General features: G+C 41.0%; 2 protein-coding genes, 1 non-coding gene and 1 pseudogene across 6 annotated transcripts; 3 read left to right on the top strand and 1 right to left on the bottom strand.

Moving 5' to 3' along the window:
- Positions 1 to 34394: 34394 nt before the first annotated feature.
- SMAP2 (small ArfGAP2) lies at positions 34395 to 82319 on the top strand. Of its 2 annotated transcripts, XM_049698010.1 has the most exons (11): positions 34395 to 34919; positions 41717 to 41821; positions 64541 to 64674; positions 65924 to 66009; positions 66995 to 67073; positions 73627 to 73713; positions 74755 to 74836; positions 75882 to 75991; positions 77022 to 77178; positions 77636 to 77952; positions 80992 to 82319. In XM_049698010.1, the coding sequence occupies exons 4-11, from the start codon at positions 65927 to 65929 to the stop codon at positions 81115 to 81117; spliced, it is 1041 nt and encodes a 346-aa protein (XP_049553967.1). In that variant the 5' UTR covers positions 34395 to 34919; positions 41717 to 41821; positions 64541 to 64674; positions 65924 to 65926; the 3' UTR covers positions 81118 to 82319. The 2 variants fall into 2 exon arrangements, with proteins under 2 accessions (XP_049553967.1, XP_004266440.1); XM_004266392.4 differs by lacking the exon at positions 41717 to 41821.
- LOC105747850 (polypeptide N-acetylgalactosaminyltransferase 1-like) lies at positions 70702 to 72618 on the bottom strand (annotated as a pseudogene).
- A 16842-nt stretch (positions 82320 to 99161) lies between the features above and the next one.
- ZFP69B (ZFP69 zinc finger protein B) lies at positions 99162 to 117976 on the top strand. Of its 3 annotated transcripts, none has more exons than XM_033422030.2 (6): positions 99162 to 99314; positions 99828 to 100244; positions 103890 to 103975; positions 105957 to 106083; positions 106347 to 106445; positions 110019 to 117976. In XM_033422030.2, the coding sequence occupies exons 2-6, from the start codon at positions 99977 to 99979 to the stop codon at positions 111185 to 111187; spliced, it is 1749 nt and encodes a 582-aa protein (XP_033277921.1). In that variant the 5' UTR covers positions 99162 to 99314; positions 99828 to 99976; the 3' UTR covers positions 111188 to 117976. The 3 variants fall into 3 exon arrangements, with proteins under 3 accessions (XP_033277921.1, XP_033277923.1, XP_033277919.1); XM_033422032.2 differs by having other exon boundaries at positions 99176 to 99323; positions 106350 to 106445; XM_033422028.2 differs by having other exon boundaries at positions 99176 to 99323.
- Positions 105621 to 105716, top strand: LOC117200250 (small nucleolar RNA SNORA12). Its single transcript, XR_004481730.1, has one exon. It is a non-coding gene; the product is annotated as a small nucleolar RNA SNORA12 (small nucleolar RNA).
- Positions 117977 to 118929: the final 953 nt, after the last annotated feature.

Below are 118929 nucleotides of genomic sequence, written 5' to 3'. Positions count from 1 at the left end.
AGGTCAGCTAAAATAGTGAAGGAGGATACTCTCTGGAACCTGGGAAAGTTCAGCTCCATTGGGCATGTTGGCAAAGGGCCTTGGGCTTTGAAAGGGGTTCCTGGAGCTGAGTTTGGGAGAAAGGGCTTGAGAGAACTTAATTGCACTGCCTAACAGAGTGAAGAAGGATTTGGAGTTTGTAGGAAGTAAGATGAGAGGAGGAGGAGGTGAGAGAGGGCTGATGGGCACTGCCTGGGTGTGCGGAACTATTTGTAAAGGACGTCTAAGAAATGGGATGTCCAAAGTTGTTGGTTTTATGTTGTTTGTTTCTTCCTCTCTTTGTAGACTAAACACACAAAAGCCTCTGAGGAGTAAGTGTTGTTCTTTTGTGTGTTTGTGAAAAGGGGATGAGCTTCACATTTGGACAGCACACATGAGTGTATTATTGTTTATTGCAGCATAACAAACCATCTGAAAACTGAGTGGCTTAAAACAACCATTTCTTGGATTGGGAATTCAAGAATGGCTCTGCTGATTGGTTCTGACTTGAGGTCTATTATAAGTTTGCAGTCAGATGGTGACTGGAGTTGGGGTCAGCAGGAGGCTTCTTCACTCATGTTTCTGGTGTCTGTACTGGGAAGCCTTCAATGGGCTGGAACAAATGGAATTTCTTGGGCAGCTCTCTCCTTGATCCCGTTGTGAGCTTGCCACAAGTATCTCCCACATGGCAGCTTCTAGGTAGCTGAACTTCTTACACAGCAGCTCAGTGAGAGCAGGACAATACCAGACTAAAGCAGAATTGCCTCCCAGGACCCAGGCTCGAAAATCACACAGTGTCAACTTCACCACGTTCTTTTGGTGCAGGCAATTACAAAGGTTTGCCCAGTTTCAAGGGGAAGGAACAGAGACCCTCAACTCCTGATGGATGAGTGTCAATGTCACATTTCAAGAAGAGCATGGGGGCCCAAACAAGATGTCAGCCTTCGGGTGAGTACTCCCAGGTATGTTCGCCACCAGCTTTCATGTCCCAAGAGAAGGCCCCCCTCCCACCTCCCCAGGAGACCCTCCAAGACCAGTAGGAAGAAGCAGAGACATGAGGAATGCACATGCATAAAAGAAAGACCGTGTGAAATCACAGCGACAAGGCAGCCACTTGTAAGACAGGGAGAGAGGTCTCAGGAGAAACCAACCCTGCCAGCACCTTGATCTTGAACTACCAGCCTCCAGAATTGAGAGAAAATAAACTTCTGTTGTTTAAGCCAACAACAACCAACAAAACAAAACAAAACAACCCCCCCCCCAAAAAAAAAGAAGAAGAAGAGCATGGAGGACGGGACATATATTGGTGCAGCCATCTTTGGAAAGTACAACCTAGCACACTCGGGCTTATAAACTGAACCAATCCAGTGGAAGCTTAAGCTCAAAGCAGGAGCTGATCAGGAGAAATCTTAGACACAAGACATGGATCAGAGGTTCCAGCCAATCTCATATAGCTGTTAAGGAACAGGGAATAAATGGAGAGTCATATATCCACATTCGTGGAGAGGAAGTCTCAACGTTGCAAAGATGTCAACTTAGTCTATAAATTCCAAGTTAGTTTTATACCGAGTTTAAAATTAGAAAATCTACTAATGTAATTCACCACATTATTAAAGAAGAAAAGTTTAAGATCACCTCAAAATGCCAAAAAAAGAAACTCAAATGTCTGCTCTTGTCTTTCCACCTACCATAGTAATTACCTCTGCAAGAATAAACCTGAAAATGGTGGCCCAAGAAGCCAGGAAGGAAACATTGATCAGAAGGAAACATTGACATCACACCCTACCAACCTCATCTCTCCCAAAGGATGCACAGAGCCTGGATGCAGCATCATTAGTCATTAGGAGAATGCAAATCAAAACCACAATGGGTAGCACTTCACACCCACTGGGGCGGCTATAATAAAAAATCAGGTAATGAGGGCTTCCCTGGTGGTGCAGTGGTTGAGAGTCCGCCTGCCAATGCAGGGGACACGGGTTCGTGCCCCGGTCCGGGAGGATCCCACATGCCGTGGAGCGGCAAGGAAGCCCCCACTAACTTTTAAAGAATTTAGAAAGTAAAAAAAGAAATTCTGGGGCTTCCCTGGTGGGGCAGTGGTTGAGAGTCCGCCTGCCGATGCAGGGAACGCAGGTTCGTACCCCGGTCCTGGAAGATCCCACATCCCGCGGAGCGGCTGGGCCCGTGAGCCATGGCCACTGAGCCTACGCGTCCGGAGCCTGTGCCCCGCAACGGGAGAGGCCACAACAGTGAGAGGCCCACGTAACGCAAAAAAAAAAAAAGAAATTCTGGGGCTTCCCCGTTCAAGGAACTGCCAGGCTGTTTCCAAATCAGCAGTACCATTTTACATTCCTATTAGCAGTGTATGAGGGTTCCAATTTCTCCTCATCCTTGCTAACATTTTATTACCTGATTTTTTTTTTTTTTTTTTTTTTTTTTTTTTTTTTTGCGGTACGCGGGCCTCTCACTGTTGTGGCCTCTCCCGCTGCAGAGCACAGGCTTCGGACGCGCAGGCTCAGCGGCCATGGTTCACGAGCCCAGCCGCTCCGCGGCATGTGGGACCTCCCGGACCGGGGCACGAACCCGTGTTCCCTGCATCGGCAGGCGGACTCCCAACCACTGCGCCACCAGGGAAGCCCTATCCTTCATTACTGAAGTTTATTTTCACTGATTTTGGGTTGATAGTCTTTTCTTTCAACACTTGAAAAGTGTGCCACTTCCTTCTGGACTTCATGGTTACTGGTGAGAATCAGCATTCACATTGCTTTTTCCTCCCTTGAGGTAATGTAAGTGTTTTTTCAACTGCTGCTTTCAAGATTTTATAAATGCCAGTTAGGCGAAGTTGACTGGTAGTGTTGTTCAAATTTTCTATATCCTTACTCATGTTTGTTGGTCTATAAATTCTATCAATTATTTTAAAAGAGGTGTTAAAATCTACTGCTACAATTGCGGATTTGTCTAATTTTCAATTTCATTTTGTCAATTTTTGTCTTGTGTATTTTGTAGTTCTGCTATTAAGTGTGTTGATATTTAGGATTGTTATGTATTCTTGATTAATTAATCTGTTTATCATTATAAACTTACCCACTTTATCTTTGGTAATACTCCTCGTCTTGAAGGCTATTTTGTGTGATATTAATATAGTCACTCCAGCTTTCATGTGTTTAGAGTTTGCATGACACCATTTTTTTTTTTTTGGCTGCTTTGGGTCTTCATTGCTGCGCGTGGGCTTTCTCTAGTTGCAGCAAGTGGGAGCTACTCTTCATTGCAGTGCGCAGGCTTCTCATTGCGGTGGCTTCTCTTGTTGTGGAGCACAGGCTGTAGGCACGTGGGCTTCAGGAGTTGCGGCACGTGGGCTCAGTAGTTGTGGCTTGCGGGCTCTAGAGCACAGGCTCAGTGGTTGTGGCACGTGGGCTTAGTTGCCCCGCGGTATGTGGGATCTTCCCGGACCAGGGATCGAAACTAGGTCCCCTGCATCGGCAGGCAGATTCTTAACCACTTCACCACCAGGGAAGCCCCTGCATGACATCTTATTTCATCATTTTACTTTAAACCTTTTGTGTCTTTATATTTACATTTCACCTCTTGTAAACAGTACATAGTTGGGTCTTGATTTGTTTTCCAGCCTGATAATCTTTGCCTTTTAATTAGAGTGGCCCACCTACATTTAAAGTAATTATAGACATGATTGAGTTTAATTTTATCAACTTGTTATTTTCTTTTATCTTCTCTTTTTTTTTTCATTTTAACATCTTTATTGGAGTATAATTGCTTTACAATGGTATGTTACTTTCAGCTTCACAACAAAATGAATCAGTTATATATATACATATGTTCCCATATCTCTTCCCGCTTGCGTCTCCCTCCCTCCCACCCTCCCTATCCCACCCCTCCAGGTGGTCACAAAGCACCGAGCTGATCTCCCTGTGCTATGCAGCTGTTTCCCACTAGCTATCTACCTTACGTTTGGTAGTGTATATATGTCCATGCCTCTCTCTCGCTTTGTCACCGTTTACCCTTCCCCCTCCCCACAGCCTCAAGTCCATTCTCTAGTAAGTCTGTGTCTTTATTCCTGTTTCACCCCTAGGTTTTTCATGACATTTTTTTTTCTTAAATTCCATATATATGTGTTAGCATACGGTATTTGTGTCTCTCTTTCTGACTTACTTCACTCTGTATGACAGACTCTAGGTCTATCCACCTCATTACAAATAGCTCAATTTTGTTTCTTTTTATGGCTGAGTAATATTCCATTGTATATATGTGCCACATCTTCTTTATCCATTCATCCGATGATGGACACTTAGGTTGTTTCCATCTCTGGGCTATTGTAAATAGAGCTGCAATGAACATTGTTTCTTGGTCCCTTCTTTCCTGTCTTCTTTTGGTATAATTGAGTATATTTTAGCATTTTATTTTATCTCCTCTACTGGCATTTTATTTATTTTTTAAAAAATTTTTATTTATTTATTTTTTTATTTTTGGTTGTGTTGGGTCTTTGTTGTTGTGTGCGGGCTTGCCGTGAGCGGGGGCTACTCTTCATTGTGGTGCGCGGGCTTCTCATTGCGGTGGCTTCTCTTGTTGTGGAGCACGGGCTCTAGGCGCACCGGCTCAGTAGCTGTGGCTCACAGGCTCTAGAGCACAGGCTCAGTAGTTGTGGCACACGGCACAACTACTTAGTTGCTCCGCAGCATGTGGGATCCTCCCAGGCCAGGGCTCAAACCCATGTCCCCTGCATTGGCAGGCGGATTCTTAACCACTGAGCCACCAGGGAAACCCCTCTACTGGCATCTTAATGATATCTCTTTGTATTCTTTTATTAGTGATTGCTGTGGGGATTTACAATATGCTCCTCTATCTTATCGCAGTCTACTTAGAAGTAATATTATACCACCTCATGTATAATGTAAGAACCTTATGACAGTATAATTTCATTGCCACCCATCCTGTTCATTGTACTGTTTTTGTTGTATATTTTACTTCTACATATGTTATAAACCCCACAATATGTTGTCATTATTTTTTGCTTTAAGAAGTCCATTGACCTTTTTTCCAAGAGAAATAAAAATATTTTATCTTCATAAGAACCTATAATGTTTGTATTTTTAGAATTAAATTCCACAAATAGTTTAGGTACTATCTTCTATTACTGTTACAACATGGCTGTTCTTGGCTTTGCATTTGCCTGGGGTACCGTGACTTCTTAACTGGTTTATGAGTTCTCATAAAGGCATTCTGAACTGTATATTGTTGTTAAGTCTGTATCTTTGTTGGGGAGCAAGGTCTGGACTTCCTATTGCACCATCTTGCTGACGTCATTCTCCAAAAGTCCACTGACTTTTTTTTTTAAATAAGTTTATTTATTTATTTATTGGCTGTACTGGTTCTTCCTTGCTGCATGTGGGCTTTTCTCTAGTTGCAGCGAGCAGGGGCTACTCGTTGTTGCAGTGTGTGGGCTTCTCACCACGGTGACTTCTCTTGTTGCAGTGCATGGACTCTAGGCGCACAGGTGTCAGTAGTTGCGGCACGTGGGCTCAGTAGTTGTGGCTCACGGGCTTTGTTGCTCCGCAGCATGTGGGATCTTCCCAGACCAGGGCTCAAATCCATGTCCCCTGCATTGGCAGGCAGATTCTTAACCACTGCGCCACCAAGGAAGCCCCCACTGACTTTTAAAGAATTTAGAAAGTAAAAAATAATATACTTCATGTTTATCAACATATTTACCATTTCTAGTGCTCTTCCTTCTTTTGTGTAAATCCAAAGTGACATTTTGTATAATTTCCATTCAAGCTGAAGTCCCTTCTACATCATTTCACACATTTGGGTCTTTGGTGACAAATTCAACTTCAATCTAACTGAAATTTCTTCATTTTGTCTTCATTTTTGAAATATATTTTCATCGGACCTTGAATTCTAGATTCCCAGGGGTCTTTTTGTTTGTTTTAGCACTTTAAAGATATTGTTCCAGTGTCATCTGGGATCCACTGTTTCTAGTGACTACTCAGTTGTCATTTTTATAGTTGTTTTCCTGTATGTAATATGTTTTTTGAAAATCTCTGGCCACTTTTAAGTTATTTCTTTATTTTTAAGTTTTCAATAGTTTGACTATTATGTATTCTGATGTGGTTTGATTTGTACTAATCATACTTTGTGTTTCTGAGCTTCCTGTATGTATAGATTGCTACGGTTTTTTTAAAATTAAATTTAGAAATTTGTTAGCAATATTTCCTCAAAAATTTGTTATTTCTCATAATCTCTCTCTAATCTTTCTGGAACTCTAATTCTACATATATTGGACCCTTCAATAGTGTCCCATAGGTCATGAAATTTGTGATTATTTTTCCCCAATCTTTTATTTTTCTCTATGATTCAGGCTGCTTGATTCCTATTATCTTGTCTTACATGTATGGATTATTTCTTTAGTTGTGTCAAATCTGCTATTAATACATCCAATACATTTTAAAATTTCAGATATTGTATTTTTCATTTCTAGGCTTTCCATTTGGTTCTTTTCTACTGTTTCCAAGTCTCTCCTGAACTTCCTCATTTTTTTACCTAATATAAAATCCATCTTTTCTTGTAGACTATTAAACGTATATTTTCATGGTTATTTTAAAGTCCTTGGGTGCTAATTCCAATATCTGGATTGTCTATAGCTCTGTTTCTTTCTCTTTTTTTTGAATTTTATTTATTTTTTATAGAGCAGGTTCTTCTTAGTTATCTATTTTATACATATTAGTGTATATGTGTCAATCCTAATCTCCCAGTTCATCCCACCACCCACCCCTGCCACTTTCCCCTCTTGGTGTCCATATGTTTGTTCTGTACATCTGTGTCTCTATTTCTGTATGGCTCTGTTTCTATTGACTTATTTTTCTATTTGACTATGAATCACATTTTCTTGGTTTCTTCAGTATATATATATATATATATATATATATATATACTGGACATGAATGATGTGCTATAGAGATTCTGAATTTTGTAATATTCCTCTGAAGAGTGTCAGAGTGTCAAAATATTTTTCAGCCAACAGTTAACTTACTGGTGGATCATCCTGAACCTACGGATGTTAGCTTTTTGTTGGGGTAAGTCTACTTTTGGTTCTGCTCCTAGATCTAGGATATATCTCTTAGTTATAGGATATAGAGGTTTTTCCTAAGCTGTGGTCTTTCTGGGATTTTAATATAATCCTGGGTATTTACCAAGCATTTCTAACCTAGCATAATTTAAACTCCAAACTGTCTTTCTTGCAGTGGACAGCAGCTAAAATCTTTGCTCAGTTCTCTCATCCTTCATTATGGATTTCTGCATGGGGTACTTGGAGTCTTGTTTGTGCATGTGCAATTCAGAAGTTAGCCAAGGATTAGAAGGCAGTTTATGTACAAATTTTTGGCCATCCCTCCTTTTGGCTCTTTTGTTTCTGGTGTTTTCCCCTAAATTTTTAGTCACTGTGGCAGCTCTGAACTCTGTCCTCTGATTCATCAAACCGATAGGATTCTGGATTTCTGTTTGAATTTTAGTTTCCCTGTGCTGTGAAAATTGAGAAATACCTTTGGCAGAAAATCCACATCTAGCGTGGCTCCCTTATTTTAAATGCTGAATCCTCCTTCAGTTTATGCCTGCTTTTGGTCACTTGCCTGTTCCATAATTCAGTTTTTTTGTTGAATATTTTGACAACTTCTTCTACTGTTACCAGAACTGGAACTCAGCCAAATTTAGGAAGTTAACAACTATTTAGTGAACACCTGCTTTATACTGGGTAGGTATAACTTTGAACAAGGTAGACGCTTCACAGAGCTCACACTTGGGGGTGGGGGGTTCAGATAAAAAAGAAGCATGCTGTAGGCTGTGTTATAGGAAGCTTGGAGGACTATGGGGGCCAAGGGTATATTGATGTCAACTCTCTAACAAGGATTTTGCTAGGGGTCCTATTTGTAGTTCCTTCTCAGATATGCTTAGCTCAACCAAAAAACTTCCTTGATCTTTTCTTTCTTTTTGCTCTTCCTCCCTCATTTCCTTCCCTCCACTCATCTTCTTTCCCTTCCTTCTTTCTAAAATATTCGCTGCACATTTTTTTCTATACCCGGGCACTGTTCTGTGTACTACAGAGGGTGTGGTTATCCTTAGCTGGTCCTTAAAGACTCCCCCCTCCAGAAAGTCTTCCCAGCCTCTACAACCTGGATTAGCCAAGAGCACATGACTGAAATTCATTTAAAAAAATTTTTTTCCACTATTATTTCCCACGGACCTACTTACTATGTTTCAGGCCTATAGTGTGAGGAATTAATTAAGTGACAAAATCATAAAAAGGATAGCTAAAAACTACTATTTATTAGGAACATTTATCATTTATATATTTGTATTATTATAATATAATTATATATTTATAATAATACATATTGAGCACTTGCTAGATGACAAATATTGTACTAGTGTGTTATGTGCATTTGGTTGTTAAGTCCTCACAACCCCTGGATGAGGTGGGTCCCTTGATTATTCCCATTTTATGAAAAGAAGACTGAGGCTTAGAGGAATGAAGTGATTTCCCCAAGGATGCTCAGATGGGTTTCCCCTGTTTCTGGTTATGGTAGGTACCAGTAATATGCATTTCCTCCCTTTTCCACTAAGATCACCGTGTATGGCTGTGCAATTTGAACTCTGCACAAAAGTGGATGACAGAGCAGGGAGTGGAATGAAATCCAGCCCTGCCACAAGCCTGCCATCGCTTTCATTTTGCTGCTCCTAGCCCTTCTTTTTTTTAATTAATTAATTTATTTATTTGTGTATTTATTTTTGGCTGCGTTGGGTCTTCGTTGCTGCGCGAGGGCTTTCTCTAGTTGCAGAGAGCGGGGGCTACTCTTCGTTGCGGTGCGCGGGCTTTTCATTGCGGTGGCTTCTCTCGTTGGGAGCACCGGCTCTAGGCGTGCGGGCTCCAGTAGTTGTGGCACTCGGGCTCCAGTAGTTGTGGCTCACGGGCTCTAGAGTTCAGGCTCAGTTGTTGTGGCGCACGGGCTTAGTTTCTCCGCGGCATGTAGGATCTTCCCCGAAGAGGTCTCGAACCCGTGTCCCCTGCATCAGCAGGTGGATTCTTAACCACTGAGCCACCAGGGAAATTCCTCTTAGTGAATTCTTAGACTTGAGGCCTGTGCCACTCCAGTTTACAATACTCGGATCTCTAATCTCTAATCTTCCAATCCCTGATCCTTTCTCTGCAATTCTGATGGGAAGGAGATGTGGACTTGGGTTACAAATAAAAGGTCACGCCCCCTTCCCCACCCATTCCTCCCTCTCTGGGAGAGTCCAACTCCTGGCCTGCAGAAAATCAGGGTTCTGGTCCTCTGGTGTCACCTAGTGGTTCTCTGCCGCATAACACCATGCTGAAAACTTCACAAGGTGAATAAAAGCCTTTTTCTCAGGTAGAAAAGTTCCTAGGGAGATGGAATGGAGAGAGAAGATAAAACACGGTGGGAAGTCACTGAGGGAGAGATCACAGCTTCTGGGGAATTACAGCTTAGAAACTGTATTCAGCTAAACTTGGGTCCTGACTCTACCACAAACTAATTGTGTGACCTTGGGCAAGTCACTTCACCTCTTTGAACCTCAGTTTCCTCATTTGTAAAACAGAGGCAACACTAATGCCTCTTGATGTCCATGAAGTGCTTAGCATGGTGCCCTGCAAGCTTTGGATATTTATTTTAGGTAGAAAGAACTTTGTAAGTAAAGACAGGGAACAGGACGAATGTTCAGAGCACAGGGTAGATAACATGAGCCCTCCTCCCTGCTGGAATGGGGTGGGGGTAGCGGAGCACGGGTCTCTTAGCCACAGCACAGTGAGAGGAGCTAGAAGCCCTTCTTGGAACCAGCTGCCCATTCTAAGCAGAGCCCCAGCCTTAAGTAGGTTTGCTCCCCTGGACTCTGGCTGCTGTCATATGCCTAGCAGAAAATGCCAACCACCATGCTTCCTTCTCAAGCCAGAGCAGAGCTCCTCCAGACTCCTGTGAACTGCCCAATCCTGGTCTTGGTTCCATATTCCCCCCTATTTCTTGCATCTGATTCTTTCCCAGTTCTGGTACAACATTGGTAAACCCCAGTGCTGGCTTCCATGAGTTATATTCTCCTTGTTTTCCCCCTGCTTTTCTATAGGTGTCCCTTCTCAAGCTCCTTTGTGGGCTTCTTTTCTCTGCATACCCTTATTTACCACTCCAAAGGGTCCTGTCTTGTCCTTTTCTTCTTAATGCATATGTTCTTCTTGGGCCACCTAACCCACTCCACTGACTTTAGCTATCACTTAAGTTTTCCCCAGAGCCTCAGAGCACTTATCCAACTGCTTCTTGGATGTTCCCCAGGTACCACCAACTTGATATGTCCAAAATGAAATGATCCGCTTGCCCCCAAGCTTGCTCTTCTTCCTGTGTGGCCCACACAGCCAATGGTTCCTTTGCCCTGTTGCTTAAGCCAAAAATCTGGGTGTCAGCCTGGACTCTTCCCTCTCTTCTCCCCCAGAAGTATTATCACCATGTTCCAGTCACAATACCTCATATATGTTTATCAATCCATCCCCACTGCAACTCTGGACTCCAGCCTCTTTTGCTTGGATTACAACCACCTCTGAATTTGACTCTTTGCCTCAGTTTTGCCCCTTGTTGGTTTGTTGTGTTCCCTTCTGGAGGCTCTATGGGAGAGTCCATTTCCTAGCCTTTTCCACATTCTAGAGGCTTCCCACATTCCTTGGTTCATGATTCCCATCCTCCATCTTCAAAGCCAGAAGAATTACATCTCTCTGACCATTCGTTCAGAGTCAAATTTCTCTATGCTTCTCTCTTCTGTTTTCCTCTGATTAAAGAAAAAATCACATTTCCTTGTGATTGCATCTGGACCCACGTATAATCTAGGGTAATCTCTCCATCTCAAGATCCTTAACTTCATTATATCTACAAAGATCCTCCTACAGATTCACAGATTCTGGGGATTAGGATGTGGACACGAGAGCTCTTATTTTACCCACCATAGTCGTCTCTCTGCCCTCCAAGTATGTCTGTCTTACATGAAAAATACATTCACCTCATTCCAAAAAGTTCCCCCAAAGTCTCAACCCACTAAAGTATCTACTCAAAGTCCAAAATCTCATCAGCTCAAAAGTCTCAAGTCTCACCACTGAAATTGTCTGTGTTTGTTAGGTATTGGATGACACTCAGTATAATCTAGTGAAGTTTCTCTCCATCTGTGGACCTGTAAGCTCTCTGCTCCCCAAATAGAATGGTGCTACTGGCATAAGGTAACAGTTATAGATATTCGTGTACAAAAAGAGAGAAAAAGAAGAGATAAAGGAATCACCAGTCCCAAGTAATTTCAAAATTAAGTTGGACAAACTCCAGTAAGTTTCAAGGCCTAGGAATAATACTCTGTAGCTCAAGGCTCAGCTCTCCGGGCCCACAGATCTGCCTCCTGAGTCATTTTTCTTTTTTCTTGAAAGATAGCAGCCGTTTCAAGGCTAGTTTTATCAGCCTGTTTCTTGCCTGTAGAATTTTGGGAGTCATGTAATCTTCTTTCATTTCATCCTCTCTGTCCCTTTCAGTCCAAGTTCCACTGTTTCTCCTGGTATAAAATTCTCTAGAACCTTGTAGGTCTCTCATGTAAGTCCCAAGAATTCACTCCATTAGACAAGAGGCTCCTCCACAGATCTGCCCTAGATCGTTTCATTTCTATTTTTGGCTTCTGTTGAGATAGCTGAGGGGACTCTGTGGGTCACATACTTAATCTCTCAAAAAAGCCTTTATGTGGCTGAATGCGCAAATCTTTGGACCGTTCAGAGAAATTAACAAAAGATTGTCCAGCACATCCTCAGCTTTTCCCCTCAAGCAGCTTTCCTGGCTGTGAATCTCTTCATTTTAATATCATGTGCAATTTAGATAGGCTGAGAATTCCCCAAATCATCAAGTCCTGGTTCTTTTTTGTTGGTCAGTTCTTCTTTCAATTTATGTTTCCCCTCTCATTTTACCGTAAGTGGCAAGAAACCAGGCCACACCCTTCAACTCTTTGCTTGGAAATCTCCTCAGCTAAATATCCAAGTTCATTGTTGATAAGTTCTGCTTTCCACAGAACTGCAGGGCACACAGTCCTAAGGTTTGGGGGTTTTTTGTTTGGTTTTTTTTTGGCCACTGGGTATCACCCTTTCCTCCAGTTTCCAATGACATGTTCCTCATCTCCTTCTGAGCCTGAGGCCTCACAGGCAGCACCTCTAGCATTCACATTGCTACCAAGTCTGTTCATGCTGATTTAGGTATCCTGCAAGTCGATTTATGTTTTCTCTGCCATGCTCTGAGTCCATTCTGAGTCCTCACTGGCAGAGTCATTAGTCTCCATATTTCTACTAAAGTCTGTTCCAGGTGATCCCGGTTTTTTTCGTTCATACCCCTCAGAGTTTCTCCCGCCTCTTCCCACAGTCCAATTCCAAAGTCACTTCCACTTATTCAGGTACCTGTTACAGCAGCCCCAAATCTGTATTATTAGTTCTTATTGCTGTTGTAACAAATTACCTCAGACGCAGTGGCCTAAAACCACACAAGTCTGTGCTCTCAAAGTTCTGTGGGTCAGAAGCCCGACACTGGGCTAAAATAAATCAAGATGTGAGCACGGCCGCCTTCCTTCCCACAGACCCTAGAGGAGAGTCTATTTCCTTTACTTTTCTACCTTCTAAAGACTTCCTAGGACTTCCCTGGTGGCGCAGTGGTTAAGAATCCGCCTGCCAATGGAGGGGACACGGGTTCGAGCCCTGGTCCGGGAAGATCCCACATGCCGCGGAGCAACTAAGCCCGTGCGCCACAACTACTGGCCTCCACTCTAGAGCCCGTGAGCCACAACTACCGAGCCTGCGTGCCACAACTACTGAAGCCCGCATGCCTATAGCCTGTGCTCTGCAGCAAGAGAAGCCACCACAATAAGTCCTCTGCACCCCACTAAAGAGTAGCTAAATAAATAAATAGGACCCAATTCATTATTTAATAAATAAATAAATAAAGGCTTCCTATATTCCTTGGCTCATGGCCCTCCTTTTCCATTTTTCACAGCCAGCCATGATACATCTTTCTTATCATTCTTCCATAGCAAATCTCCTCTGCCTCTCCCTCCTGCCCTCCCCCCACTTCCATAGAGCCCATCGGCTAATCTAGGATAATCTCCTCATCTCAAGAGCATTAATTTAATCATGTCTGCAAAATCCCTTTGGCCACGTAATGTAACATATTCACAGGTTCCAGAGGTTAGGATGTGGAAATCTTTGGGAAGCCATTATTCTGCCTACCACGCCCCTGCAAATTTTAGCCAGTGTGGTCTCTCCAAACAAATTCAGTCATGTTAGTTCCCTGCTTAAGATTCTTTCTTTTTTTTTTTTTTTGCGGTATGTGGGCCTCTCACTGTTGTGACCTCTCCAGTTGCGGAGCACAGACTCCGGATGCACAGGCTCAACGGCCATGGCTCACGGGCCTAGCTGCTCCGTGGCATGTGGGATCTTCCCAGACCAGGGCACGAACCTGTGTCCCCTGAATCGGCAGGGGGACTCTCAACAACTGCACCACCAGAGAAGCCCCAAGATTCTTATTTTTTTAATTAAAAAAAATTTTTTTTTAATTTAAAAAATAATTATTTATTTTTTGGCTGCATTGGGTCTTCGTTGTGGTGCGCAGGCTTCTCATTGCAGAGGCTTCTCCTATTGCGGAGCACGGGCTCGAGGCGCACAGGCTTCAGTAGTTGCAGCACGCAGGCTCAGTAGTGGTGGCACTACTTGCTCCGCAGCATGTAGGATATTCCCGGACCAGGGATTGAACCCATGTCCCCTCCATTGGCAGGCGGATTCTTAACCACTGCGCCACCTGGGAAGTCCACTGCTTAAAATTCTTAAATGAGTTTTGTCTTGGGGGAAAACATATCATGTTGTACACCTGAAATTAATATAATGTTATATGTCAATTATACCTCAATTAAAAAACTGAAAAAACAAACCTAAAATGAATCTTGAATGGCTCCCCATGGACTTCAGGATACAGACAAAATTCCTATTGTAGCTGTTATAAAGCAACTTTTGTGGTCTGGCCGTCCTTACCCACTGGACAGTCTCTCACCGTCCCCTGCGGTCCTGCCTCAAGCACCCTGCAATACAGCCTCATGCAGCCACTTAGTTCCCATGCTGCCATCAAGGTCATTGTTCATTGAGTTCAGTATCGAGTTTAGTTGAGCATCATCCTCTCTTGAAAGCCTTCCCTGTGTTAGGTGTTTCCCTCCAACACCTTCCAGCACGTTTCTCAAGGCAGGGTGTGTCCTATGGCATTGGAATGACCTGTGGACTTTTCAGTCTCCCCCACTAGATTGTAAACTCCATGAGGGCAGGGACTGTGTCTGCCCCATTGCTGTGTCCTCTATGTGTGCCCCGCAAGGGTCCACTATGAAATAGGCTCTTCATGAGTTTGCTTTGAGAAGTAATGGACACGATTCCTTCCAGCTCACACATTCTGTTCTGTGAACTCTCACTGCAGGATGTGCTGGAGGATTTTGGCAGAGGTGTCCAAGGCAATCATCATGCTCGTGGGAGTGATGCTGAGCTGTGAATGACAGAGGCAGAAGTGAGAGCCTTGAGTGGCCAGACCGTTGCCTCGCTAATAGTTTCTGCTGATTCCCAGCTCAGAAGGCAACACTTCTAGACCCAACTGTCACACCCCAGGGTAGTCAAGGAGTTTCCCTTCTGTTGATGGAAAGGAGACTCCTCAGCTTTAAAGGTTCATGTTTGCTTTTATTTTTTATTGTTTTCTGTGAAAAACAAAATAGTAAGTAGCATCCAGACTCCCACCTCTTAAAAATGCTTTCTCTCTCAAGCTCTCTCTCTCTCCCCACCACCATACACCCAATCTGCTTTTCTTCAACATATCAACGTATCATGGATTTCTTTGATCAGTACATAAAGACTCTTCTTTTTTTAAATAAGTTTATTTATTTATTCATTCATTCATTTATTTTGGCTGCGTTGGGCTTTCTCTAGTTGCAGTGAGCGGAGGCTACTCTTCGTTGCAGTGCGCGGGCTTCTCATTGCACTTGCTTCTCTTGTTGTAGAGCATGGGCTCTAGGTGCGCGAGCTTCCGTAGTTGTGGCTCGCGGGCTCTAGAGCGCAGGCTCAGTAGTTGTGACACACAGGCTTAGTTGCTCCGCGGCATGTGGGATCTTGCCAGACCAGGGCTCGAACCCGTGTCCCCTGAGTTGGCAGGCGGATTCTTAACCACTGCGCCACCAGGGAAGCCCTTTTCCATTATAGTTTGTTACAAGATACTGGATATAGTTCCTTGTGCTATGCAGTAAATCCCTGTTGTTTATCTGTTTTATATACAGTAGTGTGCATCTGTTAATCTCATACTCCTAATTTATCTCTCCAACTCCCCTTCCCCTTTGGTAACCATAAGTTTGTTTTCTATGTCTGTGAGTCTGTTTCTGTTTTGTGTATAGATTCATTTGTATCATTTTTAGATTCCACATATAAGTGATATCATATAATATTTGTCTTTCTCTGTCTGGCTTACTTCACTTAGTATGATGATCTCTAGGTACATCTGTGTGGGAACTAGCCAAGTGAAGAAGAGGGATGGAGTGGGGATGAGGGGTGTGGAGTAAGGCATGGTCTTCCGGGCAGCGGGACCAGCCAATGGAGATCCAGAGGGGAAAAGAATCCTGACCTAGAAGGACCAAAATTATGTCAGGCTGGAGGGGAAAGGAGTGGGGGAAAGTCTGACATCAGAGTTTTTTCCTTCTCTTCTACATATTATATTAGAAAAATATCTTCAAATCTGTTATTTCTATCACATGTCATACTTTTCAACTCATTTTTATATCTCTCAGTATATTTTTGTATTTGGTATATCATTTTTATATCAAATCATTTATATCTGTTATATTTGTGGTGTCTTCTAGAATATGCATCGAGCTAGATGATGAGATCAATGCCAATGGTCCCCTTACTCTCACCCTCCGCCCCTACAGAAATATGTTACTTAACCAGTCTCTATGTTTGCAAAAATAGTAATGCTGGGAAGAAAGTTACAATACATAATTAATTGTGGATTTACTGGATTGTCTCCTTTGTACAGTGCTAGAATGGGAGCTCAAGGTCTGATTTTTTGGGGAATTCCCTGGTGGTCCAGTGATTAGGACTCCGAGCTTTCACTGCCGAGGGTTCAGTCCCTGGTCAGGGAAGTAAGATCACACAAGCTGCATGGTGACTAAGATCCCGCAAGCAGCGCAGCTCGGCCAAAAAAAGGTCTGATTTTTTAAAGTATTTAATATACTGCTGGTGGTTTTCCAGAAAAAAAAATTAAACCGATTTAAATTTCTAACAATAGTAAATGAAAATGCATAGTTCCTTATATCTTTAACAATGCTGGGTATTATAATTAAACTTCTTTTGCTAACCTGGTAAGTTTTTAAAAACCTCGTTTACATATGCATTTCTTTCATTACTAATAAGGCTAAATATTTTTCTTATGTTTATTAACCATTTGTACATTTTCTGTGAATTGTCTTTGAATGATTCTTTGTCCATTTTTCTATTGGAGGGCATTTTATTGATTTATACTGTAGTATTAGGATATTATCATTTTGTCAGTTTTGTAATACATATTTTTCCAGCTTGTTGCTTGCTTTTATATATAATTTATGATTTTTATAGCATATAGATTTACATTTTTTGTACATGTGAAATCTTCTATGGTTTTCATACTTAGATAATTCCATGGAAACAGCCTCTAAATAGTCACCTTTACAAAACTCATTTTGAGGGCTTCCCTGGTGGTGCAGTGGTTGAGAATCCGCCTGCCAATGGGAAGGGACACGGGATTGAGCCCCGGTCCGGGAAGATCCCACATGCTGTGGAGCAACTATGCCTGTGCGCCACAACTACTGAGCCTGAGTGACTAGAGCCCATTTTCCACAACGAGAGAAACCACCACAATGAGAAGCCCGCGCACCACAACGAAGACCCAACACAGCCAAAAATAAATTAAATAAATAAATAAATAAAACTGATTTAATGTGTTATAAATTGTGCTTAAAGATATCCTTGCATTCAACTATAATTATTCCTTTTGAATAAATTCATTAAAGTGGAATTATCATGACTGAACATGCAATATTCTAAGACATTTAATATATATTTCTGAATTGTTCCCCAGAATTGTGTTAACAAATCTGTACCCCTCCCCACAGCAGTATACAAGATTACTGGTTTTCTACCTCCTAGACCAAATGAGGCTATCATAATTTTAAAATCTTTGCCAATATAACAGGTGAAACCAATTTTATTATTCTATTAATTTGTATTTATTTCTAGTGAGAGCAAATTTTTTTCATATGTTTATTGATCATTTTGTTTTTTAGTGAAAGTCCCTGCACATATCACCTACCCTATTTTTCTATTGGGACATTTAATGTATTAAATGCTCCCACAATTGCATTTCTCTGAATTTTTCTTAGATTACTATTTTTGCCTCTTGTTGGTGCTATGTTATTTAATGCATGAAGTTTTGTGACTTCAGTTATAAAGTGGGGTCAAAAAATAGGCCTGCTGCTCATAGTTAATAATAAGGATAGGCCCCCTTTGTTGGGACTTCCCTGGCAGCGCAGTGGTTAAGAATCCCCCTGCCAATGCAGGGGAAACGGGTTCAAGCCCTGATCCAGGAAGATCCCACATGCCACGGAGCAACTAAGCCCCTGCACCACAACTACTGAGCCTGCGCTCTAGAGCCCGTGAACCACAACTACTGAGCCTATGCACCACAACTACTGAAACCCATGTGCCTAGAGCCCGTGCTATACTACAGAGAAGCCACTGCAATGAGAAGCCTGCACACCGCAACCAAAAGTAGCCCCCGCCCCCATTCGCCACAACTAGAGAAAAGTCTGCGTGCAGCAACGAAGACCCAACGCGGCCAAAAATAAATAAAATATATAAATTTTATTTTTTTAAAAGAAGGATAGGCCCCCCCTTTGTTAAATACCTACAATATCCCAGATACTTCTTAGGTACTTCTCATATATTATTTCAAATGTTCAGAACCACCATTTTAATCCCATGTTAGAGATAAGAACACCGAGGCACATGAAGGTTAAGTAGGTTGAGGTCACATAGAGAGCAAGTGGAGAGCTCTTTATTATTTCTAATCCTCATGACAACTTGTGTGGTGTTATTTTCTCTGCATTCCAAGCACCCATTTTCCATTCTTTCTAAGGTCACTCACAGGAGCCCCTTGTCCAATATGGTATCTTGTAGGTGGTTTTTGGAAAGAGCAGAGGGCTGGTGAGTCAGATAGACAGCAAGAACTGTCTCCAGCCTTTTCAGAGGGCAAAGGTTGGTGGAGTGGACAGTACTCTCCAGCCCTCTCAGAGGCTGTGGAGGTAAATCCCCCACCAGTAACGAGGAGCAGGTGTGTGGCCATGTGATCTCTGTCTCAAGAAGCCATGGAGTGGCTGCCCAGCTGGGTTCAGTACCAGAGACCAGACCAGAGGAGCCAGGGGAGAAGTCACGAGCTTCCCCAGCCATGACCTTCAGCAGGGTACCCAAACAGAACCAGCCGTACCTCAGGGTACGTTAGCACCAGATATGTAGGGATCAGATCAGACCCATCACACCGTTTTGGAGATTAGCAAAAGGCACAGAAGACAATGTACAAACCTGAGGTCCCTACTCCATGACCAGAAGAGCATGACCAGAAGAGGTCCAGGAATCAATGAGGACTTCAAGAACAGAGGAAAGTGGGCTTCAAGAATGGGTGATACACCTGTTTCCTGGTAAGAGACAAAACCAAGAGAAAGACTGTATTATTGGTGAAAAACTGAATTTGTGTGGCAACTTGCAAATCTGGGCTACTTCCTGTTCAGGCACTAGTTGTATAATATATTTGGGTAATAGGGTCCCACCTTGCTGGATCAAGGGAAATTCCTTACTCGAGGGTACTGACAAAGTTATTTGGAGGTCTGTTGAGTCTACCTGGATGAATATTCCAAGTATATGGTACTTAAAGGGCTGAGAACCTAAAAGCCTTCTTAAACTCAGGAACTTATTGGAAAGAACCAAAAGAACACCATTGTCGAATAGGTTAGTCATGTGAAGAACATTTCTGTATCATCTTCTAAAACATTTTTTTATAAAGTCATTTCTCTTTAAGAAAAATAAGCCATAATATTCTGTCCTACTATGCTTGTTCATTCATTACAAATAATGGTTGCAAGCCTCCAGAGTTGAGAGACTTCTGAAGACACAAAGTAGGGAACAGATCCAACTGATCCTACACTTTACCAGGAATCACAGGGACAAGTCATAGATGGGGAGTTCCTTTGCACTTGTCCCACTCTCCTTGGAAATATCCACTCCTGTTCCATTTTTCTGGTGACTTCTTGGTGCCGGGAGTGCCATTCTGGAGTGTCCCAGCTTTGGTGGAGAGCAGTGGTTCTTGCATCATAGATGTCCCATCTCCTCCCTTCCCATCATTTGGAAGAGGTGATAGAGGGCAGGACTGAGAGGTTTATGGAGAGAGGAGGAACTCTATGACCTCGCAAATGTTTCACACACACTGGAGCAGTACCCATCTCTCTCTTGGCATTTGTTGGAGATTGCCCATTTCAGAGATTTCACAGGAAAGGGCTCTGGACAGGAAAACAGAACCCTGGTTCTAGTCTGAGCCCTGTCCTTCTCTAGTTAACCTGGAGCTAGAATCTGGTTGGAGTCTGCATTTATTCTAGTGATACATACAAAATTTAATGACTAATTCTTTGATTCCTCAAAGAAGTGATTCTTAACCTTGTTTGGGTTATGCATATTTTTCAAATCTAGGACCCACTCCTCAGAAGAGTGAACACACCCACACACCCATGAAATTTGTCTTATAATTTCAGAGGGTTGACAAGGCACTAAAGTCCATCTATGGACCCAGGTTGAGATACCCTCCAAGCTTTAATGATATTAGGAACATTGTGAAGTTCAACCTCCTCAGCACAGCAGACAAGGTCCTTTATAATACGGCCCTTTGCTCCTTCTCCAGCTTTTCCTAACACTCATCACATGTACCCTTTCTAACAATTCACAGTTCTCCTTTTCCACTTCTGCCTTTTCATGAATACGTGTATCTCTGCCTGGAATGTCCTCCTGCTTGATTGCCTGGAAACTAACTCTATTAAGACAGAGTTAAGCACTTCTTTTTGTGTTATAGGTACCAAAACAGGGCATTTTGATGGGCTGTTTGATCAATGGTATCAAACAGCCACTATGTCAAATCTCCATGTTAACATGTAAAAACAGTGTTTCTTTCAGCCAGTGTGACTGGAGAGGATTTTCTGTCCCCTCTTTCCTCTATTCCTTCCCCTGCTTATTTCTAATGGAAAGGGATTCTTTCAGCATAATGAATTATGATCAGAACCACCATTCCATGAGAGGCAGATAATATTAATAAGAATTCGATTTCTATGTCTTGTAGATTCTCCCGTCTGAAGAATTCGCAAGTTCTAAGGCTACTTTTGCAGAAGAGTGACAAAATCTTCTGCTGCTTTTCCAGGATGGGGTCAGGAATGATGTTATCTATGACTCTGACCATCATAAACCCTGTGGCAGATGCTATCTGCTGGCTGTCCACAGCCATTCCCAGCCCCCTTCTCTACTGTTGCTTTCCAGTATAGGGCCTGGAAAACCAGTCACACACTTTCCCCACCACCTTTTGTAGTTAGGGGTTGAGTCATGCAGCCTGGTTCTGGCTAAGGAGCCTTAAAGGAAAGTCTGCTGGGAGGTTCTGGGGAAAACTTTGCTTTCTTGATAAAAGAGATTGAAGACATTCTTTCTTCCTCTTTCTGTCTTCAAAGATGATGTGATATTTGGAGCTGTGGCAACTATTTTGTGACCATGAGGTGATTAGCATGAGCAGTGGTTCTCAAACTTGAGTGTGCAGCAGAATCATGCAGAGGGCTTCTTAAAACACAGACTGCTGGGACCTATTCCAGAGTTTCTGATTCCTAGGTCTGAAGTGGGCCTGGGAATTTGCATCGCTAACAAGTTTTCATGTGATGCTGATGTTGCTGGGCTGGGGACCACTCTTTGAGACCCACTGAATGTGAGAGTGGGAATCCAATAGCCTAATGAGGGCAAAGCAGAATGATAGAGTCTGGATGTTGATGGCCTTGTCAGGTAGCTTAATCAATGTAAATAACTGCCCCGCCTGTGGATTTCTTGTTCTGTGAGAAAATAAACCACTGTTTGTTTAAGCCATGGTTATTTGGCTTTCTTATGACTCACATTCAAAAGCATTCGGAACTTACAGAGAGCTGGACTCTGTGGGGAGGGCAGATGGAGAGAAAAATCCAGAAGGATGCTTATTTGAGGCTAACTTAGCATGGAGTAAAAACCGCCTCAACAGGAAATATTTTGAAACATTTCTCAGAGTCCATGGGTATGATTATAGTAAAATTGTGGTTTTTTAAAAAATGTTAGGTTAACTAAAATTTTTTTTTATCAAACTAAAATGTTACAATATATTAAAAGTCTAATTATGCAAGGCTTATAATGACAAATGATAATGACCTGCCCTACCCCTACCCACCCTGCTCCTACTCCTCTGAGGCAACTGTTTTCAGGGGGTTTTTTGGGGGGGGGGTTTATCTTTTTTTTTGGCAAGTGTTTTTTTTTTTTAATAAATTTATTTATTTTAGTTATTTATTTTTGGCTGCGTTGGGTCTTCATTGCTGCGCGTGGGCTTTCTCTAGTTGCCGTGAGCAGGGGCTACTCTTCATTGCGGTGCGTGGGCTTCTCATTGCAGTGGCTTCTCTTGTTGTGGAGCATGGGCTCTAGGCGTGCGGGCTTCAGTAGTTGTGGCTCGCGGGCTCTAGAGCACAGGCTCAGTAGTTGTGGCACACGGGCTTAGTTGCTCCGTGGCATGTGGGATCTTCCCAAACGAGGGCTTGAACCCGTGTCCCCTGCATTGGCAAGCGGATTCTTAACCACTGCACCACAAGGGAAGTCCCTGGCAATCGTTTACAATGCCTCTTGTTTCTTCTGGAATTTACAAATTTACCTAAATGACATGCTTATACTACCATTATATATCTTTTTGGCTTTGTTTATTCATGTCCTGCTATGGAAGATGAGCATTTAGATTTCTTTTTCTATATCCTTCCCCCACACACACACCATCTACTTCCTGTCCCACATCTTCCCAATATAGTTAAATAACAATATTTTGCTCAATTAATACTCAATGTCTCTCATATTATGACTAAATATTATTGACTGCTGAGCCTTGTATTCACTGATTACATTTTTTCTGGCTAAACTTTTTTTCCTCTGGAGTCAATAATTGCTCCATTTTTTATTTGCTTAATTCTCTATGAATCTATGATTAATTCATACCCCTTATCCTCTGACAGAAGAGAATTTCCTCTTGGTTCCAACACATCACCTAATCTATAAATTTCATTTTTCTTGGCACTGGCCATTCTACTGCTCCAATCTGGGGTAGCTACTCTGCTGTATAACTGTCACCCTGGAATTTCCCTTCTCCATCACACTGGGAATAACCTCTATCTTTTTCCTGTTGAATTCTCTCTTTTTTGGATTTGGTGTTTCCCTTTTCCTTGATTTACTCTGTCATTTTGGACAAAGTATGCACGGGAGGTGAATCAGTTAGGTTCCAACAGGAAGCATATGGCCAACACAAAGAGGGCAATTGAAAAGAGTTTAAAGAAGGGACCATTTTACAAAATGTGGGCAGGGTTAAAAAAATTCAAGGGGCATGATGTACCTCGGGGCTAGCAACAGCCGGAAGCTGCTACCCTCAAAGCTGAAAGGGGCAAAAGGAGCTGGTGTTCCCAGAAGGTGGTGAGAGCCACAGCCACAGGAGAGAGCCACCCCATAGGCACTCTGGCTGTCACTTAGGAATGTGGTGGTTCTGCCAGCAGGGAGAAAGCAGGGAAAATAAATAATTCAACTTCTATTCACTCCTGCCCTCTGATATCCCACTCATGCCTCCAACTGGCTGAATTCAACCAGAAGCCAGTGTGCAGGGGACCTGAGCTGATACCATACACAGAGGTTGCCTCTTCGGGCACAGAGCAGGGTGAAGGGTGGAGAGTGGATATGGGGGGTGGGTGCAGTGGAGCACAGCCAGCATAGGAGGTAAAATTTTGAAATCTAGTGTATCTGAAAGTGTCTTTACTCAGTGCTGCCTCTAGAGCAATAGTTCTGCTGGTATAGAATTCTGGGCTGGCAACTCTTTTTTTTTTTTTTGCTTTTTGAAAACATTCTTATTGGAGTATAGTTGATTTACAATGTTGTGTTAGTTTCTGCTATACAGCAAAGTGAATCAGCTATACATATACATATATCCACTCTTTTTTAGATTCTTTCCCCATGTAGGGCATTACAGAGTATTGAGTAGAGTTCCCTGTGTTATACAGTAGGTCCTTAATAGTTATCCATTTTATATATAGTAGTGTGTATATGTCATTCCCAATCTCCCAATTTATCCCTCCCCCACCTTTCCCCCTTGGTAACCATAAGTTTGTTTTTTACATCTGTGACTCTATTTCTGTTTTGTGAATAAATTCTCTTGTACCATTGTTTTAGATTCCACATATAAGCAATATCATATTTGTCTGTGTCTGACTTACTTCACTCAGTATGACAATCTCTAGGTCCATACATGTTGCTGCATATGGCATTATTGCATCCTTTTTTATGGTTGAGTAAAATTACATTGTATATATGTACCACATCTTTTTTTTCCTTTTGAATTTTATCTATTTTTTATACAGCAGGTTCTTATTACTTACCTATTTTATACATATTAGTGTATATATGTCAATCTCAATCTCCCAATTCATACCACCACCACCACCCCCGCCACTTTCCCCCCTTGGTGTCCATACGTTTGTTCTCTACATCTGTGTGTCTATTTCTGCCCTGCAAACCGGTTCATCTGTACCATTTTTCTAGGTTCCACATATATGCATTAATATACGATATTTGTTTTTCTCTTTCTGACTTACTTTACTCTGTATGACAGTCTCTAGATCCATCCATGTCTCTACAAATGACCCAATTTCATTCCTTTTTATGGTTGAGTAACATTCCATTGTATATATGTACCACAACTTCTTTATCCATTCATCTGTCGATGGGCATTTAGGTTGTTTCCATGACCTGGCTATTGTAAATAGAGCTGCAATGATATTGGGGTACATGTGTCTTTTTGAATTATGGTTTTCTCTGGCTGTATGCCCAGTAGTGGGATTGCTGGGTCTTATGGTAGTTCTATTTTTAGTTTTTTAAGGAACCTCCATACTGTTCTCCATAGTGGCTGTATCAATTTACATTCCCACCAACAGCGCAAGAGGGTTCCCTTTTCTCCACACCCTCTCCAGCATTTGTTGTTTGTAGATTTTCTGATGATCCCCATTCTAACTGGTGTGAGGTGATACCTCATTGTAGTTTTGATTTGCATTTCTCTAATAATTAGTAACGTTGAGCAGCTTTTCATGTGCTTCTTGGCCATCTGTGTGTCTTCTTTGGAGAAATGTCTATTTAGGTCTTCTGCCCATTTTTGGATTGGGTTGTTTGTTTTTTTAATATTGAGCTGCATGAGCTGTTTATATACTTTGGAGATTAATCCTTTGTCCATTGATTCGTTTGCAAACATTTTCTCCCATTCTGAGGGTTGTCTTTTCGTCTTGTTTGTAGTTTCCTTTGCTTTGCAAAAGCTTTTAAGTTTCATTAGTTCCCATTTGTTTATTTTTGTTTTTACTTCCATTACTCTAGGAGGTGGATCAAAAAAAATCTTGCTGTGATTTATGTCAAAGAGTGTTCTTCCTATGTTTTCCTCTAAGAGTTTTACAGTGTCCGGTCTTACTTTTAGGTCTCTAATCCATTTTTTAAAATTTATTTATTTTTATTTTTGGCTGCATTGGGTCTTTGTTGCTGTGTGCGGGCTTTCTCTGGTTGCGGTGAGCAGGGGCTACTCTTCGTTGTGGTGCGCGGGCTTCTCATTGCAGTGGCTTCTCTTGTTGTGGAGCACAGGCTCTAGGCGTGTGGGCTCAGTAGCGTGGCACATGAGCTCTAGAGCACAGGCTCAGTAGTTGTGGCACACGGGCTTAGTTGCTCCGCAGCATGTGGGATCTTCCCGGGCCAGGGCTCGAACCCATGTCCCCTGCATTGGCAGGCGGATTCTTAACCACTGTGCCACCAGACAAGCCCCTCTAATCCATTTTGAGTTTATTTTTGTACATGGTGTTAGGGAGTGTTCTAATTTCATTCTTTTATATGTAGCTGTCCAGTTTTCCCAGCACCACTTATTGAAGAGACTGTCTTTTCTCCATTCTATATCCTTGCCTCCTTTGTCATAGATTTTCACAGTACTGATTCTTCCAATCCAAGAACATGGTATATCTCTCCATTTGTTTGTTTCATCTTTGATTTCTTTCATCAGTGTCTTATAGTTTTCTGAGTACAGGTCTTTTATCTCCTTAGGTAGGTTTATTCCTAGGTATTTTATTCTTTTTGTTGCAGTGGTGAATGGGACTGTTTCCTTAATTTCTCTTTCTGATATTTCATTGTTAGTGTATAGGAATGCAAGAGATTTTTGTGCATTAATTTTGTATCCTGCAACTTTACCAAAGTCATTGATTATCTCTATTGGTTTTCTGGCAGCATCTTTAGGATTCTCTATATATAGTATCACGTCATCTGCAAACAGTGACAGTTTTACTTCTTCTTTTCCAATTTGTATTCCTTTTATTTCTTTTTCTTCTCTGATTGCCGTGGCTAGGACTTCCAAAACTATGTTGAATAATAGTGGTAAGAGTGGACATCCTTGTCTTGTTCCAGATCTTAGAGGAAATACTTTCAGTTTTTCACCATTGAGAATGATGTTTGCTGTGGGTTTGTTGTATATGGCCTTTATTATATTGAGGTAAGCTCCCTTTATGCCCACTTTCTGGAGAGTTTTTATCTAAATGGGTGTTGAATTTTGTCAAAAGCTTTTTTTGCATCTATTGAGATGATCATATGGTTTTTATTCTTCAATTTGTTAATATGGTTGATTTGCATATATTGAAGAATCCTTGCATCTCTGGGATAAATCCCACTTGACCATGGTGTATGATCCTTTTAATGTGTTGTTGAATTCTGTTTGCTAGTATTTTGTTGAGGATTTTGCATCTATATTCATCAGTGATATTGCTCTATAATTTTCTTTTTTTGTAGTATCTTTGTCTGGTTTTGGTATCAGGGTGATGGTGGCCTCATAAAATGAGTTTGGGAGTGTTCCTTCCTCTGCAATTTTTTGGAAGAGTTGAGAAGGATGGGTGTTAGCTCTTCTCTAAATGTTTGATAGAATTCACCTGTGAAGCCATCTGGTCCTGGACTTTTGTTTGTTGGAAGATTTTTAATCACAGTTTCAATTTCAGTGCTTGTCATTCGTCTGTTCATATTTTCTATTGCTTCCTGGTTCAGTCTTGGTAGGTTATACATTTCTAAGAATTTGTCCATTTCTTCCAGGTTGTCCATTTTATTGGCATAGAGTTGCTTGCAGTAGTCTCTTATGATGCTTTGTATTTCTGTGGTGTCCATTGTAACTTCTCCTTTTTCATTTCTAATTTTACTGATTTGAGTCCTCTCCCTCTTTTTCTTGATGAGTCTGGCTAAAGGTTTATCAATTTTGTTTACCTTCTCAAAGAACCAGCTTTTAGTTCTATTGATCTTTGCTATTGTTTACTTTGTTTCTAATTTCATTTCTTTCTGCTCTGATCTTTATGATTTTTTTCCTTCTACTAACTTTGGGTTTTGTTTGTTCTTCTTTCTCTAGTTCCTTTTGGTGTAAGGCTAGATTGTTTATTTGAGATTTTTCTTGTTTCTTGAGGTAGGCTTGTATTGCCAAAAACTTCCCTCTCAGAACTGCTTTTGCTGCATTCCATAAGTTTTGGATCATCGTGTTTTTGTTGTAATTTATCTCTAGGTATTTTTTGATTTCTTCAGTGATCTCTTGGTTATTTAGTAATGCATTGTTTAGTGTCCATGTGTTTGTGCTTTTTGCGGTTTTTTTCCCTGTAATTGATTTCTAATCTCATAGCATTGTGGTTGGAAAAGATGCTTGATATGATTTCAATTTTCTTAAATTTACCAAGGCTTGATTTGTGACCCAAGATGTGATCTATCCTGGAGAATGTTCCATGTGCACTTGAGAAGAAAGTGTAATCTGCTGTTTTTGGATGGAATGTCCTATAAATATCAATTAAATCTATCTGGTCTATCGTGTCATTTAAAGCTTGTGTTTCCTTATTAATTTTCTGTCTGGATGATTTGTCCATTGGTATAAGTGAGGTGTTGACGTCCTCCATTATTATTGTGTTACTGTCGATTTCCTGTTTTTTTTTTTGCGGTACGTGGGCCTCTCACTGTTGTGGCCTCTCCCGTTGCAGAGCACAGGCTCCAGACACGCAGGCTTAGGGGCAATGGCTCACAGGCCCAGCCGCTCCGTGGCATGTGGTATCTTCCCGGACCAGGGCATGAACCCGTGTCCCCTGCATCGGCAGGCAGACTTTCAACCACTGTGCCACCAGGGAAGCCCAATTTCCTGTTTTATAGCTGTTAGCAGATGCCTTATGTACTGAGGTGCTCCTATGCTGGATGTGTATATATTTATAATTGTTATATCTTCTTCTTGGATTGATCCCTTGATCATTATCTAGTGTCCTTCCTTGCCCTTGTAACAGTATTTTAAAGTCTATTTTATCTGATATGAGTATTGCTACTCTAGCTTTCTTAGATTTCCATTTGCATGGAGTATCTTTTTCCATCCCTTCACTTTCAGTCTGTATGTGTCCCTAGGTCTGATGTGGGTCTCTTGTAGACAGCATATATATGGGTCTTGTTTTTGTATCCATTCAGCGAGCCTGTGTCTTTTGGTTTGGAGCATTTAATCCATTCATGTTTAAGGTAATTATCAATATGTATGTTCCTATTATCATTTTCTTAATTGTTATGGGTTTGTTTTTGTAGGTCTTTTTCTTCTCTTGTGTTTCCCACTTAAAGAAGTTCCTTTAGCATTTGTTGTAGAGCTGGTTTGGTGGTGCTGAATTCTCTTAGCTTTTGCTTGTCTGTAAAGCTTTTGATTTCTCCATCGAATCTGAATGAGATCCTTCCCGGGTAGAGTAATCTTGGTTGTAGGTTCTTCCTTTTCATCACTTTAGGTATATCGTGCCACTCCCTTCTGGCTTGTAGAATTTCTGCTGAGAAATCAGCTGTTACCCTTATGGGAATTCCCTTGTATGTTATTTGTTGTTTTTCCCTTGTTGCTTTCAATAATTTTTCTTTGTCTTTAATTTTTGTCAGTTTGATTACTATGTGTCTCTGCATGTTTCTCCTTGAGTTTATCCTGCCTGGGACTCTCTGAACTTCCTGGACTTGGGTGGCTATTTCCTTTCCCATGTTAGGGAAGTTTTCGACTATAATCCCTTCAAATATTTTCTCGGGTCCTTTCTCTCTCTCTTCTCTTTCTGGGACTCCTATAATGCGAATGTTGTTGCATTTAGTTGTCCCAGAGGTCTCTTAGGCTGTCTTCATTTCTTTTCATTCTTTTTTCTTTATTCTGTTCCACAGCACTGAATTCCACCCTTCTGTCTTCCAGGTCACTTATCCGTTCTTCTGCCTCAGTTATTCTGCTATTGATTCCTTCTAGTGTATTTTTCATTTCAGTTATTGTACTGTTCATCTCTGTTTGTTTGTTCTTTAATTCTTCTAGGTCTTTGTTAAATATTTCTGGCATCTTCTCGATCTTTGCCTCCATTCTTTTTTTGAGGTCCTGTGTCATCTTTAGTTGTTTTTCTGGGGTTTTATCCTGTTCCTTCATCTGGTACAAAGTCCTCTCCTTTTCATTTTGTCTATCTCTTTGTGAGTGTGGTTTTCCTTCCACAGGCTGCAGAATTGTAGTTCTTGCTTCTGCTGTCTGCCCTCTGGTGGATCTGGGCTGTCAACTCCTTTTCCTTGGGAATTTGGAGGCAATTTCCATTGTTCCCTGTCAGAGTTGCTGTTGAGAACTCTGTGCCATCCTGATTCTTGATCCTTTTTATGTGACTTGTTTTTCCTTTCTGGAAACTTATGATCTTCTCTTTGCCCCAGTGTTCTGCTATTTGATGAGGGGTAAGTTTCTGTTATTATACAACAGGGTCCACAGAGTAGGCCAGGCCAGGTATACTTGCTGGATCCCTCCTAGGCCTTGAAAATGCAAGAAATATGAATATCTGTGCCCACTCCCCTGCATCATTACATAGTTGCAATGCAACTGCTCACATGTGATGTCTGGTCACTGTTATCCACCTGCAGGCAACATAGCATGATTGTAGTGATGGTGAGTTAGGCTGGGATTCAGACACTGCTAGTACAGACAACTCTGCCTCCCCTCCCAGATTCGTACTGGTTGATAGTCATGGGAGGTTTTATTGCGAAACTAAGAGAGAGAAGGGAGAACAGAGATGTTTAGTAGCAGTAGGGAGCTCAAGTTGTCTTGAGGAAAATGGTGAGTTTATATGGCATTGAAGTCTGTTCCCCTCAGACTCTTCAGGTCCCTGGGCAATGGGCCTGAGCCCTTAGGTTAGAGGGAGAGGTTCAAAGCTAAGCTGCCTTTAAGAAAGACTTTGTGAGGACTTCCCTGGTGATGCAGTGGTTAAGAATCCACCTGCCAATGCAGGGGACATGGGTTCAAGCCCTGCTCCAGGAAGATCCCACATGCTGCGGAGCAACTAAGCCCGTGTGCCACAACTACTGATCCCGCACTCTAGAGCCCACAATCCACAACTACTGAGCCTGCATGCTGCAATTACTGAAGCCCGCGAGCCTAGAGCCCGTGCTCTGCAACAAGAGAAGCCACCGCAGTGAGAAGCCTGTGCACCGCAACGAAGAGTAGCCCCAGCTCGCTGCAACCAGAGAAAGCCCGCATGCAGCAACGAAGACCCGACGCAGCCAAACATAAATAAATAAATAAATTTTAAAAAAAGAAAAGAAAGACTTTGTGAGACTGCACACCAGTCATATGGGGCCCAGATGAAAATGTGTGACGGAGCTGGGGAGAGGCCATCCTCTCTGTCCTTGCAAGGAACCACCACTGATCACCTGGAGTCCTGAGAAATGCTATGGACAGCAAGACATAGTGCTGTTGACAGCGACACAGCTTTCTCACAGTGCGCTCCATCAGCAATGGAAAATCGAGGCTCTTCCTAAAGTCTCAGGTTGTGGAAATAGACAAATGGGAAGTGGAGCAGGAGAGGAGGGGCGTGTAGCTCAGCCTCAGAGCTCAAAGAGTTGGCTTATGGAGCAGATATACATTTGCAAGGCAGTGGATCTGCAATCCACTGCAAGGCAGGGGAAGCTTTTAAATAATCACAAGTTCTCTATACTGAGAAAAAAAATTGAGAGTTGGCTGAAGAGAGTTATTGAATAGACTATGAGTTCACTTGAGACCCTTAGTTCATTTACATGTGACAAATAGTACAGAGCTAGCAATAAAATGGAGAACCTAATTATCCAGCTTTTTTTTTCAATTTTTATTTTACATTGGAGTATAGTTGATTTACAATGTTGTGTTAGTTTCAGGTGTACAGAAAAGTGATTTCATTTTACATATACATATATCTATTTTTTTTCAGATTCTTTTCCCATATAGGTTATTATAAAGTATTGAGTAGAGTTCCCTGTGCTGTACTGTAGGTCCTTTTGGTTATCTCAGCTTTCTTGATGAAAGTCATTTATTGAGTATTACCCTGAATTGGTAAAGTGTCTGACCAGTGGATTAGAAACTACTTTATTTCAATATGTGACTCAGAAGATGTGATCTCTTAGCAAGAAGATATACTAATGACATTCTCCCATAGCAACAGTCCCAAAATATTCACCATACCATTTTTTTGGTAGTATTCTGGGCATTTTACCACAGTGACTATTCTAATATAACAGTTTAAAAACAAGTTTCTATTTTGTACTTTTATTTATGTGAGTTGGGGTTTCAAAATATTCTGATATAAAGATCAAGAAGAGAAATCACCTGGCAGTTGAATATATGTGGTGTCAGGTCTCTTCAATTCATCCCAATTTTCTGAATTCCATAGGTATAATGCAACCAAACTGTATCCAGTAGCCACTGAGACAGAGAGGGAACTCTTCTCTCTGGCAGTAGCTAATGTGAAATAGTTTTATAACAAGATAACACTGTCAGATTATGGAATAGAGGGTACATTTTTGCAAGAATTGTCAAGGAAAAATTCAAGACTTCAAAAACAAATATATGTCCTTGGGGAGAGAAGAAGTTTGCTTTGGCCATATTCTCAGACCCTGGGATATGCATTCACTTTCCTCTGCTTTTTTTTTTTTTGCCACGCCACCTAGGATCTTAGTTCCCCGATCAGGGATCGAACCCATGCACCCTGTAATGGAAGCATGGAGTCCTAACCACTGGACTGCCAGGGAATTCTCTCCTCTGTTATTAATAATAATAATAATAGCAGCTAATACTTGATGTATCAGTTGGGATAGGCTCCGTTATGCTTGGGGGTAAACAAAATTCAGTGGCTTAACACAAAGAAAGCTAATTTCTTGCTCATGCTACATATCCTTTATGGGTTGGCAGCGGGCTCTCACTTATTAGCTACTCAGGAATTTAGGATAATAGAGCAACCACTGTTATGGACTGAATGTTTAAGTCCATAATTCCCCAAATTCATATGTTGAGATCTTGTCCCCTAACGTGATTGTATTAGGAAGTTCAGCCTTTGGAAATTGATTAGGTCATAAGGGTGGAGTCCTCATGAATGGGATTAGTGCCTTTATGAAGGGACCCCAGAGAGCTCTATAGCCCCTTCCACCATGTGAAGACACAGTGCTAAGTCCCCTGCTGTGAACCAGGAAGCGGGCTCTCACAGAATCTTTTGGTGCCTTGATCTTGTACTTCCCAGTCTCCAGAACTGTGAGAAATAAATTTCTGTTTATAAGCCACCCAGTCTATGGTATTCTGTTATGGTACTAAGACAACCACCATCTTGAACGTTGATGGTTTCCATGCCAGAGGGAAAAAGAATCTGAGAAGTCTCAAAGCAGTAAATAAATGCTTCAGGCATGAAGTGACACATATCCTTTCTGCTCAAACTCATTGGCCACATCCAACCTTAAGAGGGCCATGAAATAAAACCCTACCACGCACCCAGAAGGCAGAAAGCCAGAGATACTTAGTGAAGAGCATTAATTGTCTATTGCTCACTGAGTGCCAAGAGCTATTCTAAATATATTACAGGCATTACCTCAGTTCAGCTTCACAAAAATCCTATGAAATAGGTGGATTTAATATCATTATCATACACATCTTACACAGAGAGTTTAAGTTACATGATAAAAGTCATACAGATAGTAAGTGGTAAAGCTCTTTTAAAGCTTTAAAAGATTTAAATCCAGTCATTCTGGTCCCATAGTCTGTGTGCTTAACCACCAGACTAGGCAATCTCTCTCTAGATGGGAAATTTTGAGAAGGATTGTCATAGATCATGGAGAGCCACTAAAGGGTTTTTAATCAGGAGAGCTAGTCAACCAGATTTGCCATTTAGAAAGCTCTCTCCAAAAAGTGGGGTGAAGGATCAAATTAACTAAGGTTAGACTATAAGGCAAGAAGGCTATTTGCATAGTGCAGGGATGAAGATGAGAATTTGAACAAAGGCACAATGATCACAATTAACTGGGTAATCTTGAGCCTTTCTTTCATCAACTTGAGACTCTGTTATATCATTTTTTGAAAAATGATTATGTTAATACCTATCCTGATGGGGTTTTCTGAGGATTATAATATATAACATAAGCAAAAACTCTGATAGTACTAAGGCTCTTGAATCATAGAGATCTAGGTTAAAAATCCCAGCTCTACTACTCCCTAGATGAAGGAGTTTATTTTTCTAACTCTCAGTTTGCTCATTTGTAAAATATGTGTTAAAATAAGAAAATTTGAGTAAGTTAAAGTAAGAAAAATTATTACAAATGGGATATACGTTGAGAAAATTAGCTTAGGAGGAAGGCAGAATTCCTTCTAGAGAAAGAACTGAGAGTTTGTTTAGGAAAAATACCTTAATGAACTTTTTTGTTTATGAAAGTCAAATCTCCTCAGGCATGGCTTAGAAGGAAAAAGCTTTAGACAGAGAATCAAATTGTTTTGATTGATAAAGTAATAGAAAATTTTAGTTTTTCTCTGATGAAAGTTTTCAGGGCATCCTGATGTTTGGGGGAAAGTAAAGAGATGGAGGAGAGTTTGCCTAGAGATAAGATAACTCTGAGCATCTGGTCTTACCAGCTTCCCTGAACCATTCTTCCCATAGCAGCAGTGACCTTTTAAAACCACTAATTGAATCATGTTATTCCCCTTCCCCCCAGGACAGTGCCTGATACTTAGAAGTTTCTCAGTAACAATCTGCTAAGCGAATGAATGAATGGAATGAGTGAACAAAAACATTTGCCAGATGGCAGGTGGGTCCCTAAAGAAAAGGACAGCCATTGAGAAATTCTGTACTTACTACACTCTGTAGTGAGGGTGGCTTTGGACAGTGGTGTTTAATAATCATTTTAAAGTAGTTACCTCTTCTTTTACTGTAATCACCCCTCCTCTCCACCCCACCTCCCCAAATAACCTTCAGTAAAGGTCTGCTGCACAAAACTGCACTATTTTGGGAGGACTGAGGAATGAAACAAGAAAGTATCTAGGCACCAGGCAAAACAATGCCCAAAGATGTCAGTAATCACAAGAGGAGACCTAATGAATAGGGGGGCCAGGAATTCAGCAGGAGCATGCATTCCAAGTGAGAGGTAACCAGAATCCTCTGAAAAGCTGGGGAGGTTGTGATGTCCTCTTATCCTGGGTTAGGAGGTTGGGCTCTTCTATTTGGCTGTTGAAGGAAAGAATAAGCTGGAGGACTTTGGAGTATTCACAACCACCACGTTACATAAGGATGGTAAATATTTAACTCGTAGAGAGGTTTTGGGATTATATTGGGATAATGCATATAAGGCGCTTAGCACAGCGCCTGGCACATAGTAAGAGCTCAGCTAATGTTAATTGTTGTTTCCCTTCGCTTGCCTCTACTCTCTCCACTCGCTTTCCTCCGGCTCCATTCATTCTTTTCCAAGGACATGCAGGGGCGGGCCCACTTCCCCCTCCGCCCCACCCAAGCTCCGCCCCTCACTTCTGCCCCGATTGGTTCCTGAGAGGCGGAGCGGAGGGAAGAGCCCAGTCCGAAGCGGTGGGGGCGGGGCGCATGCGCGGGCTGGGAGGGGTGGAGGAGGAGAGGAAGAGCTGCCGGAAGTAGGCGGCAGAGGTGGTGGCAGGGCTGGCAGCAGCTGCCAGGGAAACCGAGGCGCGGGACGCTGGGCTCACAGACAGGCAGGCCTGGGAGTCGTCTCTGCGCCCGGCACGCAGGAGGCCTGAGCGCCCCCCTTGCCTGGGCTGAGGGTCCCTGCCTGGTCCGGCAGCGTCGTCGGGACCCGGGTCTTTCCCTAAGCCCGCCAGGGGGCGCCGCGCTGAGGGGCTGCAGAGTGGGGGGCGGGCGCGGCTGACCCGAGAAGGGGTGCCGGGCCGGGCGGTGGGAGAGGGCTCTTCCCCGCTCAGGAGGTGCCCCTGGGCGGGGGACCAGGAGTCCTCACCTCTGGACTGAGGCAGGGGTTTCTGGGGGCGAGGAGGGTGCGTCGCCCTCTGCCCCCGCCGGCACCCTGGCCATGACGGGCAAATCGGTGAAGGACGTGGATCGGTACCAGGCGGTCCTAGCCAACCTGCTGCTGGAGGAGGATAACAAGTTTTGTGCGGACTGCCAGTCTAAAGGTAGCGCATCCCTCCTGGCGGGCGAGGGGTCCAGCCTCCGGGCAGCGCGGGGGAGGCGGCCTGTGTGGTGAGGGGGCGGTCTCTGGAGCTTAGGTGGCCCGAATCATCTAAATGGTAACGCGTGCTACCGTTGCTGATGAGGCTGCTAGGTGTTCTGCCGCGCCGGGATTGGTGTGGGGAGAGGTTGGGAGGGCGAGTGTGTGTGGTTGGGGGGTGGGGCGGTGGTGGTGTGGGTGGAAGTGGCGTGGTGTGTGCAGGTGAGAATGTCTGTATTTCAGGGCTCTGAATGAGTTCTGGGCCGACTGTCAGTCCAGAGGCAGCCCAGAGCTCGCAGCCTTCCGCTTGCGAAGCTGGGGGCGAACTGCGGTGGTGCGCGCGAGGGTGGGGGTGGGGGCGGGGAGAAGCGAGATGACAGGGAGGAAAACTGCTTAAATGATTTTTAAAGGTGGTGAGCGTCGCTGCCTGCTATTTGGTTAGTAGTTCCATCTGTCATTTTACAGCCTTGCTGAGATCTGACAGAGCGCTTAGGTGGCTTTCCTCTTTCTGGATGTGTGGAGGGGGAACTGCCTTATGCAGTGACACAGTGCGGACTTCTAGACAGCCTAGCCCTGGCTTGTGGAGTGTGTTGGAGGCCTGATGTGTGTGTGGTGGCAGAAACTAGCAGACTGTGTCTGTAGTGCAGGATTTAATCAGTGCGGAGGAGGAAGCAAGGGATACATCGAATTTGTTGCTTTCATGGCCATCACCCTTCTAAAGGTGAAATATGACCATTGTAGATTGGCAGAGCCATTTAGTCTTTGTTTTCTGTGCCCTCAAAGATTCATGATTTGATACAATTACAAATCAGTATGCTACGAAAGCTTGGTTATTAGTGAAATATTTGCACTCGAAATTGATAGATTATAAATATTTTGTTTCCTTATTTTCTTTCTGAATTCTTTGGAATATAAATTGGAGAAGTTGGGAAAATTCTTTTCCTTTTTGGTTTGGGTAGAAAGGGATATATTTTGGGAGCTATTGTTAATTTACTTTTGTTCATAATGCAGTGAATTTGCCTGGATTGTTTGCCATATAGCGTGTTGGGCGTATAGTACACAACAAAGGTTCAATTGTATTTATCAGTATCGAGAAAGGAAGTACATGCTTAATTGACGCTTTCACTTAATTACCTTTTATTTTAGAGAAGTAAGGTTTTGTTTTTATTTTTGGCTGCGTTGGGTCTTCGTTGCTGCACGCGGGCTTTTCTCCGGTTGCGGCAAGCTGGGGCTACTCTTCGTTGCGGTGTGCGGGCTTCTCATTGTGGTGGCTTCTCTTGCTGGGAGCACGTTCTCTAGGCACGTGAGCTTCAGTAGTTGTGGCACACGGGCTCAGCAGTTGTGGCTCGCGGGCTCTAGAGCGCAGCCTCAGTAGTTGTGGTGCACAGGCTTAGTTGCTCCATGGCATGTGGGATCTTCCCAGACCAGGGCTCGAACCCGTGTTCCCTGCATTGGCAGGCGGATTCTTAACCACTGCGCCACCAGGGAAGCCCGAGAAGTAACGTTATTTAAGGAGAACAGGAGACAGATACTTTAATTTGGACACCTCGTAGGATATTTTAGTACCTTTACCAATGGATAAATGACATGTGCCATTAGGAAAGCAGGTCCCCAGACTTCTCTCCTGAATTTTTGCATTGGCAATAATTCATTTTAAAAAGTACTTTAGAATCAATTTACATTGAGTAAGTTAATTTCTTATAGTTGACTCTTGTGAGATCTTGTGCTAGATCTATTGGAAGATTCGGTTTAAAATTTAAGAGTATATCTCTTGGTTTTACTCAAATTCCCTTGTGTCCTCAGTTGACAGATCTTAAGTCACAGTGAAGCAACCCACTGGAGTGAGCATGGCTACATTTGGGGAGTCAGATGCCATTCTGATGATTAGTACCACCCCATCCCCTATTTTGCATACCACTCTTATACTTACTCATATTCCTATAAAATATAACACATGGAAGAGAGGTTGATTCATCACTTCTTCCTCCAAATTTTCCGTTGCTCTTTATCAACAGAATTACTGGGGATCAGGTAATAAAACATTAGTCAATTCATTCTTAATGAGAGCTAGTAACTGCTGGTTTGTAAACTTTATTAACTGCTCTTGATAGTAGAATTCTGGTTTCTGAAACAATTTCTTTTCACAAATTAGCTTTACATTTTGGCTTGGTGGCTTCAGTGACTCGGCCATTGTATTAAAAAGGAGATGACAAGGTGTCAGTCAGTCATCTTTCAGTTAAGACATTTGTTGTGGCCTCAGTTTATCCAGTTTGTGAATTAGCTAGCCCCTTCCACTCTTTCAACTCCTTTTACTCATTTTCCATCTCCTTTTTCCTGATTTTAGTTGTTGTAATCATCATGTGGACAAATGTCAGACCATGGAAGGAAGAGACACTTGCATCTGTAGATTAAGTTAGCTGTTAAGCTCTGGTAAAAATAAATAATAATAATACACTTAGTGGGAGGAGGAATTTTAAAGCTGTAAGCTAAAATAAGGTTTGTACTTGAGTATTTATCTGTAGGTCTCATGTCCTTTCTTCCTTAGAAAACTGAGAGCTTAATTGTATAGGACCTGGTGAGTGACTGCTTGCTAATCCATTAATATAAAATCAGATGATGTAGCCCTGAACTGCAGACCTTTGAGCAGGTATTTTTGTAATGTTCCAAAATAACTCTGGCAATAAATCTTTTTTTAAAAAATCTTAAACTGATTTAAGAATGATATTATCTTTAGATATGTAATTTGAACATCAGAATAGAGAATAAACATGTGTTCTCTTTGTATACTACAAGTTTTGTTGGTCCTGGGGTTTTTTAACTCTCTTGAGCATAAGACTCACCAGTTTCCGGTACCTCTAATGCATTGAAATAATTTCTGTGTGGGAACGGAGGCTGCTTTGGTATTGCCTTTAAAAAAATGCTGTGACTTGCTTTAGGCTGAAAGATGTGGTTTCATCACCCAAAACCCTTAAGTTATTGTGACCTTTAGGGTAAAATTTTGGACTGACTTAAGCTGTGGAAGAACAGAGGACAAACATACTGGAAATTTCAGATATGTTAATGGTTAATTCCATCTAGTTGAGGCCAGGTCCCGTTTTTGGATAGACCCTTGGTGGGGTTATACTGGTCTAAGGTTTAGTCTTTAGCTCTGCAGTTGCGTATTTTATCAGTGTGCCTGGAATAACCCCTAATCAACCTTGTCAAAGACTGGTTTAGGACTTCCCTGGTGGCACAGTGGTTAAGAATCTGCCTTCCAATGCAGGGGACACGGGTTTGAGCCCTGGTCCAGGAAGATCCCACATGCCGCGGAACAACAAAAGACTTGTTTAAACTGGACACTATCTTATTTACGATGAAAGGATCTACCTTTCTGATGACCTGAATACTTATATACACTGTTGGGACACTCCTTTCTCAGTATCAAGGTTAGTGAAAAATTGAGAGCTGTTTAATGAGCAAAGAATTAGAATGGAAGAAGTTTGATGGTCTTGAGGAATACTTACTTCTAACTGTGAAATACCACACGGAATTCTGGAGTCTGACAAAAACTTTGTAATACCTTTTTACTTCTCTGTTCTTCTGCTACATCCCATTTCTGAAATGTTTCACTTTGAATCACCTAACCATTGCCTTTGTTCCAACTCCCATTATGTATTCTTAAATTTCAATTCACTCTTTGCAAAACCACTTTCATGTGGTTCAAAATTCAAAAAGTTCAAAAGGGAATATGTACAGTGAAAAGTTGTGCTCCTGTCCCTAATCCCTTAGCCATCATTTTCCAGTGCTTCTGCAAGTTACCACTGTTAGTAATTTCTTATGTGACTTTTAAGAGATAGTATATGCATGGACAAAAAAACTACATTTAAATATATTTCTTTTCAGTGTTTTTATGCAAATAGTAGCATGTTACCCACAGTTCATGGCACCTGGCATTTTTCAGTCCACAGTATAACGTGGAGGGCATGGATATTCCCTCTCCATGCACATTAAAGAGCATCCCCATTCTTTCAGGGTATTAAGTTGAAAGATATGCGTAAGTGATTTGGAAACGGCTACTCTCATTGAAGTCATCTTAGAGAGTGTCCTAGGCCCATCCATAGCACAGGTAGGCTCACCTTTCAGGTGGCAAAGAATCAGAGCTGTAGACGTTTGATATTGGAACATACAGTTAAACTCCATTACTCTGATTATTTTAGCTTTGTGACCTTCAGCACACTACCTTTCTCCGTTTAATTTTCCTCATTTGAAAAATAAAAATGCGTCGTAAACTAAAGTGTTACACAAATGTAGGCATTATTTATTATTACCATTGCTGAACTTGTTTATTTTATCTTGATTTTATTCATTTCACTTTCAGACTTTATTCCCTTAAATACTCTAGTTACTGGAAGCCACAGTTAGAATGACTCACTGAATAACTCACCAAATAAAAAACCACCTAGTTTTTAAGCCAAAACCATTTCCTATAGGACTTTATGGTACCCTTGAGGATGGTCTCTGGATGAAATTTCCTGACTCTTCAAAGTTGTATGAAAGGTTAGACCAGGGAATCTTTCTGTAGACATTTTTTTTTAATATTAGTCCCAAATTTTAACTCTGGTAAATTAATCTCTAGCTTTGCTTTACTTTTGTTTTCTGTCAATAGCTAAATCATTGCTTGTTAAATATCATTCCTTAGAAATGAACATTCCTATCAATTTTTAATTATTTTAGCTGTATCTGTGGCACCTCTTAAGAGATTTTTTTAAATTGCATCAGATCTGGACAACAGAAGGAATTTTCCTTCCATCTCTAGTTGTTAAATACCCTTCTCCAGCCAAAATCAAATAACTTTCTGGCTTTTTACAGCTAATGTACCTTAACTCTGACGGTTGTAGTCAGGTTGACACAGTTTTACTGAAAGTAATTTATAAAAGTCCCCATTAGGTTGTCTTTTTTTTTTTTTCCATTTGAAACATGAATTATTTTATTTACATTACTCTTTAGTTCAACAAATTTTAACAATATTTAAAAATTATCTAAATTCATAAAAGTAGTTCATAAATTTCAACATTTAATTATTATGTACATACTAGGTTGTCTTTTTTTTTTTTTTTTTTTTTGCGGTACGCGGGCCTCTCACTGTTGTGGCCTCTCCCGTTGCGGAGCACAGGCTCCGGACACGCAGGCTCAGCGGCCATGGCTCACGGGCCTAGCTGCTCCGCGGCATGTGGGACCTTCCCAGACCGGGGCCTGAACCCGTGTCCCCTGCATCGGCAGGCGGACTCTCAACCACTGCGCCACCAGGGAAGCCCTAGGTTGTCTTTTAATATTAACTTGTTAAACCTGTTCCCTGGGAGATACTTTCCTATTCGTTCTCCTTGCCATTATCCAGTGGCAGTGGGATAGATAGAGAGTACAAAATGCCTTATCTTTTAAGAACTCTTTGCAAGCCTGAGAGTACAATCCCACACTATATATATTCATTCAGAAAATAGTTCTTAAGCACCTGCTTTGTGTCAGACACTGTACCAAGACATGTAGATTAAAAGATAGGGCCTTTGGTTTCAAGGATTTTATAGTCTAATGGGCAAGCAGATGTGTAAGCAGATACATGATGCAATGTAGTAATTATCATTGTAGGATTGTGTACAGGGAGAAATGAAAGCATTGAAGAAAGCAAGAAAGTCTGCCTAGGAAGTCATGGCTCAGAGAGTCAAGTAGGCTATGTATTGAATGATAAGCATGACTTTGTCAGGTGAATTTAGGGCATTCCAGGCAGAGGAAGCAGAATGTGCAGTAGGCAAGATGTGCTGTACCGTGTGTGTGTGTGTGTATGTGTATGTGTGTGTGTATGATTCTTTAGTATATTCTCAATACATGTTGGGGATTGGCAAGGGATAAGGTAGGCAGAGACCCATAAGGTTAAAATCCTAGCTCTGTAGTTGACTTGCTGTATGGCATTGAGATTATGAATATGCTTTAGACTCCCTGTTGTGTAAGAAGCCCCTAGTATTGGAAGCCCACCTGCTACTCAAATGGAATTATAAATATTGCAAACATGCAATGTTCTCTAACTGCTGAGTAGTAAGGAATGTCTGAGTATTATGCCCACTAGATCTCCATGGAAGTGTACCCTCATGAGTACATTAAACTATCTTAGAGAAGTCTAGTGAAATGTCAGCAGTAGATGTCATGCCATTTCTGGAGTTGACGTTGAATTTTGAGGCTGAGCGTGCTCTCATACTCAAGCAGTCTAAGAGTGTTGAACATTTGAGTGTGCCCTTGGTTGTTCAGTGCTTAGGATGTGTAAACAGGCAGTTGCAGCCACATCTCTCAGTATACCTTTCAACAAATCTATTGCTTTTAAATAAATCAGAAAATTTCCTTCTTTCTGCATTTTTCATCTGATGTCATTATGGTATGTAGGTGGCAGCTTTCTTGGGCACAGTTGTCTATATTACTGTTCACCACATGAGTCATTGTCGGTTTCTGTTCTGCCTGAAAATTCCATCTTGGAAATAATGTCATGCAGCTGGAGACCACAACACATTACTCATTATGAACATTGCAGCTGGCTTTGTATGTTATGTTGAAAGCTACCTGTGCCATAAGGAAGAGATAAAGTGACTTTTTAAGTGGACTCAGACTCAATTCCTCCAAATGATATCCCCTGTGAAAAAGATGCCCAACAAGAATCTGCATAAAACACAAATGTGTTTTACATTCTAAGCATACAGTGCCTAACTTTTGTCATTGTGTCTGCTTAAATCCTTATCACAGTTATACTTCTGTTTGAGCAAGTGGCCAGTTTAAGTAGATACTAACTTTGAAGAAGTTCTGTGTTGGCCCCTGGAGTGTGACAGTTCAGCATACCACATTGAAAAGGTAGGAACCAAGTCTATGTAGAGTAGAACCCCTTAAAGTTAATTCACTTTTACCAAATTCCTCTATTGTTAAAGAAATATTCCTCTGCTAGTTAACTTCTTAAAATTGTAACTTGCTACAGTTAACACATCCACTAGAATGTAAGCTCCATGAGGGCAGGGGTTTTGTGACTGTTTTGTTCACTATAGTATTCCTGGCACCTAGAACAATGGTTGGCACAGGTCAGGCTCTCAGTAAGTATTTGTTTGAACAGTATAAATCCTTTGTTTCTTATTAGAAGAAATCCTTTATATGTTATCTGAATGTTTGTGTAATTCTTAGGAAAGCTAAGTTTTAAAATATATTTTAAAGGTAGGGACCCTTCAGAGAAACAGAAAGCACTGTAGGTAGTACAAGCAGAGGGAATTTAATATGGAATAGTTTTCGTAGGTGATACAAGAGCCAAGAAGGTCAATGGGGTGGTGAGACAACCCAGAGATTGGCAACACCCGGGAGCTCCTAGGCCCCTAAGGAAATTAGAAGGTGCTGGTGTCACCAAAGGCTAGAAGCCTGAGCCATCTGCTGTGAGCTGGAAGCCTGGGAAGAAGAGCTGTCTGGTGGCAGCTGGAACTCGGACCAAGTAAGATAGAGAGCATTACCCTGGCTTCCCTCCTTCTCCTGCTTTTCCTCATCAGTGCCTCCCATTGGTGGAACTTACTCATAAATCAGTTGGCAAGGGAGCCTGGGGGATGTAGTTCCCTGTGATAGTGTAGAGCAAGGGGAGGATCCAAGCTGAGACAGGCAAAGGCACAAAGGCACTTAAATCTCCAAGATGTAATTCTTTCTCCTTGTAAGTAAACAGTTATTTTGGACAAGCAATAAGAAGAGTTTTCAGGCAGATAACCTCTTGTGCTTCAAAAGGATCTAGGATCTTAACTGTTGCCAGAACAGTAATTAGTCCTGGGAAGTAATGTAACTTTGTATAGTCACGTAACAAGTAATGTAAGTTTTATATAGGCATTGCCTATATAATTAGGATGTGCGGATTCTGTGGGATCTGTATTTGACTTTTGGTCTCCACCAGGACAATTTATCGTTTGGTTACTCAGAAAATAAGTTCCCACCCTGTTAATTCTGGGAAGCCTTAAGCATGATGTGTATGCACTGAGCTTGTCCCATCTACAACTAAAAGCTTTGAGTAACAAAGTAACACTTTGTACAAAGAGAGTTTTGAGGATTGCAGCCTTAAAACGTGGTACAGATTAGACTTTCTTTGATAGTTAAGGAAGTTTTCCTTGTGCCACGTATTTTTTTAAAATAGTTTGATCGGTTTGCCTGTGCCACCCGCCCCCTGATTCAGTCCAGTTACCACTGGGTGAGAGAGGTAAGATCACTGGACATACTATCTTCTATACTGAACCTGAAAAATAAAAAATATTTTGTCTTATTTGGAAGGTTGCTGCTGCTCCATTTAAAGACAAAGCTTCTCAAGTTATGGCTACTAGTTTTCTCCTTGATTATAAAGTGTTTAATGAGTTACGTGATACAAGTTTAGCACTTTCTAGAAGTGCTTTTTTTGTCAATCAGGTCACCTGCCTTTGGGCGCCTGCCACGTTAATGGAATTGGTGGAACTAGGCCAACAAGGGTTTTCAGTGGAGTGTGAGTATGTTTGCTTTTAGGCTGTTATTTTCCACAGAAGCTATGGATAAGGAACCTTCATTGAGTAAAGTTACCAACGGTAAAAAAAAAAAAAAAATTGCATAGGTTTCATTGTTTTTCTGTTTTCTCCAAAAATTAATTTCCTCTTAGCAGGTACTACTATAATTCACAGATGTGATTGAAATGTAATTTGGTATTGTAAAAAGTGTATCAGCCTGCTTCCCAGAGTACCAGTTGTTCCCATGCAGCCCATTTTACCTTAAGAGGTACATCTATGTGTTTTTGAAGCCTCATGTTTAATAATTACAATATTTCACTACTGTATTTGACTCTTCCATTTTCCAAACTTTCTCCTTCCCTACCCCACTCTTCTGGATCCTATATTTCCCCACAGGCTTTGTGGATGCTGGTCCATTGATGGCTGAACTGCAGGTCCCTTCCCAGTGAAAAACCCCAGAGATGAGCCAAATCTGCCTTCATCTGTGGCCATTCATCAGTGTAAGGTTGCCCTGGAGGTTGTCTTCAGTTTGTCCACCACTCGCCTTGACCCCCATGCTCCCTCCTGTGTGACTGAAACACCCTGGAATCCCACCTTTGTAACATATTGCTGGGATTTTATTATTGCTGCTCGTTTTCATTTTCAAGTAATGTTAAGTAGTTTTCTGACCATTTTTGTAGTCCTCTTTTCCCCATTTGTATATTTCCTATGGATATTCTGGTTTGATTTTTACATACCTGTAGGATATGGTTTATTTAGAAAGTACTGGACTTCATAAGCCCACTTGGAAAATGCTCTGTTGATCCTTATTTAATTTCAAGTCAAAACTTTCAAAAAGAAATGTCTTAATCGGAAACAATGAGAACTGGATCCCTCAGGCTTCATGTCATTTCTCCACACCCAAAAAACAAATGTGTAACTTTCTCATTTTATCATGTGTTGAAAATAGTAGAGCAAATACAGGAGGAAGAGAGACCTACTGTCAGCTGTAGCTGATAAGCCTGTCCCAGCACAGAGATGTGAGAAAATAGAGCACCTTTTCTTTTCCTCTATTGCAAATAGCCATACTGTCTTTCACAGCAGTTGCTAGTGATGGGAAGACCATAAATCCCCATGCCTCTATCTCAGAGCTTATACCTTTAGATGTGAGTTTACATGTTAATCCTACAATGTTACTTCCTGAAGTGCACACGAAGTAAATTTTAACTTCTTCCTCTTTTCTTGTCTTAGTGGAAGTCCCCTCTGTGTGTGTGTGTATTTAGAAATGAGATCTCTAGTGTTTCAAGCCTTGAGTTAAAAACTTTGTCTTAATATTGTTTAGACGGTTTTTGTTCTAATGCCTTTGAAAAATAATTTCGTACAGAATTTTCCATGTGAACTGGTAATATCATATGCTGGTGAGGGAAGAGGCATTGGTGTCTTTTCTTGTTGATACTTTACCACTTGGGTTATAACTGACCCAAGCCCTCTGATGAGAAATAGGAAGGAAATTCCCTGTTCTTATCATGATGCTTGTGTTCAAAATAGCTGGCAACAACGGACCTAATGGAAACCAATTTGTGTGACGGCTGATTTGAAAAAGAAAGAAAGAAAAGATTCAGGCTCTTCTGCTGTGCTGAAAGCATTTTTATTGAAATAATAGCTGTAAGGACTGGGGACTTTGTCTGTCTGAAGGTAGATGTGAGGGGTTGGGTTGGAGAAACTGTTTCAGACCGAGCAGAATTTTGAGCAAAGGTCTTTCGTAGAGTGTGAGTGCTATTATTAACGTTACTAGCTTTTATGTGAGAGAAAGGAAGCATCATTAAAAATACAACATTGGAATCAGGAAGATTCCAAATCACCTCCTCTGAGCATTCTGACTTGGTTTTGAGCCTAGTCTGTGAATAGGCACCAGGCACAAGCGACTCAAATCAAGGGCAGAGTAGAAATAAGGCTCAGTTTCATTAGACTTCTTATGCATATAAGGGGAAAAAAGGGACTTCCTTGGTGGTTCAGTGGTTAAGACTCCTCGCTTCCACTGCAGGGGGTGGGGGTTTGATCCCCAGTCGTGGAACTAAGATCCCACATGCTGGATGACCAAAAAGAAAAAAGAAAAAAAAAAAAATTTGTTACCATAGGAACAGACTCCCAGACCAGTTGTGCTTATTAGCTAAACATCATTAAATGCTTTTCTTTAAAGAACAAAAACTTTATTTTTTCTCATTATGAAAGTTATTCATATTTGTGATGAAAATCATTGGAAAGTATGAAAAAATATGATGCAGAAGGTATTTCATATAATCCTTATCACCCATTTTTTATTTCGGCTTATACTATTATAATTTTGTATCATTATTGTTTGGCTTAACATTTATCATAAGCATTTTTCATGACATTAAAAACATTTAAATGCCTTTATTGTATTCCATTGTTCGAATATATCATTACTTAACTCTTGCCCAATTGTTGGACCCTTGAGTCTTAATTTTTCAGTGTTATAAGATAATGAGACATTGTGAATTTTTGTGTTGCTGTGAGACTAATGGGTTATTTATGTGTTCAGAGTTGAGTAGTTATGTGGGCCCTCTAATTTTAAGGAGTTGTCAGGGAGTCCTCTGGGTTGAGCCCATGTAGAGATGGCCTTGCCGTGGGGGCAGTTCATTTTGAACTGCCTCATGGCAGTGGACATTTGAGACAAGGAGCACAGAGAGCTGGGGAGAATCCAGGCTTGACCGTAAGGAACAGATTCATGGGACATGATCACAGCAAGATGGGCCAAGATATATTCTTATATCTCACGTGCAATTTCCACGTTACATACTTGGTATGTGGAAATACCGTTGGGCCGTTGATCAGCATCTTATGTTGTTCATACAGGCCTCCTTCACTTAAACTCAGCCCACTGAGAAGGAGGATTAGAAGCCCCACATTGGTGGAAAGGGGAATAACAGCTACTGTGTTTTGTTTTTGTTTTACAAAGCTTTCCTTAGACTGTGAATTCCATGAGGAGAGGGACTGAGTCCCGTGTTTTCCTGTTAGCTAAAGCACAGCATCGGGTACATAGTGTCTGTGTCTCCGTCGTGAACACTATTCTAGTTATGCGTGTTCAGATCATAATCTTGTTTAGTTTTTTGAAAGTCACCCTCATACTCTTAACTCAGAGATTTGAAGCTCTGTGACGTTGCAGGAAGCCGAGCAGGTGAATCTCAAGGTTGCTCCGTGGCAGTTGCTTCTGTGCACCATCTCTTTTGTGTGCTCTGGCGTCTGTACCACCTTGAAAGCTGGAGCCAGTCACAGAGCTGGTATTCTGCCCTTTCCGTAGGAGGTCTCAGTGAGACACACCATTTTAGGGGAAATGGAGCAGGGAGTGTAAAACGGGAGGCTGAAATAGCAGTCCTTTAGCCTTTTTGTGGGCTGGGAGTAAATATTTAGACACTGTCCTCAGCTGCCATAGAGATTAATCATAACCTTGCAACACTTTTAGAAGCTCCCCTTGTTCCTGCTGGAACAGGTTTGTCTAATTTGAAGAACCTTGCTTTGGCTCTTTCGAAGCCGCGATTTTTTTCCCCAAGAGACCTGCTCTGAGTTCCTCTGCGTAATGTCCCCTTTGCAGGAACTTTCTATCCACACGGCTGGCATCTTTGCGCCACCCACTTGCACCATACCTTCCGACCCGTACCTCATTATACCCAATTCTGAAACACCTGGCTTTTGAAACATAGTGAATATCTTCTTTTGAAAGGGCAAATCGCCACTTTTTGCTCTGCTCCCTTAAGCCAGGGCTGTTTTGATGACTAACATTCTGCGTGTCCCTGGACTAACCATCTGTATTTTGGTCCCAGAATTCATTTCTATTCTGCTGTTTCTGTAGCGATGAAAGTTCTCTAGCTTTTGGATACGGTTGTGATTCAGTTAAACTCTCACTGGTTTTCCATCTGTTTGCCATTGGTTGGGGCTCCTCTGATGTGTTGGGAAAGCTGCACACGGTCGTGGAAGGAAGAAGTTCACATGTCTGTGGTCTTGTACAAGAGTTCATTTGCTGACTCGGAAGGTTTTGTGTAAAGCCTCTCTCTGCCTGTGTGAAAAGCACGAGCTCCCCTTCAAACAAGTGAAAAATGAGTTCTGCCTGGCTTCTTGTTCTTCGCTCTCCTCCACTTCTGGGCTTCCTCTGAGGAAGAGGAACGTGGCTGGGAAGGGGTGTGGATGAGCCTTCACACACAAGCTCAGGCCTTGGGCTTTCCAGCAGCAGAGAATGTGTGTGTGAGAAGAGAAAAGAACCCCTGAAGAATAGGATATCAATTTAGGGACTATTATTGAGCATCTGCTATGTATAACACACATTTGGGGTGTAGAAAGATGATTCTCATTCCAGTCCAGCTGATGATTTCTTCTATGAACCTGGGTAAATGACTTGACCTCCCCGGGCCTTAGATTCTCCAGCTGTGCTTGGACTAGATAATCCTTAAGGTTCTTTCCAGTTTGGGAATTCTGTATCAAAATGTTTATCTCTTTGTTACAGAACAAGAGAAACGGCTTTTCCACAGGATTGGCATATTCTTATGTCTCACATGCTTCAAATTAAGTGGCTTCAAGATGGTTTCTCAGCACTATTGATGTTTCGGATACTTCTTTGTTGAGAGGTTGTCCTGTATAGGAGGTAAAGCAGCATCCTTGGCCTCACCTACTAGATGCCAGTAGCACCCCAACTTTCTGCCAGTTGTGACAACTAAAAATGTCTCCAGACATTGACATTGCCACTTGTGGGGAAAATTGCTTCAGTTGAGAAGCACAGCTCTAAAGAAAGAAGAGTGGTACTGTTTGAATGTGGCTATTTTTAATATCTATTTTCATATTGGTCCTCTGCTGCTTATTACCTGTCCTGGGGTTGGAGGATGAAGAGCAATCTCATTGGTCGAGAGCTCTATCACCTTTCTTTGGTAGCTTCTTCTAAAGATATGCCTCCCCTCAGTGGGCAGGCTTACTTTGCATCTTCAGTATTTTTTTCAGAATATGAGAAGCTATTGGTTGTTGCAAAGAGGAAGCTAAGGCTTTAACGGGAAGTAACTTAAAAAACATAAAGAACTAAATGTCCCCAGGGAGTGAAGACAATAACTTCTAGAGAATCGAGTTAAACATCTGTTTCCTGAAGTGAGGTCATGAGTGATAGGAAATTAGTTTAATTATAATGTCAAGTTTTGAAATATCAGGTCCACCTGGCCAACTTTGAAATAATTGCCCAGCTGTTAGCTCAGCGATCCATCTCTACACACCTCCAACCCCCAGCCTGATGAAAGCCATTGAGGTAGTGATTGAAATGTTCTAGCTCTCTTATAAGATCTGGGTTTTATCCTTATTGCTTTTGCTACAAAATGTTGGTTTTATTTTATATTAAAATTTTTTTGAAGTATACTTAGTTTACAACATTGTGTTAGTTTCAGGTGTACAGCAAACTGATTCAGTTATATATATATATATATATATTCTTTTTCAGATTCTTTTCCATTATAGGTTATTAAAAAATATTGAATATAGTTCCCTGTGCTATACAGTAGGTCCTTGTTGTTTATCTATCTTATATATAGTAGTGTGTATATGTTAATCCCAGAGTCCTAATTTATCTCTCCCCCACCCCCAAAATGTTCTTTTTAGGTTGAATTACTTTACATTGTCCCCAGTGTCATCTTTTTCTTTTTTTTTTTTTTTTTTGTCATCATTTTCTCATCTCTTTTCAATCCACATTCTGGACTGGGTTGGGTGCAGAATGATGCTCTTTGCTGATTGGGGTAGAGTGTGTTCTATGAGCATCCTTGCTGGGATGCTCTGGGATCCCAGAGCCATGACTGAGACACTTGAGCCTGTGTCAGTCTCTATCCCTCAGTCCTGGCAGGCTCTGTGTTCTATTCCAGCTGAGCCTTTGCCGGAGTAATTGGCCACATGGAGCCTTCAAGCCAAACAATTGTTTGTACTGAGATAGTCTCACTGTTTGGCTCCTAATGAAATAATCTCCTTCCTGCCCCCAGTGAAAGCAGCTATTTTTTATTTCCTCCCTCCCCTTTTCAGAGAAGCCATGCCTCAGCTACCACTCTTCTCGCTTATTCATGAATGCTTTAAGCAGGGTCTTTGTGCAGAGGAAATTAGCTAGAGACAAAATATCCGAGCTAACCAGGATACAAGGAACATTAAGGACACCCTTCCTCCTAATTTTCTATGTAGGATATTTAAATCACCTTTGTGTGGTTTTCTGAGTAATAAGGGATTCAAACCTCAAGTCCACATAAGAAAAATACTCATTCTAGGTTTTTAAAAAGTATGCTAACTTAGGCAGTTGTTACCTAAAGGAGCTCACAGAATAAAAACAAATATAAAACCCAGCGACAGAACAAGCATAGCTGAGTGCCACCGGAGAATGACACAGTGCTGTGAGAGTCAGAAGAGGAAGGAAAAAAGGCTTGATGGAGACAGCAAGATTTTCACAAAATGAGGTTTTGCAAATGGAAGTAATAGCCCACGTAGAGCTATTTGTGAGCAATATTAAGTTGATCCAGAAAGTATAAGTAGTCCAGTTTTCCTTATTTGTCAAACCTGTGAACCTCCAAAACATGAATTCAGGAAAGAGAATCCACAGGTAGAGATAGAAAGTTGCCCAGGTGGCCCCAGTGTGTCCTGCTTCTCTTTCCCTCTTTGGGTGCTTCTTCTGGCTTTCATCGTATTGCGGCCTCTATTCTAAAGCTCTGGCTCATATATAGACACAAATCACTTCCTTTGATTCTTTTCCCTTAGCCCTGTTAACACCATTCAGAACTTTGAGTACAAAGAGGGAACAAAAAAGGGAACTTATCACAAAATATATGAAACTAAAAAACAGCCACCCTTTTCTTTGAAGGTTTAACTTCTGATCCTACCTCGCTCAGCTTGTTCCCAGTCCCTGTTCTGTTTCAGAATCCTGAGGTCACGTGCCTTAGCTTCACAGGACCAGTGTAGATTCTTAGTTACCTTGCTTGATTTTTTTTTTTTTTTTCAGCACCAGGTCCTCCTGCATGTGAAAGGTACTGTCTAAGGATCCACCACCAGCAATTTTCTCTCTAGAGAACTTGACCCAGAGGATAAAGCCAAACTAGCCTTCTTGTGCTGCTGCGCACTTAGGGCTCTTTTACTCATTTCTCAGTGGATAGGCATCCCGGCCTCTTCCTAAGGTTACTGGCATAATCAGAGACCTCATCCTCCAGGCTGAACTCAAGATTCTCCAGAAAGAGAGGGGCTTCCCACTTGGAGGCCCAGCACTGTGTACCACAACTTTCATACTGATCTCTCATGGGAGCATTTATTTAACAAGAGCTATGAACATACTGGTTTTTTTTAGAAGAGAAAACTTTTATTTTGACTTCATAAAAATTTAAAACATTTAAACAGCAAAGCATTTGCTAAACAAAATAACAGAGGTTAAAGAGAAATTTAAAAACAAGAAACAAAAAATTGCAAAATGTCAATTCCCCTAATCTATGCATTTAGGGCTAAACCAATAAAAATAGTACTGAGATTAGCTGGGGATGTTGTTATTTAGTTTTTGTTTATTTTTAGATTGTTTTTAAAACCAATCAAAATTTATAGGGATAAATATTGTTACTTGTATAGATTTTTAATAACAGCTTGTTGCATTTCCTGTATTGTTTCAAATGCCTCCACCTGGTCACATCAAACTTCAATCGATGCTTTAAGTAATAGAGGATCTTTTATTGCAGCCAAAGTATAGCAGGTATGCTGTCTAATTCTAGAGAGTCCAATGAAGTGGAAATAATATATTCTTAAGCATTATATTAAACCCTATCTTAGGAATTATAGTAAAAGCAAATGTAGCATCAATTGAATAACAGCCATTAACTAAAGAGAGAAATCAAGAGGACGTTTAAAGACAGAAAACATTAGGCAGATGTCCTACTATGCTTGTGGATATTTAGGAGGTGGCTGCTCTGGAATTAAACCTGGACATGACCCTGGGTCCCTCAGCCCTCACGGTTTGACCTCCTTCTTCCCTGGGAACCTGATGAAGGAGAGGGATTCCCTGACCCTCTCGGGCCTCTGCTTGCTGAATAGCAGGGCAGAGGAGCCCCTGGGGGAAAGCTGGAATTTAAACCCTGCTCTGGCCAATTTTGTCTCCTGTGACCATTTCTTTTCTTAGCTTGTTGAGCTTTCTCTCAGTCAACAGAGATGCCAGCCAACTTTGTTGAGGGTTTTTTCTCATGGGACATGATCCGTCTTTGATAGAAGGAAATGTTTCTTTCCAATTCTCTCTCTAGGTCTTTGGCCAGCTTTCTGTAGGAGTTGCACTTGGGGAGTACACTGCTGATATTTTCGTACACTTTGGGAAGTTTCTTCTTCTAAGCAGTAAATTCCCTCCTTGATAAACTTTGTGCAAAGTTTCATTATATGTTGTTGATGTAGTTCAGTCACTATTTGAAGTTTAAGCTGAAGCTTTTGAATTTCACTTTCAAGCTGTGAACATTCAAATTGCAAAGAGGGTTGCTCAGTTTGGAAATTTCTCATTTGACTTGTAAGCTCCTTTTCATTTGATTGTCTTCAATAATTTTTTTTAAATTACTTAATTTATTTGTGGCTGCGTTGGGTCTTCATTGCTGCGCCTGGGCTTTCTCTAGTTGCAGTGAGCAGGGGCTGCTCTTCATTGTGGTGTGCGGGCTTCTCATTGCGGTGGCTTCTCTTGTTGCGGAGCACGGGCTCTAGGTGCTCGTCTGCAGTAGTTGTGGCATGCGGGCTTCAGTAGTTGTGGCTCACGGGCTCTAGAGCGCAGGCTCAGTAGTTGTGGCACACGGGCTTAGTTGCTCTGCGTCACGTGGGATCTTCCTGGACCAGGGTGCGAACCCATGTTCCCTGCGTTGGCAGGCGGATTTTTAACCACTGTGCCACCAGGGAACCCATCTTCACATAATTTTTAAAATGTTCCTTGCTTTTCTCCTTCGAGCCTTTTTAAGGAAACATTTAAGTAACAGCATGGATGAGTTTCTTTGAATCGACTTCTGACTCATAGTCTAGGTGGTCTCCATTTTCTGATCCATTCTTTTTGTCTAATCCCAAATCGCCGTCATCCACATAATCTCTAAAGAGAGCAGGTAAATTTGTCCTCTCCAGCACAGTTTTTGTCATAGATCTTTTTAGCTGGCTCTTTTTATGATTTACAACCTACTTCACCCGTGTAGTTGAGTTTTCAAGCTTTTTTTTTCTTCACTTCCCACACTCTTTGCCCCCATCCTGCAGCTTCTCGGGAAAGCAATCCTAGGCTTTCCTGAAAATGAGTGTTTTCAACCATACCATCCATTCTTTCCCTCTGAAGTTGTTCTGCATTCTTCTGAGGCGCTTTTAGGGTGTTTTGGCACCAGTCACTAAGGGTTGGAGAGAGTTTGACATATCTTTGAGTAACCATGTATGTCCTTGAAGGCAAGCCACCATCCCTCCATGAAATGAAAGTTTAGGGGCTCACTTCTAGTTATTTTTCAAGAAAATCTACTGTGTTCTCAAGTAAAGAGGTGGACATGTTTAGGTTATTACGTTTTGCCATACTCAAGGTTTGTAATGTCAGAGGACTGGCCTCTGCTGCAGGCATCAGCTTGTGTAAGCAGTCTAATCTTCTCACTGACTTTATGAGATTCTTCAACCCGGGCAGAAGATGTTTCGGCTAGCTCTTTTCCCCTCTTTAAAATATATCAGCTCTCTACTATGAAAACAATCATAGCATCACATACCAGAACCTCCCAGGGAAACCCCAAGAGACTTGGATCTCAGGCTTTTAGAGAGCACCGCCAGCAGTACTGCACAGCTGCTGCTCCAGGACTGGCTGGAAAGACACCTCTGTGGCAGTCAGAGGCCCTCTGTGTAGAATCAGGGACTCACCTTGTCCGGGAGTCCCTCAGTCTGCCTCTTGTTCCCAAATCAGAGAAAGGCCTCTGGGTGTCTGTGGGTGAGAGTCACCCTCTCAGATTTCTCTGTGTGGCTGGAACCTAGCAGCTGGCAGCTACACACACCGTTTTAGAGGAAGTGATGTCTTTGTTGGTGTATAGAAGTAAGAAGAGGAATAACAAGAATTGATTCTAGAAAGGCCCAGATCATGGAAGAATTTAAGCCACACTTAGTTTGGAGTTCAGTTGACAGTGGGGGTCTAAATTACATGTCTTCAAATGGGGCAGTGACATCATCAGCACATACCTTGGCAGAATGTCCTTTTCAGAGGCAAAAAAAAAAAAAAAAAAAAGCTCAAACTAGGACCTGGTCCTTTCCCTTCTGAAGTATTCTGGGAAATAGAGTTGAGTAATAAAGATACAGGTTGTTTGATTTGGTAGTCTTTATTACCAGAAACATCACCTAAGTATACATTAGTTACCGTCCACTGCTGGGATAGCCAGAAAGGAAGAGTTAGAGCCTAACCTGCAATAAATCTTTACCTTCCAATAATAAATAAGGCAAATAAGATTGATGTGGAGCTAAATTTACTAAACGTTAATTGCCCTTCCTTCAGTCTTTTCAGAGTAGTTTAATTAATTTTAGAGATACAGTTATTATCTTTTAGCCCATAGCTTTGTGGCTAGCAGGGGTCAGGTAAATACCATGAGATATGTACAAGCATGTTACTGGACTAATTCAGAGCAAGTACCGGTTTTCCTAGGATTTAAAGGAAATGAATAGCCAGTGTATAGAGAAACTGAGAAAGCTGCTGCCCCCAGCAGTAGACATGTGCCTTGTTCTAGCGCTGGCCCTTTGGCTGTTTTATTGTTTTAGTTTTATTACTTTCTGTAGGCTTTTTAAAAATTGTATTTAATTTTCTCCACCACCACCCCCGCTCCAGAGCAGAGCAAGGTCAAGGCCAATCCATTGTCTGTAAGCACTGCTAACGGTGAGAGAAAGATTAACAATGTCTCCTCCTTTTTTCCCACTAGCCCCCATTCCACTTCCCTGTTGATTTCCTAGTGTTACAAGCTTTAATGTCTTTAGAGAAAGACCATTTTATTTTATTTTAAAAAGAATTTATTTATTTATTGGCTGAGTTGGGTCTTCGTTGCTGCGCGCGGGCTTTCTCTAGTTGCGGCGAGCGGGGGCTACTCTTCATTGCGGTGCACGGGCTTCTCCTTGCAGTGGCTTCTGTTGTTGCGGAGCACATGCTCTAGGCGCACAGGCTCCAGTAGCTGTGGCACTGGGGCTCAGTAGTTGTGGCACACGGACTCTAGAGCGCAGGCTCAGTAGTTGTGGTGCACAGGCTTAGTTGCTCCATGGCATGTGGGATCTTCCCAGACCAGGGCTCGAATCCCTGTCCCCTGCACTGGCAGGCAGATTCTTAACCACTGCGCCACCAGGGAAGCCCCAAAGACCATTTTAAGTTATCTGCTGAAATGGGTTTAGATGTAGACTAACTAATTATTTCATCAGTGAGTGCTCAGCAGTGTTCTACTTCACTAACCACCTTTTTCTGGTTACCTGGTAGGAGGATAATGTTGCTTTGCTTTGTCTCCATGGATATCATAGCAGTTTGTTTGCTACATCTGTTCTGTCATTGACCTCCTGGATTAAGTTGGCTCAACTGGCTTGTATTTTAGTTGAGTGTAGAATAGCTGCTCTCTTCTTCTAGAATCTCCAAACCTCTATCTGTATCTTGCATTTTTTGTTATTTTATATAAATATGGGAGTAGTATAGAAGTAGCACCAGGAGGTAAAAATGGTAAGAAGGCAGATTGATGGGACTCAGTGTAAAGAAGGCATCTCTAGTATTCAATGCCATCCAACAGTAGAATGGCCTTCCTTTTGAAATGGTACGTAACTGACTTAGTACCAGAGCTGTTTAGGGAGGAACCAGATAAAAGGATCTCAATGACTAATGAGAAGGTTAGACTCACCGACTTCTAATGTTCTTTCCACCTCTGATTTTCCAATTTTAAATTCCTTGGTGTAGTATTTACCTTTATTCTCTAATCAATCTCAGAAATCTTTCAATTTGTTTTGTCTCAAACATTTAAGAAGATAACTTTTAGGGCTTCCCTGGTGGCGCAGTGGTTGAGAGTCCGCCTGCCGATGCAGGGGACACGGGTTCGTGCCTTAGTCCGGGAAGATCCCACATGCCGCGGAGCGGCTGGGCCCGTGAGCCATGGCCGCTGAGCCTGCGCGTCCAGAGCCTGTGCTCCGCAATGGGAGAGGCCACGACAGTGAGAAGCCCGCGTACCGCAAAAAAAACAAAACAAAAAAAGATTAACTTCTGCTTTTTCAAATATATGAACGTGGACAGTGTCTCTTTTTGACAAAAGGAAACAACATTCTTACAAGATGTACCGGATGGAAAGGGACTTACTTCTCTTGCAGAGCGTACTCAGAGCAGAGGTTGATTGAGTAAGCTTTTATTTTGGCCTCATGGTTCCTTAAAATGTTTGTACTTACAGAGGTTCAAAGTTACTGTTTATTGTTATTTTGGAATAGGGAACTAGGTGAATTCTCTTTTGTGTAGATGGAAATAGGCTGATAAACATACCTCTTAGTAGCCCTACTTAATTTCTCCAAGATGCCACTGGTGTTTATGTGTATTCTTCTTTGTAGTGAATCAAGGGTTGAAGGGATATAATGAGTGGAACTGAGGTACCTAGCGTTAGAATTGTTCTTAAAACAAATACTGCTGCTTCTTTGCTTTGATTCTCGAATTTCATGCTGGAGTTAATGACAGGCTAAGTTCAGGAGAAATTTGCTTCTATTTTCAAATCAGAATGTGTTGATGGAGGTTCTTCCTTATGTGTCTATCACGTTTAAACCAGCTTTCAGTGCCAATCATAGGCTCCATGAACTGAATTTGATTTCATGTTTTTAGACTCATCAGGATCTAACATCTTCAGGGAATTCCCTGGAGGTCCAATGGTTAGGGCTCTGTGCTTCCCCTGCAGGGGGCACAGGTTTGATCCCTGGTCAGGGAACTAAGGTCCTTTATGCCTCATGATGCGGCCAAAAAAAAAAAAAAAAAGACCTAACATCTTCATAGATTATTTCACATTGTACCTTCAGAACCACTGAATTTCAAGCAGGAAGGGACATGAAAATTTCCTACAAATCAGCCAGTAGAACAATGGTACTAGAAGGGACTTTACAGCTCATGGTTTACCCCACCCACTGTGCAGGGATCATTTCTCCACCATCCCCGAGGGTTGATCATCCAGCCTTTTCTTGAACACTTGCACTTACTGGGATTCCACTGTTTTTGGATATGCTGCATTTGTTTTCACGCAACCTTAATTATGAGTTAGGAAATTCTTCCCCGGAGTGTTCCCAAATCAACTTCTACTCACTGGTGCTAGTTATGCCTTTGGAGCCTCACCAAAGTAACCTAATCCCTTTTCTGGGTAATATCTTTGCCTTGAAAGTGTTTGAAAAGTTCTTCTCCCTTCATTTTACAAGACAGAAAAAAAATTGTATGCTTTTTATCTTGTTAATTGATGACTTCATTTAACAAATACTTATTTTGTATGTACTACTTGCAAGTATGGTGGTAAATGTTTGGGATAAATGATGAAGGGACAAGGTCCTTGCCTTCCAGAGCTGATAGTCTATTTAGGGCAAGAAAGTTTCGTAAGCAACTAATTGTGATAAGATATTAAGTATTGGAAGAGCAAAGCAGGCAATGGACTCTTAGCCATAGCAAAGGTCAAGATTTATTCCCTTGATGGCCTCACAGAAAGAGGTGACATTGGACTAGATTTTGAAGTGTTCGAGCAGGGAATGAAGGAGAAAGCCATTTCAGGTAGGAAGAAGGTGTAGGCAAAGAGGCGTGAGTCATGACATTTTTCAGAATGATGACTTGCTCATCCTGTGTAAAGCACGGGCTCTTAAAGGGCTTTATTAACATGCTAAGGAGTTTCAACTTATCTTTCAGCCAGTAAGGAGCCACGGATGGCTCTGTTGTTTTGTTTTTAAAATACCTGTACTGTTTTTTCTCATTACAGAAGTAATGCAAGTTCATTGCAAACAATTCAGAGAGTATGTTAAAAAATAGGAAAATAAATATTTCACAGTCCCACTACCCAGAAATAATAGCTTTTAATATTTTACATGTATTCTTCTAGACAATTTTTTCTGTGCATACATATACATTTATTCACATTCTTAAACAAAAATGGTTTGATTTGTTCTGTTTATACTGTTTAAAATTGTATTTTATAATTAATATAACATGGACATGTTTCTATATTAAATAAAGAGCTACAATTTTCTTTTCCCTGAGTAGTGATATCATAGTTCTTTTATGGAATCTGTTGATGTTTTTTGTTGGAACATTAATATATTACTGAACATTCTTAATATATTTCTTTGTGTACTTGACCTGTTGTTTCCCTGATGAATTCTTACAGCAGGGGTGGGTGGCCTTCAAAGGATTTACTTACTTTCAATTATTATTATTTTTATTTTTATTTTTTTGCGGTACGCGGGCCTCTCACTGTTGTGGCCTCTCACGCTGCGGAGCACAGGCTCCGGACGCGCAGGCTCAGCGGCCATGGCTCACGGGCCCAGCCGCTCCGCGGCATGTGGGATCTTCCCGGACCGGGGCACGAACCCGTGTCCCCTGCATCGGCAGGCGGACTCTCAACCACTGCGCCACCAGGGAAGCCCTCAATTAATTTTTAAACAAATTTTGCCTCCCTGCTGTGTGCGAGGAACTGTGCTGTGTCCTGGGAATGTAACAGTGAACATCACAGATCTGCCTGCTCTTGTGGCACTTATAGTTTAGTGGAAAAGACATGTTCAGCGATCACATAAATAAATATATGATAAAATATGGTACAACTTAGAAAGAAAAAGTAAAGGGTAAAATAAGTGAAAGTCTATAACCTTTGAAAAGTCCTTATTTTTAGAGGTATATACCAAAGTATATGCAGATTGCATGGTATGATATTTGGGATTTGCTTCAAAATATTCCAAGGTTCGGAGTTGAGTGTGTGGGAGTATAGCTGAAGTAAGATTGGCCAGAGGTTGATAATTGATGAAGCTGCTGGTTAATTATGCTCGGCTTTTGTGTGTTTGAAATTTTCCATAACGAAATGTAAAAACCAGAAGAAAAGATGGAAGAGAGAATATAATCTGGTTTAGATTGGGGGACCAAGGAAAGGCTCCTTTGAGGAAGAAGCTTTTCAGCTGATATATAGGAGTTGACCAGGCTACAAGGGGTGGATAGTGGTTGGGGAAGGAGCTCTTTAGGCAGTGAGAGCAGCGTGTACAAAGGCCAGAAGCCCTAAGTAAAGAACATGTTGGTGTTTTGAGGAAACGAAAGAAGGCTGGCGTGATTGGAGTTGAGAAGCTGGGGAAGTAGCCATGGGCCAGATCATATAAGACCTTGGAGACCACGTTAAGGATTTTGTTCTTTAATCCAACAGTGACAGAAGGCAGGCTTCCCTAGAAAGGTTTTAAGCAGCTGAGTGACAAGGTCACTTTTGCTTCTTTAAGAGCTCAAGCTGACTGTTTTGCAGAGAATGGTTTTGGTTTGGTGTTGGAGGAGAAGGGAATGTAAAAGCAGAGAGAGACATTAATTAGGAGGTTATCGCACTAGTCCAAGAGATCTGGTGCGTTTGGATTAGAGAAATAGTGTTGCAGATGGAGAGAGGAGATACTGATTTGAGAGATATTTGGTCTTGGTGATGGTGTAGATATGGCGATTGAAGAAGAGAGGTATAAAAAATGATGTATAGGGCTTCCCTGGTGGCGCAGTGGTTGAGAGTCTGCCTGCCGATGCAGGGGACACGGGTTCGTGCCCCAGTCCGGGAAGATCCCACATGCCGCGGAGTGGCTGGGCCCGTGAGCCATGGCCGCTGAGCCTGCGCGTCCGGAGCCTGTGCTCCGCAACGGGAGAGGCCACAACAGTGAGAGGCCCGCGTACCGCAGGAAAAAAAAAAAAAAAAAAGAAAGAAAATGATGTATAAATTTCTGACTGCTGCGTTTGAACGAATGGAGGTGTAATTGATTAAGATGGAGAAGAATGGAGGAAGAACAGGTTTTGTGGCAAGAGATTGAGAGTTCAGTTTGGAATATGCCATTCAGAAAATTAGCACCAATTTACATTTTCACCTCTATATTTGAGACTACATGAAAAGTTTACATTTGGGGGCCTGATCTGTACAGATTTGTGTTTTGGAGAGATTATTCTGGTGGGAGTCTGTTTAGTTGTTACTCTGTGAGCTCTTTGAAATAGGGGATCTCATCTTTATTGTCTCTGCCTTTGTATTCCTGGTACCTAGCAGGCAGAGTGCTTGGCACATAGTAGGTACTCAATAAATAATATTAAAAGAATGAATGCTTAATACAACATTGTAAATTAACTATATTTCAATAAAAATTTTTAAAGAAGAGCTAACAAGAAAATCTTACGCCCATTTTAAAAAAATGAATGCTTATAGGTGAGATATGAGAAGGTCTAGGTAGAAATGGATAGATTCTGGGAAAGTTTCCAAGGTAGATTCAACAGGGCTTGGATGGAAGATGGAAGAGAATTTCTCTCCCTTCCTTGACCCTTCCTGCTGAAGAGTTTTTCAACAGCTCCAAGATGCTGGCAGGTCTAACTTATGGGTATCCATTGATTTAGCAATGTTTTTTTTTTCCCCCTTAACATTTATTTTTTGGAACTCCATAGGTTAGAGATCAACAAGTTGTAATTATTATAATAGTAGGTTCAAGCTATCTGTAACTCTAGTTCTTTTCTCTCTGCTGATTTCTCAAGCCGAGAACCCTCCTAGGCCTAGTAGCTCTGGTGATAGGGGAAGTTTCAGCAGCAAGAAAAATTTGCAGCTGGGCATCAGTAGTTAACTCGGTTATGCAGAAGCCATCCAGTAGTTGAATGTAAATTGGATTTATTTATATGCTTTCCATTTTACAAATGGAGAAATAAGCCCTGGAGAATCTTGTCAAAAGGCGTGTAACTAGTCAGTGTAAGCCCAGATTTCCCTGATACTGGGCTGGTACTTACTAGAGCTGATTGCTTGGCAGATTAGCCAGATCCATATACTTTCTTCATTTTTACTGATCCCTCATTGCAGAGTGATTATTTATTAATTTTAATATTGCTTAATGCTTCCTGAGCCTGCTTGTAGGCCCCTGATGAATATGTTCACTTAGCCATGACCTTGCTCTTATGTTGTGCTAATCACTACCAGTTTATATCGCTGTCTATCATCCTCTTTGCTTTCAAAATGGTTTGAAACATTGCCTCTCAGAGTCTCTTTCCATTTTCAACTTCAAAATGGTATCTTTTATATTTTCTCCCTGGTTGCCATGGCCAATGTGTATGGAACAATTGGATTATCTTTGCATGTATCCCGTGTTTAAGTAGGCTGGCCTTGTAGCAACAGTACCAGGTACTGTGGAATCCAGGCACATCAGATGGCTGTCAGCTTCCCACCTTCCTCTGTGTGTGCAGTGGAGGCGTGTATGGACACCAGGGCAGGACGGGGGCGTATAACAGAAAAGGGGAACAGCTGGGGGTTTAAGTAGTATATTCTCAAGGAATATTTTGAGGGCGATAAAAGAAGCTGCTTAAAATTTCATGTTTTCTAGAAGACTTTGAAATTGTATCGAGGGTAAGTTTCTTTCTGCTCTTCAGTCCGTTGATTTTGATTCTGGCGTTTAAGGACTAGAACTCACATTCCTGTCTAACAAGCAGCATTCTGTGGTGTTGCATAGTGTTGGCTTATACATATGAATTCATTAACACGCCCTTATCAGACTTCCCTGGTGGCGCAGTGGTTAAGAATCCACCTGCCAATACAGGGGACACGGGTTCGAGACCTGGTCGGGGAAGATCCCACATACCACGGAGCAACTAATCCCGTGCACCACAACTACTGAGCCTGCGCTCTAGAGCCCGCGAGCCACAACTACTGAGCCCACGTGCCACAACTACTGAAGCCCGCATGCCTAGAGCCTGTGCTCTGCAACAAAGAGAAGCCACTGCAATGAGAAGCCCGCGCACCGCAACGAAAAGTAGCCCCCGCTCACCGCAACTAGAGAAAGCCCGGGCGCAGCAACGAAGACCCAACACAGCCAAAAATAAATAAATTAATTAAAAAACAAAACAAAACATGCTCTTATCATGAAGGAGATGAATGGGAAATGGGTTCCAGAAATCTCATTCTATGCCATGTTCTTATATGTAGCTCTCTTTTATTATTACCCCTCCATATTCTCAGCAGTGTGAGGTGAATATTATTGTGCACATTTTGTAGATGAGGAAACTGGGGTTTAGGAAGCTTAAGTATCTCTCTGAAGGTCACACAGCTAATCATTGATGAAGCTGACCTTCAAAATGTAAGTTTTTTTCTGGCTGCAAAGATTATGCTTTTAATAACAACACCATTTTCCCATATTTTCAGCCATGTAAGTATCTCTCCTGTGTTTTCACTTTCTCCAATTTCAGAATCCTTTATGGAGCGTGCAGTTATTGATTAATAAATCTAGTGGCTTAAAACTAAAGGAGGCTGAGTGTCTGAGATAGAACTGTCCGTATTTCACTGGGAAAAGGTTGTAAGAGGGATGTGGGAGGGGGAGCAGAGAAGGCTTCCTCTGACCTTTCATGAAAATTTTATTGCCTATGTTTCTATACTGAGGCCTTGTTAGTGGCTCCAGAATATCAGGATTTAGTCTTGTATTCCTCCAAGGCAAAGAGACGGTAAATACTCTGGAACGGGATCTGGAGAAATTCCACAGTTGTGACAGTAGCTTAGATGTTTGGGAATCACCTTCTCCAGACTTAGGGTCAGGAAGTAAATAGCATAACATTCCACAGGTAACTTTTGACTTTTTTAATTTTATTTTTGGCTGCGTTGGGTCTTTGTTGCTGAGCACGGGCTTTCTGTAGTTACAGTGAACAGGGGCTACTCTTCATTGCGGTGCGCGGGCTTCTCACTGCAGTGGCTTCTCTTGTTGTGGAGCATGGGCTCTAGGCGTGTGGCCTTCAGTAGTTGTGGCTCGCGGGCTCTAGAGCGCAGGCTCAGTAGTTGTGGCACACGGGCTTAGTTGCTTCCCGGACCAGGGATCGAACCCATGTCACCTGCATTGGCAGGCAGATTCTTAACCACTGCACCACCAGGGAAGTCCCACAGCTACCTTTTAAGTAGTGTTTTTGGCTTCTGATTTTGTTAGCAAACAAATATAATGTAACTACCTTATGAGTTCTAGAATCTCGAGCAAAGGGAAAATGGTAAAGAAACATGAAATATTAACTTTTGGTCCCATTTTTAAATCCTGTATAATTTGGATTTTATCTGAGTTCCTTTATGAAAACTGTAACCCAAAATAGACATACAGCACGCTAAGGAACCTCATTCACATCTATTTAGGTTTTCTGTTTTGTGTTTATGTTAACTCCCACTGAAAGAAGTGTGTGGATCATTTGTGTGTTTATTGGCTACATAGCAGATCTACTGTGCAAATCTGGGGATTTGAAGGGACTGAAGGTCTTTTTAGAAGGTAAATCTGAGCCTAGCAAGATTAGAGCATAAGAGGGTATTGGGATAAAATTTGAGGCAGAGAACACCACCTGGTGGTTATAAGGAGGACTTGAGCCTTCTGTATTTGTAGTTTTTGCCATAGTATCAGTAATATCTTTGTCCAAAAATTACATTCTTATAGTAATTGCAGATTCAAATTTCTAAGAATAATTTTCTGCCATATGATTTTAGCATTCCCTTATTAAAACTGCTGCCAAAACCCTTAGACCAACCAAACTATTATCTGTGTCCAGCAGAATTGAAACCTCATGTCCTTTGTTGCTCCAAATGCAGGTCCTCTTTATCTCTGTAGAAAATCAATTAGTGTCTTTTCACCTCTTTATCAAAACCTCTAACTTTGACATCATGCTTCTTTATGTGGTAAATTTCTGCTTAGTGGAATGATGGCAGAGGAAATATTAGTGATTTTTCAGCAGGTGTTTGGCAGGCGTCATATAAAAGTAAGTCAGTTTTATCCTGTATAAAAATTATGAAGAAGAGTTTGAAAATTTCCCAGAGTGATTATTAAGGTGAGCGAAGTTGGCAGGGGATGGGAGATTATGTAACAGAATTTTACTGAAATACATATCTGAGATTTCTTTTTTATTGCTATAAGTGTCTTTATTATTTGACAATTGTGAATCTAAATAATTCTGTAGTTGGGTAAAGTAGGGACATCAGCCCGAGGGGAAAGGATCCTAGTAAGTGAATCTGGATGCATATTTTATAGGCCTGGTTGGGAGGGGAAGATAAACAAAGTTTTAAATTTCAGGCTGAGCCTTGAGCTGGCATGGCATGTCTGTATCTTTTTTCCTGGTAGGAAAACTGAATCCAGGTCTCACTACCATTGAAATGTTTCTTGAGGGAGGGCTGTTCGTGTAAGATACTAAATAGAATGTGACATGACTTCCCATTGTTCTCCTGGGATTTTTAAAAACCATGAGTAACAGTATTATAATATTTGCATTTCAACACTTATATTATCAGATACTGTAAAAAGCTGCTCCCTAGTCAAATGCCCACATGTTATATAATCCCATTTATATAAAATGTCCAGAATTGGCAGATCTACAGAGACAGAAAGTAGATTTGTGGTTGCCTGGGTCTGGGGTTGGGGGAAGTTGGGAGGAAATGGGGACTGCTTGCTAATGGGGTTGAGATTTCTTTTTGGGGTGTACACCATCACCAGAATTAGATAGTGGTGATGGTGTACAACTGTCTGAGAATACTAAAAACCACTGTGTTGTACACTTAAAAAAATTTAAACTTAAAGAAAGCTGATTCTTGGAGGAATGAACAAAACCAATTTTTTAAAGAAAGGTGATTATGGGAATTCCCTGGCAGTCCAGTGGGTAGGACTCAGCACTTTCACTGCCAGGGCCTAGGTTCAATCCCTGGTTGGGGAACTAAGATCCTGCAAGCTGCACAGCACAGCCAAAAAAATTAAAATAAAATCTAAAAAAAAGTTTTTTAAAGATGATTGTGGTAACAGTTCTCTCACTTATGTTCTAGCAGAAATGTTGTCTGATAACCTAAATATTCCACTTTGGGTCTTGAATGTTGTTTTAACTGGTACTTTATTGCCCTGTTCCTGACCTTCACAGGACCACGATGGGCCTCCTGGAACATTGGTGTGTTCATCTGCATTCGATGTGCTGGAATCCACAGGAATCTCGGGGTGCACATATCCAGGGTAAAATCAGTTAACCTCGACCAGTGGACTCAGGAACAGATCCAGGTATTTACACAGCCCAAGAGTGAGTCAACTGCTCCCATATTTCCATGTAAAAGTAGTTCCGGATGAATTTCAGTCAAACTGGGCATAAAGGTGAAGGTAAAGGACAGTTTAGTTGTTAAACACGTATGTCACATTTAACATTTTTAATCTTTGTATTTAAGACACAGGTTATTCTACTTATATTTTGCTTCCTTCAAAGCACTAATAGTCTATGGACTAGGACCCCATGGATCTGTGAAGGTATAAAGGGGGATCTTTGGATTATTTTCTAAGGGCCTTGGCATTTGCAGATCTAACATTTATAGTTTTAGATACTCACTTAAAAGAAGAAAACCCTCCAACACATAGACTTATAATAGTGTTTTATTGCAGAAATGCATATATGAATCTTGCTTGCTGTTAGGTTGGTGGGCTGGGCATGAGAAACTTAAGTTAGTGAGTCCAGCCTGGCCCAAGAGCTGCACCTCGATGTGGCTTCATTGTTCTATATTCTCTTCCTGCATTGAAACTTGTTAAAGTAATTTAAAAAAAAAATTTTTTTTTCCTTTGTTTTGGGGGAAAGAAGCTCCAAACAAAACGAGTTGCTAAAGTTGGTGTTAGAAATAAGAGGTTATTCCTAATAGAAAATGGCTTTAGAAGTTACTTTAGATTATTTTTATGGATTCACTAAAGGACTAAAAGGTTAGTTATATTTTCCAGTTACACTTTACTGTATCTTATGAAGGAAATTACATGCCATGGAGGTATTTGGAAATTTGAAGATTTTTTAAAATCTTGGAATTTCTCTCTCACAAGTGTTAAAGAGTCTTTCAAAAGCCTAATGAGAAGCACATTTATTGGTACTACAACGGAATAGGTTAATTACTGCTATAAACTCAGAATTGTAGTTGTTCCTGATTATTGCCTGCCTGATTAGGCACTGATTATTGCCTGCCAAGTAGACATTTTGATTGGCAGCTATGTCTTGGACTTTCACATGGGATCTTGAATTATTATTGAATTAAATGTATCCTGTCAGACAAATCTTTCAATAAAAGGAGGAGGGGTGGCAGGAAAGACAGCTGTGAAAGTAAATGGTTGGGAGTAGAGCAGAGAGAATCATGGATTGGAAACCAGAAGACAGGCTTAAATCTCGGTTCTCCCACTCCCTAGGTTGGTTCTTCAATTGTAAAATGGTACAATTGGGTGAGAAGTTTTTCAGTTCTTTCCTGATGTGACATTCCTTGTTTCCACATCTTTTTTATTGCAGTGCATGCAAGAGATGGGGAATGGAAAGGCAAACCGACTTTATGAAGCCTACCTGCCTGAGACCTTTCGGCGACCTCAAATAGACCCGTATCTTTTCTGGAGCAACTCAGAAGGCTGAGTGGTTTTTTTGGTGTTTTGGGAGAGTCACACAAGACTCAGAACCCATGATCTGACTGGGCCATATTTATATGTGGATTAGTCGAAGTCTGGCTTTTCCTCTCTCCAGCAACCAAGACACACAGGAAGTCCACATATACTGTCTAATGTCAGAATGGTGGTGTCACATGGGGAAAACTGTTCAGGAATTAAGACTGCAGTGGTTCACTGTGAATTCTTCCATAAAGTGACATCTCTAATAATTTTTGGATCTCTGAAACCATTGTTTGATAAAAAGAATATTTATTGTGCTATGTTGAGTTAGCAAAACAACCATTCATTTTTAACACCCTTTTATGTCCTAGCTCAAAGAATTAACTGTTGTTGACCAGTTAATCCATAACTTTCTTCCCCCATCCCCTCAAAAGGAGATAGCACCCAGCTCACAAAACCAAACCCCCTGAACGCAGTGCTTCTCAAAATGTGGTTTGTAGACCATCTTGTTAGAGTTTGCTTTTGGTGGGTGCAGGTGGAACCTGTTAAATGCAGATTTGGAGCCCTGCAGAGGATCCACTGATCAGAATCTGGCAGTGGGGCACAAGAGGTTATAAGGGGCACTCGGGTGCCTTTGTTTAAGACTTGTTGACTGAAGGACTTTAAAATAGATAACTGACTGCTTTACCTGTATTCTAGAACAGCCACAGGCTCCACTGATGTCAAAATGAAGATTGATCCCATTTTCTGCTATCATTACTCTGAAGGAAAATCCTAGGAAATGGTGATTCCCTGCAGTAACCACGAAGGAGGCATTTAAAGGTTTTGGTCAGGGAAACCCCACGTGAAGAGACAGGAGCCATATGGGGAAACCAGGCAGGAGGGAGAGAGGAGAACAATGTTCCATGAGATACAAATTGACCTTTTATAGTCATTCCATGAGAAAGATTTGTTTGATTTATCCTTAATAAGCTTTTTGCAGAGCTGTCGAGGGATTTATTCGAGATAAATATGAGAAGAAGAAATACATGGACCGAAGTCTGGACATCAATGCCTTTAGGGTTGGTTGTAAATCTTTCAAGTTTTGTTCATAATAAGTAATTTGCTTATTAATCAGCCCAGGTGGGAATTTGAAGAACAGCTACCAATATACTCTAAGTCCATAAAGAAAAAAAAACGCCAGCTATAGAATCAAGACCATGAGGTATCATGGAGCAAACTTTTGCCGCAGGGATGGACCAACCACCAGTGAATTCTTTACCATGATTTGGATTTAGGTGTTAGTGATTCCCAGTTCCAAATTCTTCAAATGGACATGTTGGGCATACTAGACCAAACAGAATAATATGTGTGTGTATGTATATACACGTGTGTCTGTGTGTGTGTGTGTGTGCGTGCATTTTTTTGCTGTAAATGCCGTCAACAAAATTAGGTGTAATTAAAGCACCAGAGTTTCCTTCAGTTTGACCAGCATATTATTTCCAGTGTGTCGACAGACTGCCAATGGGACCCTTGTTCTTGAGAGGGGGTTTTAGGAGACTCCCAGTCGCCAAGTACACTTTTCATCCTAGGCGTGTAGTTAGAATCTGAAATACAGTGTATGATAACTGGACAAGTATAACATACGGGAGGAAATACAACACGGTTTCTGGAAGAAGAAAATATGCCTGACTAATGACAACTAGAGTGGAACCAATCAATATGACTATTTAGACCTTCAAAAAGCCTTTGACAAGACTCTATAGTAAATTTGCCTTGGAATAATTAACTGTTTCTCTAACCAAGGAAGTATGGAGAATATGGGATTCTCCAGTTCTAGCCAAGGACCTATCTAGCTATCCTCTATCTTCTATCTGTTATTTATTTTAATGGAAGATATACTAGCCAGTGAAATCATTAAGTTTACACAGGGCTCTAAGCCCTTCCAGGTAATTTAAAGTCAAGCTAATTGGAATCAGCTCCAGACTGATCTTTTGAGCTTGTGTGAAAAAGGACACTAACTGGGAGGTGAATTTCAGTGTAGGCAAGTGCAGGGTAATACGTGTAGTTAGGTAAAGATAATTCCTTCTCAACTTAGTATGAAGGACTCTTACCTCACAGTCATCCAGAAAAGGGACCTGGAAGTTATTGTAACTGTCCCAAGAAAGAATTAACCCAGTGCACAGCTGTGGCTTGGATGGCATCATCAAAAAGGGTTTGAAACCAAAGCACAAACGTTTCCTTTCACTAGAAAACTATGGTCTGTTTCCTTAGCTCTATTCATTGTACCAGACCATATGAAATCAGACAAGGTCAGAAAAAGGTATCTGAGATAATTCAGAAGGTGGGAGAAGAGGAAAGAGTAGCCATATGGAGATAGATAGTGTTCATTCGTAATTAGGTTGCTGGTGTACCGTACCCATGAAAGCAGCCTGTTTTACTCACTGAATGTTTTCATTTAGGAAGGAAATATTTCCTATGTGCCAAAGAGCTATTTCAAACTTTTTTATTTGATGTACTTAGATTTTTAAAAAATACTCTTGCAAAGATTTATATGCCAAGAATTAATATTTGCTAAGTGAAGGCATTTATTATCAAATCTAAAAGAAACTGGCTTTGTTAATTAAAGAGTATTCTTTTTAAATGGACAGATAAGACATTTTTAACTTCAAGAAATAGTGTTCTGTATTAAAGCATTACACTATGCATGAAACAGACATAGCTGCATGTGTTCTTCATGATTATAATACCACTTTATAGATAATATGAAAGTTAAAGTGGAAAATCCATGCCTACTCTTATCTTTACTAATGATTATCGTTTTGGTGTGTTCCCCCATTTTCTCCTACTTTTTGGAGGCGTAATTATAATACAGTTATATAGAATGTCTCCTGCTTTCACTCGACTTAACAGATCATTTTTTTTGTAACGTTACTTGTTAATTTTCACAACTTGTAATTGTTGAATCTTATTCAGTGAGTAACTAGATCACAGTTTATTTTACTATTCTCCCCTGTGGCATAAAGGTTAAGTTTTTCTTCAGCATATAAAATTCTGGGATGAAGTTCTTGGTGTATATAACCTTTTCCATGTTTTGGATTATTTTCTTAAGATACATTACAAAATACCGTATTATCTAGGGTAAAGGGTTTCAGTATTTATCTCTTTGTACTTTTGCCAATATACTTTCTAGAAGTTGTGCTATTTTATACTGTCTTCTCAGCATTGGGTAAGAGTGGTAGTTTTACTCAATCCCTACCAATATTAGATATTATCATTAAGATTTTTCTCCCTCAAAAAGTGGTTTTTTTGGCTATGCCTTGCAGCTTGAGGGATCTTAGCTCCCCAACCAGGGATTGAACATGGGCCCTCAGCAATGTAAGCGCAGAGTTCTAACCACTGGACCTCCAGGGAATTCCCCCCAAAATGAATTTTAAATTTCACTTTTCGATCATTAGCAGGGCTGACCATTTTTCATGTGTATGCTATACTTCCTTTTGTTTTTAGTCAAATTTTATTTTTTAAAAAAGCAGCAGATCAACATTACAATTCAAGAACCTAATGTAAATATGCACTTGACAATGAAGCACATCTGAGTATGCAGTGAAAAAAGTTTTCCAAAAAACCATCAAATGTATCATCTCCAAATACCCAAATAATAAATCACTTCTACAGGCCTTTTGTTGAGTGGAATCATAAACAAAGAACAGAAGATTTATTGCTGCAAAAACAAATCTGTAGTACAGTAGTATGAATCTTGGGTATTAAGCATAATCAGTTGAATCAAGTTAGGAAGTTGAAAATCTAATAAGAAATTTGTGCGTATGAGAGAAGGTCTATAAGCCAGTTGACCCAAGAGCAACTGAGATATCAAACTTGTTCAGTGAGACCAGACGTTATTTTAAATCTCCATATTTTGAAGGCAATTAAAAATTACAATTCCAACAGCCCACAAACTAAATTTAAAAAACTGTAGAAAGCATTAAAACTATGTTCAAAGAGCCACTTTTTCAGCTCAATTTCAGCACCCCAAGGGAAAAGAAAAGCATCCATGACTATCACAGGTGAAAACAGAATGAATGTCATCGGAATCGGTTATTTTTCCCCACTGAGGTATAAAATCTATATAGAAATTTGATACTATAACAAATTGTACTTCTCATAGTTCTGTTTTAATTTCCTTTAAACCCTGTTTAATACAGTTTTTTAAATTGTTATAAAAATGTTTTCATGATTCTGAATCTGGTTCCAGTTCTTTTTCATTTTTTTATATCAATATTTAATACACTGGCTACCAGTTCTAATCAGAAAAAAAATCTTGAACGTCTCTTCATTATAACAGCACATTCAGCAGAAATTACTGATGTGCAAGCAAACCATAAAAGGTACAGCTCTCTGGAAATCACATTTCGTAGATTGTTTCAGTCTGAATATTCTTTACAATGATTCTTTTTTTTTTTTTTTTTTGTGGTACGCGGGCCTCTCACTGTTGTGGCCTCTCCCGTTGCGGAGCACAGGCTCCGGACGCGCAGGCTCAGCAGCCATGGCTCACGGGCGTAGCCGCTCCGCGGTACGTGGGACCCTCCCGGACCGGGGCACGAACCCGTGTCCCCTGCATCGGCAGGCGGACGCTCAACCACTGCGCCACCAGGGAAGCCCTACAATGATTCTTGATGGAAGACTCTTCCAATCTTGTAAACATCAGTGTGCACAGTCTTGCTACTACGTAGTTTCGTATCCTTGGACAGGAGGGCCGGTTCACAGCTAGTGAAAGCAAGAGCAGTCTAAGTTTTAATGGCTGATAAACCCTACATCCTACAGGAGGAAAGCACTTTTCCTTTTTTGCTACTTAAGAATGTGGCAGAAATGGATGCTGAGGTAGCCCCGTCAATCCTTATTTTTTTCTTTCTTTGTAAATTTGGTCTCAGAATTCTGGAAGGGTGACATTTCTAAGAAGCCACTGCTAGGACTGGCTTCCATTGCAGTCTCTAATGCTGGACACCTGGCTATCCTCTTCTGTGGCTTTATCTAGGCACTGATTACTGTTCGCAGGCTGCAGGGTTAATTTCACCGGGTCATACTTCCAAAGTTGGTTGCCTTTTAGGTGGTAGCATTTGAGCATTGTGACTGGGCCATTAAGTTTGGAGACACCCAAGCAAAGGTCATCTGTTCTAATTTCTTTGTTGGCAGTGTAAGAGAAAACCTGATTACCTCCCATACCATGACAGTTAAAAATTCCAGCTTTTTCATTCTCTTTTCTAGCCATGTTATCCAGACACTGATTTGTTTCCACATTTCATATCTCTCCCAAAGAGAAATAGTGATGTGGAATCTGAGAATCTGCATAAATATTCTCTAGGTACCAAAAGAAAGGTCTGCATTGGGGTTTGCGTCTTAGACCAAGTCTTGGTGATATATCTCCATAATCTACCTTTGTAACACCTGGATAAATTATATAGAAGAAATGCTTGAATTCATCCATACACACTTCTGCAAGTCATCTGTTATTTTTATTGATAATCTGCCCTGTGCCTCCTGGAAACGTGTAGGGTGTAGCTTTCTGAAACACATGTCCAACATGTGAGCAAGTAACAATCTCCAAAGTTCCTCCACACTGCCAAATCCTAAAGGAAATTTCTAGGTTTTCTCCTCCCCAAATATCCATTGCAGCATCATATGTTCCAATTTCCTGAAAGTAATCTCTGCCTATTGAAAAAAGGCCTCCTGCTATTGTAGGTGTTCTCACAGGAAGAATTCCATCACCTTTCCTTCTGTCCATTTCTCTTTGGGGAATAGGATACCAGCGAAAATTAAGCTTCCAGTTGAATCCGCCATAGGTCATGTCAGAACCTGCCTTGTACTCAAAAGTATCATCACTGATCACATCAATGATAGGATAGTCCACTGTCTTCCTGTCATGTTTGATCCTGGCTAAGAGAGGCTCCAGCCACCCCACTGTACACTCACAGTGAGCATCTTAAAAGGTGATCACGTGGCCTTTAGACACTGCAGCTCCTTTTAATCTAGCTCTGATCAATCCAGAGCATGGCTTCATTCGAATGACATGAACTGGTAATTTAATTTTTTCACATAACTCTCTAGAGGTCTTTTCAAAAAGTCTCTTTCACTGGCCTCATCTACTAGAACAATTTCATCTCGCATGTGTCTTGGTGAGCGATTAATGACACTATGGACAGTTCGCAGAAGTGTGCTCCAAGCCTCATTGTGGGAAACAATCACCACACTTGTTGTGATAATATTCCTTGTATTCAGGAATATTATCTGGATACACCTTTGTTTTACACCCTTCTAACCTAACATCTGGTAAAGATCTGTTGAGTGCAGTCATCTCACTTGCCGTTAAATTGAACTGATAGATTTTAAACATGTCTTTCATCTTTTCTTGACCCTCTTTAGTAGGAATGACGACTGGTTTCCCCATTTCTCCAGGACTTTCATGAGGCTTTTGTACTGGCTCTAGAACATCCCCAGCAGGAAGTCCTCTCTCTATTTTTCATCACAGTTGTTGCATTCACTGAAGTTACGCAGCAGGAACATATCCAAGAGCACCCAAATCAAGGAGGTGGCTAGCATCACCTTGCAACACCCAGATTTTCTCACGGCACTTTAAGTCAAATGCAAAATTTTAAAATATATATAAATACACAAAAATCATGAAAATTATTCCAATCCAGTTTCATCAGAAATCACGTTCATAACCTTGGTCCGCGCGCGGCGGCGGCGGCGGCGGGCGGTCCTCGGCGCCGGCCCGGGAGGTCGCGGCGCGGTCCCGTGGGCCGCAGTGCGGGCGCTATTTGTCGGGCTGCCGTCCGCCGCTTCGCCTCCTCGACCACTGCCTGCGGCTCGCCCGACGCGAGCCCCGCCTCCGCCGCCTCTACTTCCTTTTATATGCCTGTGTTCTTGTTTACTTTGTGGCTCTGTTATGCATTGAGATTTGATGATAAAAATGTGACCAGTAACGGTATAATCTGTGAAAGTATTATGAATGCCTCTGAAAGTAACAAAAACTGAGAAAGACTTTCTAATATTCTGGTTTTGATGTGCTTTTTGGTTTTATACAGATGATGCATTCAGGACACCCTAAAAGGGATACTTGAATCCTTTTACTCATTTTTGCCTTATTTTCTTGGTTTTTGTTTTTCTAATCTTTAAGCTTGGTTAAGCTTCTTATTTTTAAAAAAGGAGATGAAGAGGGAGAGAACTTTTGATGGAAGTTAGAAAATCACAAAGGCTGTATGCCGATTAAGATGAACAGTTTTCACCCCTGTGCCAAGTTGAGCAAGTTAAACTAGGGTCAAAAAGGGGCAGCAAAACCGGTGAAATGGTTTAACCCCTGTAGATAACCCCATCTGCACACTAGCGGTCATAAGTGTGTTAGACAGAACAAGGAGAGAGGTGCTTAAGAAATTTTAAAGATGCCTCTTGCAGTCTTGAGGCCAGGGTGGAAGAGGCCAACGGTCATGCCTCACACCAAGAAACCCCGAGTTTGTCAGACTCCTACATCAGATTCAGTAGGGATATTTGTGTCCTTTTGGGCCATTTGAGGTTATAATTTGTTGAACTGTTAGTCACCATGGGGCCTGTTCTTTGTCTTGTTTTGTTAAATCATCGTAGAAAGAAAAAGATGACAAGTGGAAAAGAGGGAGCGAACCAGCTCCGGAGAAAAAAATGGAACCTGTTGTTTTTGAGAAAGTTAAAATGGTAAGTGGGGAAGTATGTGCACTGTGTGGACGGCCTTGTTCACATGGCATGTTCACATGTGGAGGGGACAGGTGGGGTGGTGTTGATAGCATATCGCACCGTTGCACCTGGGGCTAAAGGGGGGCCACGTTTGGGTTAGATCACCCGCTGACATTTCTGCTGCTTTCTCATTGCCTTGTTGCTGCCTGATCTGCTCTGTAACACTTCTTTTGGGGTCCAGATGGGAGCTTAGGAAATGCATCTGTCCCATCTGAGCAAGAGGCACGTTTCATGGCAGAATGCCAAGGCTCTGTGACACCTTCTGAGCAGAGGCTACATTAGTCCTTCTCTCCTTAGACCTTCTTTACCTCGTTTTCCTGTTGTGGTTAAGGACAGTCCAGAAGCCAGGCTATCCTCATCCATTTTAAACCATCCCTTCTTGTATTCTTTCTCTGTCATATGGAAGTAGACACCTTTCTTTTCCCACAGGACATATTGTGGCAGTGGTAGTAGATGCTCCACTATAGGAGTTTAGATTCTTGGGAAAGAGGACTTTTCACTATTTGCTTAAGGAAGAGTCTTTTATCATCATTCTGAATTGCACTGTCTGCAGAACACATTCCTTAGTGATACTGGCAGAGTGAATTAGGTAACCTTTAACTGAGCTCCTTTTCGGTATTAAAGGTTTTCTAATCACTGGGAGATGTGCTGGCTCTTGTACTGTCGGACACCTGCCTTTATTCTTGGCTTTTCCTGGGACCAGAAACTGCTGCTCCCGTTGGATACCCTGATCTGTGGTTGTCTTGGTTTCAGAAAGGTCTGTCTCTTCAGGAAGCCACATGAGCACAGATGACAGCCTTGTTTCTCACTTTAGCTTTGATTTCTGCACTGTGCCTCCTGACTTGGTTTTTCACACGATACTTCCTGAGTTGTGTTTCTTTGTAACTCTCTGTGAATAACAGCAACCATGCCACAAGAATCCCGGTGGCTTTACAGTGGAGAGGAGACCAGAAGGTTCAAAAACACCTGCTTATTTTTTTCTGTAACGTATTTTCACCTTAGCCACAGAAAAAAGAAGATCTACAGCTACCTCGGAAATGTTCCCCGAAATCCACAGCACCTGTCATGGATTTGTTGGGCCTTGGTAAGAGTGAGACTTTTCCACTCCCATAATCATACAAGTTTTGATGAATTCTCTGTGATCCTGGGAAGATAGGTAGAGATGGGACTCTTCAGTTGGTGGCTTCATCACTAAGATTGTTCCCTCGTGTTCTTCCTGTTGTTTTACATCTGAGCAGTTGTTCTAAGAGGTGTTTCATTTTTCACTGTACTGTGAAAAATATACAGTGATAGAGTAGTGGTTAAGTACAGTAGTGGTGGAGCATGGCCTTTGAAGCCAAAGTCCCAACTCTGCCACTTACTATCTATGTGACCTTGGGTAGCTTACTCAACCTCTAAACATTACTTTCCTAACCTATGTAGTAAGGATGATACGAGTCTACTTCAAAGGTGATGTTGGAAGGGTTAAAAGAGATAATGCCTCTAAAACTCTTAGCTCCTTGCCCAGCACAAACTAAGCATTCATTAAACGGTAGCAAGTTTCACTAAACCAGCACCTGTGAGCCCTGCCCCCATCCCTCTCATTTTCCAGGTGCATCCTGTTTCTGAGATGGCCCATTACCTTGTGATCATGATTTTCCTCCAAACTTCTGAAACCCTGAGCTAGTGGTTCTACCCCTTTCAGAAATAAGAGCCTATTCTTACCTTTCACAGTACTGATGGCTATACTTTGTTTCAGTCCATTCCTGCTGATTTAGGTTATTGGCTACTTCGGCTTCTAATGTCTGTACTTTTCATTTCTCTCTGAAAATGAGTCCTACACAGCTTTGCTCCTCAAATAGCCCAAAAGGAGCCAGCCAGCCCCCTTGTGGTGGTGCTAACATAGCCTTCAAGCCTGGGTTTCTGCTGTCCTTTGCCTGAAAGCTGGACTACAGTCTTCTCCAGACTGTTCTGGGGAATGTGGGGTGAGGCCTCTTGTGAGATGCCCCATCCAAGCTGGGTGGTTCCAGAGCATAGATTTCTGGGTCCATGATGGAGCATGTGGGCCTTCGCTGCTTTGTGTCTAGAATAGAAGGAAGGAATGCGCTTAACGAGCAGTGCTACGTTTTAACTTTGATCTGTCTTTCCAGATGCTCCTGTGTCCTGCTCCATTGCAAATAGTAAGACCAGTAATACCCTAGAGAAGGATTTAGATCTTTTGGCCTCTGTTCCATCTCCCTCTTCTTCGGTTTCCAGAAAGGTGAGTCTTGTGGGTGCCTCAGGATTAAAGGGCATTCTGGAAAGGGTGGTTTTGATAACTTAATCATGGAACCAAGTCATGCTTCCTTGGTGGAACTGGACTTTGGTTTTCTTGATTCTTCCCTTAACGCTATCATCTCTGTTACAGCCTAAGATTACTATTCATTCCATGTTGTCTCCTGCCCCAAAAGAGTGGGCCCTTTGAGTGGACTTCTGTTGAAGGTGTGTCAGATTGTAAAGGCTGATCCTCTAGGTCAGCTCCTCAGCCTGAGTTATTGCCAGAGAGTTTGTAAGTAGGAAAGACTTGAAACCTTTAATGGCTACCGTGTGTGGAATACCTGCTGTGTACAACAGGCACAGGGCTAGGTGATTTTGTGTCTCATTTTGTATATTTCATTTATGATTTAAAATACTCACCACAGGGCTTCCCTGGTGGCGCAGTGGTTGAGAGTCCGCCTGCCGATGCAGGGGACACGGGTTCGTGCCCCGGTCCGGGAAGATCCCACATGCCGCGGAGCGGCTGGGCCCGTGAGCCATGGCCGCTGAGCCTGCTCGTCTGCAGCCTGTGCTCCGCAACGGGAGAGGCCACAGCAGTGAGAGCCCCGCATACCGCAAAAAAAAAAAAGACTCAAATACTCGCCACAACCCTGCAAAATGGATCTTTTATAGATGAGGACATGTTAGTTCAGAAAAGTTAATGTGACTAGTTTCTTGTTGCACAACTAGTAAGTGGTGGCACTGGGATCTTAGTTCAGTTCTCTCTGGATGCATCGGTTGTAGGTCATTTTTATTTGTTTATGTGTTAGTTTTCCACCAAATCACATTGTTTTGCTAAAGAACAAAGAATTGTACCAGAGCTTAACTATCAGGTGTTTCCAGATATTTGTATGGTAAAAGTGTCAGGAAGCTATTAACTCGAGCCACAAATTCTTTTGCAAATGTTAGAAGCGACAGAGAGATGCGGGAGGTCCTTACAGAGACCCCCCATGAGGACCATTCCAATCCCCACCCCCCTCCCTCTTTGCCCTAAGGTTGTAGGTTCCATGCCAACCGCGGGGAGTGTTCCCGAAAACCTAAACCTGTTTCCAGAGCCAGGGAGCAAATCAGAAGAAACAGGCAAGAAGCAGCTCTCTAAAGACTCCATCCTTTCACTGTATGGATCCCAGACGCCTCAGATGCCTGCCCAAGGTAGAGTTCATGGGGGTCATGGCAATGTGCCGGACAGAGACGTGAGGCCTTACATGCAGGAATCATTTGTTGTGACAGGGGCAGTTGCTCTGGGGGCCAGGATATCACACTCCAAACAAACCTGAACATGACATTCCTTGCGAAGCTACCAAGTATCAGGAGATAGAGGTTAACGTAACTCAGAGCCATACTTCCGTGGGGTCTGGCATCACAGCTCTGTGAAGTCTGACCCAGGGTCCGGATCTGGACCCTAAAGGGGAAGTGGCTGGGTCAGCAGCCCGCTGGAAGCCATAGCAAGTCCTGTAGGGGCTCTGTCTAACCGTTTTGCTGTGTAAAAGAGCATTCTGAGTTGAGTAATCCTGAGGAATTCTAGCTGGAAAGGAGCAGCCGGTGAGAGTTTGGACTCACCTTGTACGCGTTCCTCTTTAACAGATCTGTATGTATGTTTTCTTGGCAGCAATGTTCATGGCTCCTGCTCAGATGGCATATCCCACAGCCTACCCCAGCTTCCCTGGGGTTACACCTCCTAACAGCCTAATGGGGAGCATGATGCCCCCACCAGTAGGCATGGTAGCTCAGCCAGGAGCTTCTGGTATGGTTGCCCCCATGGCCATGCCTGCAGGCTATATGGGTGGCATGCAGGCATCCATGATGGGTGTGCCAAACGGAATGATGACCACCCAGCAGGCTGGCTACATGGCAGGCATGGCAGCTATGCCCCAGACTATGTATGGGGTTCAGCCAGCTCAGCAGCTGCAGTGGAACCTTACTCAGGTAAGCGGCTCCATTTCACTCAGCACAAGAGTTTTGAGCCTCCCTCAAGTCTGTCTCACTTAGTATCTCTCCCTTACCCTTTGAATCCTTACAGTGTAAATGAGATATTGCCAGAGACATTCTCGGGTTTGCTTCATTTATTTATTTTTTTAACAGAAGATCTGTCTAACCTCAGACTTTCTAAGGCATTTTGGGTTCCTGTAGAATAAGGGTAACTGCCTAATTCTAAAACTCTCCACACATTCATCAAAACAACCTATACAGAGAAACAATGAGTGCAGATAAAAGCACCCATAACTCACGACTACCGCATCTAATAGAATACTACAAACCTCAAACTACATGACAGTAGGCACATAAACACCGAAATCCAGCAGAGCCAGCATCACAGAGAGACCATGTGAAAAGAGGAGAGGGAGCAGGGGGCTAGAGGTGACAGAGCATAGATAAAATCACCCCCTAGAAAGGGAAGGCCCTGTCCTGATTAGAGACATGCTGAGAAGAGGTCTGAGACGTGGTGGAGTAGAACTCTGGTTACTTGGAGAATCAAAAACAAGGGACTTGAAATATATAGGTTTATGGGTGGTAGCTTCGGAAAAGCATGTGTCTAGGAGAGATGGGGATGACCTAGAAGGAGGGGGTGCTCTTTGGAGACCTGGTGGCGAAGGGGAAGTAAGAAATGAGAAGTGGAAAAGAGAATCACAAAATCAGAAGATCCACCATTCTCCTTCACACCAAATAATCATTTCACTATACTAACAGAAGAGGGCGCTCTTGTACTAACAAATCTAGTAGTCTGCCCAGACCCTCTCACTTGTCTGTATTATTGCTGATTTGGAAAAATAGAGCACTACAAACTAAACAGAAAGTGGCAGATGACATTCGTACAAAACTACCATGAGAAGAAAATGAAAAATCCAAACATTTCAGGAAGTGGAAATTCTTCCCCAAAAGCAGTCACGAAGTAGAAGAAAACTGTTACACAATCCACCAATCTGAATTAAATGTCCTATAACAAACACTTGCAGATAAGACAAAACAGCCTGAATCAGAAATTTAAAAACTTACAAGCAAAATGGACAAAAAGTGGAAGTTGTGAAGTGAAAGTTTACTGAACTCAGGAAACAAATTGAAAAATGACACAATTATTTTAGAAATAGACTGAATTACAAGTTAGTCAAAGGAGAATAGATTCAACTGAAAATATATTTGGCATTGAGGAAAGGCATGAAACAGCTCAGAGAAGAGAACTAAATATAGAGAGCTGTAATAAGAATCAGAGAGAAAGTAATGCAGAAGTTAGGCAAAGAAGACCTAACATAAATATATTTGGAGACTCCCAAAGAAAAAGACAAAATAGTGGAACAGAATTAATATATTTAAAACTATAATACAAAACCATTCTTAGAAATAAAAGACTTGAATATAGTATTGAAAGAACCCACTGTGTATCTGGAAAAATTGACTCAGAATGGTCAACTCTAACATATCCCAGTAAACTTTTAGACTCTGTAGACAAGAAAAAAAATCCATGAGTCCATAGTGATATTTTTTAAAAGTGGGTGTGGGATAGAAGGAGGGAAAGCCTTCTTTGCTGAAGAGTGACAACTAATAATTGTAGAAAGAACAGGGTATTCACACATTCTCAAAGAAATACCCTTCAGATTACTTATTAAGTACAGTGAAAGAACATGTGATGGATACAACCTTAGATAAGTGATCAAACATAGAATTATCAACAGTGGGGCACATTAATTTCATGTGCTTCCTGGTATCTTATACTAAGAAGGACACATTATCACTTACATAGAAGTTTTGCCCAAAATATTTAACTTGGATCCAGTCATAAGAAAACATGAGATAAATCTAAATTGAAGTATTTTCTGTAAAATAACCAACCTGGACTCTTAAAACAGTGTCAGGGAAAAATGGAGGGGGAACTCTTCTAGATTAAAGGAGACTAAAGAGATGTAAAATTGAAACGTAATGTATATTAGAATATAGTGTTAATATTAAACATCTTGGACATATTAGTTGTAATGTGGTTCTAGGAAAGTATTCTTTCTTATGAGATGACTCCTGACTTATTAAGGGGTGAAATGTCACGATATGTGCAATTTTCAGTGCCCATCAAAAATTTTAAAAAGCTGACACATATGTATATATCAGAGAGAGAATAAGGCAAAAATGTTAACAATTGGTGAATTTAAGGAGCGATATATGGGTTTCATTGTACTATTCTTTCAACCTTTCTGTAAATTTGAAATTTTCTTTAAAAGCTGGCGGAAGGAAAATAGTTATACCTTCTCCTAAAGGAAAAGAACTTAAACAGAAAATGGACCAGGCTTGGGAAATTTAAGGCATTTTTCTTTGAGAAATAGCTTCTTCTGTTCACTGCCAGAGCCCAGGCTTTCAATTGAATTCATAAAGAGGCCCCAACCCCACCCAGGCCTGATGCCACCGACTCTTTTCTCCCAGCAATTTCCCTTCTCATACACTGGAGTCCTGAAGACATGTTGGTCTTTTTTTTTTTTTTTTTTTTTTGCCTTCCTTTGTTCATTCTGAATCGTCCAGTTTCCTTTTCTTCTTCTTCTCTCTGCTGGAGTACTTTCCCTGACACTGTCAGTAATGACTCTGCTGGAGATAAGACAGGAGCACCAGCATGGAGGCTTCTCTTTATACTCTCAGGGTTGGCCACGGCCAGTTCACAACAGGCCCCTTCTTTTCAGGATGAGAGATTGGAAAAGAGAGAGAGACTAACCTCCCATGCCGCTTTTATGTTGACTCGCTCCAGGATTCCCCCTTCCCCTTACTGAGCGCTAGTCTCAGACAACATCTCCCTTCTGGAAAGGCCTTCATCTTCGTGGTCTGGTATCCTCGGAATGATCCGAGAGGGTTCAGGGCAGTTATGTACCACGACAGAGCTCCCCTTTGTCTCACTCTCCCCTCCCCACAGGCGGAAGGACTCCTTCCCTGCCTGTTGCTCTAATTGGCCACAGGCCCACAGCCTGGTCTGAGAGTCTCCTCTCTCCCTTTCAGATGACCCAGCAGATGGCTGGGATGAACTTCTGTGGCGCCAACGGCATGCTGAGCTATGGACAGTCCATGAACGGCGGGAACGGACAGGCAGCAAATCAGACTCTCAGCCCTCAGATGTGGAAATAAACACAACGCACCTGGATGACTACCACTCTCCTCAGCCGCCTCTCTCCCCGTGTTTCCTCTTTCCCCAGCTGCTCCCCCACCCCCATCCCCTTTCCTACCTCTCTCTGTTTGGTTTAGAAACTGCTCAATCCGTCACTTGGGACTTGGCATTCTGCCCAGCCCAGCCACATCCCAAACACGCGGACCTCTCTGTTGTTTTCTGTCGTGCCTGTCCCCTAGCTCTCCTGACTCCCTCCCCAGCCTCAGCCCTGGTCCTCTCCTGGTACCAGCACCTTAGCAACTGTTGGCAGAAGGCACTTAGACTGCAGGATCAATGTGCACACGTTTGAGCACCTTTCCCACCAGGTGAAACCTCCTATCAGACTCAGAAAGGTCTGATAAGCTATTTCCATATGTTTAAATTTGAGGTGAAAACAGAGGCATCATGCTCCCCTGACTTACGGGAATGAAGAAAGTAATGAAATCAAATTAAATATTCCTTGAGTCTTAGAGCAGGTTGGCCCTAGCCCTGGCATGAGGCAAACGCCCTCCTACGAGGACGAGCAAAAATATGACTCTACTTTGCCCTGAATTGCTTTCTGGATCTGAGGCTTCAGGACTTGCTGCTTCGGCCAGCCTTTATTAACACCAAAGACTCTACGAAGGTTCCCCACAAAAACACACACCCATTTCCCTGCCTCCATCCTGCCTTCAGTAGGATCTGACTTTGTGGCTGGAGGACCAACCCCTCCCGTGGGAATGCAGAGCTTAACATGTGTACTGCTTGTGTGTGTGTGTGTGTGTGTGTGTGTGTATTCCACCTCCCACTCCCTCCCCATCTGCTCTGGGTATTTTTGGTTTTGTTTTTTTAGTTTTAGGTTTGCAACAGAGAGGAGTTAATTTATCAACAGCCTAAAACTGTTGCCAGTTTTTCTTTAGTTAAAAAAAGGTACAATCTCATTGGTAGCTCCCGTCCTCCTTTCCCCTCTCCGCCCTGCCAGTTGCTCTCTCCTGCCGGTGTGTCCAGGCTGCTCTGTGTCCCCACCTGTCCAGGTGTATGAGGCAGAGTGCCTGGGCAGCTTTCCTCTTAGTCATCGTTCACCCTACTTGAAAATTAAAACAAGAAAACTTTGCTTAAAAGATTTCATCTTTGGGAATCACAACTCCTGGTTGCCTTTCTCCTGTGTATGTGTAAATTCCTTAATAAATATTGCAGGGAAGGACCGCTCGCTTGCTCTCACTGTGTCCCTCTTGGAGGAGGGTGAGTTCCACGCAGGTTTTCTGCTTTCCAGGGGCAGTTCCCTCACTTTCCGTATTTTTGAAAACTATTACATTTAGGATGGATAAGCAACATAATGGAAAAGAATATAAAAAAAGAATGTATATATGTATATAACTGAGTCACTTTGCTATACAGCAGAGATTAGCACAACATTGTAAGTCAACTGTGTTTCCATTAAAAAACAAAAAACTTTGTACAGAACATACCCAGGGGCCAGGACCAGGCCCAGGCAGTCAGAAAGGGGACCTTTCTCCAGGGGTGTCTAGAGTTGTGAGGGAGGGAACTCTGGATTTCTGTACCTACTGGAGTCCCAGAACATCAGAACTAGAAGCACTCCCCCCCAGCCCCCAGCCAATAAAAAGCTGAGCCCACACCCACCCTTCCTTGGAGTACACCTTTTGAATACTTCCAGGTGTAAGTGAGAGGATAGCACAGTGGCTAAGAAAGTCAGCTCTGGATCAGACTGCCAGTGTTCATATCCCTTCTTACTCTGTGACCTGGGCAAGCTACTCAGCCCCTGGGTCTCAGTGTAAAATGGGACTCATGGTAATACTTAAGGTAAAATGAAGCAATTCCTGTGGTACATTTAGCACACAGGGCACTTTGCACTCAAATGTTAGCACATATTGTGTGCCATTATGTGTTAGGTATTAATTCATTCAACAAATATTTAACAAGTGCTTACAATGTGCCAAGCACTGTCTTAGGCTCTGGAATGAAGCACTGAATCAAAACTCCCTGATCTCATGGGGTAGAGTGGTAGGAGAGATGGACAATAAACAAGTAACTAAATTATTTAATTTCAGGTAGTAATAATACAAGGTAAGACAAGTTTAGAGGGTGGATATGGGACCATTTGGATGGAACAGTCAGAAGGAGGTTACATTGGAACTGAGACCTGAATAAGGAGCCAATCGTGTGGAGATCTGGAAAAAAATGAGAGCAAAGGTAGGCGTCTGCGTTGGAAATCGTTCGGTGGAGGTATTGGTTTGGGAGTCATCAGGGTGTGGATGGTATGTAAAGCCATGAGACCAGATGAAATCGCCTAAGGAGAGAGCATGAAGAGAAGAGGACTGAGCCTTGGGGGCCATCAGCTTTTAGAATTTGGGAAGAAGAGATAAGAAAAAAATGAATCTGACGTAGTCCCTGCTCTCAAGAAGCTTACAGAATCATGGGGCAACAGACTTAGAATCTCTTTTACATGTTTTATAGGAGCTAGGAAGGTCAGGGAAGCCTTCCTAAGGTCAGAGGCATTTGAGCTGAGTCCTGGGGGCCAGGGAGGAGTTAACCAGTGGGTGAGGTGGGGGTGAGGAGAAGAGTCGTCCAGACAGTACCATGTGAAGGAAGAGACAGAAACCTGCAAGAGCACAGAACATTCCAGGAAGCACAAGCAGTTCTGTTTCTAAGATCTGATGTGAGTCAAGGTGTGGTGAGAGGTGAGACTCAAGTGGGTTTGGGCCAGATCACGGGGGGCTTCCTTCACCCTAGGAAGGAGTTTAGCCTAAAGCATTGTAAACAGTGGAGTGACATGGTCAGATCTGAGTATCAGGTGGCTCACTCTTGGATTGCTGACAACAGTGTGTTTGAGAGAACAAGACCAGGTCTAGGGAACCAGAGCAGGGCAAGAGCTGAATGAGAGCCTTGGTAGTGGAAGTGGGGAGACTGGAGCTGCTTGGAGGAGCATTTCACGAACAGCTTATGAGGCACGTGGGGTGCTAAAAGGTGTAACACAAAAATGCTAAAATAAGTTTGGAAAAGACTGCATGTTGTATCACTTCTTGTACTGACAGATCTAGAGTATAATATCCAAAAAAAAAAAAAGGAATTCTCTGGCAGCCCAATGGTTAGGACTCGGTGCTTTCACTGCACCTGGTTGTCCTGGGTCTATCCGTGGTCGGGGAACTAAGATCCTGCAAGCTGTGCAGCACGCACCAAACCAAAACAAAACAAAAGCAAATAGTAATGGCTCCAAAAAGTCCTGTGGCAAAACTATTTAAAACAATTAATAACTATATTTTTTAGAGTGGTTTTAGGTTCACAACAAAATTGAGCAGAAAGTACAGAGAGTTCCCATATACCCCTGTCCCCCACCTAGCCTCCTCCGCTTTTGACATCCTGCACCAGAGCTGTACATTTATTACAGACAATGAACCTACACCAACAGGTCATTATCATAATTTACATTATGGTTCATTTTGGTGTTGTATATTCTATGGGTTTTGACAAAAGTATAATGACATGTATTCACCATTATAGTATAATACAGAATAGTTTCACTGTCTCGAAAACCCTCTGTGCTCTGCATATCCATCCCTTGCTCTCACATAACTCCTGGAAACTAATGATTTTTTTTTTTTTTTACTGTCTTCCATAGTTTTGCCTTTTCCAGAATGTCATAGAGCTGGAATCATACAGTTTGTAACCTTTTCAGATTGACTTCTTTTACTTAGTAATATGCATTTTTGTCTTTTCATGGCTTGTTAGCTCATTTCTTTTTAGTGCTGAATAGTATTTCAGAGCCTGAATGTGCCACAGTTTATTTTATCTATTCACTTACTGAAGGACATCTTGGTTGCTTCCAAGTTTTGGCAATTATAAATAAAGTTGCTATAAATATCTGTGTGCAGGTTTTTGTGTAGACATAAATTTCCAGTCCATTTGAGCTATTACCAAGGAGCATGATCATATGATAAGAGTATATTTAGTTTTGTAAGAAATTGCCAAGTGTCTTCCAAAGTGGCTGAACCATTTTGCATTCCTACCAGTGATGAATGAGAGTTCCTATTGCTCCACATCCTTGCTAGCATTTGGTGTTGTCAGTGTTTTTGGATTTAGGCCATTCTAATAGGTGTGTAGTAGTACCTCACTGCTGTTTTAATTTGCAGTCACCTAATATGTAGTGTTGAATATCTTTTCAAATGTTTGTTTGCCATCTGTATACTTTGATTAGATTAAATTTAAGAACTGTTTATCAAAAGATTCCATTAAGAGAGTAGAAAGGCTTACCACAGAGTAAGGGAAAATATTTGAAACACATAATAAAGGGCTTGTATTCAGAATATATGAAGAACTGCAAAACGAGAAAAAGGCAAGCTAATGGAAAAAGACAATGTGGACCTGACTAGGCACTTCAAGAGGCTACCTAAATGACTAACAAACATATGAAGGGATGCCCAATCTCATTAGTAATTGGGGAAATACAAATAAAAACCACAATGAGACATCACTAAACACCTACTAGAATGGCTAAAATGAAAAAAGATAATCCAAGTGTTGGCAAATATGTGGAGCAATGGGAACACACAACTGGTAGGAGCATAAATTGATACAACTACTTTGGAAAATGGTTTAGTATTATCTACTAATGTTGCTACATAGATATACCTATAATTCAGTAATTCTGCTCCTAGGTATACACCAAATAGAAATGCATGCACATGAGCATAAGAATGTTCATCATTATTCATGATATCGCCAAACCAGAGACAATCCAGATGTCCATCAGCAGAAAAATGGGTAAAGAAATTGTAGTATATTTATGTAATAGAATACTAAACAGCAATGGAAATTGCCAAACCAGAGTTATATACAACCACATAGAGAAATCTCACAAACTTAATGTTGAAAACATTTTTCACTGTGTCGTTTGAAAGTATGTTGCAGACATAATGATACTTCACCATTAAATATTTGAGCATGCACCTTCTCAGAGTGATATATTCTTCTATATAACCACCATACCATTTTCATACCAATGAAGATTAACAATAATTCAATACCACCTAAAATTCTGTCCATTTTTAATTTTTGCCAGTTATCCCAAGAATGTCTTCTGTTCCTTTTTTTTTTTTAACCAAGATCCAATTTAGGTTTATGCATTGCATTTGGTTATTATGTCTATTCAGTTTCTTTTCATTTGGAACAATGTCTCTACCTTTTTTCCCCATGACATTGACTTTTTGAAGCCAATTCGTAGAAAGTTCTACAATTTTCATCTACCTGGAAACTAGAAAGTATGTCTAGATTCACATTAAATATTTTGACAAGAATATCTCATAGTTTATCTGGAGTACATCATATCACATCAGAGAGCAAATAATACCTGGAAGAAGGGACTTACACAGTCATTGGCAAAAATATGAGGAATCCATATGAAAATATTGAGTGTTCGATCAAGAAGACCAAGATGTAATTTAGGGTCAGGTGGTATGTATTGGCATGCATGCACGTACCACAGATCTTAGATTTAATGTCCTGGATGCAGCATCTGGGCATATTTAAAATAGATAAACATTATATTGGCCAATCCTAAAAGCTGGGAAGACAGAAATTCCTTTGTATAATGTAGAGAAAAGATTCCAAAACTCAAGGAATTCTGGAATGAATTACCAAATATGTCATCCCTTTTCCCAACCTGTCCCTGGTAGAGCCCTGAAGGCATTCCCTTTACCCAGTGGCTTGAGACATACTTTCTTATAGGAGTTTTAGAATCCTTAAAACATGACTTAGCAGGTGTTCTCTAGAGGCCAAGAATGCTAAAGTGTACTCCCTATCTTCAGTGGAGTTGGGACGTTTCCAATAGTAGCCTTTAACAGTGGCCCACCTGCAATTTATGGTAATCAGAATGGATACCAAGATCTTTGGAGGTGATTAATTGAGGATAGGAACCCAGATAAGTAGCAGCTCACTAAAGCCCTGCTTGATCTGCATAGCCAAAATTTCTCCAGGTTTGGAGACAGATGTCATCAAGATAAAAATGTAGCCCTGTATTCTATTGCTAGACCTGAGCTAGTTCAAAGACCTAGAGCCGATGGAAAAATGCAGAGTCCAGGTGTCCTTGAGGAGGGAGCTTATAAAAGCCCCATAAGTGTACAATGTGTATCTTACTTCTGGCTTTCCCCAAAGGGACCCGTTACCATTTTACCTGGGTCAATACGCTAGGGAAACTACACAAACACTTTGGCAACAGTTGGACACTAACTGTTAGCTATCAGTATGTCCTTAGTACCCATAATGTTGGCCACTTGTCAGAATGGAAGCATATAGAGATCAGGTAATGATGGAGTTTTGAACTAATTCAGTCTCACCATAGGCCCGATGGAACCTTAAACCCCTCCCGTAGTAGTTTCCCCATTTCTGAGTGTCTAGTTGGAAAAGATGCCCTTAGCAATTGAAAGATTCTCACATTGGCTTGCTGACCAGTGAAGTAAGGACTGTTGAGAAAAGAGTGGAGAAGAGGAAGCTCCTGGAGCTCTTCCCTATCAAAATAATAAATCAGCAGCAGTATTACATCTCTGGGAGAATTTAAGAACCACATGTCCATTTAACTTCAGTCTAGCTGGTGCAAAAGATGGATGGGTTTGGGAGAAATACAGTAAATTACCATTAACTTCTTCAGGTTAATACCTCCAAACTCGGTGATACTCATTACAGGTGCTTTTCCAGAAGTTATTTCCTTACTGAATCTAATCAGGATAGTGTTTGACACATGGTATATGTCTATTAACATTATAATTTTGGAGAGGGAATTTATCCTGATAAACAAAAATATCAGAAGGAATTTGCTTTCCCTTGGTAGAACAGCAGTGTGAGTTTACCATCCCATCTGAGGAATATGACACCTCTTAGATCTATGCAATAGTTCAATCTGTAGAGGCTTTGGCTCTCTCACCACAGTAGATTGTATTTTCCAAGATGGCTCCCACCAACATATACCCCATCCCACACTGGCATTCTTCCATTGAAAGGTGGGATCTATTTTCTCTCCCTTTGAACATGAGTAGTCCTTTATAACTGCCTCAACCAATAGAATGCAGCAGATATGACACTGTGTGACTTCTCAGGCTAGGATATAAAAGGGCAATACATATGTCTTCTTCCTGGCTCTCTCTCTCTGTCTCGGGACTCTTGCCCTTCATACCAAGGCAACAGATTTTGAGAAAGCCCAGGCCACACACAGAAGTCATATGTGGGTTTCTGGCCAACAGCCCTGGCCAGGTCTACGTGGCAGTAAATAACCTTCAGATATATATAATAACCTTCATAACCAGCTCTTTGCCTTTTTTTTTTTTAACATCTTTATTGGAGTATAATTGCTTTACAATGGTGTGTTAGTTTCTGCTTTATAACAAAGTGCATCAGTTATACATATGTTCCCATATCTCTTCCCTCTTGCGTCTCCCTCCCTCCCACCCTCCCTATCCCACCCCTCCAGGTGGTCACAAAGCACCGACCAGCTCTTTGCCTTTGAGTCTTTCAGTCCCAACATAATGGCACAAAGACAAGCTGTCTGCACTGTGCCCTGTCTGTATTTCTGACTTATGGGAACTGTGAGAGATAATAAATGATTATTATTGTTTTAAGCAGGAAGTAATAGGCAATCTATCATGTAATCTAATCTACAAGGAGTCCTGCCACATCAATGAATTATTTGAGGCATGTTGGGCTGATTCTTTTATTTTTTTTATTTTTTGGCCACACCGTGACCAGTGATCAAACTCGTGGCCCCTGCATTGGGAGCGTGGAGTCTTAACCACTGGACCACCAGGGAAGTCCCCGGCTGACCCTTTTAAAGGAAAGAACACGATGCTGAACTTGCTACCCTCTGTATTAAAAAAGAAGTACTGCACTTGATGAGTCCCTTTGGATTTGTAAAGCAAATATACCATAGTTGGCTGTGTTGACACAACGGATTTTGGAGGTGACCTGAAAAACTGCCTACTTCAAGTGGAGTCCAGAGTGACAAATGTTCCTGTTGTTCAGGCTACAGGTACTTCTTCCCTCAGTCCGCATGATTCAGTAGATCAGTAGCAGATCAGGATACTGTTTGGACACTCTTATAAGCCCCAATTAAAGAATCACCAAGAAGGCAGTTATGGTTTTCAAAGTTATGCCTTCTTTGGCAAGTAACTATTTCCCCACCTGGCCTTGGTGGGGATTGAATCCCAGATCATGAGACCCTAGGTGCCATGGGACCAGAGCTGCCCATAATGAACTGGGTAGTGGTCTGCCTGGGCCATATCTTTGGAGAAGCTTCCATGTCAGTATCTTTAGATCTTTTTCTCTTGGGCCGATTGGAGTCACTGGAGAAGTGTTTTCAAATTTGCTACCCAGGGAGTATAGACCTGTGTGGAAGCATTCTGGGAAGAAGACTGGGAGTCTCAAGTTCAGTGTGCAAATTTTCATGTGTCCTTGCCCCATTCCCTCCTCCATTTCCAGCATAGTACCCTGCCCTCAACTGTGCCTGGTGTTCTTCAGTTCAGAGACCCCTCTGTTTTATCTTCTCCTTAAACTACTCCTCCAGTCTCCCACAGAGAGATAAAGGACAGTCACCTGATTGTGGAGTACTGTAGAGATGTTGGAAATCTAACTGCTTCTAACAGATTTGCAACCAATATTCTATGTTTAACATTGCTTTCACTCCCCATTTCCAGAAGTACCCCAGGCAACCAATTTGTTTGCTTTTGGGGATTCTGTAATGCAAATCAGGTTGCTTCTTGGCTTTCCCCACTGCTTACTTAGGATTCAGCCTTTTAAGAACTCATAAAGCTATCATCATTCATCCATTTCTTGTCTTCTGGATTTATGCTTTTGGTTTTAAATCCCTTTTTTCTGCAGTTATGATGGGATTTTGTGAGGGAGCGGAGCTAAGTACATGTGTTCCATCTGCTCCCTTTAACTAGAACTTAAGACCACAAGGCAAGGGCTAATAAGGCAGAAAGGCCAGAGGATGGGACCCTTCTTTTGGAAAGGGGTACAGTTTTCCCAGGGAAGAGAGTTATGGACTGAGAGCCTCAAGGACAATAACACCTGTGGGACGAGGGTTGTGACTACAGTCCTTGTGAAGTCCAAAGTGTCAAGTACTTTCTTTCTGAGAGAGTTCAAGTTCATTACGATTGTAATTCTGAATTTCCCTGACTCTCCCATAAAAGTTTTCATAAGACTGTTCAGTCTGGTTTATGAATATTGTGGGAGTTTAAGGAAAGCAAGAAGAAGGTGGCTTTAATCTCTCCCATTGTCTCCCAGGATGGAGAAGGGGCATTAGCTTTGAGTGCCCACCCCCTAGTGAAACCAATGGACCCCGGAGGATTGTTCCAGAGAGGACAAGAGAAGAAAGAGTAACCATCTGTTAACTCTCATGTGTTAGTGAAGGTTTTTCCTTTGAGGAGAAAGGACTCCAGCAAAATTCTGGATTTTTTAAGTGGAGTGGCAAGATGATTTATAAACTGAATGAATTCACTGGAAGCAGAAGCTCAGAACCAGGGATGACTTTCAGACAATTTTATTTTTTATTTTTAATTGAAGTATAGTTGATTTAAACTGTTGTGTTCATTTTTGCTGCACAGAAAAGTGACCCAGTTATACAAATATATACATTCCTTTTTATATTCTTTTCCATTATGGTTTATCTCAGGACATTGAATATAGTTCCCTGTGCTATACAGTAAGACCTTGTTGTTCCTCCATTCTATATGTTATAGTTTGCATCTACTAATTCCAAACTCCCAGTCCATCCCTCCCCCACCGCCCTCCCCCTTGGCAACCACAAGTCTGTTCTCTATGTGAAAGACAATTTTAATTGCTACATATTTATCTTTTTAACTGTTTAATTGAAGTATATCTTACATATAGGAAAGTATACAAACTATACATGTATAGCTTGATGAATTTTCTATGTATTTATTTTTAATGTGTATTAGAAGAAATATAATTGGTACATTAAATATGGAATTTCAAGGAGATTATTGCTTGGGATTAGAGTAGTGTAGGCTGGTAAGGCACTCACCTTACAAGGACTGCATGACCTGTAGGATCATTGTTCACACATTCAGTGACTGATTTGGGTTGTCTCGGAAACACATCCTGACAAAGGGTTGGGCACAAGTAGTTTATTTGGGAAATACCAATAGGGGGTGGGGGAAATGAGACAGGGAAAAGAAGATAGCCAGTAAAGGATACACTATTAAGCTAGTTATCTCTGTAGGAGACTGGAGCTTAATCACACTGAAACTCTGGGAAACTGCATAATACAAATCTCAGAATCATTCCACCTAGTGGTGAGCAGACTGGGTATTGTCAAGCCAACCGGCAAGAGTCATCGGTTGAGCCCCGGTGGTGGGTGTAGTGGGAGGGTTATCAGTGTTAATTCCTTGCCCAGCCGCAGAGATGCAGATACTGGCAGCTGGCATTGCTGAAGCACACTGGGAAGTCTGAAGGGTATGCACAGGACACAAACAGCGTCGGCGACTATAACTAAACTTACCATCATAAGCATGGATAGTATAGATAGTATAGTATAGATGATTCTGAGTGCTAGCACAGTTCCTCCTGCTGGAAGTTGACAATCATTTGTGATGGAAAATATGTAGAAGTTTATATAATTGTAAATTGAATTGGGCCTCACTCTGTCACTAATCATAATGTTAATTTCCTTTTGACCCTATCATGAATCAGTGGTGAAAATGGTATTTCTAAAGGATAAGGCTGAAAATTGTAATAGAAATGTGAACAGTAGTGGTGATTTGAATAAAATTTACCAATTATGCACAGGGAGAACCTGGGCATGAAGTTTTAAGATAAATACCTAACAAAGTTAAGATTATCAGTTCTATAAGAGAGGGTCACTGAATTCTCCCATTTTCTCAGATCCATGAAGAGATGGGCAATGATTTCAAACACGTTCTGTTTCATTCAGAAGCTCATTGGTTCTGAATGAAACCACTGAAGAGCAGCATCTCTTCAAGATGCTAAAATGACTTCATCTTTCTGGATCACATTTGTAAGAGCATGTTCCTAACTGGCACTGGCTCCAGATAGATTTATCCTTTGAACAATCTAAATGCAGTCCTGCAAGGCAAGGTTTAAACCAGTTTTCCACTTGAAAGATCAAAATCATTGAATAACAACGTTGTGTAACTGGAGCCGTGGGGTGGACCTCTTTAAAATGGTGAGTTGGGGGACTTCCCTGGTGGTCCAGTGGTTGGGACTCAGCACTTTCACTGCCATGGACCTGGGCTCAATCCCTGGTGGGGGAATTAAGATCCCACAAGCCGTGCAGCGTGTCCAAAAATAAATAATTTTTTTAAATTAAAAAAAAAAGTTCTTTTATCTATAAAAATAAAATAAAATGGTGAGTTGGGTTCCTTTTGTTTGGATGATATGCTGATTAACTCATCTGAACTACTCTCTGATACTATATTTTGAAGATTATGAAGAGACACTTGAAAGACTTGCTAAAATGTCTTCGTAGGGATTTTCTGAATCTGGTGGCAGAGATGAATAGATAAGGAGCCCTCTCTCCAGTATCTCCGATCTTTAATCAAACAACTTGACACATTTTGAAGATCAAATTCTAGATATTGTATTAGATGTCCTATTGAAATAATTATCAAACAAAAATTTCTCATAATTTTGGTTAGTTTCTAACTCCATCAGAAATGCAGTTATCTTGTCCTTATATACCATGCATGCAAGTGAATTAGGATTTCCAGTGCTGGCTCATATCAAATCTGAAAAGTGGAAACATTAATGTAGAAGCCCATCTTTTTTTTTTTTTTTTTCAGTGACATCAATCCAAATATCTCTCCCTACTTTTAAATTGATAAACAATTCCATTCTTTGCATTGAGAAACTTATTTTCAGATATGTACTTTTGTAAATTGACTGAGTTATTATTTCTTCTTTTCATTGTTTTATTTAAAATTTTAATTTCTTGGATTCAGTATTTTTATTTATTTTGTGGCATGTAATGCTTTCCTATTTACAGTAGAAAAATTTGTTCTCTTTTTCAACACATTTATTGAAATAAAGGGAGTTGAGAGCTTCAATATAATGCAGCCAGCATCATTTGGCATAAATCCCCAGTTCAAGCACAGTGTTACAATGATCTGCTTTAGGATCATGTTATGTTCCTTTTGTTTAATTTGTGCATATTAACAGTGTAGCATGTATTTTTCTCTACATTCAGATACTCTGCACCAATGTAAGTATGCATATAATAAGTAGTATATTTACATACACACATATACCTGTATATATACACACAAATATACATATTTGGGGGATAATTATTAGTCTGAATCATATATTGCCTTTTTGTATGTCAAAACTGATCAAATATTAAGAAATTCACATGATTTAATTTAATACTTTCTCACTTAAAAATATCTCATGGAAATCCCACCAAGTGATGGTATAGCTCCAACTGATTCATTTATAAGGCCTTTTTAAAGTTCTTGGTGTGGGCCAATCATCATTTATTCAGCAGTTTCCATAGTGGTGGGCATTTACTTTCCTATCTTCTGCCAGTAAAACCAGTTCTGCAATAACAATTCTTGTACAGTTGTCCTTTGTAACAACGCTATTTTTTCCAAGGGATAGATTCTCAAAGTAGGAATGATTTGTAAAAAGAGTATGTATTTTTTATTTTAAGAGATGTTTCCAGATTACTTTCCAGAAAGACAGGTGTCCACTTCTATAATCAACGTATGGGAGTAATCTCTCCCTGCATTCCCACTTGCAATAGCTGTTATAGTTCTTATTTTTGCCCAGTTTGGGTGTAAAGTGATGTCTCATTATTACTTTTAATTTGCATGTTTGGCTATCTTTTCATATGCTTGTTGACTATTTGGATTTCTCTTCTGTGAATTGTCTAATCATCATGTTCTTTGCCCAGTTTCTCACTGGATTATTTTTTTTCTCCCCCCCACCTCCACTTATTTTACAGGGATGAAGTTGACTTGAAATCAGTAGTTGAGGTATTGTTGTTATTGACTGTCAGTGCCCAAGCATTGGTTAAGTTATGTGCATTGTTGGTACTGGAACTGTTGCGTTTAATTACTATGTTAAATGTCGTAAAAGTTACAGAGTGGTTTGGCATTACAATGAAAAAATTATGATGTACATAAAAAGGCACAGAAACAGAGCAGCATGAGATGTAACGAAAATCCATGCCAAGAATCCATGCCAGTCTGGCTGAAAGAGCTCCTTCATTAAGTATAAAATAAAATTCTACACTGTAAAAAACTGTGTATTAATTTAATTGCAACATTTTTCTTTATTAGTAGTACATAAATAATGGTGTATTTAAAATAAATGATATTTTACAGTCAAATACATATTTTTGTCTATCTGCATTGCAAATATTTTTTTCAGATGTCATCTGTATATTGACTTTGTTTGAGTGATCTTTTGCCTACAAGAGTTTTTAATTTTTATCTAGTCAAGTATGTTGATCAAGTTTTCAGACTTTTTGTTAAAAAAGTTTCTCCCACTAATAATTGTATACGTACTTTTTTCCAACATTTTTATTGGGTATAATTGATATACAAGAAAACTGCAAGTATTTAATGTCTACATTTGATGAGTTTGGACATGTGCATGGACCCATGAAACCATCACCACAATTAAGAAAGCAGAATCTATATAGAATCTATTTTCACCTCCAAAAGTTTCCTTGAGTCCTTTTTATTTTTGTGTGTGTGATGAGAACACATAACATGAGATCTACTCTCAACGAATTTCTAAGTGTGCGGTACAGTATCGTTAACTATAGGCACAATATTGTACAGTGGGTCTTTAGAACTTATCTTGCAGAACTGAAACCTTATAGCAATTGAACAACTCCCATTTTCTTCTCTCCCCAGCCCCTGGTAACTACTGTTCTATTTGTATATGTACTCTTTTGGATTTTCTTGCAAGATTTTTGTTCTGTTATTACATGTAAGAGTTTAATACAACTGGAATATTTCTGAATATGGTTTAAGATAGGGATCCGTTTTTATCTTCTTCCAGATTGATAAGTACTAAAATTCCATAGGCTTCACTTATTAAACAATTCACCCATTTCCTTCTGAATTGAGCTACCATCTTTGTCATTTAATAAATTCTCATATACACTAGAATCTATTTTTCGATTCCCTAGTCTGTTCCATTGGTTTATTTGTCATTTTTCACACCAGTATCATAATTATATGGCTATGATGACCCAAAGACACTCCAGAATCCTTTCAATAATCATCACCATCACCATCATCATCATCCTTTGAACTTAGAAAGCAATTCTGGTGAACTTGTTCCTTGCAAATAAAAGAGACTTAATCACAAAACTATGCATAGAATCACCTTTCTTTGAACTTTTTAGTAGTTTACTTTAAAACAAAACTTAACTTTCCAGAAATTATATGATGTGTAACATGTACAGTAGAAACCCAACTTGATTTGTTCCTGTTGTGGACTGAATGTTTGTGTCCCCGCCCAATTCAAATTCAGTTTGAAGCCCCAATATGACTGTACTTGGAGATAAGATCTTAGGTTAAATGAGGTCTTAAGTAAAGGATTTGTGTCTTTATAAGAAAAAACACCAAAGAGCTCACTCTCTCTTCGTATATGCCTACAAGAAGAGGTCATGTGAGACCTCACATGAGGTCTCACACACAGCAAGATGGCAGCTACCTACAAGTCAAGAGAAGAGTCCTCAGAATGTAATCTACCTTGCCAGCACCTTGATCTTGGACTCCCCAGCCTCCAGAACTGTAAAAAAAAAAAAAAAAAGTTCTGCTGTTTAAGCTATCCAGTCTATGGTATTTAGTTGTAGCAGCCCAAGCAGACTAATTCAGTTCCCTAAATGGCTAACTAGTTGTCCTAATGACACTTACTGAATAATTCATCATCACTCCACTAATTTGTAATGCCACTTTTATAATATTTTAAATTTAGGTAAATTACCAAGTCTGTTTTGGGGGTCCCAATTTCATTTCATTAATTTATGAGTATATTTTGGCACTAGTTTTATCTTATTTTGATGATTGTGCCTTATATTATATTGGTAAAACAATTTATACCAATTATATTGGTAGGTCAAGTCTGACATCATTATTTTTGGAAAATTTTACTGGCCATTCTGGAATACTTACCATTCCAGGTAAACTTCAGAATCATTTAATTTAATAAAAGGAAAAGTTGAGATTTTGATTGTGGAGCATTAAAGGAGGGAAAGTGACATATTTAGAATGTTCTATTCCAATCCATGAACATGGTGTACATCATTATTCTCTCCATTTAAATCAGTAACTTTTGTGGTTTTATTTATAATGTCCTGCATAACTCTTGTTGTTTGTTCTTAGCAATATTTTTCCAATATTTTAGTATGAAAATATTCAAACATACAGGAAAGTTGAAAGAGTTTTACAGTGAGCATCCATGTACCACTACCTAGACTCTACCATTAACTTTTTACTATATTTTATGCTGTTTTTTTGTTGAGTAGTAGACAGAAGCACAGACTGCCTGAATTCACCACTTGCAAGCTGTATGATGCAGGGCAAGTTACTTAACTTCTCCAAACCTCAGTTTTCTTATCTGCAAAGTGGGGATAATAATAGCATTTACCTCAAGGGGTTGTTATGAGGACTACATTGGTTAAAATATGTAATGCGGGACTTCCCTGGTGGTTCAGTGGTTAAGAATCCGCCTGCCAACACAGGGGACACGGGTTCAAGCCCTGGTCTGGGAAGATCCCACATACCACAGAGCAACTAAGCCCGTGCATCACAACTACTGAGCCTGTGCTCTAGAGCCTGCGAGCCACGACTACTGAGCCCATGTGCCTAGAGCCCATGCTCCACAACAGAGAAGTCACTGCAGTGAGAAGCCTGGGCACCACAACAAAGAGTAGGCCCTGCTTGCTGCAACCAGAGAAAGCCACATGCAGCAACTTAGACCCAACACAGCCAAAAAAAATAATTAATTAATTTTAAAAATATGTAATGCACTTAGAACAAAGCTTCATACTCTGTAAATACTATATGCTGGTGTGTTAGTCTGCTTGGGCTACTATAACAAAATATCATAGACTGGGTGGCTTAAACGATGGAAATTTATTTTTTCACAGTTCTGAAAGCTACAAGTCCCAGATCAAGATTTGGCAGGAGCTGTTTCTGATGAGGGCTCTCTTACTGTCTGTATATGGTGACTTCTTGCTAAATCCTCATATTACCTTTCCTCAGGGTCTGCCTTCAGAGAGAGATTAAGCCCTCTGATGTCTCTTCTTAAAAAGACACTAATCCTATAGGATCAGGGCCCCACCATTATGACCTCATTTAATCTTAATTACAGACAGTCCCCAACTTATAATCTTTCAACTTTACAGTTGTGTGAAAGTGATATGTATTCAGTAGAAACCATAATTTGAATTTTAATCTTTTCCTGGGCTAGCAATATTTGGTATAATACCCTCTCATGATACTGGGCAGTGGCAGTGAGCCTCAGCTCCCAGTCAGTCACAGTCATAAGGATAAACAACCAATGTACTTACAACCATTCTGCACCCACACAGCCATTTTGCTCACTTTCAGTACAGTATTCAGTAAATTACATGAGATAGTCAATACTTTATTATAAAATAGGCTTTGTGTTAGATGATGTTGCCCAACTGTAGGGTAATGTAAGGGTTCTGAGCACGTTTAAGGTAGGCTAGGCTAAGCTATGATGTTTGGTAGGTTAGTTGTATTAAATGCATTTCTGACTTGCTGTATTTTCAATTTATCATGGGCTTATCTGGATGTAACCCCATCTTAAGCCCAGGAAGGTCTGTACTTTTTTTAAAATTTATTTTATTAATTAATTTATTTTTGGTTGCGTTGGGTCTTCGTTGCTGCTCAGGGGCTTTCTCTAGTTGCAGAGAGCGGGGGCTACTCTTTGTTGCAGTGCAGCCTTCTCATTGTGGCGGCTTCTCTTGTTGCAGAGCAGGGACTCTAGGCACGTGGGCTTCAGTAGTTGTGGCTCCCAGCTGCAAGGGCTTTGTTGCTCCGCGGCATGTGGGATACTCCCAGACCAGGGCTCCAACCCGTGTCCCCTGCATTGGCAGGTGGATTCTTAACCACTGCGACACCAGGGAAGTCCAAGATCTGTACTTTCTTACTCCAAATATAGCTACACTGGGGATTAGAGCTTCAACATATGAATTTGGAGAGCTGGGTGGGGAGACACAGACATTCAGTTCATAATAGCTAGCAATCACATAGTTTTTTTGTTTTGTTGTGGAGTTTTGTCTTTGGCCGCACCGCGCGGCTAGCAGAACTTGCCTGACCAGGGACGGAACTCGCGCTCCCTGCAGTCCAAGCGCAGAGTCTTAACCACTGAACCACCAGGGAAGTTCAGCAATCACATAGTTTTATTCTATTTTCTAATTGTTATTTTTGTAGGCTATTGATGTAGAAAATAAAACAGCATTACAGTATAATCGTTTTTGCAGAAAGTACATAAAAATGCATTTTAAAAATTGTGTGCGTGTAGGTGTCTGTGCACCAAATGTTAGCAATGGTTACTCTGCTTGGTGAGATTACCGGTAACAGTTATTTTGTGGCATTTTAGAAATATAAGGAAAGCAATTAACGTAAGAACTTATTGAATACTAGGACAAACAACTACCTGACCGTGGTATTCTTTTAATGAAACACTGGATTCCATTCCACTTTCAGTCTTTTCCACGTACATATTAAGTGAAAGTGGTATGGATTCTTTTACACCAATGTTGTTTCGACAAAAAAGAGATACAGATGTTTCCCTTTGTCAAGGGTTTCAAATCTCCCGGCGGAAACATACACACATCTATGCCTGGCAGAGGGGAGCCGGTTCTATTCAGTAGTCTCGGCGGGGACGGGAACACAGGCTTTGTTTCCTTCCGCAGGAGCAGGCTGCTTCTTCCTGGGTTCGGGTCTCGAGCTGCGTGCAAACGGAGAGTGATGGGACAGTATCCCGGGGCGCATCCCGGGAGGCGCCGGCGAGCTGGCAGGCTGCCCCGCAGGACGCCGGGAACCGAGCGCGGAGGCTGCTGCCGCGCAGGCGCACCGTCCGGGCTGCGCTACGTGGGGCATCTTGGCACTGCGCGGAGACCGGTCTGTCGCTGCGGGAGGGCTAGGGCGTGCGGCCCGAGCTGGTGAGAGGGGTGAGCCAGGGCTCCCTTGGGTCTGGGGAGGGGGCAAGCCAGGTAGCGCCGCCTCGGCCCCACCCGCTGTCGCCAGTGGCGCGCAGTGTGCCCTGCGCCCCAGAGTCGGCTCAGACAAAGGCTGCGAGGGCAGGGCCGGGCGGTTCAGCCCTGGAGAAAAGGTTTATCCTCTCCATTTCGGGAGGAGGAAACTGGATTAGCGGGGTTACGGGATTTGCCGCAGCGGGCAAGGGAAGGAGCTGGGATTCAAAGCCAGATCCTTTTTGATTCCAAATCTCAGACTACTTTAAACCTAGTGCTGCCTAAAACAAAGAATTGGGTTTTATTTATCCCTTTATGCTTCATGACCCCAGCACGGTGTTTTGGACCATATGGACTGTATATATCCACGGTCTCCATGTATCTTTTGTAAACAATGTTCAGTGATTGGTGCAAGTTCTAGAATTCTGACCAGGTGATTGAACTTTCCGGATCCTTTTGCTGACTCTGATGTTTTCTAACCAGCATGGCTAGGGGCCTGTAGACTTGGCGATTTAGAATAAACGTCTGGAGCCTCCCGCTGCCTGCTGAGGAGACAGATGGAGCGCAAGGATGGGAGGTGTTTCTGAGAGCCTAGGGAGTAAAAAGGTCCAGACTCCGGATTTTGGTGCTGTATGTTCGCCGGGTTCCTGAGAGTGGAGGACACCCGTGCAACTGTGAAGCCTTCCATCAGTTTCCTCATAAAAAGTGGACAAGCCCAGTCAGGACTGTGTGAGCTGAGGTACAGTTCGCCAGAAAGGAGCGCCGAAGTTATCATGCTTCAGAGACTCCTAATCACCCTGCCCGTCGAGACCAGCACCTGGGTGAAGTTGCACCATCCAAAGAAGGCCACGGAGGGGGCGCCCCTGTGGGAGGACGTGACTCAGATGTTTGAAGGAGAAGGTGAGAATAGACTGCTGGGTGGGAGGGAGGCAAAGCAGCATCGTCTAGGGTGGGAAGGCAAGTGGGCACCTGAGCAGAAGCATCTGCTTAGGTAAAAGGTCTCTGGAGTTCTTGATTATTGCTCCTGGCTTGGGGTTTTCCCAAGTAGTAGTGGTTAGTTCAGACTAAAACTAATATTTCAGTGTCAGGGCTGTGTATGTTATTTCTTTTTATCTTCCCCATGGGTGCGTGGGGCTGGGAGGACTTGCCTGATTTTCCTTATTTTACAGTGAGGAAATGTGAATCAAATGAATGACCTGTCCAGGTATTGGGTGGGTAGGTCAGAAGTAGAAGGCAGTAGGGAAAGTACCAGGTGAGACCGGAGTATCTTGTGCTAGAATAGCAAGGAAGAGCTCAAAGACCAATGGACGTCTACCAGAAGGATGCAGAAGCCTGGTTCAAATTGCGGACAGTTTAAGTGTCCAGCTTTTTTTTTTTTAAAGGGCCTTTTATTTATTTATTTATTATTTTATTTATTTTATTTTTGGCTGCGTTGGGTCTTCGTTGCTGGGCGCAGGCTTTCTCTAGTTGTAGCGAACGGGGGTCACTCTTCGTTGCAGTGCGTGGGCTTCTCATTGCGGTGGCTTCTCTTGTTGCAGAGCATGGGCTTCAGTAGCTGTGGCTCGTGGGCTCTAGAGTGCAGGCTCAGTAGTCGTGATGCACGGGCTTAGTTGCTCTGCGGCATGTGGGATCTTCCTGGACCAGGGCTCGAACCCGTTTCCCCTGCATTGGCAGGCGGATTCTTAACCACTGCGCCACCAGGGAAGCCCTAAGTGTCCAGATTGATTGTAACACCTTAAATAAGTAAAATTCCACACATTCATGATGAAACTTAAAATAGAGAAAGAGAGTCACAGATGTAGAAAATAAACTTATGGTTATCAAGGGGGGAAGAGGGGATGGGATGAATGGGGAGATCGGGATTGACAAATATACACTACTATTTATAAAATGGAAAAGTAATGAGAACCTACTCTGTATAGCACAGGGAACTCTACTCAATGCTCTGTGGTGACCTAAATAGGAAGGGACTAAAAAAGAGTGGATATATGTATATGTATTACTGATTCACTTTGCTGTACAGCAGAAACTAACACAACATTGTAAAGCAACTATACCCCAATAAAAATTTTTAAAAATGAAAAAGAATTTAGGAACCCCCCCAAAATAAATAAATATAACAGAGGAGGGGGGGGAGAAAACTCATCTGCCACATTGGAAGTGATTAATACACTGATTTCTTATGTTGAAAATAGATTTTTATGGGAATGAAGGATGCATTTACCTTGCTTTTTACATCCTTTTCAGAGAATATCTGCCAATAATAAATGTAGAAAGAATGATAGAATATTTTACTGTAAATGAAGTAATTGGAAGGTTTGTAGGAATAGGATATTCACATGGTGTCAAGGTATGGCCCCAACAAATCACTTGCTAAATGCCAGGGAAAGGACATACTTTTTCAGTGACAAGATCTAGTGGTCACTATCTTTTGTTTTTTTATAACTGTATTTATATTTGGCTGCGTTGGGTCTTCGTTGCTGCGCCCGGGCTTTCTCTAGTTGTGGCGAGCGGGGCTATTCTTCGTGGCGGTGCGCGGGCTTCTCATTGCAGTGGCTTCTCTTGTTGCGAAGCACGGGCTCTAGGCGTACGGGCTTCAGTAGTTGTGGCTTGCGGGCTCTAGAGCACAGGCTCAGTAGTTGTGACACACGGGCTTAGTTGCTCTGCAGCATGTGGGATATTCCCGGGCCAGGGCTTGAACCCGTGTCCCCTGCATTGGCAGAAGGATTCTTAACCACTGCACCACCAGGGAGGTCCTAGTGATCACTATCTTAACCAAGTGTCCCAATGATGGGATAACCTGACATTTTGTGCCTTCTGGGTGACGTAATATAAAGCACATGGTATCACCCATGAAGAATCCCTGCCTAAAATGTTTCCTAAAATGTTTAACCTGATCCAAATTAATCTTAAAGGCTGAACTTCTGGTTTAAAGAAAATACAGGGGATGGAGAAATAAGAGAAACCCCACCATGAGGATACAGTAAGTCGATGCCAGTGTCATGAAGGAAAGGCAAGTACTGTCTAGAGTAAGAGAGACTTTGACTAATAACCACTTAAAATGTGTGAGCCTTAATTGGAAAAACTCTAGGATAAAAGACAGTTTGGGAACAATTGAGGAAATCTGAATATGGACTGAATATTTAGATGATCCTATGGAATTATTGTTAACTCTCTGAAGTGTGATAATTGGTATCATGGTTATGCAGGAGAAGACTCTTTGAAGTATTTAGGGAGGAAGTATCATAATTTCTGCAACTTCGAAATGGTTCAGAAAAAATATAGATAGATGAAACAAATATGGCAAATGTTAACAATCATTTAATGTGTTAGATATATGAGTGTTCAATATTCATGATAAAAAGTTAAGGGGAAAATACAAGGACAATAATTCATGTGCCTTAATTACTAGTTCATATTTTTAATATGTCAAATTTCAGCCAGTATTTCTTGAATTCTAGCAGCCTGGCATAATTTAGTTGTGTTTAAGTAGCAGATGGGAAAAAATGAACCAGATACAGTATCTATGCATATACTCATACTAATACTCAATTGACAGTGATAAGTATAAAAATAAATATAATAGGAGGCAGCCTGAGATAGATACCAGAGTAGAGATAAAAACCAAGCTTTGGGGCTTCCCTGGTGGCGCAGTGGTTAAGAATCCGCCTGCTAATTCAGGGGACACGGGTTCGAGCCCTGGTCAGGGAAGATCCCACATGCCGCGGAGCAACTAAGCCCGTGTGCCGCAACTACTGAGCCTGTGCTCTAGAGCCCACGAGCCACCACTACTGAAGCCCGCATGCCTAGAGCCCGTGCTCCGCAACAAGAGAAGCCACTGCAATGAGAAGCCCGCGCACCACAACGAAGAGTAGCCCTCACTCGCCGCAACTAGAGAAAGCCCGCGCGCAGCAATGAGGACCCAATGCAGCCAAAATTAAATAAATTAAATAAATTAATTTTTAAAAAAAGCTTTGGAGGAATTCAGGGGAGAGGAAGCTTTCCTCTCATTAACGGGCTCTGAGAAAACTTCACTCAAACTGGTCTAGAAGGATACCTCAGTTTTTCACCGAGTAGGACTTGGGGGAAAGTACTGAGGTGGGTGCTATCCAGGTATGTTCAAAGAATGGTGAATAGGATTATGTGGTGGGTGTGTCCAGAGGATGAAGGATGGTGTTTAGAGGCAGGTAATACTTGAAGAAGCAGTTTGGGACTGGTTGTGGAGGATCTTGAAGTCTATGGTAAAGTGTTTGGATTTTTCTTTCTTGAAAGTGGGGAACCTTTCAGGATTTTTGTACAAAGGAATGGCCTGGTAGGTCTGTGCTTTTGGACCAGCGTTGGCCATTGGGAAACATTAATCCCCCAATCAACGCACTGCAGATCCTCCTCATTAAGGAGGCGCCAGCCTGCTCTTGAGTTGCTCTGAATGTCCCTCATTGTATTGAATGTATTGAGAGAGGGGCCAGATTCAGCAGGTCTGCAGGCAGGTTTTCTATTTGGGGGATCTGGGAAGATGCAAACCTCATAGCTCTTTTCCTTTCCCAGTTCTGCTATCTCAGGATGCAGATGAGACCCGGGGAGAAAGTTTTGAGGATGAAGTGGCATCTGGGTCCCTGACAGCAGAATCCCAGGTAGGTTGGAGTTTCCTGTCACTTTCTTGAAATTGTTTCTCAGATTTTAAGAGCCCTGGCTTCAATTTTCTTTGACTCGACTTCCTGGATTGGATTTTCTTAGCCTGTTAGAAACCAGGCTGCATGGATTGATTTCACAGGCATTTTCCCCACCTGTAGTAACCTTCCTCAGAAACCCTCTTGTTTCTAGCAAACCTCTAGCCATTTATACAACAAATTTAAAAATCATGTGTGTGAGTGTGTGTGTGTGTGTGTGTAAGAGAGAGAAAAAGTATATAATATAATTCTTGCCCTTAAGCATCTCAAGATGTCATCCAGGGGAAAGACAAACATTGTAAAATATTTAAAGCAACACTTTAAAATGAACAGAGAGGTTCTGATATTCTTGGAGATGTATACACTTCATTAATGACCTTTAAGAGAGGATTTTTGGTCATGTCCTGGAGCAGAATTATAGATGATAGAGAAATGAGTAGAGAAGCTACTGACAGGTCCTAAAGGACACAAACTAAACAGGCTAAGAAGAAAAGGAAGGAGAACTTCCAAGAGCAGTTTAATAGTGTCTGTGTATCATACATGAGCTCATCAGAAAACCAGTGACACTAGCAGGCAAAGCTCTGCACAGCCAAAGCCCGGAAGCATAGAGAAACTCAAGAGAATTAGAGAGTAATCAGAGAAAACCACTATAGAAGAAGATATTATTAGAGAACAGAAGAGTTTTAAAGTGGAGTGATCATAACTTCCAAAATCACATGGTACAGGGTTTAGTCCCATGTCTTTAACCTTCCTGAAATTCATCAGTTAAATATGGAGGCTAGTGTCTAGTAGACCTAAAATGCATTCCAGAATTATTTACAATACATAAAAAGCATTAAAATAGTCTTAATTCCATACTTAAGGAATTTATTATTATCTCAGCCCTCTGGCTTCTGGGTTCTCTTTGCATTTGGTAATATTTTTAAAAAATAACCCAAATGGTTATTTAATTTGTGTAGATCATTATAACAGGCTCTTGTACCTCACAATGCAGTGTCTGCTTTGGTCAAGGAATCTTCCTTACTAGGCAGAATTCGTGCTCCCTCTAAAAATGTGCTGTTCTCACATACTTTTTTTACTAACAGAAATACCCAACTAAGGGTCTTATCCATGCTGAAATGTTCTCATTTTTTTTAAAAAATTTATTTATTTGGCTGCGTCGGGTCTTAGTTGTGGCACGCGGGATCTTTCCTTGCAGCAAGCAGGCTCTTCGTTGTGGCACGCGGGCTGTAGAGCGTGCAGGCTTAGTTGCCCTGCAGCACATGGGATCTTAGTTCCCTGACCAGGGATCGAGCCTGCTTCCCCTGCATTGGAAGGCAGATTCTTAACCACTGGACCATCAGGGAAGTCCCGAAATGTTCTCATTTTAACCAATTCTTTCAGCCCAACCAGGGTCCCTGTTTTCTCTTGTGGCCTTAGCCCCTTTTGAACCCTTTCCTTTCTCAAATATTCTTGATTTTTATTGTCCTTAACCTAAATTACTATATACTGTTCTGTGACCTTCTTTAATATAGTTCATGAGTATTTTGCCTTCAACCAAATTGTGAGTTGGAAAAGACAGCTTACACACTCCCTGCATTGTTTTGTAACCTCCAGCAGAGAATCAGCCAGTTTTCAAGAGGGTGTCCGTAGGAACTGGCAGAGGCTTGATGACAAAGAGATCTCTTTCTAGCCTTTCCTGCATCAGAGATGGGCTCCCACATGTGGCAGGCTACCTCATAAATTTAAGTCCTTACATACAGACTGACATAGACTAGACCTGTCTAGCCTGAGGAGAATCTCTGCTGAGTGGTGTTTCTCCAACCCTATGATGGATTTGCTTTTATTTAAAAAAAAAAAAAAAAAGAGGGTATCCAGGAAAACTTGGCTAAAATCTCTTAGCATCTAGACAAGGTTAGAACAACTTCCTAACTCTGGCTGAAAAGGAACATATTTGATGTTCTAGGAACTGTTAACCTTCAAAGACATATCTGTGGACTTCACCCAGGAGGAGTGGGGGCAGCTGGCCCCTGCTCACCGGAATCTGTACCGGGAGGTGATGCTGGAGAACTATGGGAACCTGGTCTCAGTGGGTAAGGATGGGTTCCCCTTGTAACTAGAACCTGTCTATTGGAATAACAATCTTTATTTCTAAGTTAAGTGGTATGCTTGGTCTTTGGGTTCTGTGTTAGAGATTTCTAATTCCTTCTGAACATCAAGTCAGGATTGCTGTGGTCTTTTCTGCTCTGGTCTTTCTACTCTACCCTTCAGAAGGCCTGAATAACAAAGAACTATCTGTAAATTCTTGGGATGCCTCTTTGACCTCAGCACCTGTAGTTTTCTTCTTCTTCACAAGCAGGGTATCAGCTTTCCAAACCTGGTGTGATTTCCCAGTTGGAGAAGGGAGAAGAACCATGGCTGTTGGAGAGAGAGATTTCAGGAGGTCCAAGTCCAGGTAAGAGCAAGGCAGATGGAGCCTTTGTCATGTTTGCCAGAGAGTTCGGCTTAAAGGCTTCTTCAGGCCGCTGGGGAGGTTGCAGCCACCTGGGTGAGACCCGCAAGAAACCTGATTACCACTCTGTCCCCCCTTTCCTGCACTTGCCTCTTCTCATTAGTTTCTTTGGAGTCAGAGGAAAAGAGATGCCTTTCTCATCAGGGTTAGCGGCCTTCACCATTTCTCCTGACCTGACATTTGTGGTTTTCTTGCTTTCTCCAGCATTCTAAACCTTACCCTGATCATAGTTTCTTTCTCCTGTACATTCAGTTATCTATGGATCTCGCCTCATAAAGACAGTACCCTTCACCAGATCCTTATGTTATTGTATCCTGACTTTCACTTTCTCTGATGATTCCATTTAAAATTTTTTCCTAAATCTTATTTTATGACCATATCTTCAATTCTGATTCTCTTTTTAACTTGTGTAATTTAACTTTTATTTCAGATAATTTATGACTCTTGTAGAAGTCACTACAGAATTCCTTCTTACCAAATCCAATGGCTTTTAATAGTCTTCTTCAACTTCAGTAATAATGTAACAGTAATAATGACACTGTTTTCCAAGCTGGCTTCTGCGAGTCCTGTGCCTACTTTAACCCCATCTTACAAATGAGGAAAAGAAGGCTCTTAGGTTAAGAAATCTGTACATGATTGTTTAGCTACTACTTGGGGAATCAGTATTTGTCTAATCATTCTGACTCCACAATTTGTGTTCTTTTTTTTTTAAATTACAACCCATTTTTATTTTAAATTTTTATTTATTTTATTTTTGGCTGCATTGGGTCTTTGTTGCTGCACATGGGCTTTCTCTAGTTGCAGCGAGCGGGGTCTACTCTTCGTTTTGGTGCACGGGCTTCTCATTGCGGTGGCTTCTCTTGTGGAGCACAGGCTCTAGGCGCATGGGCTTTAGTAGTTGTGACACGGGGGCTTCAGTAGTTGTGGCTCGTGGGCTCTAGAGCTCAGGCTCAGTAGTTGTGGCGCACGGGCTTAGTTGCTTCGTGGCATGTGGGATCTTCCTGGACCAGGGCTTGAACCCATGTCCCCCACATTGTCAGGCGGATTCTTAACCACTGCACCACCAGGGAAGCTGCCACAGTTTGTGTTCTTATGGTGCTGTCCTGCAGGGCAGCATTAGGTTATATAGACCACACCACCTTCTTGGTATCTTTTCTTCCACCAGCTAATTCAATAATTGTTGTCTCCTCTATCTCCTTATTGCTTCTTCAATGCTTCTCATCAGTCTCCTTTTTTAATGCAGATACATAATTGACACCTTTGTTAGGCTAAGCTAAACTACTATAGTATATAGACTCTAAAGTTTGGCTCACACAGAATAGAACTTTCTTGTTCATGTATTGATCTGTTTAGTTCAATGGACAGTTCTTTTCCCCCTGACAATTCAGGGACAGAGATTCCTTCCACATGGTTGTTCCATCATCCTCAAGGGCCTCCTCATCAACTAAGTTTGGTCAGCAGTAGAAGAAGAGCACAGAGGGGTTCATTTGGGTGGTTTTTACGGGCCAGACTGGAATGGCTAACATCACTTTTCACTCTCATTCACTTAATGGGGGAGACCTTTGTCACTTCACTCAATCAAATTCAAGGAAGATTGAGAAATATAGTATAGTTGTGTGTCCAGAAGTAGGGAGAAGAGATTTCAGAATGGCCAACAGTCTCTGCCACAATCCCTGAGGAGACTCTGTCTTTTACACTGCTGTTCTGTTTCTGCACAAACTCCCACAAATGCATTATGATGGTCTCAACTATCCCTTTGATATCTATATTCCCCATATTTTCATCTTTGTCATATATGTTCATATGAACTCTGTTCTCACATATCCCTGGTGTTTGGGACATCTCTATATAGACATGCTGTTGTTACTTCAAGCCCAGCATATCCAAAAACAGAAGCTATCTTCTCTCTCAAACAAAGTTCTTATCCTGACTCCTCCTGTTCTTTTAGCCTCTGAGACTAGAAATCATGGTATCAGCAAGAATGTATCATGCTTTCTATTATGTTTTTCCCTCATTCTCCGTGGTTTTTTCTTTGATATTACCTGCTAGGTCCACTTCTACTCTTCATCTCTGTTGACCTTGCTAAGCCAGGTTCCCATCATCCCATGCCAATTACTATAATTTCTAGTTGCATTTGTTGATGTCTTCCTTTTCTTTCTGAATCATTTTGAATGTTACTGCCAGATTTGACCACTTGAAATATCACATTTATCTTTTTTTTACCCTAAAAAGAAAAGTTAAATGCCTTCTTATTCCCTATAGTAAGTAATCCAAACATCTCTACTTGCTTTTTGAGTCCATTCCAAAATTTATTCAGCTATTACCAAGTACTTTGTATGTGCTATTACTAAAATGAGGTTAGACATTCTGGGGACTAAGATTTTGTCGTGAACTGGAAATATTGGTGCTTTAGGATGACAGGGTCCAGAATAGTTGGATAGGAATAGAGAGTAAAAATCCAGGAAACTCCCTCATCCAAAAATGCTGTGTCATGTATACTATGGATAAAATAAATATTCTCTATCTTTTAAGAGTTTACAGTGTAATTAATGTTTTGTCACAAATTAAGAAATCATTTTTCACCTCTTATGTAGGCAGAAATTATGAAGATTGATAAAAATCCAGTGAGTTTGCAGGGAGGGGCACCCATATTCAGTGATAGCCCACATACTCATACCCAATACTTTCTTTTTAGTAAATCCTATGAAACATTGACAGGAGTGTACACAAACTTACATATAATGACAAAGTGAAAAATCAGAGACAACCTAAATATTTTTTAGTAAAGTCAAACAAATATGTTTGTAAGTAGAATGTAGTACAATTGTTAATAAGAATGAGATAAATCTAAATGTACAGACATATAATTGAGCTTAAAAAATAAACCAGATGCCAAACTATATGTATTCCATGATCCCCTTTTTTGGGTAGAAATGTATATTTATGACCATATATACACAAATGCACACATTCACATGTGTATATTATTGAGAAATGTCTGAACAGATGCATTCCAAAATCCTAAGAGATTAAAGGAAATGGGGATGAGATTGAGAGAGGCTATCCTTTTTCAGTGAATGCATTTCTATATTATTTGATGTTTTATTTTAACATGCACAGAGTATGAGATACTTAAATTTTTCTAAGTAAATAAAATTTTGTCATAGAAATATAAGCTCGAGATGATATCATGTTAGAATTCTTATCTCCTTGTCTTATCTCTGATATTTGCCCTTCCAGTGATGCTTTCATCTTAGTCCATTTCCTCTTGCAATTCTCATGGATGAACTCCTCCCAATTTTTAAAGTCACCTTACATACTTTTAACAGCTTCTTTGTGTTGACCACCTTGTTACTTTCACATCAGCTCTCTAGGTGGCAGGATCCTATTTGAAGACAGTCCAACCCTCCTGTACCTAGTATATATATATATTTTTTCCCTCCTGTTCTCACTGTGGCCATTTATTTTTTAAAGTTCAGTGAATATGAGTTATTTATATTTTTGGATTTCTTTCAGACTTGGAGGATGAAACAGAAACCAAAGAGTCAATCTTAAAGAGTGACATCTCATGGGAAGAATTACACCATGACCTGATGATGGAAAGGTCCACAAGAGGAAGCACCTTGGTTTCCACATTGGGAAGGGACTCCAAATGTCATAAGTTAGAAAACCACGAGGAGAACCAAGGAATGGGTGCAGGGCAAATCCCCTTGATCCACAAGAAAACACTCACACAAGAGAGAGGCCAAGAATCTAACAGATGTGTGAAAAGTATTAATGTGTGCTCAAAAGTTATTCCAGGACCAATAGATCCTCCAAGAAAAAGACACCATAAATATGACATATCTAGAAGGAAAAGTAGATACAATTTAGGTTTGATTAATCACTCAAGGAATTATACAAGAATGAAAACCTTTGAATGTAATATTTGTGAAAAAATCTTCAAACAGCTCATTCATCTTACAGAACACATGAGAATTCATACTGGAGAGAAACCTTTCAGATGTAAAGAATGTGGAAAAGCCTTTAGCCAAAGTTCATCCCTTATTCCACATCAGAGAATCCATACCGGCGAGAAACCCTATGAGTGTAAAGAATGCGGGAAAACCTTCAGACATCCATCATCTCTTACTCAACATGTTAGAATTCATACTGGGGAGAAACCCTATGAATGTGGTGTATGTGAGAAAGCATTCAGCCAGAGCATTGGGCTGATCCAGCATCTGAGAACTCATGTCAGAGAGAAACCTTTTACATGCAAAGACTGTGGAAAAACATTTTTCCAGGTTAGACACCTTAGGCAACATGAGATTATTCATACTGGTGTGAAACCCTATATTTGTAATGTATGCAGTAAAACCTTCAGCCACAGCACATACCTAACTCAACACCAGAGAACTCATACTGGGGAAAGACCATATAAATGTAAGGAATGTGGGAAAGCCTTTAGCCAGAGAATACATCTTTCTATCCATCAAAGAGTCCATACTGGAGTGAAACCTTATAAATGCAGTTATTGTGGGAAAGCCTTCAGGCATGATTCATCCTTTGCTAAACATCAGAGAATTCATACTGGAGAAAAACCATATGATTGTAATGAATGTGGAAAAGCCTTCAGCTGTAGTTCATCACTCATTCGACATTGCAAAACACATTTAAGAAATACCTTCAGCAATGATATGTGAAATATGTTCAACATCAAAGAATCCCCAAATCAGAGCAAAAACCTCTAAATCTATGGTTTTCTGACTTTTGGATTTCAAGAACCAATAATTATTTTTTAATGGTTTGACCCAATGTTACAACTATTAATTTTGCCATATTAAAAAAAGAACTACCTATTATCTGCATTGTTTCAGAAAAGAAAGGGCATTTTAATATTTAAAAATACAGGAAGGATATATTCATAGAGAACAGCCCTTTACATTTGAATTAACTTAGCTTTATGAAAATCTCCCAAATTTGTCTTTATTTTTCTCATTTTACTGTGGGCCAGTGAAATCATCACAACAGGCCAGTGATCTGTGATTGGCTTTGAGAGTCACTGTTTTAAATATCCCTTTAATGAATCAGAATAAAATATAATCTTTACTATACCTCTTTATATGGCTAGAAGAGGTATAAATAAAAATGTCAGTTGTCTCATTTCTAGAAGAAATAATGTTAAAGGGATTTTTCTAGACTTGATAGATAATGTGCTATACATGAGATACTTATATTTTATGGTTTTCTATAGAGAGGAATTGGCAAACTTTTTCTGTAAAGGGCCAGATAGTAAATATGTTAGGTGTTGTAGGCCATATGGCCTCTGTCAGAACTACTCAACTCTACCATTTTAGTGCAAAAGCATCCAGAGGCAATATATAAATCAGGGTATCTCAATCTTGGTGCTGCTGATATTTTGGGGCCAGATACTTTGTTATGGGCAGCCATCCTGTACATCGTAGGGTGTTTAGCAGCATCCCTGGCCACTGGATGCCAGTAGTCCCCTCATCCATTGTGATGACCAAAACTTTCCCCAGACATTGCTAGATGTCCCCTGGAGGGCAAGGTAGTTCCTACTTGAGAACCACTGACAAATGAATGGGTGTAGCTGTGTTCCAATAAACTTTATTTAAAAGACAAGTTTGAGTTGCATTTAGCCCAAGGGTTGTAGTTTGCCACTCCTGCTATAGAGTATGTAAAATGATTAATACTGACAATGGACTGTCATTTAATGTCAAATTCGTATGTTTGTTTATATCTATGCCAAAAATCTTATTTCCTTACCAATTCCTTTGGTATTTTGTTGCAAAAAAATTTTTTTTAAATCACAATTATGATGCTATTGTGGAAACCTAGGAATTATTTATGGAGATATTTATGCAGACTTTAGTTCATAATGATGCTTTTTTGTTTATCCACAAGTGCTTTGAGATGTATCTCTAAAAGATAACCACCACTCTGTTAAGACTTAACTGCAATGCCATTATTACACGTAAGAAAATTAAGCCATAATTCCTTAATACATACTGATGTTTTTTTGAAGATAGATATATTAAGATTTGTGGCTGCCATTTTAATTGTTTTTGACTTTCCATTTGCCAAATGTACAGTATTAGATTCAAAAATGTGCTTTCTGCTGAGTGGGAGGGTCTTTGAGATAGCCCCAGAAAAACACATCTAGAGGCCCACCAAAGAGGACCAGGGAGAAAGTGACCACGGGCCAAACTGAGGCAGGGAAGTATGAGAGAAGACGTGGAGGAGTTGATTCATAGTACTTCACTGTATTTATAAATACTGCATCCTTCCAAACATAGTTGAAGATTGGTCAAGTTCATCTTCTTACTCTTAAATGGAAGAACAAACAATTCAACTGCCTGAGCATTGTGTGAACTATCAAAAGTAAAGCTGTTAATCCAGAATATATACCATTATCTCTAGATATTTTCTATTAGTATATTTACTTTAAAAAAAAACCAAAAAACAACTGGCTTCTAACTCTTAGGTCCTGTATGACTTTGATGGGCAGAGGACAGAGTGAGGATGCTCACTGTTCCTTATATATGTTTGTCCATGTTTCTATGGTCTTAGATTTCCCAAGAATTTGGGTTTCTCTGATTGCTTCTTTTAGTGAAAGGCATGACCATCAATTTTCTCTGCCTCAGTGAGTCCCTGCCTCAGTGATCTCATATAATGTCTTATAGCTTAAAATACTATCTCTGTTTAATTGCCAAATTCACGTCCCCAGCCTACACCTGCCTTCTGAACTCCAACCTCTTCCTGCCATTGAGCCTTTGCACTAGCTGTTCCTTCAGACATCCTACCCTTCCCTTCTCATCTTTGCTCAATGTTGCCTTTTCACTAAAGCCTGTTCTGAACATGCTACTTAATACTGCAACCTGTCCCTTACCCCCTAACTTCAATATTCCCAACCCCCCCTTAATTTTTTCTATTCTTTCTTTGTCCATATCACATATCACCTAACATACTAGATAATTTACATATTTACTATGCTTATTATTTACTATTGTCTCCCCTTACTAATATGTAAGCTCCATGAGAGCAGGGATCTGTTTTGTTTGCCAGTGTATCATAAGTGCCTAGAATAGTGCCTGGCACACAGTAGGGACTCAAGAAATATTTGTTGAATTGCTTTGATTTGAACTGAATTGAATTACGTATCTGTGATGACAGTAGAGAAAGGCGGTCCCTATACTGTCTCACCTAGATTTTATAGGTGAGGAAACCTTTCCGTTTCCTTTTTTTTCTTTGCAAATGGATCAGAATTTATAAGCCTCTAAGAATGGTGAATCATAACTGACATACTTTTAAGACAGAAGGGTATTTTCAAGTTAATTTGTTTAAAATGCAGTTAAGTAGGGCTGATTAACTACATGACTTTATCTTTGTTTTTGTAAAAGAGTTTACATTACCACCTTCCTTCATCCCAAAGGAGACTAGAGTTTATTCTCTGGAGAAGGACAATTTGCTCTGGAATCAGAGACACCAGACACAGAAGAGACAGGGGTAAGAAACAGGGCTGAAATGGAGACTGAATGGTGGCATGCGCAGCCCCTCTCCCGGGGGAAGCCAGGCTCCACCCCTTCAACAGCCCCCCACTCCAGTTTAACTCATCCCTTCATATATAATTTATTTGTATGACTATTGTTAGTCTTGGTATCACTGAAAAGGTTATTTCCTATATTTTGAGTTTATGTTTTTACATCTGATGCAATTGAGGATCTAAATGCTTCTGCTTTCCAAATTTCTAGTCAATTATCCACATACCCCTCATTGTTTGTCACCCTCTTTCAACTGATTGTGCCAAACACACTCTGTACATATACAGAGATGACCTTATTTAAATGGCATCATTCCTATGAAATGGATACTATTATTTTCCCCCATTTTATAAATGAAGACACTGAAGATCTGAGGGGATAAATGATATGCCCAAGGTTGCACAGCTAAGCAGTTGAAATGCTGAATGGGTTAAACTGCTGGGACAGGAGCTGGGCTGTGTGTGACATTCACGTGTCTTTTAATTTCTCTGATGAGACATTTTAATGAAAATATATGTAGTTGATTTCAAAACACAGGTAAGTTTCCTCTATTTACCTTTATTTTTCTAAAAGTTTCTTTTCAAAATATGTATGTTGAAGCCCTAACACCCAATGTGATTGTATTTGGAGAAGGGCTTTTGGAAGGTAATTAGGGTTAGATGAGGTCATGAGAGTGACCTTCATGATGGAATTAGTGCCCTTAAAAGAAGAGACACCAGAGAACAAACTCCCTTTCCCTCTCCCGCCGTTACTAACAGTCTGTTACTAACGGACCCTTAGTCTGTTCCGGTTGCTATGAGAAAAATATCATAGACTGGGTGGCTTATAAATAGCACAAATTTATTGCTCACAATTTTGGAGGCTGAAAGTCCAAGATCAGGATAGCAGCATGGTCAGGTTCTGGTGAAAGCCCTCTTCTGGGTTGCAGACTACCGACTTCCCCCTGTGTTCTCACATGGTGGAAGGAGCTAGGGAGCCCAGTGGGCTCTTTTTTAAGGTCACTAATCTCATTCATGAGGGTTCCACCCCCCTGACCTAAGTGCCTCCCAATGCCCCACCTCTTAACTACTGTCAATTGGGTATTTTGGATTTCAATATATGAATTTGGAGGGGACACATTCAGATCACTGCACACCCAAATTCATGTTTCTGACCCCAAACAGCACTTCAGACTCTTAATTCCAAGTGCATAATTGACTCTTGGATGTGTATTAGGCATCTCAAATTTAACAAGTCTGTTTCTGAACCTGCTCCGTTTCCAGTATTTCCTGTCTCAGTAAATGGGAGCATCCAATTGCCCAATCAGAATCATCTTGACTCCTCAATCCCTCAGAAAATTCTGTTGGCTCTATCTTCAAAATATATCTTTTCTCATCACCTCCACTGCTGCCACTTAATTTAGTTCACTATTTTCTTTCACAATGGGTTATTGCACACTTGCATCCCCTACAGTTTATTCTCCAGATAGTACCCATATGACTTATGTTCTCACTATGATTTGCCTTAAGCAATACAGCATTTCTTGCTGGCCCATGCATATGCCCATCCCTGCTCCCACCTCAGGGCCTTCGCCTTCTCTAAGATGCTCTTTCTCCAGATATAAATGTGGCTCATTTCCTGACTTCTTTCAGGTCTCTGGTCAAATAGCATCTCATCAGAGGGATCTTCCTGAGTTACCCTGTATAAAATAGCTCCCCACTTATAGCTGTTCTCTTTTGGGTTGATATATATTATCACTTCTTTCCCCCTCTTTACTAGGTTTGAAGTTAGATATTCTACTTCTGTTCTTTTAGTGGTTACCCTGAATGTTACAACATGCTTTTTTTTTAATTTTTAAACTAAGTTTTATTGGAGCATAGTTGCGTTACAATGTTGTGTTAGCTTCTACTGCACAGCAAAATGAATCAGCCATTCATATACATATATCCCCTCACTTTTGGATTTCCCTCCCATTTAGGACACCACAGTGCATTAAGTAGAGTTCCCTGTGCTATACAGTAGGTTCCCCTCAGTTGTCTATTTTATACATAGTGTCAATAGTGTATATGTGTCAATCCCAATCTCCCAATTCCTCCCACCCCACCCCTTTCCCCCTTGGTATCCATACATTTGTTCTTTACGTCTGTGTGTCTATTTCTGCTTTGCAACATGCATTTTTTAGAAACTTTATTAAATTATGATACTCATACAGAAAAGTGCATATATAGAGATAAATAATGAGTTTTCAAAATGTTAAACACATCTGTGTAACCAGCTCATAGGTTAAGAACAAATTATAGCCATCCAGAAGCAGTGCTCCCTTCCAGTCACTATCCTCTAAAAGGTAACTTCTAACACCATAGGTTAATTTCACCTGTTTTTGTATTTTATTTAAATAAAATTACATGTATTCTTTTGTATCTGGCTTCTTTTGCTCAATACTATATTTGTGAGATTCATCAATATTGTTGTGTGTAGTTCTAGTCTCTATTTTCATTGCTGTGTGTACTCTATTGTATGATATAGCAATATTTATTTGCTCAGTCCACTGCTGATGGGCATTGGGTGGTTTCCAGTTTGGGATTAATATAAAGAATGTTCTATGAACATTCTAGTATATGTCTTTTGGTAAATACATGTATCCATTTCTGTTGGTTATATAACAAAGGATAGGATTGCTGGATCATAATGTTCAGCTTCAGTAAATGCTACTACCAAATGCTTTTCTGAAATAGTTGTACCAATTTATACCCTCACCAAAAATACCTGAAATCTCTGGTCCTTGATTTTAATCTGGGTTAACTTATTAATTTTGTCCTTTATGTTTAGCACTTTTTATTCCATGTAATAAATCTATGCCCATTTCAAGGTTGTAAAAATACTCTCCTACTTTCTTCTAAAAAATTTTGTTTTATCTATCACATTTAGATTTGAAATCCATCAGGACTAATTTTTGTTTATGTTGTAAAGTAGAAGTCAATATAAAGGTCCAACTGACCCATCACCAACTTATTTAAAAGATCTTCTTTTCCTCCACCGTTTTTCTAAATCAGGTGATGGTCTATATGTAGGTCTGAATTTGGACTCTTGTTCCTTTGTCAGTTTATCTATTCTTGCATCAATACCCACCTCATTGTCTTAATTACTGATACTATAACTTTATAATAGGTTTTCATATTCAGTAATATAAGTCTACTGGCTAACAATATACATTTTCTACTTATCAGAATGTAATGTTAATGAATACCTCTACTCTTGTCTACAATAGTCCTTAGAGCACTTTAACTATAACACTTTAACTTAGAATACTTTAACTCAATTCACCCTCTTCCCAATCTCTACGCAGTTGTTTTTGGATATTAAATCTTTTTCTTTAAACATCTTTATTGGAGTATAATTGCTTTACAATGGTGTGTTAGTTTCTGCTTTATAACAAAGTGAATCAGCTATACATATACATATATCCCTGTATCTCCAAATCTATTTTTTTAACCTCACAAATTATTAAGATTTTTACTCTACATCATTAATTCTCCTTTATAGTCACATATTTTTTTCTTTGTTCTTTGTTCCTTTTTACATTTTTGTCCTTTTGTCTGGAATCATTTTCTTTCTGCCTAAAGTTCAGCCTTGAAAATTTTCTTTAATGTAGTCAGTTGGTGGCAAACTCTCTCATTTTTTTGGTCTGAAAATGTCTTTATTTCTCCTTTATTCTTGAAAGATTTTTTTAAAATTCTGCATTGAATTCTGTGTTGTCAATTATTTCCTCACAACACATTGAAGATTTCATCCTACTGTCTTCTGGCTTCCACTATCACAGATGATAAGTTAGCTGTCACAATGCTGCTTGTGCTAGTTATCAAAATTTGCCACTGTATTAATTAGGAATATCTGCATAATAAGTAACTCCAAAAGTTAATGGCTTAAAAAAATAAACATTTTTTAATCTCACATTTTTTAATGAGTCAGTAATTCAGAGGCTGCTTAGTTGGGAGGGTCTGGCTCAGAATTCAGTCAATATGAAGTTGCAGTAAGATGTCAGCTGAGATTGGAGTCATCCGAAGTCTTGGTTGGGGCTAAAGGACACACTTCCAAGATAGCTAACTCAAATGGCTGGCAAGTTCCTCAGAGCAAGCAATCAAAGAGTGTGCAAAGCAGAAGTGGCAATCTTTTGTGACTTAACTTCTGAAATCACATACTGTCACTTCCACCACATTCCACTCTTTTTTTTTTTTTTTTTTTTTTGCCACTCTGCATGGCATGTGGGATCTTAGTTCCAAGACCAGGGATCTAACCCACGCCCCCTGCAGTGGAAGCATGGAGTCTTAATCACTGGACTGCCAGGGAATCCCACATTTTATTCTTTAGAAGTTAGTCTGACTCACATTCAAGGGGAGAGGGAGGAAGGAATGGGCATATTTTAAAACTACCACAGACACTTTTAAGATTTTCTTTTTGTCTTTAGTTTTTTTCAGTTTCACTATGATGTGTCTAGGTGTAGATTTCTTTTTATTTAACTCATTAGAGAGTTATTTGGCTTCTTACATCTGTGATCTGTTTGCTTTCACAGGTATTAAAAAATATTTAGCCATTATCTCTTCAAATACTGTCTCTGTCTCTCCTCTTAAACTTATGCTAGATCTTTTCACTGTAACATCTATGTCTCTTATTCTCTCTTCTATATATTTCATCCTTTTGTTTCTTAATGCTTCATTCTAGATAATCTCTTCTGACCTACCTTCCATTTCATTTATTCTCTATTCATCTATGTCTAATCTGCCATTATATGCATTCAATGAATTCTTAATTTTGTTACTGTATTTCTTTGTCATAGTGTTTCTATTTAGTTTTTTAAAAATATATGTTATATCACTTTTTATAGTTTCCAGGTATCTGCCAAAACT

The sequence above is a fragment of the Orcinus orca genome, chromosome 1 (assembly GCF_937001465.1).
Source record: "Orcinus orca chromosome 1, mOrcOrc1.1, whole genome shotgun sequence".
NCBI classification, from domain to species: domain Eukaryota; kingdom Metazoa; phylum Chordata; class Mammalia; order Artiodactyla; family Delphinidae; genus Orcinus; species Orcinus orca.
Note: the sequence above shows the minus strand (reverse complement) of the source record. Positions and strands in the feature narration are given on the sequence as shown.

What these genes read in the sequence shown, in the direction of transcription:
- SMAP2 (XM_004266392.4), top strand. Translation starts at nt 34,817, where the DNA reads ATGACGGGCAAATCGGTGAAGGACGTGGATCGGTACCAGGCGGTCCTA. An exon ending in CGGCGACCTCAAATAGACCC is followed by an intron (nt 66,010 to 66,994) that starts GTATCTTTTCTG and finishes AGCTTTTTGCAG; the next exon opens with AGCTGTCGAGGGATTTATTC. An exon ending in GCCTCAGATGCCTGCCCAAG is followed by an intron (nt 77,179 to 77,635) that starts GTAGAGTTCATG and finishes TTTTCTTGGCAG; the next exon opens with CAATGTTCATGGCTCCTGCT.
- ZFP69B (XM_033422030.2), top strand. Translation starts at nt 99,977, where the DNA reads ATGTTCGCCGGGTTCCTGAGAGTGGAGGACACCCGTGCAACTGTGAAG. An exon ending in TCAGATGTTTGAAGGAGAAG is followed by an intron (nt 100,245 to 103,889) that starts GTGAGAATAGAC and finishes TTCCTTTCCCAG; the next exon opens with TTCTGCTATCTCAGGATGCA. An exon ending in TGGGAACCTGGTCTCAGTGG is followed by an intron (nt 106,084 to 106,346) that starts GTAAGGATGGGT and finishes CTTCTTCACAAG; the next exon opens with CAGGGTATCAGCTTTCCAAA.